This window comes from Rhinoraja longicauda, chromosome 42 (assembly GCF_053455715.1).
Source record: "Rhinoraja longicauda isolate Sanriku21f chromosome 42, sRhiLon1.1, whole genome shotgun sequence".
Taxonomy (NCBI): domain Eukaryota; kingdom Metazoa; phylum Chordata; class Chondrichthyes; order Rajiformes; family Arhynchobatidae; genus Rhinoraja; species Rhinoraja longicauda.
In genome coordinates, this window is record NC_135994.1 from 2,836,311 (window position 1) to 2,960,504 (window position 124,194).

At 43.9% G+C, this 124,194-nt stretch overlaps 2 protein-coding genes across 2 annotated transcripts; both read left to right on the forward strand.

The window, feature by feature from the left end:
* Positions 1 to 708: 708 nt before the first annotated feature.
* Positions 709 to 69,096, forward strand: LOC144611959 (receptor tyrosine-protein kinase erbB-4-like; the record flags this gene model as incomplete). The annotated part of the gene is made up of 28 exons (XM_078431315.1): positions 709 to 751; positions 5,886 to 6,037; positions 18,250 to 18,436; positions 22,377 to 22,511; positions 25,604 to 25,669; positions 28,472 to 28,593; positions 30,524 to 30,665; positions 32,125 to 32,238; positions 35,669 to 35,795; positions 37,838 to 37,911; positions 38,627 to 38,717; positions 39,300 to 39,508; positions 41,389 to 41,521; positions 42,879 to 42,969; positions 45,409 to 45,563; positions 48,329 to 48,400; positions 52,456 to 52,591; positions 52,826 to 52,948; positions 53,859 to 53,957; positions 54,444 to 54,629; positions 54,809 to 54,964; positions 57,251 to 57,326; positions 62,879 to 63,025; positions 64,384 to 64,481; positions 65,027 to 65,176; positions 65,743 to 65,805; positions 66,811 to 67,096; positions 68,804 to 69,096. Coding segments are annotated over 28 exons (3,726 nt in total), but the record flags the coding sequence as incomplete, so codon positions are not given.
* Positions 69,097 to 80,454: 11,358 nt separating this feature from the next.
* pa2g4a (proliferation-associated 2G4, a) lies at positions 80,455 to 104,948 on the forward strand. Its single transcript, XM_078431295.1, has 13 exons — positions 80,455 to 80,593; positions 87,988 to 88,116; positions 88,789 to 88,894; positions 89,526 to 89,595; positions 91,981 to 92,073; positions 92,834 to 92,897; positions 94,196 to 94,274; positions 94,908 to 94,986; positions 96,181 to 96,314; positions 96,514 to 96,608; positions 97,359 to 97,486; positions 99,187 to 99,249; positions 101,306 to 104,948. The coding sequence occupies exons 1-13, from the start codon at positions 80,509 to 80,511 to the stop codon at positions 101,369 to 101,371; spliced, it is 1,191 nt and encodes a 396-aa protein (XP_078287421.1). The 5' UTR covers positions 80,455 to 80,508; the 3' UTR covers positions 101,372 to 104,948.
* The last annotated feature ends 19,246 nt before the right edge of the window (positions 104,949 to 124,194 follow it).

A 124,194-nucleotide genomic window follows, 5' to 3' on the forward strand; every position in this document is an offset into this window, starting at 1 on the left:
GGAAACAAAGGAAATATTCAAGACTTGCCGAACCAGACCTTGTAAACATTGGTTCCTTTCCCCACCCCCAGCTGAACACACGAACTGCCAAGTACAGGCCTCATCCACTACGGAAGACCACAGGGGCTGTGTCCACCATTCCTGAAGGCTGTGCTCAGTAGAAACTTGGAACAAGGAAGCCACTGTAATCTGTACGCTACCGAAACTTGGATGGTGATACTGTATGCCTCCTTTATAGTGTGCAGCATCGTTCTCACCGTTTCCAAGTTTACTGGCACCTCATAGTGCTCTGCTGATCAAGAATATCAGATTGTGGGGCCTAATTCTTCACATGCCCTGGGCAGATGTGATTTGTAGGCAGATGTTCAATTTACCACTCTAAACTCAGTAACCCAGAAAATTGCACCGTTTGTGGCTGTAAAGAAGGACGCTTGTCTTTTATTGAGGGGGTGGCAGGTGTAAGTGAGGGAGGGTACAAAGAGGAAGAGCTATTTTTTTAGATTATTGGCAGTTAGAAATATTAGGGTGAACGTCTTGGAGTACCGTACTCATTTATGAGGTTTGATTGTTGGTCTGTGGTGAATGAACCAATCTTGGCTAGCATTCGGTGGGGGTGGGGCTGAGGCTGCATAACTAGCTTCTGTGTAGCTGACCAAAGAGGGCTTAAAAAAACAGCTCCAGCTTTGGACTAGTTCCCCTTGACATTCACTTGTTTTATCATCGTCAAGTCCCCAATCATCAACATCCCAGGGTCCGTACTGACCAGAAACTCAACTGACAGACCACATGAATACTGTGGCTACAAGACGTTAGGTATCCTGCAGTAAGTGACTCTCTTTCTGACACCCCAAAGCCTTCCTACCGCCCAAAAAGCACAAGTAAAGTGTTGTGATATACTTTCCAGTTATATAGATGAGCACAGCTCCAACAAGACCTGAAATTTGACTGGCACCTCATCCACTGCCCTGTACATTTATTCTCTCCACCACTGGCACGTCTTGGCGGCAATGTGTACCATCTATAAAATGCCTTGTACTTCCTCACCGAGGCCACGTAGACACCACCTCCATAGATACATCACCACCTGCAGGTTTCCCTCCAAGTGGCACACCATTTGAACTTGAAACGGAGCAATCCCCCGATTGTTACTTTGTCCTGAAGAAATGTAACTTGGCAGGTAGCGCAGCGGTAGAGTTGCTGCTTTACAGCGAATGCAGCGCCGGAGACTCAGGTTCGATCCTGACTACGGGTGCTGTACTGTAAGGAGTTTGTACGTTCTCCCCGTGACCTGCGTGGGTTTTCTCCGAGATCTTCGGTTTCCTCCCACACTCCAAAGACGTACAGGTATGTAGGTTAATTGGCTGGGTAAATGTAAAAATTGTCCCCAGTGTGTGTAGGATAGTGTTAATGTGCGGGGATCGCTGGGCGGCGCGGACTTGGTGGGCCGAAGGGCCTGTTTCCGGCTGTATATATATGATGATATGATATGAATCACTATTTTCAGCATAAGTAGAGATGAAAATTGGAAATACACTTTTTAATTATAATTTAGTCTCCAGAGACTTTAGCTTAATGCATAAGAAGTACAAAAGGCTGGTGATGTTTACTCTTGAATATCAAATTGAAAATAAGCCATCACCTTTTATTAGTAGTCACTTCCCGTCCTGCCAGACATTGGCGTGAGTGGTGTTGGTGGAACAGTGTGACTCATCCACAGGGACTGTCGGTGCCGCACTCTTACTGCTTAGCAGGAAGTGAAGGTGCAGGCCTGAATATGCTTGCTTAGTTGACCTTCCCAGAGAAAGTAATTTCACATAACTGATCAAGTGCTTGGGGTGAAAGAGGAATTTGGATGTTGGTGAACAGCGCCTTCACAATTTTGGCACATTCCTCACCGGCTGTATTTTACTCTCCAATTAGGTCAACTTTATTGCATCTCTTAGCGGTGAAACAGAAAGAACAACTTTGTAATAGTGGAACAATGATGTAGTGGCCTGGAACAGGTGTCCAGATGCCTGGATTAAACTTGCAGACAGAGAACACCAGCTGAGCCACTGAAATCCAGAATTAAAAATCTGGAATTACAAAGCTGGTATCAGTAAAGGTGACCACAGAACAACTGAATTGTTATGAAAAATGTCATTGGTTAATGTCATTGGTTAATTAATGTGATTTTTAGTCAGAGCCATAGAGCACAGAAACCGGCCCTTAAGCCCACCATGTCCATGCTGCCCAAGACTTACTTGCACTCAACCCACTTACCCACATTAGATCTGTATCCCTCTATGCCAAGGCAATTTAACTACTTGTCTAGATATTGTGAGAGTTTCTGCCGACACCATCTCCTCAGGCAGTGTGTTCCAGATTCCAACTGCCCTCCGTGTCAAACAATTTCCTCTCAGATCTCCTCACACCTTCTACATCTCCCACAAATCAATACTCTCTTGTCTTGGATACCCGCCCAATAGGAAAAAAAATTACCATCTACTCTGCGTATCCCCTTCCTAATTTTGTATTTTATTTAGGGAAAGAAACCTAGATCATTCAACTTTAAGCCTGCTCTACCATTCAATATTTTCATGGCTGATTTGATCCTGGTCTTGGTTTCATGTATGTTTGTTCCCCATAACCTTTGACTCCGCAGTGGGTCATAAATCTATTAAACTTGGCCTTGAATATACTTAATGACTCAGCTTCCAAAGCTCTCTGGGCAATTAAGGACGGGCAATAAATGCTGGCCTAGCTACGCCCATATCCTGTGTCTGAATAAAGAAAACAATTGCACTGAATTTTTATCAATTCTTCTCAGTCTATTATCTGGACTTTGAACTTCCAACAATCACTGATCCAAGTCCAGGTATTAGTGGAGATAGGCTTCATTTTATGCCTCTAGTTCTGGGCACACAGTCCAAAGCAAAGAATTTTGATGCCACTCAGCACATACTCGTTCCTCCTTCCTCAAAATACATAGCACAGGAAGAAGCTATTTTGCCCATTGACTCTACACTGCACATCGGCAAGTCAGTCTCATTCCACAACTCTTCCCCTCGTAAAATTCTGTTCTCCCTTAAGTATCTACCCAGTTTCATTTTGGAAGGTATTCAACTGCTCTTTCAAAGAATGATATCCAACTGATTCGCAACTCTTCCGCCAAATGGCAACTGTTTCTTTTCTCCACTCTGTCTTGACCCTTCACAATTTTGACTTTCCCTCTGCACCCGTGCCCCATTAAGTGACACAAATCCCTTCTCTTCTGACAATTTTGCTTTGAACAGCTTTCAAAAATCAGGGTAATTCCTGCACGCTTCCAATATCCAGCTTCAGCTCAAAAGTTTTAATGGTTTCTGAAACATGTTGATCAAAAGGATACCATGCTGCATCCTGTCTGCTCTGGGAGTTACTCGGATATTTAATTGCCTCTAATTCTCTTCAGGGAATTTGCAAAAAAGCCAAGGCACTCCGGCTGTCAGTATTTAGTCTTTTGCATATATGTATGGAGACACGATTCATAGCCCAACACATAGTTTGATTGTTTCTTGATAGGAGTAAGAGGTGCTTCGTGCCAAGAGGCAGGTTCATTCTAGTTGCTGATTTTTCAGGTAGATTTGTGCAGTGGTTCAGTGGCTCTGTGACAGCTTTTTAATTGATGTATTTCCTACTCTTCCTCCACCCCTATGATAAATGTTTCAAAGCAGATGAGGTGCTTTGGAAACCACTGGCGGTCATCCATCTGAGAAAACTATCCCAAGCTCACCACACTGCTGGACACGGCTGTAGAAGTTGGACAATGGCTTGGTGTCAGGGGCTGGGCCTGCTATCTCCTGTTTCTATTTTTCAGTAACCATTATTGGGATATGTGTGCATGGTGGCCAATTTTCTTCACAGTCTTTATTTTGATTGGCATGGGTTTCGGCCAAAATAAAAACAGAGAATTCTGGAAATGATCAGCAGTCAGGCTGCAGATGTAGAGTGAGAAACAGAGTTAACATTTCAGATTGATGACCCTTTATCAGAACTAGAAAAGTGAGAAAACAACTGTGTTATAAAAGTTGCAAAGAGAGGACAGTGGGGATGCGTGATTGAATGGGGATTAAGGCTGTGTATAACACAAATGTAGCTGATGTTGTCTAAGGGATGGGTAATGAATGCTTATTAATCACAGCTAATCTTTATAGAGTGTGAATAAATGGAGGTGAGGGAAGGCAGCAGAGAGAGGAGTAAAAACACGCAGGAACTGAGAGATTCAGAATACAGTTGAAAATTTGATATTTAAAAATAATGCTGGAAATACTCAATAGGTTCTGCAGCATTGTGGTGAGAGATGGGTTTCAGCCATGGCTCCGTCGTTGTGCATTCTATCTCTGATTTAGAACATTGTGGGTTCAAAACGTGAGAAAATCTATCTGGTCCACTGCAGCTCTCACCATAGGATGACCATACATCCCGCATTTCCAGCAAGCCACAACTTGGGGCGTTTTGATTGATGTTTACAGTATTTTCAAGCAGACTGTAGAGAGGCACTATTTCTTCTGAAAAAGCTGGAGTAACTCAGCGGGACAGGCAGCATCTCTGGAGGGAAGGAATGGGTGACGTTTCGGGTCAAGACCCTTCTTCAGACTGGTTTGGGATAAGGGAAACGAGAGATATAGATGATGATGTAGAGAGGTAAAGAACAATGAATGCGTAGAGTCGGAGAGCAGGAGGAATCTCCACTACGAAATCTCCTCAAGGTATGTCCACTTTGAAGAAGTTCTCCTCCTCTCTCCGACGAGGGTTCTGCAACATCATCTCTCGCTGCTCCCCCTCTGTGATTCTTCCTGCTCTCCGGGGTGGAGAGGACAGAAATTGGAGAATTCTCTAACCCAAACAGCAATTGATGGTTGGCCAGTTAAAGTGAAATCTGGAGCCATTATTTTTTTGTTACCCAAGGAGAGTGAAGGAAGGGGTGGGATTGCCTACGTTTTCACTGAATGGTAGAACAGACCTGAGCCTATTGTTCCTAAATCCCTGGTGAATCAGCGGTGGACTTATTCCAATACCTGTGTATGCTTTTAAAGATGAAACTCCCAGAACAGAACACAGTGTTCCTAGTGAATTCTAACTAGCACTCAGTAAAACAGCCCCAGAACTACCCTGATTGTATTCTATATACAACATTTGTAATTAATCCTATTGGTCATGTTGAGTGATGGCAGAGGGTGGTAAGAGGAAAGTAGACTTGCCTTTTGCTATCTACAACGCATTCCAGGTAATCACATCTGGGACAGTATGGCCAAGCTTGAATATTTTGGTTTTAATCTTCCTTTGGTTTGGGGGGCTTTCTTTGGTTCTCATTGTTGTCGGTCAAAATTACATATTGGGAAAACTTCAGTCAAGGGATGTATCAGTTTATGGTCCCAATACATTGGTCATCGGAACCACAAATACATATTCAAAGATAAGTTATTTTTTAAAATTTAGCACCTTTTAACAGCACAAACAAGTAAGATTGTATGATATTCCATGGGCGTATTAAAAGACATTTTCGGTGCTCTTATAAAGCAGAGTGAATGATATGTAGTTTCTGCTTTTTTTAATGTTCACTGCAGCATGGCGTTTTATTGGCGCAAAAAAATGAAAAAAACAATTTTTCCGTGTTGGCTTTTGGAATGTTTTTATTTTTGTATTTTTTGCTGTTAATTTTATACCATTCACAGTGAACAGTTTTGTATAGCCGGTTCAGGAGAATATCTGGTGCCTTTAGGCAGCATTGAGATCGGAGAGGGAGGAGGAAAAATAAGCAATGGGGGCCTCTATTTTAATACAAAATGGCCATACTGAGCAGCTTATTAACTGCTGAGCTGAAGCTCCTCTTTGCTAAAGAAATTTGTTTATGTTTTGTCCAGTGTGTGCAGGCACAGAAAACAAGCTGAGTTCACTCTCTGGCCAAGAGCAACAGTACCAGCAGCTGCTGAAGATGTATACCAACTGTGAGATAGTGATGGGCAACTTGGAGATCACTAACATTTTTGCCAATCGAAACCTCACCTTCCTCAAGGTAAGGACAAAGAGTAAAAAGGTAGCTCTCTTAGTACTTCATCTCGGTTTGTGCCTTTTCAAAGATCCTGCTGTCATTGTCCTAACTTTCAACATCTCATTCACAGATCACTCTTCAGTAGCTCCCTGGCTGACAATACCTCCATTTTAAGTTATTTATCATTGCTCTCATGGTCTTGCCCTTTTCCAATAACCTTTTCCAAGCTCTGCAATGCTCCGAGATTTCTGTCAGCTCTTTAGTTCTGGCTTTTTGCTTGTCCCTCCACCATTGGTGGGCCATATCTTCAGACACCAAAGCCTTAACTTCTGAGATTCTCTGCATAAAATCCATCTCCCTCTTTCTTTTAAATGATGCTCAAAATGTATCTCAGTGGCAAAGATTTTGACTATCTGCCCTAAACTCCTGGTGTCAAAATGCTATCAATAATGCTCTTGTGAATCTCCTTGGGATACGATGGTTCATTAAAGGTGGCACAAAAATGCAAGATGTTGTCTATGAGTTTAGAAACTGCATCTTCTAAAATATGCGCTGGCCGCACGTTGCTTTGCGTGTGGAGGCAGTTTTTGTTGTATTTTCCCACTTCTGCAGCTGATTTCAGACAATGTGGAGAGATCTTTTCTTTTGGAGGGCCAAGAGCCAGTTTTCCTACCATTGTGGGTGGTCGCAATGGTCTGTGAGAAAAAGGGCGAGGTGAAGCAGTCGGTGGCAGTAATGGAGTAGGATGCAAGAGTGGATACAACAGAGTAGTGTGAGCAGAGCGAAATAGTGGCAAGTGGCTAGGATAGGTCTTATTAAACAACATTGCAGCCACCTTCTGAGAGTTTAACTGCTGCCATTAATCTCCATAGCAACCTGATGACAGCAGGATTGCTTTAAAGTTTTTCTGATCCCGGGGATGAGTATCGCCCTCCCACTCCTGCTAACCGGTGCTCTCAAGTGCTGCAGTTAAATGCTTTTATAGATGTGTGCAAAGAGAGAAATTGTATTAGTTGTGTGTAAAGGAAGTTTAGTCGCCTTTCCCCACTAGCAGATGTAGCTAGAAGTCAGGAAGGCGAACAGTATGTCGGCTTTACTACAGGATGATTTGAGTGCAAGAGTAGAGATGTGTTGCTCCAATTACACAGATGTGAGGCTGCATCTAGAATATTGTGTACAGCTTTGGTCTCCTTAGCTAAGGAATGCTGCTATTTATGATAGAGGGAGTGCTGTGAAAGTTCACCAGATCAATTCCTGGGATGGCATCATTTGTCATCTTGATTGGTGCCAATATGGTGGGCCGAAGGACCTGTTCCTGTGTTTTACTATGTTCTCTACATGTTCAATGATGTTTCCCCTGACTGGGGTGGCTAGAGCCAGAGGTCACAGTCTCAAAGTGAGAAGAGAAGACATTTCTTCACCCAAAGGCTAGTACATTTTTGGAATACTTCACCCAACTTGGCTGTAGATGCTCAGTCGCTCCGATGCTTGCAGACAGATATTGGTAGGTTTTTAGATATTAAGGAAATTAATGATCATTTTTGAATGGAGTAGAATTGAGGAATATGGAGTTAGTGCAATAAAATAGTGCTGAGTTAAAGATCAGCAGTGATCTTACTCAATGATACATAGCACTGTTTTTTTCCCAGGGGTTCCTTGCAGCACATACTCTGGACCTGTGATCATAGACAATTATTTCAGCTGCAAGAGCAGCAGGTACTGGGCAGAACACAGGAGCCTCTTTCGCTGGTGGTCTTCCAGCAGCACTTGACGTCTCTCGGTGGGAACGGCCCACTGAGTTATTCAGCTACTGGGGGTGAACCAGAGTACATCCCTCTCTACACTTTTCACGTAAAGGGAGAGTCTTCAGCAGGAGGAGAGGTGTGAGGGTTATGTTCCTGTTGTAGCCTCGAGGGCAGCTTGAGGAGACTCCAACTGAACAGAGGGTCTTCCTCAGCGCCTAATACCCAATACATCCAGTGACCCGTAGGTTAGTCCCAATGCCAGTAGATATTGCCAAATTTTATTTTCAACGTATGTTAGCACACCAAAGATGCAATGGGTTAGCCTCATCCTGGGAGTTCTTTTGTGACAAAGTATACTTTATTCATAAAATAAATTGTAAGCATGTAATACAAAACATTGAAGTTGACATTTTCTTCACAAGTCATGTTATTCCCATCGCTTAACATCAGCACATAATCAGTTATCAATCATTCGAAACCTTAAAACAAGTAGTTCATGGGGTTTTAGCACAGATTTCAACTAATTAGCATATGAAGGCAAGGGGCTTTAAACTGACTCTTCCCCATGGGACCCTTGCAGTGGTTGCCCCAGCTTCATCACATCCCTCAGGATGTCGTCCTGGGTAGATCAAAGGGTGTATTTAACAGTGTTGATGGTTTGCCAGCAGCAGTTAATATTTGTCACAGTGCGTTTCTCTGGGAACATACCATACAGTCATGCAGGTCGTTCCAGATGAACCTTGACTCCTGTATCTCATTCCCCTGACCTTCTTTGAGGAGGTGGGAATCATCTTATTTCCCAGTGCAACCAGCAAGAAGGCAACATGCATTGTCAATCATGCATGAAAGGAGTGACAATGAGGCCCTTTCTCAAGACCAACCAAAGCAAGGACTTGGTTCCTTGTGTGAACGTTTTGGCAATGAGGCAAATGCCCAAATGACGTTGACAGGGAGGTGCTCGGGGAACCATTCCACACTGGATGTACAGTGTTCCTCTCCCACAGGAATCCGGTGGCATTTCGTCCAGAGCACAAACCTGACTGATTTATGATTGAACATGATTTATAATCGAACATGATTTATGCCCATCAGTCTGAAGGAGGGTCTCGACCCGAAACGTCACCCATTCCTTCTCTCCAGGGATGCTGCCCGACCCGCTGAGTTACTCCAGCATTTTGTGTCTATCTATGATATATGGTCGACTTTTGCCTACCTCCAGCTGGCATCAATCGAAGACTGGTTCAGGATGCCCTCACTGAACCTCCGCAGCGCGAGTGACGACCCCCCCTCCCCCCTTTAAGAGCTGGCGTCGACCTTTACTTGGTCGCGGTTAAACGCGGAGCGGACAGCCCCCGGGTTGTCCTCGTGCATTGTGGCGGCCACGCGAGGGCCCGCGCTCGTGGCGCGAGCGCCCCTCTCGTCCTCCCGGCCGCGCCTCGGCAGCGCTCCGCGTTGACGCCTCTCCAAGTTCCAATGGACATATATATTTTTTCTCTTTCTCCGAGCTGCCGACTATAAATAGGCCCTTTCTGAGGATTTTGTGGCTCGTGTACCATACACCAAAAAAACGAAACCCCCATTTTGGCAAACAAACACGCGGCGCACAGACGCTCTTTATTAATTCGAGGTGAGCGAGAGGAGTGTTTCCCATCACGGGGCAGGCCTGTTTCCAGCTGGCCATGCGACCCTTTCCGTGGTTCACAGTATTCGGGCAGCCAGAGCAATGTCGGCACCGTGCCAGGACGAGAAGCCAGAGAAGTGATGGGGAGAGCTCTACCCCTCTGGTAAGAATTTGTTTGCGTCATCCTGCCCTGATGTGAGCTATTCAGACTCCGTGCCAGTTCTGTGAGGCTGGGACCTTTCTTCCCGCACTCCTCTACCCCTTTCCCCTCCCTAGTGGCAAATACTGAGGGAGGGAGGAGGGGGGGGGGGTGAGGAGGAGATGCGAGGGCCTCCGAGGAATTGCTTGCTACTTGCGTGGTTGAAGCCCCCCTCTTTGGGGAGAGAGGGGAGGGAATAGCAATGAGGAATGGTGCTGGTAAAGTATAGGCTGGAGGAGCTGAATGGCCTCCTCTACATGTCCTCCACGTGGCTGGGCGACTGACTACCGAGTGGTGAGCATGGCAGTGGGAAATCCCAGTCAGGCTGCTGGAGCAGGACAGCAGTTTTGTATCCAAACCCATGTTGCTTTTAAAAAATATAAATGATCCCTTTTTAATCCAGGTAAACAGTCCCTGTTTTAAAACAAGGCAGCAGAGCCACTGATCATTCAAGGACAGCATGTGTGAAGTGCACACACATCAATGTGTGTACACGTCTCAGAGCACAGGCTCACATCAATGTGTGTGCATGCACATTGCATTAACACAAGCATGTCAATGTGAATGACTAACATTAAATACACATCAACATGTTTGGACATCAATCAAAGCGCATGTGCACAAAAACAAGCAAATACACAAACACAACGAAAATATCAATATACCTTTCAATGCATTCACACATCCACATGCCTGCATGCACATATAGGATGTCCCAAGTGCTTCACAGCTAGGTAGAAACTGTGGAAAATGTATACAGTTAAATCTGTTCCTGCATACCCAAAATGTCTTTCAGGGAATATAGTGGCTTGAGGGACAATATTGGACATTATAAATCCACATACCCCTCGGTGGAAAATTCACACTTTGGAAGTGACATTATAAGTAATTGATTGTGCCAGATACCGGAGAGAGATCCCCGCTCTTCTTAAACAGTGCCACGGGATCTTTCATGCCCACTTAAGAAAGCAGATTGGTCTCAGTTTAATATTTCACCCGAAAGGCAACATATTCAGTAAAGCTGCCTCAGTGCTGCACTGGAGAAACTGTTTAGATGTTTATGCTTTCTCTGGAGTGGGTCTTGAACCTACTTTGAACAACAAATAATATTTTTCCTCAACCAATCCTGCTAACATGAGATTTACTGTGGCTAATTTTTATAGCGTGTTAACATTTCCTTTCTCCTCCACCCCCTGAGATCCTCTTTGCTCCTCCATCTCTGGCCTCTTGCTCATCCCTGAGTTTGATCGCTCTACCACCGGCGGTTATGTCTCAGCCCCTGGGCTTCAAACTCTGGAACTCCCTCCTTCAACATTCTCTGCCCCTCTCTCTTCCTTTAAGATGTTCCTTAAATTTTACTAATAAAGGCCAAGCTTTTGGCACCTGTCCTAACAACTACTTCCATGGCCATGAGTCTGAAGAAGGGTCTCGACCCGAAACGTCACCCATTCCTTCTCTCCCGAGATGCTGCCCGACCTGCTGAGTTACTCCAGCACTTTGTGAATAAAGCCTTCGATTTGTACCAGCATCTGCAGTTATTTTCTTATACTTCCATGGCTGGGTGTCAAACTTTGTTTGATAATCTGCCTTTGGACATTTCATAATGCTAAATGGACTTTGTAAATGCAAATTTAAGTCTTTGCATTTATGTGCACAACAACAATGATTGTCCTTCAGAAATTATTGGCTGCTGAGCATGTTGGAGCATCCTGAGAATGCAATAACAAGTTCAAGAAATGCAGAGAGAGGCATTAAGGCACATGAAGTCCTTTTGTTAAAACAGTATTCTTTTCCAATTGAAGTTCTAAAATAAGTATATTTTCTAAACTGTTCTTTCAGCTAAACGTACTGTGGGAAAAAGGTAGGTTTCCTATTTGAAATGCAGGTATGTCACCACATTCATCATGATAAGGAGTGCTGAGTAATGTGCAATCTTTATCACAAACCACACTGCCTGCCTGGGCCTGCCTGATGAAGCTTGTGTAGGAAAGAACTGTAGGTGCTGGTTTAAATCGAAGATGGACACAAAACGCTGGAGTAACTCAGCGGGACATGCATGACAATAGACAATAGGTGCAGGAGGAGGCCATTCGGCCCTTCGAGCCAGCACCACCATTCAATGTGATCATGGCTGATCATTCTCAATCAGTACCCCGTTCCTGCCTTCTCCCCATACCCCCCGACTCCGCTATCCTTAAGAGCTCTATCTCGCTCTCTCTTGAATGCATTCAGAGAATTGGCCTCCACTGCCTTCTGAGGCAGAGAATTCCACAGATTTACAACTCTCTGACTGAAAAAGTTTTTCCTCATCTCCATTCTAAATGGCCTACCCCTTATTCTTAAACTGTGGCCCCTGGTTCTGGACTCCCCCAACATTGGGAACATGTTTCCTGCCTCTAACGTGTCCAACCCCTAATAATCTTATATGTTTTGATAAGATCCCCTCTCATCCTTCTAAATTCCAGTGTATACAAGCCTAGTCGCTCCAGTCTTTCAACATATGACAGTCCCGCCATTCCGGGAATTAACTTAGTAAACCTACGCTGCACGCCCTCAATAGCAAGAATATCCTTCCTCAAATTTAGAGACCAAAACTGCACACAGTACTCCAGGTGCGGTCTCACTAGGGCCCTGTACAACTGCAGAAGGACCTCTTTGCTCCTATACTCAACTCCCCTTGTTATGAAGGCCAACATTCCATTGGCTTTCTTCACTGCCTGCTGTACCTGCATGCTTCCTTTCAGTGACTGATGCACTAGGACACCCAGATCTCGTTGTACGTCCCCTTTTCCTAACTTGACACCATTCAGATACAGAGAATACAGAGCTTTATTTGTCATTAGATAATAATCTGCCTTCCTCTTCTTACCACCAAAGTGGATAACCTCACACTTATCCACATTAAACTGCATCTACCATGCATCCGCCCACTCACACAACCTGTCCAAGTCACCCTGCAACCTCATAGCATCTTCCTCACAGTTCACACTACCACCCAGCTTTGTATCATCTGCAAATTTGCTAATGGAACTTTTAATCTCTTCATCCAAGTAATTAATGTGTATTGTAAATAGCTGCGGTCCCAGCACCGAGCCTTGCGGTACCCCACTAGTCACTGCCTGCCATTCTGAAAGGGACCCATTTATCCCCACTCTTTGCTTTCTGTCTGTGTCAACCAATTTTCTATCCATGTCAGTACCTTACCCCCAATACCATGTGCTCTAATTTTGCCCACTAATCTCCTGTGTGGGACCTTGTCGAAGGCTTTCTGAAAGTCGGATCTTGTCGAAGGCTTTCTGAAAGTCGGACCTTGTATGTATGATATGGAAGATGAAAGTATGATATGGAAGATGCCCCTCTGCTTCCAGATACTGAAGGTCAAATTATTTTTTCCCTCAACGTTTTGTTTTTCGAAGTCCTTGGAAATCAACACACTTCTTAGGCAGTTTCACTTTCACAAGTTTCCTGTCCGATGCAAGGAAGTGTAAGATGCATCCAATGCAAATACCTTGTTCCCATCTGCACAGTAGAAGTCGCTGACTTTAACCTCCCTCGAAGACGATGCTCAGGACTTGACAGAATCTGTGCAGCCATGACAATGTGGCCACCTGCCCTATTGATGGAAAATGCTCAGTGAGCCAAAGTGCAGCTGTGACCATAAGTCCCAAACCATGGACAGCATCGCATCAATCTCTCTGTTAAAATCAGTTGCAGGAGGCACATCACTACTTCACTTGCCATCTCAAGAAGTCAATTGACGGGATTGGCAAACTGGATGAACTGGCCATGGACTAGTCTGAGTTGTCACTTGTACCTGCAGGGCCTGTCGCATTGTGGCACGCTGGCCTTTTGGCAAGCAACTTAATATTTACACTGGTCTTCTTTGCTACCAAGGAAGCGAAATAAAAGGCCAGACTGATTTGTTGTAGTGTTATCAGATAGTGTTCCTATTGCAACACAGGTTGGACTGGTTGAAGCTCAGCGGCACAGTGAGTTTACAACGTGTTCTTCAGCCTCTGGGAGCTGACATTTCAAAAGCCTGTTCTCTCTGCTGACTTGGCTGCCAGTGGGACCTCTTCTCAGTTTCTTGTGGGCGCAGAATAGAAAAAGAAAAGTTCCACCTTCCTTCACAGCATTCTCGTAACTTAATACCAACTCTGTCTCAGTGAGCAAAATGTGGGTGAAAATTGGGACAATTCTTCCAAAGACAGGAACATTGGATATAAACAACACCTCTAACAGAGTAATATGTCCGAACGTGCTTCCCAGGAGTGATTATCAATCAAAAATGTACAAAAGTCACAGGAAAGATAATGGGGCTGATTGTCTTCGAGGTGGGTTGTAAAGAGTGCCAAAAAAAGGGAGGAGGGAGGAAGGCAGAGAGCTTTGAGGAGGAAATTTCAACCTTAGGGCCTAGGAAGCTGAAGGCATGATTGCTAATTCTGGAGGAGTGTAGGGGACAGCCGCGATTAAATTCAGGATATGCAAGAGGGCAGAATTAGAGGAACACAGAGGTCTCAGGTATGTGAAGCTTGGAGAAATTACACAATCTTGGTAAAGACACTAAATTGGATTTTCCACTGTAAGAACGGAAAGCAAAACATCAATAGTCTTGCTGTAGTATGGAGTGAGGATATGATAGTAAATAGTGATTTAATCTGTCATGCCTTTGTGAGTGGTGAGTCTGTGGAATTCTCTGCCACAGAAGGTAGTTGAGGCCAGTTCATTGGCTATATTTAAGAGGGAGTTAGATGTGGCCCTTTTTGCTAAAGGGATCAGGGGGTATGGAGAGAAGGCAGGTACAGGCTACTGAGCTGAATGATCAGCCATGATCATATTGAATGGCGGTGCAGGCTCGAAGGGCCGAATGGCCTACTCCTGCACCTATTTTCTATGTTTCTATGTCCCCGTCTCAGGCATATTTGATGGGACAGTGTAGAGGAAGTTTTCGTTCAGATCTAACGTGTGCTGTCGGTCTGCACCTGAGCTGGAATGGAACCAATGTCCTAGGGGGAGTGTTTGCTAGTGCTGTCGGGGAGGATTTAAACTAATGTGGCAGGGGGATGGGAGCTGGAGCAGAGAGACAGAGGGGTGTAAAATGAGGGTAGAAGCAACAGGTAGCAAGGTGAAAAGTAAAAGTGGCAGGCAGACAAATCCAGGGCAATAATCAAAAAGGGCCACTTTTCAACATAATTGTATAAGGGGTAAGAGAGTTGTAAAAACAAGCCTGAAGGCTTTGTGTCTCAATGCAAGGAGTATACGTAATAAGGTGGATGAATTAAATGTGGAGATAGTTATTAATGATTATGATATAGTTGGGATTACGGAGACATGGCTCCAGGGTGACCAAGGCTGGGAGCTCAACATCCAGAGATATTCTATATTCAGGCGGGATAGACAGAAAGGAAAAGGAGGTGGGGTAGCGTTACTGGTTAGAGAGGAGATTAAAGCAGTGGAAAGGAAGGACATTAGCTTGGAGGAAGTGGAATCGATATGGGTAGAGCTACGAAACACTAAGGGGCAGAAAACGCTAGTGGGAGTTGTGTACAGGTCACCTAACAGCAGTAGGGAGGTTGGGGATGGCATCAAGCAGGAAATTAGAAATGCATGCACTAAAGGCGCAACAGTTATAATGGGTGACTTCAATCTACATATAGATTGGGTGAACCAAACTGGCAGGGGTGCTGAGGAAGAGGATTTCTTGGAATGTTTGAGAGATGGTTTTCTAAACCAACATGTCGAGGAACCAACGAGAGAACAGGCCATTCTAGACTGGGTATTGAGTAATGAGGAAGGGTTAGTTAGCAGTCTTGTTGTGCGAGGCCCCTTGGGCAAGAGTGATCATAATATGGTAGAGTTCTTCATTAGGATGGAGAGTGACAAAGTCGATACAGAAACAAGTGTTCTGAACTTAAAGAAAGGTAACTTTGAGGGTATGAGGCGTGAATTGTCCAAGATAGACTGGCGATTGATGCTGAAAGGGTTGACGGTGGACATGCAATGGAAGGCATTTAAAGGTCGCATGGATGAACTACAACAAGTGTTCATCCCAGTTTGGCAAAAGAACAAACCAGGAAAGGTAGTGCATCCGTGGCTAACAAGGGAAATCAAGGATAGTATTAAAACAAAAGATGAAGCATACAGATTAGCCAGAAAAAGTAGCAACCAGAGGACTGGGAGAAATTCAGAGTCCAGCAGAGGAGGACAAAGGGCTTAATTAGGAAAGGGAAAATAGATTATGAGGGAAAACTGGCAAGGAACATAAAAACAGACTGCAAAAGCTTTTATAGATATGTCAAGAGAAAAATAGTAGTTAAGGCAAATGTAGGTCCCTTGCAGTCGGAAACAGGTGAATTGATCATAGGGAACAAGGAGATGGCAGACCAATTGAACAAATACTTTGGTTCTGTCTTCACTAAGGAAGACATAAACCGTCTGCCGGAAATAGCGGGGGACCGGGGGTCTAAAGAGATGGAGGAACTGAGGGAAATCCAGGTTAGTCGGGAAGTGGTGTTAGGTAAATTAAATGGATTAAAGGCAGATAAATCCCCAGGGCCAGATAGGCTGCATCCCAGAGTGCTTAAGGAATTAGCCTCAGAAATAGTGGATGCATTAGTGATAATTTTTCAAAACTCTTTAGATTCTGGAGTAGTTCCTGAGGACTGGAGGGTAGCTAATGTAACCCCACTTTTTAAAAAGGGAGGGAGAGAGAAAACGGGGAATTATAGACCAGTTAGCCTAACATCGGTAGTGGGGAAAATGCTAGAGTCAGTTATTAAAGATGTGATAGCATTACATTTGGAAAGTGGTGAAATCATCGGACAAAGTCAGCATGGATTTACCAAAAGCAAATCATGTCTGACGAATCTTATAGAATTTTTCGAGGATGTAACTAGTAGAGTGGATAAGGGAGAACCAGTCGATGTGTTATATCTGGACTTTCAGAAGGCCTTCGACAAGGTCCCACATAGGAGATTGGTGTACAAACTTAAATCACACGGTATTGAGGGTTCAGTGTTGAGGTGGATAGAAAATTGGTTGGCGGACAGGAAGCAAAGAGTAGGAATAAACGGGTCCTTTTCGGAATGGCAGGCAGTGACTAGTGGGGTACCGCAAGGCTCAGTGCTGGGACCCCAGTTATTTACAGTGTATATTAATGATTTGGACGAGGGAATTGAATGCAACATCTCTAAGTTTGCGGATGACACGAAGCTGGGTGGCAGTGTTAGCTGCGAGGAGGATGCTAGGAGGCTGCAGAGTGACTTGGATAGATTAGGCGAGTGGGCAAATGCATGGCAGATGCAATATAATGTGGATAAATGTGAGGTTATCCACTTTGGCGGCAAGAACAGGAAAGCAGAGTATTACCTGAATGGTGACCGATTGGGAGAAGGGGAGATGCAACGTGACCTGGGTGTCACGGTGCACCAGTCATTGAAAGCAAGCATGCAGGTGCAGCAGGCAGTGAAGAAAGCGAATGGTATGTTGGCATTCATAGCAAGAGGATTTGAGTTTAGGAGCAGGGAGGTTCTGCTGCAGTTGTACAGGGCCTTGGTGAGACCGCACCTGGAGTATTGTGTGCAGTTTTGGTCTCCTAACCTGAGGAAAGACGTTCTTGCCTTAGAGGGAGTACAGAGAAGGTTCACCAGATTGATCCCTGGGATGGCGGGACTTACATATGAGGAAAGACTAGATAGACTGGGCTTGTACTCGCTGGAATTTAGAAGACTGAGGGGGGATCTTATAGAAACATATAAAATTCTTAAGGGGTTGGAGAGGCTAGATGCGGGAAGATTGTTCCCGATGTTGGGGGAGTCCAGAACCAGGGGTCACAGCTTAAGGATAAGGGGGAAGTCTTTTAGGACCGAGATGAGAAAACATTTCTTCACACAGAGAGTGGTGAGTCTGTGGAATTCTCTGCCACAGAAGGTAGTTGAGGCCAGTTCATTGGCTATATTTAAGAGGGAGTTAGATGTGGCCCTTTTTGCTAAAGGGATCAGGGGGTATGGAGAGAAGGCAGGTACAGGCTACTGAGCTGAATGATCAGCCATGATCATATTGAATGGCGGTGCAGGCTCGAAGGGCCGAATGGCCTACTCCTGCACCTATTTTCTATGTTTCTATGTCCCTGCCCTAGGATTGTGTATGGGTCATAGTGGAGGGAGTTTCATGCTGTGTCTAATCTTGCTGTTGCCTCAGAAGGTTTTGATGGGACAGTGTGGAGGGTGCTTTATTCTGTGTTTAACCCATACTGTCCCTGGCCTGGGAGCATTTGATGGGACACTGTCGAGGGTTCTTTACTCTTTGTCTAACTGTAGCAGTCATTACCCAGAAGTGTTTGACAGAACAACATAGAGGAGCTTTACACCATATCTATGCCATGCTGAGCCTGCCCGGGGAATGTTTGATCGGGTCTCAGGGTAGTAATCAGAAATGAAATCCTTCCCTGATTTTTCCAGTAGTCCCCCATACGCTGAGCACCGCAATCCAGGCTAGTATGAGACCATGTTTGTTTTCCATACTGGTTGATGTGTCCCCTGCGATTAGTTGGTATAAAGCTAGCATTGCATCTTGGGTCCCTGATAGTGTGACCAAACTTGTAACCAAATGGCCTATTGCATTGTACAGTACATCCTCTTGCAGATCTAATCTCGGCTTCTTTACCCCGCAGTCAATCCGGGAGGTCACTGGTTACCTTCTTGTGGCTCTGAATCAATTTGAATACCTTCCTCTGGAAAACCTGCGAATTATCCGTGGTACAACACTCTACGATGGCAAGTATGCACTGTCGATAATCCTCAACTACAGGAAAGATGGAGTTCATGGGCTGAAGCAACTTGGTTTTAAACACCTGACAGGTATGATCTTTGGACTCGAGGGCGCGTGGAGTTGGAGAAACCCCCCCCCCCCCCCCCCAGGTGTAGTTAATGCTCGAGAACCACAGTCCATATCAGCAGCTTGGCAAAGACCTACCACAAGAACTTGCAATGCCCTTCAGGCACTTTGCAAGCACCCTGACATCTCGGTTTCCTTTGCTCGATCATCCTGTTCTGAGCCATGTACCTTATTTGTGAGCACTAGAGAGCTTAGAGGACTACAGTCAGAGGGTGGTGAAGGTGTGGAATTCTCTGCCTCAGAAGGCAGTGGAGGCCAGTTCGTTGGATGCTTTCAAGAGAGAGCTGGATAGAGCTCTTAAGGATAGCGGAGTGAGGGGGTATGGGGAGAAGGCAGGAACGGGGTACTGATTGGGAGTGATCAGCCATGATCGCATTGAATGGTGGTGCTGGCTCGAAGGGCTGAATGGCCTACTCCTGCACCTATTGTCTATTGTCTATTGTCTTAGGGGGCCACATCATGGCAGCATGGGCATGGACAGTGAGCGCCACTGCAACCTGCATCATCTTTGAACCTGACCTTGCCTGTTACCTCACAGGGACCTTTGGATTAGCTGCCAGTGCTCAGATATTGAGGCCACTCGAGTTGAGTTGACCAGGCTTAGGTTGCGCGTGGGAATGGAGGCTTTTGTGAAGACGCCCCCTCCTCTACGCCTTCTTCCCCGCAAATCAACCCATAAGAGACATCTTTTATTTTGTTTTGCATCTGTTTCTGTGCTTCCCTCCAGCTCTCTGTTGAAGACGATGGTTTGGATGACAGGTCTAATTAAAAGATTTATTTGTTGTGACTTTTGCAATGAGTCAGTGAGAGAATTGCAGTTTCTGTCAAACCAGATTTTCAGCCAAGGAGCAGATCTGGAGCCAAATTTCACCTCAAACTAGGCAACAAGCTTGAGGAAACAATCAAGGCAAAAAGCTGCCACAGAGCCTCAGCCCAGACATCCCGACTCCTTCTGCACTGCCCTCACCCCACTCCCCTCATACTCCTCCCCAAACATTCCCCCTCCCACCAGCTCATTCCCCAAACCCAGCCCATACACCTCAACCAATCCTTATCCCATTACCCCTCACCCCATACTCTCCCACTCCGTAGCCCCTTACCAAACTCCCCCAACCCCACTGATTCCCCACACACATCCCTCAACCCACCCCCTCTTGCACCACTCCCCTCTCCTTCCCCTTATTCCACATCTTCACCCACACTTCATCACCCATACATTCCTCAAACTTATTCGCTCTCACCATACCTCCACCCTATTCTCCCTTCCTACTGCCCTCCCCCTAGATACCTCCCTTCCTCTTGCACCTTGGCCACCTCGTGTTGAAACTGTGGTTGTCATCACCTGCACTCTTTTTGACTGTTAAGGCATCATAACTGGGTCCAACAATGTCCCCCTGCAATATTGCAGTGATACACCATGCCTACTTCTCCCTTTCCTCGCCAGAAGTTGTCTGTAATGCAACAAATGATTTCCTATTTGAGATTAGCTTTCTCAATTCAGACCAGAGATTGTTACCAACAGCCCATCAAGGGAGCACACGCTATATATAGATGCCTTGAACTGGCCAGTTGTTTCCAAGTCCACCAATACGATTCACTTCATCATCCAGTATAAGTGACTCGTTGACGAAGCTGACCCTTATGGCAATATATATGGGAGATGGTAATATTGCAGAGGAATGCTGACTAAAACCATCACTAGGCCAAGGTATTGGTATCTACATTCACAAATACCATTTGTGTGTGGTCACTCTCACTTCAGGGTGGCCTACAGTCATTGCGTAAAGGGGGCTTAGAATCGAATTCTATTACCTACTCATTGCAAACAGCCTTTATCCCTCTATTTCTACTTCAGCTCCCACCCCTCCCCCTATACCCGTCGAGAGTTAACTGACTCCTGAGAACCGTTTACTTGACAGTATATTGTGTGATCATTACAAAGATCCCCATTAAAAGACTGAGGCAAAGAATCATCACCTACATGATGAAAACAGTAATGTTGAATGATCAAATAGTAAATCACTTGTTTGTGAGTTTACAATGATTAAGATCCCTGCATCTCCCATTCTCGTTCTCTTTGGAGTTGAGCTACCCTTTACTTATGATGTACAATTTCTAGGATATCGCAAGACTGCTGAAAATCAGGCTGTCTGGGACCATCCGGAGGTTTTAGCACAAGATCAGAGGAGAATTTGTAAAGAAAGGTTTTTGATTTGGAAGATTAATGGCTAAAGTGGAATGGCATAATAGATATTTCAAGAATAAGTTTCCAATGTAAAGAACTTCTGTAGTTTTTGCAAACTGTGATCTAGTTGCAATATTGTGAGCTCAAATTTTACGGGAATTTGGCTGTATTTGAGTTCAGTCTCACAATAGACAATAGACAATAGACAATAGGTGCAGGAATAGGCCATTCAGCCCTTCGAGCCAGCACCGCCATTCAATGCGATCATGGCTGATCACTCTCAATCAGTACCCCGTTCCTGCCTTCTCCCCATACCCCCTCACTCCGCTATCCTTAAGAGCTCTATCCAGCTCTCTCTTGAAAGCATCCAACGAACTGGCCTCCACTGCCTTCTGAGGCAGAGAATTCCACACCTTCACCACTCTCTGACTGAAAAAGTTCTTCCTCATCTCCGTTCTAAATGGCCTACCCCTTATTCTTAAACTGTGGCCCCTTGTTCTGGACTCCCCCAACATTGGGAACATGTTTCCTGCCTCTAATGTGTCCAATCCCCTAATTATCTTGTATGTTTCAATAAGATCCCCCCTCATCCTTCTAAATTCCAGTGTATACAAGCCTAATTGCTCCAGCCTTTCAACATACGACAGTCCCGCCATTCCGGGAATCAACCTAGTGAACCTACGCTGCACGCCCTCAATAGCAAGAATATCCTTCCTCAAATTTGGAGACCAAAACTGCACACACTACTCCAGGTGCGGTCTCACCAGGGCCCGGTACAACTGTAGAAGGACCTCTTTGCTCCTATACTCAACTCCTCTTGTTACGAAGGCCAACATTCCATTGGCTTTCTTCACTGCCTGCTGTACCTGCATGCTTCCTTTCAGTGACTGATGCACTAGGACACCCAGATCTCGTTGAACATCCCCTCTTCCTAACTTGACACCATTCAGATAATAATCTGCCTTTCTATTCTTACTTCCAAAGTGAATAACCTCACACTTATCTACATTAAACTGCATCTGCCATGTATCCGCCCACTCACACAACCTGTCCAAGTCACCCTGCAGCCTTATTGCATCTTCCTCACAATTCACACTACCCCCAAGCTTAGTATCATCGGCAAATTTGCTAATGGTACTTTTAATCCCTTCATCTAAGTCATTAATGTATATCGTAAATAGCTGGGGTCCCAGCACCGAACCTTGTGGTACCCCACTGGTCACTGCCTGCCATTCCGAAAGGGACCCATTTATCCCCACTCTTTGCTTTCTGTCTGTCAACCAATTTTCTATCCATGTCAGTACCCTTCCCCCAATACCATGTGCTCTAATTTTGCCCACTAATCTCCTATGTGGGACCTTGTCGAAGGCTTTCTGAAAGTCGAGGTACACCACATCCACTGACTCTCCCCTGTCAATTTTCCTAGTTACATCCTCAAAAAATTCCAGTAGATTTGTCAAGCATGATTTCCCCTTCGTAAATCCATGCTGACTCGGAATGATCCTGTTACTGCTATCCAAATGCTCAGCAATTTCGTCTTTTATAATTGACTCCAGCATCTTCCCCACCACTGATGTCAGACCATTCAAAACTCATTCATTCCCTGCATTGGTCCCAAAAGTTTGATTAAATTCTCCCTTCTCTTCTTCCTAGGCTTCCAATTGTCATTATTCCCTTTCTTTACCAACGCTCTCCTTTTCGTTTTATGTGCTTTGCAGAGATTCTGGTGGGAGGTGTATACCTGGAATCCAACAAGTTTCTGTGCCACACAGAGTCCATCGATTGGGCTGACATCCTGCAAAACTCAAATGAGAGAATGGACTTCAATGAGACAAAGGATGCTGCCAAAGGCTGTGAGTACAGTAGATAGACACAAAATACTGGAGTAACTCAGTGGGACAGGCAGCATCTCTGGAGAGAAGCAATGGGTGACTTTTCAGGTCACGACCCTTCATTAGCTAGGGGTAGAAACTTGGGTATCCCTGCTGTTATAAACTTACTTGTAAATTGGTCCTTGATTTGTTTCATTTCTGGCGTTTCACATTAAATGAGCATTTACTGCCCATCCCTGATTGCTTTTAAGAATGAGGTGGTCAGCTGCTGCTTTCTTGAACCATTGTAGTACTTCCAGTGATGGTACACTCACAGTGCTGTTTAAAATTTTTGAATTTAGACCCAGAGATGATGAAGAACCAGCAACATATTTCCAAGTAAGTATGGTATGTGGCTTGAAGAGGAACCTGCAAATGGTGGTGTTTCCCATGCCTCTCTTGCCCTGGTCCCAGGTGGTCGGGCTCATAGCTTTGGGAAGTGCCTGGGCAAGTAATGGCAGTGTACTTTGTACTTCACGGTGGAGACAATGACTGTTTCGGGTGGAAAGTGTGGTTCTAATCAAGTGGGTTGTTTTCTCCTTGATGATGTTGAGTTTCTTGAGAGTTGAGGCTGCACTCATTCAGGCAATTGGAGAATGTTCCATCACATTCCTGACTTGTGACATGTAGATAATGAACTTTGATCAAAACAACAGCTCTAATATTCAAAGTGCCAAAAGTCTGTCATAGAGACTTTTTGACTTTCTTTGTCTTTGTTCTTTCCACCTCTTCAACTTCTTCCCTCAGTGACTCAGCTTACTATTGGTTCAGATCTCACCCATTTAACCTGGTACTTGCAGATCTTGTAGCTAATAACAAAATCAGGTATGGCAGAAGGACCAGCACAGACATGATGGGTGGAATGGTCTCCCCCGCCATAACATTCTTTGCAGAAGAAAGGCAGATCGTAAAATTGAATGTGCATGAGTGGTTTGTACAAGACAGTGGTAAGGCCACAATTAGAATATTGTGTTCAGTTTTGGTCACCCTGTAAAAGGAAAGGTGTTGTTAAGCTGCAAAGGGTGCAGAGAAGACCTACAAGGATGTTACCAAGACTGGAGGGCCTGAGCTATAGGGAGTGGTTGAGCAGGCTCAGACTTTCTTACTTGGAGCACAGGAGGATAAGGGGTGGTGTTATAGAGGTGAAAAAGATTATGAGAGGTGGCACGGTGGCGCAGCGGTAGAGTTGCTGCCTTACAGCGAATGCAGCGCCGGAGACTCAGGTTCGATCCTGACTACGGGCGCCGTCTGTACGGAGTTTGTACGTTCTCCCCGTGACCTGCGTGAGTTTTCTCCGAGACCTTCGGTTTCCTCCCACACTCCAAAGACGTACAGGTATGTAGGTTAATTGGCTGGGCAAATGTAAAAATTGTCCCTAGTGGGTGTAGGATAGTGTTAATGTGCGGGGATCGCTGGGCGGCGCGTACCCGGTGGGCCGAAGGGCCTGTTTCTGTGCTGCATCTCTAAATCTTAAAATCTAAATCTAAATAGATAAATGCAGTCTTTCACCCAGAGTAAGGGAATCAAAAACCAGAGGACATTGGTTTAAGGTGAGGGGGGAAAGATGTGATAGGAACCCGAGGGGCAACCTTGTCACACAAATGTCTCTATGGTCGCAAGCCATTTGGTCACAGCCAGTCACAACACGATATTCTTCAGGAAAACACAATTTTGAAAGCCACAGAGGTGCGGTGAACAGTGCAGAAGCCAAAGGCATATGACAGCTATTAATCATATTGGTATCAAACCACTGATTTGGCATATTTTATAGCAATAAATAATCTATGTAAAATGTAACCACAAGTTTTGCTGTGCTTGCTAGTCGCATCTCAGCCTCAATATAATGGGATGTGCGTGTCTGTGATCTTGTAGCCAATGTATGGATAAGAAAAAATGTTGGGGGATATGGGCCAAATGCGGGCCAATGGAACTAGCTTAGATGGGCAGCTTGGTAGGCATGGATTCAAGATTCAAGATTCAAGATTCAAGATAGCTTTATTTGTCATCCAATATTGGACGAAATTCAGTCACCCACAGTCCAACAATAAAAGCATTAAATAAGCATTAAAATTACACAACCCCCAAAAAACCCCAAAACACAGTCCAACAATAAAAGCATTAAATAGGCATTCAAATTACACAACCCCCAAAACACAGTCCAACAATAAAAGCATTAAATGAGTTGGACCGAAGAGCTGTTTCCATGCTCTTTAACATTTAGTTTCTATGGAGGGGAGTCATTTGTATGCATCTCCTACGCATTTTTCAGGAATAGAATTGATTTTTTTTCAACTGACGATAGCTGTTACTTGATAAGAGGAGAGAGGAATGCACAGAGTCTCTTGCCCAGAGTAGGGGAATCGAGGACCAGAGGACATAGGTTCGAGGTGAAGGGGAAAAGATTTAATCGGAATCTGAGGGGTAACTTTTTCACACAAAGGGTGGTGGGTGTATGGAATGAGCTGCCAGAGGAGGTAGTTGAGGCTGGGACTATCCCAACATTTAAGAAACAGACAGGTACATGGATAGGACAGATTTGGAGGGATATGGACCGAGTGCAGGTAGGTGGGACATGTTGGCCGCTGTGGGCAAGTTGGGCCGAATGGCCTGTTTCCACTCTATCATTCTATGACTAAAAGTGGTGGGAATATGTAATGAGCTGCTGCAAGAGGTAGTTGAAGCAGGTAATATCACAAAGTTTAAAAAGTATTTGGACAAGTACATGGATAGCATAGATTTCGAGGGATGTGGGCCAAACACAGGCAGGTGGGACTATTGTAGTTGGGGCATGTTGGTCGGTGTGGGCAAGTTGGGCTGAAGGGCCTGTTTTCATGCTGTATGACTCTGTGAAGAAGGCCATGCGAAGAAGTGTCTCGACCTGAAACGTCACCTATCCATGTTTCTCCAGAAATGCTGCCTGTTCTGCTGAGTTACTCCAGCACTTTCTGTCTTTTCATGAATGGAATTGTTCGTGTATCGTAAATCCTCAATTTACAAGTTTTTGAGATAATGCTGTTGACTCTTTGGGGTGTGTGTTTTTGATCTAAAATGAAGATGTATTTCCTGTTTTTCAGGCTCCCAGTGTCATGCATCCTGCAAAGGACATTGTTGGGGCCCTGGCGAGGCTGACTGTCAGAACTGTAAGTACATTGATAATGGATTGTTTGTGAGATACAGAAATTGGGCAGATGAGTGCACAGCCCATTGATTCAGGCTGCTATGCAGCTCAGGCAGAGCATGACCATGAGACAGTAACTAGCCAGTATACGCATTATTAGTTACTGAGCCGCGTGTGAATGCAAAACAGAAGATGTAACAGTAAGACGTGGCTTTGTGTACATGGCGACTCTGTCAGGTGTTGCTTTCTTACGGTGCTCTTAGTTATGCAGTGTGAACACTGACAGGTAGATACACACCTACGTTAAAAAAGGCATCCGCTTCAGTTGAGTGCTGCTGTGCAGGGAATCTGGTGTGGATCCCTGCCCTCTGCTGGAGCTACCACAGCAATGAATTGTCCTGTGCTCCGTGTGGCGGATGTTTAAATTTTAGATTTAGATATACAACGCAGAAACAGGCCCTTCGGCCCACCGGGTCCGCACCGCCCAGTGATCCCCACACACCAACACTAGTCCTACACACACTAGGGACAATTTTTCACATTTACCCAGCCAATTAACCTACATACCTGTACGTCTTTGGAGTGTGGGAGGAAACCAAAGATCTCGGAGAAAACCCACGCAGGTCACGGGGAGAACGTACAAACTCCGTACAGACCGCTGCACCTTGCCTTGTCTCTGGGGGCTGGTATTGGGGCATTTCTGCTCTGCACTGAGATCTCCCCAGTGCTGAATGTGCCCTTTGCTAGGGATTGGCAGCTCCTGCTCCATATGTTGACAGACTGCACAGATTCCTGTTGGGAATTACGGAAGCTGCTGTTTCCCCCTCTCTTTGTCAGCACAGTTTCTCTATGGTAACATACTCAACAGTGCTCGCTGGCTACTGCCTTAATATTGAGCCTAAACATTTGTGGTAAAACTTCGGCCTGAAATACACCTTTTTCATGGATGTGCCCGAGTCAATTATGGTCTCCTCCATTGTCAGAGTGAGGCTAAACGCAAATTGGAGGAACAGCACCTCATATTTCGCTTGGGCAGCTTACAGCCCAGTAGTATGAATCTTGATTTCTCTCACTTCAGGTAGCCCCGGCATTCCCTCTCTCTCCATCCCTCCCCCACCCGTCACACTAGCTTCTCGTTTTCGCCTAACAAACAGCTAACAATGGCCCTTCCTTTATCATCGTTACTTTTTTTGCATATCTTTCATTCATTGTTCTTTATCTCTCTACATCATCATCTATATCGCTCGTTTCCCTTATCCCTAACCAGTCTGAAGAAGGGTCTCGACCCGAAACGTCACCCTTTCCTTCTCTCCAGAGATGCTGCCTGTCCTGCTGAGTTACTCCAGCTTTTTGTGTCTATCTTCGGTTTAAACCAGCTTCTATCAACTTATCTTGATATCAATTTGTCCAATTGCCATTTTTAAAATAATCGTTACTTTGCATCTTTGGCCTGCACCCTTTATGAAACTTTCCCTCTATTCCCTCCACTCCTCTCTGTAACTTAAAACATGCTTGTTTTCTCATGTTTCCAGTTCCTATAATGGGTCCTGGACCTGAAATATTGATTCTTTTTCTCTCCCTATTAATGCTACCCAACACGTTGAATAACTTGAACATTCTCTGTTTTTGTCACAAAGTTAGCTTGAGGACAGTCTCATCATATCCATAAAGTAGTGGATCTACCTTTGGTTACCCTGTTCAGATGAGCCTTCTAGCTTAACTCGAGGTTCTGTAAACAAAATATTGTTTCAATCACACAAGAGGTATTTCCAATTAAGCATTTGTTCTTGGTGGGTTATCATCTTGCTAGATGACAGAAACACTGTATGAAGTGATTTACGTACAATCTCTCAGTGAATGTGTAAAAATGCCAAATCCTTAAAGACACATAACATTCAATTAGTTATAGACAATCATAAATTAGTGTCAAGTTGGAGTACATTTTCATGTTGTGGTTTGAAGCTTTGTTCCAAGATTTGAGTATGCTTCCTGTGTTAAGGTACAATTTACCAGCCTGGTAAAGAGGTACATGATCAAGAATGTTATTTTCTAATTCATTGCTTCACCAAAGATCTGGCTGAATTGTTGGATTGTTGTAAAAGCGAGGCTTGACAGTGGGGAAGTAGATAGGCAGTTCTTCGGGATGGAGAGTTTTAAGTGAGGAGAAGGGACTGCTCATTTAGGATGTAAATGAGGAGAATTTTCTTCAGCCTTCACCTTCTATACACCAGAGGACTTGGTTGTTTATAATATTCATGCTATTGGTATATTTTTTGGTCATGAAAATTAGCCAGGAAGTTAGATAGGCCCGCTGCGGACCTTTCACCATCCGGCGCGGCCTGGAAGGTGGCAACTTCAACAGCATGACCGCAGGAGAAGACGGCAGGGGAAGAAAAAATACATTCTGGCCTTCCATCACAGTGAGGAGGGGACTGGAGGAGACTCACTGTGATGGATGTTCCTTTTTGTTTGGTGTTGGTTTATGATTGTGTTTGTTATTGCTTATTTTTATTGCTCTTATTGTTGGACTGTGGGTAATCTTTCATTTCACTGCGCATTTATGTGTATGTGACAAATAAAATGGACTATTGATTGATAAAATTGACTATTGATAGATCAGCTGTGATTGTATTAACTGATAGAGCAGGCTTGAGAAGCTCAATAGCCTTCTGCTCTTGTTTTTGATAGATGTTTTCTTATGTGCACTACTGAGGAACATCTGTGTCCTGGGGAAACCCAGCAGGAATCACTGCCGTCAGGCAAAGGGTGATGGAACACAAAAGCTGCAATCATTTTGACTTTGCTCTCCTCATCTTCCCAACAGTGACAAAATCAGTGTGTGCTCCTCAGTGTAATGGCCGATGCTTTGGACAACACAACCCCAGCAAGTGCTGCCATGGCGAGTGTGCTGGTGGGTGCTCTGGTCCCAAAGACACCAACTGCTTTGTAAGTCCTTGGCAGGTTTTATTTTAGCTTTACAACAACGACTACACTTTCAGAGCACAAACCCAGTTGTGAAGCACCAAGCTCAATATAAAAAAAAGAATGTCTTTGTTTTCGTTGTGTGAATTCTGATAGGAAAGAAAATCCTGTGCTGGAAATTGGAAAAAAGTTGAGGAAATAGGTCAACTGTGTCTGTGTGGGGAGAGAAACTAAGCTAATATTTCAGGTCAATTTGAAGCATGAACCTTGTTTTACTTTTCCTGTCTCTCTGAGATGTTTCTGCATGATCAATCCTGACGCTCACAGTCAATAGAAGATCTTTCTGAAGCAGGGATTGAAAGTATGAATCCCAAAGAATTAAATAAGCACCAAGAGATTGTGACAGGGAGGAAATGTCCGGTGAAGACTGAAGGAATGGAAGCTCTGGGTGGGGTCAGCATGATAATAGACATTATAAGTAATTGATTGTGCCAGATACCGGAGAGAGTTCCCCTGCTCTTCTTAAACAGTGCCACGGGATCTTTCAATAGACAACAGGTGCAGGAGTAGGCCATTCGGCCCTTCGAGCCAGCACCGCCATTCAATGTGATCAATCAGTACCCCGTTCCTGCCTTCTCCCCATACCCCAAGATACAAGCCTAGTCGCTCTAGTCTTTCAACATATGACAGTCCCGCCATTCCGGGAATTAACCTAGCAAACCTACGCTGCACGCCTTCAAAAGCAAGAATATCCTTTCTCAACTTTGGAGACCAAAACTGCACACAGTACTCCAGGTGCGGTCTCACTAGGGCCCTGTACAACTGCAGAAGGACCTCTTTGCTCCTATACTCAACTCCTCTTGTTATGAAGGCCAACATTCCATTGGCTTTCTTCACTGCATGCTGTACCTGCATGCTTCCTTTCAGTGACTGATGCACTAGGACACCCAGATCTCATTGTACGTCCCCTTTTCCTAACTTGACACCATTCAGATAATACTCTGCCTTCCTATTCTTACCACCAAAGTGGATAACCTCACACTTATCCACATTAAACTGCATCTGCCATGCATCCGCCCACTCACACAACCTGTCCAAGTCACCCTGCAACCTCATAGCATCTTCCTCACAGTTCACACTGCCACCCAGCTTTGTATCATCTGCAAATTTGCTAATGGTACTTTTAATCCCTTCATCCAAGTCATTCATGAGCAACTGTGAGTGGAAAGATGTGAAGGCTTTGGAGAAAGTGCAGAAGAGATTTACTGGGATCGTTCAGGAGATGAGGGATTTTGGTTATCTGGCGAGACTGAAGACTTGCTCTTCTTGGAAGAGGAGAGGATGTGAATGGATCTGAATGAGGTAGATTCACAAAAGATATACTAAGAGTGGACAGGGAAAAACAGTTCCCATAGGCAGCGGGGTCAAGAACTAGAGGACATAGAATGTAGGTGATTAGCAAAAGAACCAAAAGTGATACAACAAAGAACTTCTTCATGCATTTGAGTGGTTAGGGTATGGAATGCACTGCTGGGTTAGTTTTGGAGGCAGGTTCAATTGTCGCAAGCCAAAGTAAGCTGGATATGTATCTGAAAGGAAAGAATTGGTAGAGAGGGTAAGGTAGTGGGATAAACCTGATTGCTCTTACATGAGTTTGATATGGACCCAATAGATCAAGTGGCCCTCTCCTGTGCTGACACCATGCTGTGATGTTGTGACTGATGTCCAGGGTGAACAGAACCAAAATGTGATGATGACTGAAGCAGAGAAAAGATAATGGAGCTTCACAAAGCGAGTGGGGCTCACTGATAGTAAAGAACCATTGCAGGAGGCAACAGACTGTATCAGTGAGTCTGAGAGCGGTGGGGGCCAGCTGTGTGCCCAAGCGACACAGTGTAAAATGACATTTCCCGAGCTGTTCTGATTTCTCCCATTGACGGTTCTGTTCCCACAGGCATGCAAATGGTTCAATGACAGCAACGCTTGTGTTCCAGTCTGTCCACAACCATTAATTTATAACAAGCAGTCCTATCAGCTTGAGCGCAACCCAGACACCAAGTACATGTATGGAGCTTTCTGCGTGAATCGCTGCCCTGGTGAGTGCATCTAATTTGCCATGAATTCTACTCTTGACATTCTCTGGGAACTGCATCGTCACACTACGATCTGAGGTGTGTAACCAACCATTGGACAACGTATGCTAATGATGGCTTATAGAGATAAAATGGTGTCCCTCACTTTTCTCTTACTCCTGGCGTAAGCCAGGGTTACGGCCGCCCCTCTCTCTGCCACCCCAAGTGGCGTACAAGTTATTGGCTAGCTCAACAGACTATGGACACTGCAATCTTTCTCATCTGTATGTTAATACGTCCCCCCCTGCATTAAGTAGAGGTTTTGTTCTTATTATTGCTCACACTCACCATTTAGAGTGCCACAGGGAGGTTTCATGGAATCTACAGCATAGGAGGAGCATCAAGCATGGGCTAGGCTCTTTACAGGGAGTTGTCCTGCTCCCCTGCTGACTGATTAATTTGACTGACTTGACTTGCCTGACTATAAGAAAATAACTGCAGATGCTGGTACAAATCGATTTATTCACAAAATGCTGGAGTAACTCAGCAGGTCAGGCAGCATCTCGGGAGAGAAGGAATGGGTGACGTTTCGGGTCGAGACCCTTCTTCAGACTTCTGACTTCTCTTTTCCTGTAAAACTATTAATCTTTGAATATTTATCTAATTCCCCTTCTGAGAGCTATTGAATATGCTTCCACTATCCTTATGGGCGTTATGGATCACAATAACTAACTGGGTTAAAATAATCCCCCTCGTCTCACTCCAGGTTGTACAAGCAACTCTCCAAACCCGTGATGTAAGAAAATAATTGCAGATGCTGGTACAAATCGAAGGTATTTATTCACAAAATGCTGGAGTAACTCAGCAAGGAATTCCTTCTCTCCCGAGTTGATGCCTGACCTGCTGAGTTACTCCAGCATTTTGTGAATAAATACCTCCAAACCTGCGAACACTCTTTTGCCAGTGGAAACTGTTATATTCCATGAAATCCGGCGATCATTTTTGAATGTGGTCATCCTTGAGCTGACTGCTTGTTTTATACATGAACAGCTTTTGGTTTCAGTTGCAGAGAGTTGTAGTACCATGTTTATCAGGCAGCCAATTCAATGTTACCCAGTTTATGTGCCAACTCGTGGAAATGGCTGTGAGGTATGAGCTCATGGAGCGGAGCATGAAGAACATAAACATTTGGAGCAGGACTGGGCTGTTTGGCCCCTCAAACTATTCCACTGTTCATCAAAATCAGGACTGATCTCCACCCATTTTCCTGCACTCTCCCAATGTTCCCTGATTTCTTAAATATCCAGAAACTTAACGACCTTGGTATTGAATGAACTCAATAACAGAGCCTCCACACTCCGAGGCAGAAATTCCAAAAATTCACCACACTCTGGATGAAGAAACTTCTCCTCGACTGCCCTGAATGACCAACTCGTTACCTTTGATTCTAAAAGTCACCTTCTGTTTTTGTTTCGTCCTGCAGCGAACTTCATTGTGGACCAGAGCTCATGTGTCCGTGCCTGCCCCAGTGACAAAATGGAAGTTGAGAAAAATGGAGTAAAGATGTGTGAACCATGTGATGGCCTGTGCCCAAAAGGTGAGAGTGCAAGAGACTCAAACATCTCCCTTCCACCATAGCAGGTTGCCTGGGCAACAGATGCAACTTTATGCTTTCAAAGTTGACTTTGAATTTGCAGGGACTTTCACTTCCTGGTGTTATCCAGTTGTTAAGTCATGGCCAGCCCCTGTTTCTGGTTCTTTGATCTGTAGAGTACAGTGGTAGTAATCATTAAATTACCTGGAGCAATGCAGAGACCAACAATCCAAACACCCGCGTTCAAATCCTACCTCGGCTAGTGTGGAATTTAAATTCCGTTTATAATCCAGAATTATTTGATAATGACCACAAAATTACCAGATTGATGTAAATTTTGTGAGGAAATTTGCCATCCTTGCACAGACTGGCCTATACTGTATGTGACTTCTAGACATTTCAAATCTTGTTGACTAAAATGGCATTGTAAGCCATTCAATTAAAGGGCAATAAATACCCAGATTCCAAAGAAAAAAAAGCAGAGGCCCATCAGCCTGCTACTCGTTAACTACACTGGCAGGATGCAGCCTTCAAATGTAGGCCAGCTAAGCCGTTTATTTTTTCTGACAAATTTGTGGGTTTTGACAGAAACCATGTTATTTTATAAGAAAAATATCACTACACTGGAAATGATTTGAGGTTTTCTCAAAATAGAAAATTATAAGTCTACTGCAAATGCAGAAAAGGATTTTAAAGATCAGCAAGTAGCTAAGAATGAGCAGATTGTCTTCTGAGGAAAGGTTGGAAAGGCTAGGTTTGTATCCACTGAAATTTAGAAGCTTGAGAGGGAACTTGTTTGAAATATAAGAGATGATGGTCGGTGGATGTGGAGAGAACATTTCCTCTTCTGGGAGAATAGGGAACCAGAGGTCACTGTTCAAAAATAAGGGGTCACCCATGTCAGACAGAGGCGAGATGCAATATTTTCACACACAATTGTGGTTTTTGGAAGTTATTTCCTCAAAGGGTGTTGGAAGCAGTCTTTGAATATTTTGGACATAGAAGTCAACAGATTCTTGACAAGAAAAATGAGATGAAAGGTTACTGGGAGGAAGGGGAATGCAAAGTTGAGGTTACAGTCAGATCAAATATGATCTTATTATCTGCCTGCACCTAATCCATATCCCTCCATTCCTTGCTCACCCATGTGCCTTTCCAAAAGTCTCTTAAATGCCACTATTGTATCTTCCTCCTCCACCACCACCACCCCATTAAAGAGCGAACAGCTGTACAATCATTGTTTTCAACCATTATTACGTATGGGAACATTGTAGAGAGGTTAGATTGAATTAATGATAAGATTATATAGTAAAATAAGTTACCAAAAATGACCAAGTCAGTCCCCAAACTACTGGCTAGCTCTGCCATAAACAAAATATTTAATTATATTCTTCAGTTTTCTAACTAACATGTTTGTTAATTTGTACACATATTTATTAACTTGGGTAAATCCTGTTACTGTTTGTGGTATTCTGACTCTGACACCATTGGGCTTCACTTTAAGAGCCCGGAGCTTGATTTTTAACCATATCCAGGCATAGATAAATGCAAGATGTTTGGCCTTCTGATATGTGACAGAAACATCCAGAGTCACCGCTGAAGGATTTCGGGGTGTTAATAGGCTTGGGACATGATAGGGTGCGTGTCTAGTTCTGACCATTGTGACACAGGTTAATCTTTCAGACCTCGAAGTTTGTTTCCGTGTGCATTATTTGAAGAAATCGGCCTTGCAAGGGCTGACATTGAAGCAGATCCATGAGTAAATGATAACCTTCCTCGAAGAATGTTACTGTGTGGGATCATTAGAAGAAATCAGCCTTGCAAGGGCTTATATTGAAGCAGATCCATGAGTAAATTATATCAACAAAACACCAAACGAAACTTGGAAAGATACCAGGCTTGGGGGATCATTTTGTAATGTCCAGGTTCGATGTGATGAAAGGTAAATTTCTTCTTGAAGTCAGAGATTCTTCTTGCACAGCAGGCGACAAAGTAACTTCAGCTAAGAAGCAGCAGCCACCACCTTTGCAATCATGTAAGAATTGATTGGATGCTATGATGCTGTAGATTCTCTCTGGCGTAAGAATCAGAATAGACTTGCAAGCCCTTGGCAACGTTCAGGACTCAGTTGTTTAAGGATATCCTAACTTGTGTGGATGGCACACTCTGACAGAAGAGTCCCACGTCCAATTAACACTAAAAGCTGAAGGTGGGCAAAGCGAGAGGGGCCCCCTTGAACACTTCTTCTCAAACTGCATTGTAGTATTTAGTGACGTGGAACTTACAGAAATTATTACTCCATTAGCACCACCCTCAGGTTCTTTGGTGCTCTGCAGGATCCAGCATCCATTTTCTACACGCAGGCAAACAGCAGAATCTGCAGGATCAATACTACTATAATTGGTGGGCAGACTAAATTGCCTTTTTTTTCTATTTTGGCATTTTCCCTTTTCCTGCTTCTTTCTCTGATGCAATGTTACAAGTGTGTACATAGCAAGATCCCTGACCTGAATTAGAGGAACCTTTTAACAAGTGATTACTGCTTTGGTTGGGACTAGTTAACTTGGCAATTAATTATCTAAAGGGAAAGGAAATTTGCATTTGATAACACCTTTCACGCCCTTGAGATGGCCCAGATGCTTTAAACCCAACTAAATGCTTTCCGAGTGTGGTTATTATTGCAGGGCACCCGTTCTGTGCCCTGCAAACTTCCAGATCCAGTGTGATCGTTAATCAGATAATCTGGTTCAGCGATACTGATTGAGGATTAAACATTGTCCCCAGGACAATGGAGAGCCCTCCCTGCTCATCCTCAAAACAGCACTTTGGAGAAGACACAGGGGTTTCAGTTTAATGTCAGAACATGGCACCTGTTCCTCCTAAATTCCTCCTAAATATTGCCCGTTTATGTGCCAACTGCAGATTCCAAAGGGCTTTATAAGACAATAACTGCAGATGCTGGTACAAATCGAAGGTATTTATTCACAAAATGCTGGAGTAACTCAGCAGGTCAGGCAGCATCTCAGGAGAGAAGGAATGGGTGACGTTTCGGGTCGAGACCCTTCTTCAGACTGATGTCAGGGGGGCGGGACAAAGGAAGGATATAGGTGGAGACAGGAAGATAGAGGGAGATCTGGGAAGGGGGAGGGGAAGAGAGGGACAGAGGAACTATCTAAAGTGGGAGAAGTCGATGTTCATACCACTGGGCTGCAAGCTGCCCAGGCGAAATATGAGGTGCTGTTCCTCTAATTTCCGGTGGGCCTCACTATGGCACTGGAGGAGGCCCATGACCGAAAGGTCAGACTGGGAATGGGAGGGGGAGTTGAAGTGCTCGGCCACCGGGAGACCAGTTTTAGCTCTGAACTCGAGTTCTGGGAAAACCACTATCCAGTGCATTTCCTCAAATGTCCCCTTTGCTTCTTTGTCTGCACAGCATGCGAAGGGACTGGGACTGGGGCTGGCAATCGATACCGGACTGTGGATTCAAAAAACATTGACCAGTTCATTAACTGCACCAAGATCACCGGCAACCTTGACTTTCTCATCACTGGTCTCGAAGGGTAAGAAAGCACTGACAATTCCTTTGGATGGGAATGCCAGACAGTGCAATACTGGGAACACTGTGGAACCCCAGTGGCTGTAGAGGGAATGTAGGATGCTTGGTTGTATGCATCATCCATCTCAGCAATGTCGCAAACTATAGGTGGTGGCATAGGGGATGCACAGAGAAAGGGGTGAAGAAAAGATTGTCAGTAAAGCTAGAACCACTCCCAGGAGGACACTAAGTGCTGGAGTAACTCAGTGGGTTAAGCAACATCTCTGAAGAATATGGATAGGTGACATTTCGGGTCAGGACCCTTTAGACTGATTGGACCACTCCCATCCTGTGCAAATCTTGGTTTATGTTTTTTTATCTTCAAGGACCTGGGAACATGGTAGCTTTTTCAGGTTAGTTGGTGGATGTTATGGAGGAGAACTGAATGGTGCAGATGAGAGTGTTTCACCAAATTGCATCGCCCAGCAGCAGTACCCCCCCCAGTTGTCTTTAGTTGCAAACTCAGAATTGTCCCAGCACAGAAGGTGGTTATTTGGCTTTTTTTAAAAATCAAAAATATTTATTCAAATATTAAAATAATATATACAATACAATAAAACCAAAACAGAACCCACCACCAGAATACTATACAAACAAAATATACCAATTGAAACTATTATACAATTATATTACAATCCCTATCCAGGATACATCCAATCCCCCTCGATGCCCAGCGGTCCCGGAAATCCTCCAGGGTGCCCGTGGACAGCGCATAGTCCCTCTCCAACGCCACCCGGGCGCGGATGTAACCCCGGAAAAGGGGTAGGCAGCTGGCCCGGGCAGAGCCCTCTTCCGCCTGGCGCCGTGAGTCGCGGATGGCCAGCTTGGCCAGGCCCAGGAGCAACCCAACCAAGACATCCTCGGCCCCACCCTCTCCCCTACGCACAGGGTGTCCAAAGATGAGGATGGTGGGTGAAAAGTGCAGCCAAAAAGCAAGGAGCAGCCCCTTTAGATATTGGAACAGGGGCTGCAACCTCACACACTCCATGTACACGTGGTACACAGACTCTTCCAACCCGCAAAAGTTGCAGGCGGCTGGCGAGTCTGTGAACCGCGCGAGGAACAGGTTGCAGGGGACGACTCGGTGCAATACCGTCCACCCCAGGTCCCCGATGGAGAGGGGCAGAATCCCTGCGTAGATGGGACCCCCACCGCGGGGCCCCCTCCCGACCGGAAGGCAACACCGACCGCCACTTAGTGTCCGGACGGTGGTTATTTGGCTTATTGAGTCCACATCAGTTCCTTGTAAACTATTGCAATCAGTCCAATACCCTCACTCTTTCCCAGTAGCTTTACGAATCAGTCTTCCTCCAGTGCCTCTTTAATTCCCTTTTTGAAAGCTGTGATTGGCTCTGTTTCCACCACTCCTACAGGCAGTGTGTTCCAGATCATGGCCACACTGCAGAAAGAAAAAGATTTTCCTTATGTCCTCACTTCACTTTGATTCTGCGGCCCCGGAACCATTGCAGTAAATCTTTTCCGCACCTTTTCTGGGAACTTCCCACCCGTCCTAAAATATATGACCAGAATTGGATGTAATACTCTGGTGTGCCCTAACAGTTAACCAGCCAGTTAAATAGCCAGGTCAGTTGTAACCAACCACTAAGCTGGCTGTAGTCAAACCTGAGGTCTTTGGTTTGTCTCTTACCAACCAAGTAATTCAGTTAGCCCTGCCCTCCTTCTGAGTCATGCTCCATGTTGTGCCATTTCCAACATCTCTCGTGAAAAATGCTGCACTTCTGGGTTTTGATATTGTTCATGCACAATGTGGATTAAGCTCAATTGAATGCTGCCCTCTCCCTCCAAGCTTTCAGCTTGTCTGAATACAGAAGTCTTTTTATATTTGAGATTTGACAGCAGGGAGTTACTTCAATCTGTAATTATCCCAGAGTGGTTTAAGATTTTTTTCCAAGTGCTTTTGCTGTTTAATTACTTGGCTTCAAAGGCTCGGATGAGATTTTTAGTTTTTCCAATTCAATTTTCCCGTTCCTTTCTATTTGGTTTTAGGGACCCGTACCACAAAATTGCACGTCTAGATCCAGAAAAGCTGAAGATATTTCAAACTGTTCAGGAGATAACAGGTATGCACCTTATGATTAAAGTTCTGATATGTTACCTGGTAGAGTAATCCTAAAATAAGGGGTCTCTAAGGTTCAAAACCATTCTAGATTATTTTGTTGTGGGGATCTGCCTAAGCCTATTAGATTGATACCAATATTTGGTGTATCTCCACCCCCAGCTTATTCAGGTACTGGCCTAAAGGATGTGGAGAATGTGATAGAAGTGTTGCTTTGCCCTAGATTAATCCAGATCCTGCAGAGTTTAAGTGCTGCCCATGTAGCCTGTTCCAGATGTATTGCCCTGATAGTGATACAGCTTCTGCCAATACAACTGATGCTAGGCGCAGGCCTAGGTGTATGAATGGAGATTACTGGGAATTGAATACCCCATTAATACAGTGAGGCTTAAAGGGTCTTGACCCAAAGTATTGCTGAGTGCCATCAGACATCCAAAGTGGAGGAAAATGTGGTAATGGTGGAGGTAATGTTTACCCACTGGTCTTTCTTGTACATGTCTCTGCTCTGTTCAAGGAGAATGCTGACAGAAAGCAGGAAGCAACTTCCCTGAATTCTCAACAGCAAGAGAGGGTTGAAAGAAAAAGCCTTGCACTCTCCACCATTTGGAATAATCCCGGGCAAAAATGAACTCAAATCACCTGGACTGGTGCTGCAACAATGTGGAGTGTTTGAGAGTGTGGCCTGTTTCAAATCACATGTGCGTTCTTTCCATTTCCAGGTTACTTGAATATTCAGTCCTGGCCAGAAAGCCTGAAGAATTTAAGTGTCTTTTCCAATCTGACTACTATTGGAGGAAGGACGCTCTACAAGTAAGCACTCTAAAATGAGAGGCTAGTTAACCTGTGGAGGGCTGTGGCGGGTAGCTTCTGCCACCTGGTTGTTGAGGGTGCATGTCAGTCATGAATCCTGTGGCTCCTACTGGAAGCAGATCGTCATTTGTGGATTTGGGGCGAGGGCCGAATGGGCTCTGTTCATGTGTCCTTTACCCCACTTCCCCTCACACAGTCCACCCTGCATCGCCCACCTTGCCGCCAGTCACTCTCTGAAAATGAAGACCGGCTTGGGGGAAGCACTGATTTATATGGATCATAGTTTTTCTCTCAGCCTTAGGAGAGGTGGGAGTGGGGTGCCAGGGCAGAGAAGTGGGGAGAGAAACGGCAGTGTGATATTGGCGTTTTTCTTGCCCCTACCCTGAGTGTGCGGCACACCGCCCATGCGTCAGAGCACAGTAACGTGGCTTTGACATTGGAATTTCCTCCACAGCCAGCTTCTGGTTAGCGCTGCTTTGTGTGAGTAGCGTGGGAAGGAATGCGCAAAGTCGAATGGGAACCCACTGGAACGGAGTCCAAGTACCATGACTTCTCACTCTGCCCCTTTGTGTCTCTATGTAGCCGTGGCCTGTCTCTGATGATCATGAAGCTTCAGCACGTGACGTCTCTTGGGTTTCAATCACTGGCGGAAATCGGCGCTGGGCAGGTGTACGTGGCCTTCAATAAGCAGCTCTGCTACTACAACACACTGAACTGGACAGTGCTGTACCGCCGGAAGACTCCTGCCCCTCCTCCCATCATCAAAGAAAACAAGCAAGGGAGACTGTGCAGTGAGTGAGCTTGGATAACGGGAATGCTCATCGGGTATGGAAGTGGGCAGGTGGGATGTGGGTAAAGGAAGATGATGGTGGTGGGGGAACGGGGTTGGGGGGGTGCGTTCTCTCTCTAGCACAACACCAACTTGCATTTATCTAGCACCTTTAATGTGATAACATGTCACAGGAGCGATAATCAGACATATTTGGATACCCAGCCACGTGTTGTGTCCAGGCCATTAAAAATGCGGTCAAAAGGATTTACAGAGAGACAGAAAGGAGAATTCCAGAGTTGGGGCCTTCGTGATTGTCAGGACAGCCGCCATTGTGTGGGTAGCAGAGGGCAGGAATTGAGCACAGTAACAATGAGATGTATTCATAGCGAGGGGATTTGAGTATAGGAACAGGGAGGTTCTGCTGCAGTTGTACAGGGCATTGGTGAGACCACACCTGGAGTATTGCGTACAGTTTTGGTCTCCTAATCTGAGGAAAGACATTCTTGCCATAGAGGGAGTACCGAGAAGGTTCACCAGATTGATTCCTGGGATGGCAGGACTTTCATATGAAGAAAGACTGGATAGACTCGGCTTGTACTCGCTGGAATTTAGAAGATTGAGGGGGGATCTTATAGAAACTTACAAAATTCTTAAGGGGTTGGACAGGTTAGATGATGCAGGAAGATTGTTCCAGATGTTGGGGAAGTCCAGAACAAGGGATCACAGTTTAAGGATAAGGGGGAAGTCTTTTAGGACCGAGATGGGAAAGTTTTTTTTCACACAGAGAGTGGTGAATCTGTGGAATTCTCTGCCACAGAGGGTAGTTGAGGCCAGTTCATTGGCTATATTTAAGAGGGAGTTAGATGTGGCCCTTGTGGCTAACGGGATCAGGGGGTATGGAGAGAAGGCAGGTACAGGATACTGAGTTGGATGATCAGCTATGATCATATTGAATGGCAGTGCAGGCTTGAAGGGCCGAATGGCCTACTCCTGCATCTATTTTCTATGTTTCTATGTACTACAGCATGTTTTCCACCACTGGATTTAAGGGAACCTGGTGAGAACATTGCAGATATTTTAATCATGACTTTACAAAGTTCTCTTTATTTGGGAACTGTTCCGTTTAGATCGAAAAATTGTAAGTGTCAATCTGCTATTCAGGAAAAGTGAGAGACGGAAACCAGGGAATTAAGGACCAGTTAACCAAACAGCTCTTGGGACATTCTGAGCATCTACAAGTAAAGAGAGTGACAGAACTACTTGAAAATTTTCATTTGATCAAAGAGAGCAAGTATCGATTTATAAAGGATTGATCAACTACCAAATCTGAAATGAATTTTGTGTGGGGGTTACTCAGGCAGATGGGAATGTCAATTGACATTATTTATGTGGATAAAATCTTTTTATAAGAAACTAAAAGTTGAAGCTCATGGAATAGAATGAACAATTATTGACTAGGCTGGAAAATTGCCTGAGGGGGAGGGATGAAAGGCAGGTACTCGCATTGTTAGGTTGTGACCAGCAATGGCCCAGATGGATCTGTCTGTTTACAGACGAGGCGCAACTTGAATCTGCTCAATGGGTGGGGAGGTCCCACTTTACAGAAAGCACTGTTCAGTGCTGCCTCCATCAACTGGTCTCCCTCCTGCCTTCATTACTAATCCTGCAGTTGGCCTTTGGAAATTTGCTGTGATTTTTCCAAATTCCACTGGGTAGACACTCATTTTTCCCCTTGATCTTTTATTTGTCTTGTGGATATTCTTGAGGTTGGAAAACAATAGCTGTGTCCGTTGAAGTTGCTTCACAGAAATGAACTAGGTTTAAATCTTGGATTAAATCTGTCACATATTTGTACTGATGTTTCTCTTTTCTCCTCCTCTTTCCCTCATTTTTCCACAGGGATGGAAAGGAAGATGTGTGATCACCTGTGTTCCCGTAATGGTTGCTGGGGACCAGGTCCCAGCCAGTGTTTGTCCTGTGCCTTCTATAGTCGTGGTGGAACCTGTGTGAAAAGCTGCCGTTTCCAGGAAGGGTAAGGACTGTAACACTCATTGTATTATTGGTAATCACTTGCTGGAATACGTTGCTGTTACGCTTGCCCCCTGTCCCTTGATCATACCCCTCCACCCACCTGCATGGATTGTGGGTTTTAACTCTATGCCTCATGCCATTAAGCGTTCCCACAGTGTACTTGAAGGTATGAGACAGAGGTAGAACCTATTTAGTAACTTAGTAAGAGTTGGGAAAATGTTATCTGAAAGGCTCATGAAAATCACAACAAAATGCAGATGAAATGAAACCAGAAATGCAGGAAACACTCAGCGGGTCAGGCAGCACCTGTGGAAAGAGAAACAGAGTTAGCGTTTTGGGTCGAAGATCCTTCATCGGAACTTTCACCTGAAATTTGTCTCTTATGTCAGGAGCTTCTTGTCACTCTGCTCTCAACCTGTGACCTGGCTCTGCCATTGCACTAACCTAACATGCAAAGCATTTCATTTCAATTTTTATTTGAATCCCCCTCCACCAACCCAAAACGCATCACATTCTCGGAATTATTTGTAAGTACAAGAGCTGTTGTAGTATCGGGAACTGTGGCGCCATCTTACATACAGCAAGAATCCACAATCAGCAGTGAGCTGAAAGATAAGGTAATTCTGTGGGAAGGATGAGGATCCATCCTTCATGGAGGTCATTGGGCTTCAGATAGACTCAAAGGGATCTGAACGACTGGATCAGGCCATGATCTCATCTGAAAGACACCAGGGCGTAGCTACAATAAATAGCAGAGATATGTTTAAGGGGAAGCAGAACACATGAGGGGTGATAGAAGGGGAGTGGTGAAGTCTGGTGGGAGAAGGCTGTGTGGAACAGAAACCCTGCTGTCATGCACGGCCTCTTTTTGTGCTGCAGATTCTTTATGAAGGCAGACTTGTTTGAAGTCAGAAGGATATCCACCCTTCCTATTCTGCCCCCCTGCCCTGGTCATCTCTAATTCGTCCAGTTTTGCAATGGTTGGAGAGAGCTGTTGGCTCGGTTGGTCGAGGCAATGACCCTCGGTTGTGCAAAGAAATTCATTGTTTCTGGGGGTCTGAGCCAGTATCCAGCCCTCCTTTCACCCAGTATGACACTATGAATGTATCGCTACGTACATATGAATTAAGAGCAGGAGTCAGCCACTCAACCCCAAGAGTCTGCTCCACTATTCATCTGAATAAGCTCAACAACATGTTCCTGTCTGCCCCTTGTCCCCTTTTGCTTATCAACAATATGTTCATGAATACTGCAGGCTGATATGAAGATCAAAGGTGACAATCCAGTTACATAGTCTGCTGCAGGAAGAGTTGGGAGGTGTGCAGAATCAGCACCTACTCTTATTGTTCTCTTCACAGACCCCAGCGAGAGTACGCTGATGGCTCCACGTGCATGCTCTGTCACTCAGAGTGCAAGAGGATCAAGGGAGGGCCCACCTGCAATGGAACGGTAAGAGGAAACATGGAGTGCAACTGACTAGAAATTTTGCTTTGGTTTCAATGTTCTACTTTCAATTGCTCCTTACACCAAGCCACCTCTCTTTCCTCCTTTAAGATCTTCCTTAAAACTCTTTTTACCATGGAACTGTCCAGGCAGACCCATTGTCTCTGCCTGCTCATGTCCCACCGAACTTATTTCCACATACCTCGACTCCATCCTATCCCCCCTGGTTAAATCCCTCCCCACTTACGTCCAAGACACCTCACACGCTCTCCATCTCCTCGATAACTTCCGGTTCCCAGGCCCCCACTCCCTCATCTTTACCATGGAATGTTGCTCCACTTCCTTAAAACTCATCTCTTTGGTCAAGCTTTTGGTTATCTATGGAAACAGAAACAGGAGTAGGCAATTTGGCCCCCTGTGTGTGCACTCCCATTCAATAAGATTCTGGCTGATCTTTGATCTCAATACTACATTCCTGCACAAAGCCAAAATCCCTTGATGGGATTTTGAAGAAGGGTCTCGACCCGAAACGTCACCCATTCCTTCTCTCCCAAGATGCTGCCTGACCTGCTGAGTTACTCCAGCATTTTGTGAATAAATCCCTTGATAATGGTCTTGTGAAGCCCCTGGGGTATTTTTACCATGTTATAAAGAAAATGTAGAACTGCAAATTGTTGTCTTCATGGTAATTAATTATTGGCTTGCTCCAAGACCGTGGCCTTTATTCTTTTATTGCTCCTTACTATGCTATTGAGGGCGTGCAGCGTAGGTTTACTAGGTTAATTCCCGAAATGGCGGGACTGTCGTATGTTGAAAGACTGGAGCGACTAGGCTTGTATACACTGGAATTTAGAAGGATGAGAGGGGATCTTATCAAACGTATAAGATTATTAAGGGGTTGGACACGTTAGAGGCAGGAAAAATGTTCCCAATGTTGGGGGAGTCCAGAACCAGGGCCACAGTTTATACCCCCAGAATAAGGGGTAGACCATTTAGAACTGAGATGAGGAAAAACTTTTTCAGTCAGAGAGTTGTGAATTTGTGGAATTCTCTGCCTCAGAAGGCAGTGGAGGCCAATTCTCTGAATGTATTCAAGAGAGAGCTAGATAGAGCTCTTAAGGATAGCGGAGTCAGGGGGTATGGGGAGAAGGCAGGAACGGGGTACTGATTGAGAATGATCAGCCATGATCACATTGAATGGCGGTGCTGGCTCGAAGGGCCGAATGGCCTCCTCCTGTACCTATTGTCTATTACCAGGTAGGACATAAATAACGACACTTTACTGACAGAATGTGGCTTTAGTTTGGCACCCACCCAGAGTGACAGGAGTGGATAAGGGCAGGGATACTATTGTACCTGTCAGCCTCTGGCACACTTCAATAAACAGCCATGACTGCTGTGGGCAGATGAACCACAAGGCTGCACCAAGTGCTTGATATTAAACAACGAAGAAGTGTCCCTGCTTTTCAATGTAATCACAAAAATAAATTGCTATCTATTCTGCTACCTGAAGGGAAAAGATTTGGAAGAATAACCATTAAATCAGGAAGTTGCAATTAATTGGAGTATTGTGTACAGTTTTGGTCCCCTAATTTGAGGAAGGACATCCTTGTAATTGAGGCAGTGCAGCGTAGGTTCACGAGATTGATCCCTGGGATGGCGGGACTGTCATATGAGGAAAGATTGAAAAGACTAGGCTTGTATTCACTGGAGTTTAGAAGGGTGAGAGGGGATCTTATAGCGACATATAACATTTTAAAAGGACTGGACAAGCTAGATGCAGGAAAAATGTTCCCAATGTTGGGGGAGTCCAGAACCAGGGGCCACAGTCTTAGAATAAAGGGGAGGCCATTTAAAACTGAGGTGAGAAGGAACTTTTTCACCCAGAGAATTGTGAATATATCGAATTCTCTGCCACAGAGGGCAGTGCAGACCAAATCACTGGACGGATTTAAGAGAGAGTTAGATAGAGCTCCAGGGGCAAGTGGAATCAGGGGATATGGGGAGAAGGCAGGCACAGGTTATTGATTGTGGATGATCAGCCATGATCACAATGAATGGCGGTGCTGGCTCGAAGGGTCGAATGGCCTCCTCCTGCACCTATTTTCTATGTTAATTAACATGAAACCTTGATTGTAAATTGTAGTAGAAAGGGAGACTGAGGAAATGAAGGATTTGTAAGAACATTACTGCAGATGCTGGTACAAATCGAAGGTATTTATTCACAAAATGCTGGAGTAACTCAGCAGGTCAGGCAGCATCTCAGGAGAGAAGGAATGGGTGACGTTTCGGGTCGAGACCCTTCTTCAGACTTGTTATTTGGAAAAATAAAGCACTGAGCCTTGATTGCAGAATAGTGAGGGTGGAGGAGTGGAAAAGAGTCAATTGTTGAACAAAATTGCTGTTTTGCCTAATCCATCCTCGTCCGTTTCTCCATACTCTCAGGGACCTGCTCACTGCATTCGATGTGCTCATTACAAAGATGGACCCAACTGTGTGCAGAAATGTCCAGAAGGAATCCAGGGAGAGAGGGGCCTCATCTTCAAATATCCAGACAAGAACAAAGAATGCAAGCCCTGCCATGAGAACTGCACGCAGGGGTAGGTGCAAAGAACGCTAACCGTTGAAATTTGTCAAATACCCCTATTGTCTTTCTTTCTTTGCACTTTTGCCTAGCAGTGAAGTGAAGTACTGGAAGGATTCACAAGCTGATTAACAGTCTTCTGCGATGGTGTGCGTATTATTTTTGTGTCATTGGACTCTTCAGATGAGAACAGTTTAGTTTTAGTTTAGAGATACAGCATGGAAACTGGCCCTTTGGCTTGTAGAGTCCACACTGACCATCTAGTCCACGCTAGTTCTATGTTATCCCACTTTCTCAACCATTCCCCACACACCTGGGGCAATTTACAGAGGGCCAATTAACCCACAAAGCAGCACGTCATTGGGATGTGGGAGGAAACCGGAGCAGCCGGAGAAAACCCACGTGGTCACAGGGAGAATGTGCAAGCTCCATGCAGACAGCACCCGAGGTCAGGATGGAACCCAGATGTCTGGTGCTGTGAGACAACAGCTCGACCAGCTGCATCATTGTGCTGCCCAATAGAGGACAATAGACAATAGGTGCAGGAGGAGGCCATTCGGCCCTTCGAGCCAGCACCGCCATTCAATGTGATCATGGCTGATCATTCTCAATCAGTACCTCGTTCCTGCCCTCTCCCCATACCCCCTGACTCCGCTATCCTTAAGAGCTCTATCTAGCTCTCTCTTGAAAGCATTCAGAGAATTGGCCTCCACTGCCTTCTGAGGCAGAGAATTCCACAGATTTACAACTCTCTGACTGAAAAAGTTTTTCCTCATCTCCGTTCTAAATGGCCTACCCCTTATTCTTAAACTGTGGCCCCTTGTTCTGGACTCCCCCAACATTAGGAACATGTTTCCTGCCTCTAACGTGTCCAACCCCTTAATAATCTTATACGTTTCGATAAGATCCCCTCTCATCCTTCTAAATTCCAGTGTATACAAGCCTAGCCGCTCCAGTCCAGGAAGGTTCTGTGGGGTGAGTAACAATCTGACAGGTTGTAATCCCATGGGTGTGATTTTTTTTTTTAACCAGTCAGTGTTGTGAGGCAGTGGTATAGGGTGTTTATGGGGACATTTTTTTCTGGACTCTCAACCCATACAATGGGGTAGAAGGGGAAGCACAACCTCCTTGTTGAATAAGCTGACCCACCTCCTCCCACTCTCCACCCGAAGGTCAGAAATCGGTCGGTGAATGTGCTCAAGTCTAGTTATTATACAACGACCCCTGTTGGAAGTATCTACCTTGGACATTGAGCCAACTGAATCAGATGTAACTCCATTGCCTCATGAAGCCAAAGAACTGGGCAGAACTCAAGTGTTGGAACTCCTGCATAAGTAATGGGCACCCGGACTCATTGAATGGTGGTCCTACGAAGTTCCAATGCTGGGGAGAACCAAACCCCTGAAGTTAATGATAGAACAGACAGAAAGTTTGCATTTGGTAATGCTGCCTTGCCTTTGTGCCCCAGTATGGTGAGGACAAGGGTTCTGGGTCGGGAGCAAAACTATATTGATTAGACCCCACTTGGAGTATTTCGTACAGTTCTGTTCATCACACTACACATCATTGTCTGCAGAGGCGAGGTGGGATGAAGGGTCAGTTTCTCTGCTATATGGTTCTATACTCTCACCTCACCTCACATCCGGAATCTTGGAATCATCCTTGATCAAACCCTCTCCTTCGACAAACACATCAAACACATCACAAAGACAGCCTTCTTCCACCTCAAAAACATTGCCCGTCTCCGTCCATCCCTCTCCTCCACAGCTGCAGAAACCCTCATCCACGCCTTCATCACCTCCCGTCTGGACTACTGCAACAGCCTCCTCTATGGCGCACCCTCAAAAATCATCAATAAACTTCAATACATTCAAAACTCCGCTGCCCGTCTACTCACACACACCTCGATCCGTGACCATATCACCCCCGTCCTTTATAAACTCCACTGGCTCCCCATCCCCCAGAGAATCCAGTACAAAATCCTCCTCATAACCTACAAAGCCCTCCATAACCTGGCCCCATCCTACCTGACCGACCTCCTCCACAGGCACACTCCCACCTGCACCCTCCGCTCTGCCGCTGCCAATCTCCTATCCCCCCACATCCGGACCAAACTCAGATCCTGGGGGGACAGGGCTTTCTCCATCGCTGCTCCCACCCTATGGAACTCACTACCCCAAACCGTTAGAGACTCCTCCACACTCACCACATTCAAAACATCGCTGAAGTCTCACCTGTTCAGTACTGCCTTCAACCACTGAAGGTCACCTCACCTTCTGTCTCCTTTCTCTGTTCATTTATTTATTTACTTATTTATCTATTTATTCATTTCCCTATGTTCTCAAAATCTCTGTAAAGCGTCTTTGAGTATATGAAAAGCGCTATATAAATAAAATGCATTATTATTATTATTACTCTGGCACATCTCTCCTGGGCAGACAATGACAGCCTTGATCCCCGTACAGCCAGATGAAGATTGTCAAGTTTGAGTTTTTTATCCAGTGAGCAACAAAGTTAACGCTCGAGTGCGATCTGTTGATGCAGACACGATGCACTGTGTGTGTCTGTCCAGGATCTGAATTGGTGTTGCTAACCAGGTTGTCACTTCCTTGCCAAGAACTGCTTTGTGGTTTTTAACTTGTTTTCATTTGTGTTGCCATGACACCAGGTGCCGAGGTTCTGATGCTGCGGATTGTGGTGAAGTTGTCCATAGGTACCATTGACGGTCTGCGTGTGTGCATGCCTCCTTATGACCTTTCTCTTGTTCTGATTATAATACAGGTGTAAGGGTCCCACTGGGCTGGATTGCTCTCGCTATCCTTGGATGGCACCCATCAAAGCATTACACAATAGGTAACATCCTCTCCCCACCACCCCTTCAAATTAGAGCTGTGACATGCAAGTACAACATGAGATCGATGTGGGGAAGGGGGCAGAATCAATCAGGGAGCTCCACCTTTTGTTTTGAACAGTAATTGTGAGCAATTGTGGTCTGTGTTGTTGAAAAGACTCTGTGCATCCAATAGCAGAGTTACAGGTAATTTGTCGTGGACGGTACTGCAATGCAGGATTGATGGTCTTGGTCTCCTGTTATGGGTGCCAGGCATTATTCAGCTCATCTGCAATTAGTGGAACTAAATAAAAACTAAATGCTGGAAATACTCAGGACATCGGGCAGAATATGTGGGAAGAGAAACCGAGTTAGCCTTTCAAGTCAATGACGCCTTCATCAGCATCTGGTACTTAATTCCATCCATCAGAACAGAATTAAATTAGAAGGTGCGATAACAAATAGTCTGATTTGCTACGTTGCCTGAATTGAATCCCGACTGGCTTTTAATCCCTGATTGTGCTCTCATTAAATAGGCTCCTACCTTTGGTATGTGGAATTGAGCTGTTGGGAGGGTTAGGAGTGGATTGCTGGGAATCGACTGGTGTTCCCACTATGCAAGTGTTGTCGTAACTGCACAGGATACTCTCTCTGGCCATCCAATCCAGTGACACTCTTGGTCTCAGCTGGCTCGTTACAAATGCATGGCTTGCACTCATCAGATTGAACCCAACAATGACCCCAGGAGAAGAAGGGACAGAACAGAAAAGAAAGACAGAATGCATCTTGCTGGTGACGAGAAATGGGTCAAATTGTCTGGGAAACATTTGGAGAAAAACAATGTGAAATGGACAGACCGAGAGAACTTGTGTGGCACATTGCAGTGATACTGGATCCACAGTGTGAGTGTGCTCTAAATTGACAGCTGTGGGTGTGACATTTTAGTACAGTAAGAAAAGCTGTTCTGCGTTTGTGCAGAAAATACAGGCTCCTGGCTCCTGGGAAGGTTATTGAGTACAGTCAGGGTCCAGAATTACAGGTTAGCTGCCCCGAGGTGCAAAAGGAAAATACTCCTCTCCACACTCTGATACCGTGCAGGACACAACCTGCAGTTCTGGTAGACTGCAGGATGTGAGACACTGAACTAGGTCCCAGTATGATCTTTATGTTGTATTCCATGTCATGGCACTTGTTATGTATCATCCCTGTTGATCAGGGTACCACGGAAATATCTATTTATTTTTAATACTCTGTATTGAAATTAACAGGCACTCAATTACATCATCTGCTTCCACCAGCCCTATGTCCCAGAGTTGTGATGCCCCTTGTGTGTTTTTATCAATGCTTTCATTGGCCACTGTTTTGATCACCGCACATTAACATCCATTCCCATCAGCACCTTGATCCTGCTTTGACTGCTGTTGTTTGCACCTCCTGAAAGACCTCACCTGTAAGAAGTCTTCAACCACTGATTTTGTAGAACGTATTTTGGTCAGAATTGGCTGCAGTGGGGGATGCTCCGATGCTCAGTTACAGAATGCACTGCCACAGCTGTTACTGAGCAACATGGCATCCCTCCCCACCTCACGATTTGATCCTGGATGATCTCCACCCAGATGAGAGAAATTGGAAGGAAAAATGTAATTCTAAAGCATTTTTGTCAATTTTAAACTCGCACTGACCATGATTTCATTTGGGACCAGAGTTCTTTACAGATGAGGTATTTCTGACTTCACGTACTGTGAATCATACCTTTCAAAGAGTACTGTTGGATAATGAATTCATGATTAAGGGTGGCAACGTTGCTGTATTGCACCAGGTGTAAGTCTTTCAAAGGCAGAATGCAGCAAAATGCTACTGGTCTTGTCACAGGATGTCGATGTGTGCACACGATTCCCCTTGCACCAAAGGTGCCATTTTGTTAAATAAGCAATGCGTCATTTTCCCAGAGGAAGGCACAAAGGAGGCCAATCGACCCATCCTCTTCTGTCACATTGCCTTTGCAGTGCAGCATTGACCAAGGCCCAGCCCAGCAACCATGTTGCAATCTGCAGTTCGTCCACCCTTAACCATGCCTATGAAATCTTGAGTGTTTTGCATGTTGAATGAAACTGATGGCTTTGCTGAAGACATGATTCCTGGTTCAAATCATTTCATTGCCAGTGGAAAAATCACCACCACTCACATTTTTGCAGATACGTTTTAGAATGGATTGCACAATATTGCTCATATTATTGTTAAAGCGCATTTGTGGAAAACTGGCTGGGTTATGGGAAAGGCTGACCACAAATCTTTATATAAAGATGGGCAGTATTTTAATTCTTCAATTCAGCCCTTTAACCTTCAGGGGTCTCTGCATCACATCAATTTAGGTCAATGCCAGATGTAATTGCTCCATCATTGGCAGCCATGCCTCAGCTGCCTGGGCCCTAAGATCTGGAATTCCTTCCTGAAACTTCCACCTCTCTTTCCTCCCATAAACTGCTTTTAAAGCCAAGCTTTGCGTAATCTCTCAGACAACTGCCCCAATAATCTCCTTCTGAGGGTCGATGTTAGTTTCGATAATTGCTTTGGCAACTCCCTCAGAACATTTTGCTCTCTTTAAGGAACTGTATAAGTGCAAATTGTTACTGTTGTTATTTTTTTAGAAAAGATGGAGTCTGCCAAGAAATGATCATTTATCATTTTGTTAAAATTCTGCAGCCTGTTTTCTGCGAAATAGGAATTCAAATACCCAGCAATATATACAAATCAGGCTGCCCTAATTTTGAATTAACCTAATTTTGAAAATTCAAGACCTAAATTACACTCCTATGCAGCACCTTGGTTTTACTGTATTAAAGGAACTGCATAAATGCAGGTTATAGTTGTGTCATAAATAGTACAGTATTTTAAATGTTAAAGAGAGAAACAAGCAGCAGAATTACCATGTTTTTTCATAACCAGGATCCAAAACAAAAGTATAAACTATGATGATAAATGCAATCTGAAGAGAGACCCAGAAATTAAATGGATGAATGTACAAATAAAGTCAGATTATAGGGATAATACTGATTTTTGTAATGGTATTGGGTACATGCTTGAGGGTTGTAAAGCAATGGGGGATATAGCAGGGATTACTTGGTAGCTCTTGCAGAAAGCTGGGTGGCACAGGCACTGTGTCCCCCTTCATTGCCAGAAGAATTTATGGGGTAGAATTTTGATTTTGGCTGATAGCACACTGGTCTAAGTGTTGTTCAGGCAGATGTGCCAGACCTGATAATGGTTGATGCTTCAACAGCTCCAATCTCCCTCACTGACAATTCAAATATTCCCACCCGACAAGGAAGAAGAAACTGACCGGTCCAGATCAAACTCAATTTCTTCAGCAAAGTTTTCTGTTCCCTTCAGTTGGGGGATTCCAACTTGTTGGATTCTCTGTGTACTGTTTGTTGTGTGTCTGAATCCCGATGGGTTTTTCTTCGTGCTTCATTTTCCCCCCAGAGCTTTAAAAGACACATTTAATCAACTTAATTAAAGTCTTTCTCTTCACACGTTTCCTGCCTGTGGCAGGGATTGCAGTGATGTAGGAATAACATTTCAGAGCATTTATATTTGCTCTCTCTCCCATGCGCGCACTCATCCTATGCACACTCTCTTTCCTGTGCATGCACTTGCCCTCCCCCCCTTCCCCTTCCTTCCCCTTCCTTCCCCTTCCCCTTTCCCCCTTCCCCCGCCCCCCTTCCCCCCTTCTCCCTCCCGCATGCCCTCCCTCTTGTTCACACGTGCAAGCACGCTTTCTTTCACGATCGCTCCTCTTCAATGACCAATAGCCAGCTGACAGTCAAAGTAAATTGCTCCCTTTGTGCATTGGAGTGCCATAGACACAGCATTGAACTGTGCTGCACAGATCCATTTTGCGAATTCTAATCTGCACATTTGTTTGGCAGTATAATTGGTGTGACCTTTAAAGCTCTGATGTAGCTAACCTTGTTCGACCCACTGTGTGGATTTTATTATTTTGAGAAGGAACGGAATGACCTTCTTGCCATATTGCGTGAGGCAAAGCCTGCCTTGACTTGTATTATTTTGAATCTAGACAAATCCCTCAGATTGTAGCAGCAGTTGTTGGAGGGCTGATGGCTGTGATGCTTGTGGTGCTGCTGGCTGTCGTTTACTGGAGAAGGCAGATCATTCGGAAAAAGAGGGCAATGCGGCGATATCTGGAGACAGAGGTGAGAGGTCGTCCTAGATGGACAGTGTCAAGAGCGTGAGGTTGCTTTTAGAGTGACATCAGTGTGAGCTCCACTGAATCTGCTGTGAGGAAGAAACTCTCAAAAGAGTGTTCACCAATTTTGGGTCTCTGCAGCTTTGATTTTTCGAAATGCCACAAAATCCTATCAATAACACCAAACACCATTACCATTAGGATAACACATTGCATTTGTGATTTTGTTTCCTTTCATTAGATGCTTGATCCCCTTGATCCCAGTGCCGACTCACCCAATCAGGTGAACACGCGGATTCTGAAGGAGACGGAACTGCGGAAAGTTAAGGTGCTGGGGTCTGGAGTATTCGGAACAGTGTACAAGGTTAGTGGGCATAAGTCACTGCAGGATAATGTCGACCTTCAACTCTGCCTTTTTGTAAACCAGCATCTGCAGTTTCTTGTTTCTACAATCTGCCTTTTTTGAGTCTTTTAATGTTACAATTCTTGCATACTGCTAAGTTAGTCCAGTGTTTAATTAAGACTGCTGGATTCTAACCATTACTATGGTTGAGGTCTAAGGTTATCTTATGCTAAACAGACCCAAACAAATGATCAATCTCTTTCAAACTGACCTTGTTATTGGGATTGATTATGGTGTGCTGTTGCAGTCAATTGGAATTTGTAAATAGAAAGACTAGTGGCACCTCTCAGGATGTCCTGAAGTATATGAGCATTTTTAGAGTGCAGGCACTATTGTGATGCAAGAAATAAGGCAATGAATTTTCTTGCTCAATATTTTTTTGCATCCACTTGGGAGATCCCCAATTTAATGCCTTATCTGGAAGAGGTTGCAACACTCCCCGAGTTGAGACGTTGAGCTGTTGTGACAGCCTGGCTTATTGTGCTCAAGAGTCTGGAGTGGGTCTTAAACCCACCACTGACAGACTCCGAGGACTGAGTACTGCCCATTAAACCCCAGCTAGTGCACAATAGTGCAATGTGACCTCTTGCACAAAAAGGGGTTCTATTATGAATAACTTTAAATAAAGCGCAGTGGGGCAAAGTAGTGTCAGCACATAAATGATGGGAGAATAAAACCAGGTACTCAATTATCAATTTACTTATCGGGAAGAAATTGTGATGCACTAGAGAAAGCTTTGGTGATGGGAAGTGAGGAAAAGATCAGTGAGATGAAGACTGAGAGACTACTTTGTGCTGAGCTGATCCAGTGCTCATGTGAGTCCACCTTAGTTATTTTATTCCTGATGACCTGATAAGATTTCTGCTCCTAGGGTCTCTGGATCCCTGAGGGTGAGTCCGTAAAGATTCCAGTGGCCATCAAGGTCTTACAGGAGGAGCATTGCTCTGAGACTTCAAGGACTGTGAATGAGGTAAACCTGCCTTTTTTTAAAAATCATTCAAAGGATATAGATGTCAATCTTTTATTTCTTGTCTATTTCAAATGGCCCCTGAACTGAGAGGGAAAGTGTAAATCACTTTGCCCAAGATATTAGGGGAAAATTCTCCTGCTCTTCTTTGAAGAGGGACTTTTCTAATCCACTAAATGGCAGATGAAGCAACTTAGATAAGTTTAGCTCTTATTTGGAGTCACCTATCGGCCCAGACTAGGCAAGAATTTCTTTGCCCGGTGGAATATGGTGAACCAGATAGGTTTCTGGGACTGAGGATGATTTGTGTTGATGGTAATGGTTATGGCTGAATTTGTTCCTCATTCCTCGCCTTGCCATTGGTGGTCCGTGGAGTTGAAGAACTAGTGGAGAAAATAGCTCACCAATTATCTCTGTAACTCACCATGGAAAAAGGCTTACTGTTGGCACATGTTGTACTTTGTATTTAATGTTACCTTGTATTTACAGGAGATGTTGATGGTGGGCAGTCTGGATCACCATCATGTCCTGCGGCTTCTTGGAATCTGCCCCGGAACCCCACTCCAGATAGTCACACAGCTCCTGCCACTTGGCTCTCTCCTTGAGTACCTCCACAAGAACAAGGATAACATCCAGTCCCAAAAGCTTCTCAACTGGTGTGTTCAGATTGCCAAGGTAAATGAGACCTTGTGTCTATGCTCCTCTGCTTGGCATGAGTCAAGCATTCTGTATAGCTTTATTGAAGATCAAGTGCTAATGAGCCCTTGATGGGGAGAACTTCTCTAAATTGACTCTTGGGATGATACTTATCATTGCTTATATCTGAGTTAAATAAATTGACATTGTTACCACAGGGTATGAGATACCTGGAGGAGAAGAAGATGATTCATCGGAACCTGGCTGCCAGAAATGTACTTGTGAAATCACCTAGTCATGTTCAGATCACGGACTTTGGCATCACCAACCTCTTGGCATTAGATGAGAAAAAATATTTCTTTGATGAAGTTAAGGTTTGTCATTTTTCTTGGTTAAGTTTTCTACTAAGCAGAAATATTAACTTACTAATTCCACAAATGTTGGTTTTGATTTGTCAGGGAAGCGTGCCTTAATGAATTTATAATATTTGAAGGGAAACTTATTTTCATTCCTACCCCCACGCACACCAAGAAAATCCCAGGTTTGATTCCCCCAGTAACTGCTCGGTCGGTAATATCGGAGGCTTTACAAATGGTCTCAGTCATTCAGGTCTCTGCTGCCAAAGATAGAGATGCATTCCGAATGCAGGCAATGTTTCAGAAGAAGGGAAGTTATTGGAAAAGAACAATGAATATATTCACAAAATGCGAATCTCTTTTCTGATGACGTTTCAAAAGTACGAAAGAAAAAGATTGTTTCTCCCCACCCCCCCCCCCCCCAATCTCAATCAAAAGAAAGGTCCCGACCCAAAATGTCACATATCCATGTTCTCCAGAGATGCTGCCTGACCCGCTGAGTTACGCCAGCACTCTGTGAAACGTCACCTATCCATGTTCTCCAGAGATGCTGCCTGACCCGCTGAGTTACTCCAGCACTCTGTGAAACGTCACCTATCCATGTTCTCCACAGATGCTGCTTGACCCGCTGAGTTACTCCAGCACTCTGTGAAACGTCACCTATCCATGTTCTCCAGAGATGCTGCCTGACCCGCTGAGTTACTCCAGCACTCTGTGAAACGTCACCTATCCATGTTCTCCAGAGATGCTGCCTGACCCGTTGAGTTACTCCAGCACTCTGTGTCTGCAAAGGAAAGGGAGCAGGTGGAGGCGAGTCAGTTCCTTGATCCTGATCCGTTATTCAATAAGATCGCGGCTGATCCTCCATCTCAACTGCACTCTCGTTGTTTTGTCAGAAAAGCCCTGAAAAGATCATTTTGTTTTATTTTTACAAACTGCAAGACATACAACACCTGTCCACAAGTTTGTCAGTCATCTTGTACAACTGGTTTTGCGCAAATAGTCATGAGTGAAGAGTAGCTCGACCATTGCCCTTCATCTCTGCTATTAAACCAATGTCCTGTCAATTTATTCAATTGGGTGTTAAATATCTCATTTATTAAATAAAGACAGGGTGGGGTATCTCCCCAAAGTTCAACAAACCAATCAATAGGCCATTCATCTCATCGGCAATTGCAGCATCCTGCCGTGCGCAAATAGGCAGCTACCATTACCTACAGAGCAATATTCACTACTGCACATTAACATTTATCTGGAACTGTCTTATTTTTCTTTTGCCCATTTCTGAGATTCTGTGGTTTTCATCAGCTTTCCTCCGTTACATATTTAGCAGCTACTTGAAGGCAAAGGCATTGCGATATGAGCCACATTCAGTAGTCTAGGGAATCTCAAATTGTAAATTGGGAAGGAATATTTTACACAATCTAAGGTTGTCAACAGTTCTGCGCAAAATGAACGCCGCTAATGTTAAATTTTCACTCCAGTTAAAAGCAGTGAAGTTAGACAGCGGGGAAAACTGGCTTGCACAAAAACACATTGTATGTTGCTGAAACTGGCACGTTACTCGAGCAGGCATAAATAGAGCCACGGATTCTGCCGTCACGTTAAAGGGACAGGAATGGAAATGCAGTTGCATGCATTTGAACTGAATCTCAGAGGCGCAAACTACCAGATCAGCGCATCGCTGACCCAAATCTGCAGCTATTTCTAAATCATCAACTTTGTGTCACTCCTTGCTTTCGTGCCAGTGAATGAAGTCAGAGTTGAATTGGTTGAGCAAGCTGGATCATGTAATAACCATTGAAAACAGAAGCAACAGCCTCTGTCAAACTGAATCCAAAATCTGAAATGTTTCAATGTTATTGAGGGATTCATTGCTTGCAATGATCGGGTTTGGTACATATGCTTTAGATCTTAATTTTATTTTAAGGAAATGTATTTGCGCGCAAATCACCATATTACATAAATAAGACAAGGCAACATGCCCTGTAAATTTGGACTTGTAAATTGGTCTTAGATGTAATATTTATTAAAAGTTCCCATTCAGCATAGCTTTACATGCTGAAAGCATATTGGCAGAAATTTGAAGTTGCTTCTCATTCAAGGCTCCCTTGATTTTCTGCCCATTCATTTTATTGGGCACAAAATCACCGTGGGCTGTGAATTAGGCAATAACTAAAGCGATGTCTGCACCAGGTGCCTCGAGCCATAAAGGCAAACATTTGTCTTCATTGTTGTAAAAAAAAATTGCCCCTCCCTTTTGTTGATTTGTTGTTGAGTCTGTCTGTCTGTTGCCTGCTGTAGATGCCCATTAAATGGATGGCACTAGAGAGCATCCACTTTAGAAGATACACCCACCAAAGTGATGTGTGGAGTTATGGTGAGTTACATACCCATGGAGGCATTTTTTTTATTCTTAAAAGTGCAATACTGCATTCTTTCATATTTAAACAAAATTGATGCTAAAATACTTCATTTCTGCAGTTAAGCAAAATTTCTGCTGGGATAGGGGGTCTTTGTGATGGAGATGTTGAAGAGGCAGTATAGACTTTAATAAAGTCCCGAATAATTTATTTGTTTTCTGAGGGAGCAGAGAGAATATGACAGAAATGTGGCTTGCTTCAACTTTGTTAAATTGGCCTCAGAAAAAGGACTTGCTATCAAACTGTTGTAGACCGATTGGAGCCAAAGGATCTGTGCAGAGTGTGGAAGGGATGAATGGACGAGAGGTATAAGAAAATAACTGCAGATGCTGGTACAAATCGAATGTATTTATTCACAAAATGCTGGAGTAACTGAGTTACTCCAGCATTTTGTGAATAAATACCTTCGAATGGGCGGGAGGGATCAGTGTTAGGACTGTTTTGCCATTTTTAAATGTGATCTAAACTAACATGTTGATCATTTTAGTTCAGTTAGGAGATGACTGCGAAACAACAGGGTGGTTAAGAAGGTGGAAGAAATGGGCACAACTAGGGAACATTGTTTGGGAAGGCAACATTTGGCTGATGCTATATTATGTAATTTAGTATAAACTCCTCCACTTATTGATACAACATAATTAAATGCATTACAAGACTAATGGGAAAATGTTGACACAGATGAATCGGGAGAGGGATCTGGGAATTCGTTATGAAAAAATCCTCATCATATGAAGATAGTGCCTGATTCCTGACAAAGAATAGAGTGTAGATCATAAGATTATCCTGTCATTGTATACAGTGGTTAAGCTGCACCTTGTATACCGTGGAATCTCACTCAAGATGGATGGAGGCAACTTGGAGCAAAGGAGTCTGCTTCTCGAAAACTGTGATTGGACGTTATTCAGCAGAACATGTATTGTTATTCGGATTCCTGTGCAAAATGTTGTGCTCTTTGTATATAGACACAAATATTCTTGTGTTACAATTAGAATCATTATCAAGAAAATCATTGGGATCTTAAAACGAGGCTTTAATTGTTTAGTACAATCCCTCCCTACACCTCCCGGGACAAGTGTCAACTGCAACACATTTGTTTGCTTCGCACTCTAAAGAAAACATGTCGACCAGATAATGTCTGGAAAAGCCATAGTGGACCAGGAAGTGTAAGGGACAATACAATACAATATATCTTTATTGTCATTGTACAGGGGTACAACGAGATTGGGAATGCGCCTCCCATACGATGCAATAAATTAATTAGCTAGTCAGTATAAATTTATACAACCCAGTGAAACAAATTAGAAACAGTTTAAAACAGTGTAAAGTTCAAGTAGATCTGTGCCGGATCACTGCGATGTGACCATCCGGCTCAGCAGGACCAGTTCATAGCAGCTATGGTACTGGGGATGAAGCTGTTCCTGAGTCTGGAGGTGCGGGCGTAGAAGGCCTTGTAGCATCTGCCCGATGGTAGAAGTTCGAACAGACTGTTGCAGGGGTGTGAAGAGTCTTTGTGGATGCTGCTGGCGTTTCTGAGGCATCGTGTGTTGTAGATGCCCTCCAAGGCTGGTAGCTGTGTTCCGATGGTCTTCTGAGCTCTATGGACTACCCACTGAAGAGCTTTCCTCTCTGCCTCCGTGCAGCTGAGATACCACACAGGGATGCCATGTGTTAGGATGCTCTCTATGGTGCAGCAGTAGAAGGTCGTCAGCAGCTGTTGGGGTAGACCAAACTTCTTCAGTGTTCTCAGGTAGAACAGTCGTTGCTGCGCCTTCTTGACCAGCGCAGCAGTGTTAGTGGACCATGTGAGGTCCTCCGAAATGTGAGTGCCCAGAAACCTGAAGCTGGACACTCTCTCCACACTGTCCCCGTTGATGAAGATCGGAGCGTATTCCCCGTTGTGTGATCTACGGAAGTTGATGATCAGCTCCTTGGCCTTGGTGGTATTTAGGGACAGGTTGTTATCAGAGCACCAATCCGCCAGGTTCTGCACCTCCGCTCTGTATTTTGTTTCATCACTGTTGGTGATCAGCCATTGTCAAGTTTGTGTCGTCTGCAAACTTGACAATGGTGTTGGTGTCGAATGCAGGAACACAGTCGTGTGTGAATAGGGAGTAGAGCATGGGGCTCAAAACACAGCCCTGTGGTGTGCCGGTACTCAGGGTGATAGTGGAGGACAGGTGCGGGCCCATTCTCACTGCCTGCGGTCGCTCCATCAAGAAGTCGCATAACAACGAGCTGAGGCCTAGCTGGTGGAGTTTGGTGATGAACTTGGTGGGATGACCGTGTTGAAGGCAGAGCTATAGTCAATGTATAGCATCCTCACGTACGTGCTTTGTCTCTCCTGGTGAGCCAGGACAGTGTGAAGAGCCAGAGAGATGGCATCCTCTGGATCTGTTTGCCTTGTATGCAAATTGATGAGAGTCCAGTGAGTCAGGGATGCTGGATTTGATGTGTGAGAGGACCAACCTTTCAAAGCACTTCATGACTATAGGAGTTAGGGCAACCGGACGGTAGTCGTTCAGGTTGGTGACCTTTGCTTTTTTCGGCACCGACACTATGGTAGCCGGCTTCAGGCACTTGGGGACCGTAGCCAGAGATAACGACAGGTTAAAGATCCTGGTGAATACCTCAGCCAACTTTTCAGCACAGTCCCTAGGTACCCTTCCTTGAACTCCATCCGGGCCTGCAGCCTTGCGTGGGTTGACCCATCGCAGAGCGCGTTGTACATCCTGTGTGCTCAATGTTAAGACCTGTCCCTCCGCCTTGGCTGGGGTTCTTCCACTCATGGTGGTGTTGCCAGTTTCGAAGCGGGCAAAGAAGGTGTTAAGCTCGTTATGAATTTGTTGCTAACCCGTTTATTTCACAAAATGCTGGAGTAACTCAGCAGGTCAGGCAGCATCTCAGGAGAGAAGAATGGGTGACGTTTCGGGTCGAGACCCTTCTTCAGTTTGAAGAAGGGTCTCGACCCGAAACGTCACCCATTCCTTCTCTCCCGAGATGCTGCCTGACCTGCTGAGTTAATCCAGCATTTTGTGAAATAAATACCTTCGATTTGTACCAGCATCTGCAGTTATTTTCTTACACTACCTGTTGCTAACCCATAATGCAGCAAGAACTAGTACTTCAGATGCAGATTTAAGGTAAATTCCAATGTGTGCCATTTCTTAAAGCTGTAATCTGTACTGATGAGTAAGAAGAAGAAAAAACATCACATTCAAAACTGTCCTGCAATTTCCTCATTTGGAAACCTATTCCCAATCTTGACTGGCTTTTGTCAATATGCTAAAGAATTCTAAATAAATTTTAGCACAAAACCAGTGTTGTTCATTTCTTTCAAACATTTGCATTTACAGACACCTAGTTCAGCACTGAAGTGCAGTACTGTGGGAGTGCTGCACTCACACTTGTGCTGTCTTTCAGACGATCTGTTAAACCAAGATGTTATCTCCTTCGCAAGTGGACGCAAATAATCCAATGCCTCTATTTTGAAGGCCGAGGGAGTTCCAGGCCAGCATTGGTCCTTAACATCTGAAAAAACTCCAGCAGTTTACTTATCATTATCAATTTGCAATTTGTGGGACTTTGCTGTGCGCAAATTGTCTGCTGCATTAAGCAACATTATAGTACCAACAATACAAATGGACTTTTTTGTCTGCTAAACACTTTGGGATAATCTGAGGTGATAATAAGCGCTACAGAAATGCAAGCCTCTTCTGGTCATTGTTAAAGTAATTTAACTCCGCACGTGCTTCTGACGTACCTGAAACCACGAGTTCATCAAATCGATTCTCTTGTTGAATTGTATGATTGCATGAACAATCTGTTGGGAGGCCAGAGATCTTGTGTTGTACACCGTGAAGGCCCTATGCCTGCTTCTGTTGGGGTGGGGTCACTGTTGTTGTGGCTGATTAGTCCAGCTTGCTTACTGTCCCATGTGGGGAGATATTTGATGGACTGGATGTGGCACCAGATTGAGACCTTGCCTGTTACCTCTTCCGGGGTCTGTGCAGCTGTGTTTTCTGAAGATGGTGATAAGAATGTAGGGTATAATGAGGGTTGGCTTGGTCAGGTATTCCAGCTGTGGCTGTCAGCCCTTCCCTTGACCTGCAATCATCACCTTCAAGCATGACTTTCCATGCAATACACTCTTAGGATATTGCTACAGTGTGGTATCTCCGTGACTATCACTTAATGGAATATTGCAGGACATGGACACTAGAATGGAAGACATAAACCTTTGTTTGTTGACCACTGCTCCCACCAAGATCCCCATCCTTGGCGATGACTTAAGCTGCTGGAGACCGCCTCTTGATTGGGTGCTTTCTCTCCTCTTGGTGGTTCATGAGTGTCGAGAATTCACAGCACAGTGATGTAGGAACATCTACATATGACCATCAAGGATATGTGAAAAGTCATTAAAAGTTTATCCTGTGTATGTTCCTTGAACAACTCCAACTATAAAATGTATAAGAAGATAACTGCAGATGCTGGTACAAATCGAAGGTATTTATTCACAAAATGCTGGAGTAACTCAGCAGGTCAGGCAGCATCTCGGGAGAGAAGGAATGGGTGACGTTTCGGGTCGAGACCCGAAGTGGGAGTCTGAAGAAGGGTCTCGACCCAAAACATCACCCATTCCTTCTCTCCCGAGATGCTGCCTGACCTGCTGAGTTACTCCAGCATTTTGTGAATAAATACCTCCAACTATAAAATGCCGTATATCTCCTAAGTGTTCCCATTTAAGATAAAAAATATTTTGTCCTGGTTTTATTATGGCTGGACATTATTCCAACGAATCGTATCCAGCTGTTTAGCACCTTCCAGCAGTTAATGAAGAATGTTGTTTGCAGGTGTGTTCTCATGTACTTGTGCTCATGAGATAGCACTCATTGTGTGGAGTATCGGTGCCTTATTGATGCACATTCCTGGAACTCTGCCATCTTGTCGGTCTTTCCCCACCTCTTGTGGGCTCAGGATGGTGGGTTGCGCTGACAGTATCTCCTATGTCTGTGGTGCCAGAAGGGAAGGGAGAAGAGGTGAGAGGGAAGGGAGAAGGTGGAGAGGAATGGTCATGAGTCCCACGTAGTGTTTCACGCCTTGAACCTTACTAACTGGGCTTCTTGGCATCCAATCATTAAAACTGGTTATTCTTCCTATATGGCCCTCAATTGCTTATCATTTACAGCCACTTTGGCCTCTCCAGCACAACCGATTGGCTTCTAAATTGAGGCTCACATCCAGTTATGAACTTTACTGCATCTTCTGCATAACTCACTGGCTGGCTTCTAAGAAGATCTTTTCATACTCCACTAAAATGAGGAGTCTGTTGAATTAGGAGTCCTCAGAAACCCAAGTAATTCTCAAATAAACTTCAATTGTACCAACGGCAATTTTCAGCTTGTATGTTCAGCGTTGCACGCATTGCCATTGAAGTGAACTTAAACTCCTTTGTCTGTGGCCATAGGAGGTAACGGATTTCGAGTTTTGAAATACTGTGTGCTCTTTGCAGGTGTCACCATATGGGAGCTGATGACATTTGGCAGTAAGCCGTATGAGGGCATTGCTGTTCGTGAGGTCCCCGGTCTCTTGGAGAAAGGTGAACGTTTGCCACAGCCTCAGATCTGTACCATTGATGTCTACATGGTGATGGTGAAATGTAAGTATGTGACTAAAGACAAGGGTTTCACCTGCAGAATTTTAGGTGGATTAAGGGACAGTTTGATTGAAGATTCCAAGATATTAAAGAGTTAAAGAGAACTGTCTGGGTAGAGTGACCACTTCCATTTGTTTGCGAGACTGGCACTAGAAATAAGTGGGCAACAGACTAATAGTTACAGCTTGGCCTTCCGAGGATAACCAGGAAACATTTCTGCAGGCAATAGACAGTTGAGATTTGGACCTCTCTTCCATAAATAACAATTGATATTAGGTCAATTGTCACTCATAAATCTAAGACTGAATTTTTTTTTTTGTTAACCAAAGGTATTACAGCTAGATTACAGGGCAGTTTTGATCTCATTGATTAGTGAAACAACGCCAAGGGGGCGAATTGACTCCTCTTGTTTCTCTATCCCTAACTTTGAAAGCACAGATTCTAGGATTTTCTATGTCAAGTAGGAGTGGACGGTTACTAAATATCGGAGTATAGAATAATAACGTCTTGTATCATAGATTGTGTCATGCCACTTGAAGCTGCATAGAATATATGACAACTTAGGAAACAGCATCAACTTGGCTTCTATGCAGTCTGTAATTAGAGTAAAACATCCCGAAGAACTTCACAGAAGCTTTATCAAAAAGAATCTTGCATCAAACCACAAGAAAATAACACGCGATAAAAAGCATGGTGAAACAAGCGAATTTAAAAGAGTATCTTTGAAGAAGAAAGAGAAACAGGGGTTTGAAGAAGGACTTCCAGAATTTAGTCCTAATGATGGAGTGATTGAAATGCTTGAGTTATTATCGCTGAACATTAAATAAATAATTATTTTGCTCGTCAACATTGTTATTCACATTCAAATAGCAGCAACAAGATCCAAACATGGAAGCATGTTGATCAGATTATCAGGTGATTCAGTAACATATGTAGTAGTTTATGCGAGCTGTAGTAATGGAGGTCAAAAAGATTTACTGTGGTAACATGTATTTTGCATATGTGTATAATTATGAAAGCCTTCAATATATTGTCAAAGATAATGGGTGTTAGCAGGATTGCATGGTATGGATATATCACGGGTCATCTATCCCCACGTGAATGTCCTTAATAGAAAAACGACATGGATTTTAAAAGGCCTTATGTAAAATTCCATGCGCTTTCTATTTTCCCCCTCCCCTTGGAAACCTTGTGTTTCAGATCTTGAGGCTTTTAGCTAAAGATTGATAAAGATGACTGACTTTCTGAAATTAGTTACATGCGAGAATCTGGGTTCCATGATCTGCTTCCCGTCTGTCCTCTTCCCTACATGTACAATTGGGCTGCAACAAAACGTAATTCTCTTCATTTTTCTAAAACAGGTTGGATGATCGATGAAGACAGTCGCCCAACATTCAAAGAACTTGGTGCAGAATTTTCTCGAATGGCCCGGGATCCAGCTCGATATTTGGTTATTGAGGTTTGTTCCTGTGATGTCTCTTGAATATGTGGAAATAAGTTTGAGAACAGTCTGTCAGTTGACATGAATATTAAAATTGAGGAGCTCCAAAAATAAAATTAGTCCAGAGAGTTACATTAAACAAACAAACGGGGGACGGGGGGGGACGACGACACACGACGACGACACCATTTGACCCAACCCGTGTATTTATACACCACTGGACACTTTCCTCCTGTAATTCCTGTGAGCATTGTCTTCTCATCTCTGTTTTGTTCATCTCATTTCTCTGCTAATCTGTCAATGCCATTTACCACAACCACTCAATGAAGGCAAGTGCCACAATCTCACCATTCTCTATTGGATATCCTGCTCCGAATTACAGTAGTGATTTGGGTGGATTTGCCACGGACTTCCTTTGCATTATACCGCAATTAAGATGGAACATTTTTATCAGGTTTGCCTATATTCTGATGATTTAACAGTATCATTGCCTACTTGAGGATGTCCCTGTTTTATTGATAGCCTGCCAGCAGTATCGCTAACCATTCTGGATCTTTCCTTAGGGTGATGACAGGGCAAACAATACATACGTTAGTGACCAAAGGACCCTGCATGAATTTGAGGTTTGTGATGATCTGGATGAAGATTTGTTGGAGACCACAATGGATAACCCGCCATCGGGTGGAGTACGACTGAGGATTGAATCAACCAGGGTATGAAATGGGCGAATATTAATCAAGGGTTTTGTGGCAAGAGCAGATTTTTTGGGGGGACTTTTATTGCCCATGCTCAATATCCTTTGAATCAACCAGCTAGCTGAGAGAGTGAGGGTTGTAAGCAAATTTCTCCTGGACCTCAGCTATAGCATCACAAGAATAATGGAGAGATAAGGGAAAAGACTACTTGCAAATTGTTTTGTTGCTTATTCCAAAACTCAATTGGCCGTGAACCTGGTCCCTTAAACTACACCTTGTCCCTTAAACTACACCTTGGATTAGTTATGTACAGCCCCCTAACACCCCCTCCTGCCCAGCTTTCTTCCCCCCCCCTTTCAATCAGTCTGAAGAAGTCCCAATTTGAAATTTCACCTATCCATGTTCTTCAGAGTTGCTGCCTGACCTATTTTAAACCGACAGAATTTACTTCACAATTTCTCCTGCACTAATCAACTGATCAATTTCAAACCATTTGTTTGCTAATATCTCAAATGGTCTCCTGATCGACTGGACAATTCTTGTTAAGTGTCCTTCCAAATGTGGTGCTTGTGTCTCTTTTGCAGAGCAACAGTTTACCAGCTGGGTATATGCCAATGAATGGGATTGGTCCAGATGGCTCTCGGCAGGTGGGTACAAGATGAAGTCTATTTGGAGACACTGATAACAGCAGCCAAAGTATCATTTTTTATTTGGATTGGACATAGAAACAATTAAAGATAGTCTCTTAAAATTAATTAGAATATTCTAAAAGGCAAGTTTGGATGATCTTTGCCCCAATTCTTTGAATGTTTAGTGCAGCTATTTTATTTGTTCACCAATATTAAAAAATATATATCGTAAGCAGCACACACCATGTAAAATTCTAACTTTTTGGACTGAATTCTTTTTTTCTGTACCTCAAATATGGAACACCAGAAGGGACTGTGGCATTTGCTGGAGCACATATTGGCATCTATGCAGCTTTGATACACTGCACCCTATACCAACATGCTCTTCTGAAGTGTCTCAACAGCAATGAAAAAAAAGGCAGCATTCGAGTTTTGTTGCAGTGTTTCTTAAAACTGTGCATCAGGAATTTGTTCATCGCAGGCAGACTTCCTGTTCTGTCACTTATCCAATTCTTCTTTTGGTTCAGTCAGAGAAATAATTGAGCCAGAATTGGGGCCTCCACCCAGATACTTCAAACACTTTTCCTTATACATTCACTTCTGCAATAGGGATACAGAAAGAGATCTTAATACGCATAAAGTGGAACTTTAGTGCCGGTAATAACTGTAATTATGGAAATGTGCAAGCAGGCTGTATTACAGTTTAGGGAGAACTGTAGGTAAGATAGAAAAGAGAGAAAATAAGAGCATGGTGGAATATTAATTACTTTGGTGAGAAAAAAAATCCAGTGACATATGCTAGATTTTTTTTCAAAGTAAGGTCTAAACTGATCTCCTCAGTCAGGGTCCTTCTCCAGCATTGAGGGTCTGGAGGAGATCATGAAAAACCCAATAAACATGAAAAATTGACCACGTGCTCATTGTTTACCTCTTACAAAAAGTCCTTTAACCATACCACATAAGAGGAATGTATGCATTACCAGCCACAGTGACTTATAACAAAGTGCCCATTTCATCTATTAGACTGGGATGAAGAATGGAGACCTGGGATCAAAGCGCTCACTGAGGACACGGAATGAATCTACGACGCGGACTATCTCGGAGTCTTCGGAGGGTCGAGGTACAGCATCCTCACTTGATCTGTATGAAGAGATATCTTTGAATGGAACACTCCAGCTCCGTGGCCACCGATCGCGAGACAGCAGTGCACGTTTCTCCAATGGCACAAACATGATGATTTCCCCATCTGATGAAGCAGAGGTGGACGTTAATGGATATGTGATGCCAGAACAAAAAAACACTACCGCTGGTAAGAAACCTATTCACCCTTTGAAACCTATTCACCCTTCTGCTTGGAGTTTGATTACAAAAGTAAAAATGAAATGCTTTACATTGGCTGTAGAGTGGGATAAAGAATTTTGAAAATATGAAACTTCTAAAAGATGTAACTAAATTGCCCAATTAAATTTGGTATAATTTGTACATTCTCATGTCTAAATTCAATCTGAACATATAATCTATCTGGACAGTCCAATCCAGCAGCAAAAAATGAACTGGAGGAAATCTGTGGGTTAGGTAACATCTGTGAGGAAATATTTTGAGTCGGCTTGAAAGAGTCGAGGGGATTTAGTCAGTACAAAGAGGTGAGAGGAAAGGTGGGGCAAGAACTGACAAGCGATAGTACTCACCGATGTAGAGGTGGCCACACGGAGAGCACGAGATGCACGAATGCAATAGATGAGGTTGGAGGAAGTGTGCGTGAATCTCTGTGTCACCTGGATGGGGTATTTAGCTCTCTGGATGGTGGTGAGGGAGGAAGTATAGAAACCAGGGAGTCATGGAGCGATTGGTCCCTGTGGAAAGTATAAAGTTTGGAGATGGGAAGATGTGTGACTGGTGGTGGGATCAGGATGCAGCTGGCAGAAATATTGAAGAATGTTGTGCTGGATCTGGAAGCTGGCAGTGTGAGAGGAAAGGACCAAGAGGACTCTGTTTGTTGTCTGGGGAAGACGGTGCGTGTAGAAGTGCAGAAAATGGAGGAGATGCCGGTGAGGGCTCCATCAAGCACATGGGAACCCCCATTTCCTGATTCTCTGGAATGGAAAGCTTCCTCTGGAGAAAAGGTGCAGAAAACACAGAGCGACTGGAAGAAAGGGATAGTGTCCTGACAAGGGACAGGGTTAATAGTCAATAGTCGTTTATTTGTCACATACACATAAATGTGTAGTGAAATGAAACATTACCCGCAGTTGAACAATAAGACCAATAAGAATAATCAATATTCTTATCAGGAGGTGTAGTCTTGGTAGCTATGGAGTCAGTGGATTTGTAGGAAACCGTGAGCAATAAATATATTCTGGTATTTGTAGTGTCTGAGTTGTCTTTGGATAAGTGTCTATCAGATCAGAAATTAAATCAAAGCCTTGTATGTTTATTCTGATGAGTGCTAAAGATCTGATGCTGCTATTAGAAGAGCAAGACATAACTTATATCTTGGGTAACCATACCAAGAACAGGTTAACTGGCTATTTATCTAATTTCTTAATTGTGGGATTATGCTGTTGTATTTGCCTGCAGTAATTGGGCTGCAGAAGGAATTCATTGGCTGTAAAGTGCCTGCAGAGTGGGATAAAGTATTAATACAAGCACAAACTTGTTCGATCATTTAATCGTAAATCTCACACTCTCTTTCCAGTAAGTATCCTTGATACAATAATTGTACGTCATTGTAGTTCCACCTAATGGTTCATGGGGTAAATGCAATCATGTCTGATCGAATAGAGACCTAAAGATGAGGCACGTCCCTGTTTCAATCCATGGTCTTTTCTGTTATTTGTTTTGCACCAGGCTAGGAAATGACCAGAGGAAAGGTATGTGTGTGTGTCTGTGAGATGCTTCAGTCCAAGAAACTGTTCAAATACATGTCAGACATGCATCTAAGAAGCAAAGAGGATAAAAGATTCACAGTATTTAGGTATTTTCCAGTGAATTACAAGTCTTTGTGCTTTGCTTACAGAGGACCTGAAACCTGCCAACGATGCAGATCCCTTAATCGGTAAAGCCGGTGATGTGAATACTACCCAGTCACCTGAGAATCAGAAGGAATCGGACTCAAAACCAACTGATAACCAGGAATATGAGTACATGAACAAACGAGCCTACCTCAATGGCTGTGTGAGCATTGTGCAGAACCCAGAATACCTGGATGACAGTATGGTGTTTATAACTGAGGCTGACATCCATGCCTTTGATAATCCAGACTACTGGCACAATAGTCTGCCAGCAAAGTCAGAAATAAAAAGGACATAGAGGATCATCTTCAGGGTTCTATCTAGATGCCTGGCAACTCAACAACAAGCAGAGTTTATTTTTGAACTTTGGAAGGTGAGGGGAGGGTGGGGATAGGGTGAGAATGGGTGACTGACTCTTGATCTCATAGTCAAAAGACTGACAATCCAACTGGAGGAAATGACTGGTTTACTGATGCCTTTGTGTGTGTGTCAGTCATGATAAATACACACACACACACACACACAGAATGTAACACTCCAGTCTCCTGCCATTGATGTCCAATACAAAGGAGGGAGGGGTGGTTTAATGCATTGCCTTTCCAGCAGAAACGGTTCTACGCTGTTCATTCAAAGCAAGAGGAACCTAGGTCTCTCAAATGGAAGTGTCCCCTGGTCCTTGATAATAACCAGGTAATGGCACTATCCCTTGCAGCACATGCAGTTTTAGTATTGGACATCAGGTATTTGGGAAGGAGGCAGACTAGGCAAAACAAAAAACTGGGAGTGCAAAAACCATTGCCTTTTACGGACTACATCTTTGGGCTGTTGATTCCAATGGTACATTGCTTATTATACAGCTGAAGAATTGCCACTGGTCACTGTTAATGAACAAAGATAACTTTGTAGCATAAAGGAGTAACTGATCCAAATAGTGTACTCAAGTGGGCAGAATGAAGTATAATTTTATTTCCCATTCACAATATTTGCTCTTTGAGACACTTGAAGATTGAGAGGCCTGAATTAGCATTGATTGGCCTGTTAATCTGGTTCAGTGGTGAAAGGCAACAATTTGGTTTTCAAGGCAGCTAAAGGATTGTGATAAGAGGTTAATGCCTAGAAATCGGGCATCAATATTCTTATTTCTGTAATTACTTGTGGAATTGTTTTTTTACATTTTTAAAATGCTCTGATCTGAAATATAATTTCTCAAAATCTTTGATTACCATCATCTTACACAAGGGTGTTAAAAGAACTTGGCTGAGGCACGACCACATGTAGGTGGGAGAGAGAGAGAAACATCAGAAGGCACTTCTGGGATGGAGGGAAATATAATCCATGCTCAAACATTATTGAGGGAAGTGGTATAGAAAGAAAGAACTCCCCTTTCACCCTAGTCTCCAGTCATGGCTGCTCAACTACTGGTTCTGCTTCTTGCGTTTGAGGCAGCAGAAATTATGTAACTCCCTCCAGGCGCTGTAGCCAGTGAAATGTGCTCTTGCCAAGGGCCGTGAGGTCTACCCCACCACCAGGGGGCCGGAGGACAGTGCAGTCGAAAATGCTGCGTTGTTTGCTGGTCTGCTCCACACACGCAGGCTGCTGATGGACGCAACCCCCAACGATGCATGTTGGCATTGAACCGGCCGACCCCTGTGCGGAGCCGGTTCAGGGCGACCCCCACTCTTTGCGGGGCATGTCCGAGCCGGGTGGGGCTGTGGTGTTCGGTGCGACAGTGAATTGAGGAGGTGGCGATGTCTGTTCCCAGCTGGTTCTCCATGCTCCTAGTATGTTGAAACCGGAGCCACAGAAGGTCGCTGCATGACGGGAGAAAGGGTGACGAGATGACAGGCGTTGAGGTCCCAGTGCCTGTGAATTACTACTGGTTAGAATAGTTAGACTGAATCAGGCTGATGACCAGTCGGGCTGAGCCTTTCCATGTGCCATGCAAAGCTGGTAGGGGCAGTATGTTTTCACTCAAGTTACGCAAACATTACAATAAAATATTCTGAAAGTGAAGGACACTAAAAGGGAAAGGAGATGTGGGTCTGTGAAATCCAGAAGGAAGATTCTTTTGCCAGATTTGCTTTGGTGCTTTGAGCATCGATGAACCAAACATTAGCCTGAGTGACCACAAAATAAATACCTGGAACATTCAGACAGCACTCCGTGGTATATCATGGGTAGGAAGAAGCTTAAATCCTTGTCTTCAATTGCTTACTTTGATCTGTAAAATATGACTATAGATTTGGGCATTTTTTTTGTAATTGTATAGTTCTCTTTGAAGTTCATGTTTAGAAAATTGAATTTGCTCCTTCAGTTATGTCCCATTTGAGCAGTGTTTCTAAGTAACTCATTAATAGAAGCCACCATGACATCATATTGTGCAATGGCTTCACTACCTTCAACTCCCCATCCCACCACCAAACAAATCATCCTTTATTGTTGCGACTCATACCAGGAGGAAGAATAGTGAGAGAAATTATTTGTTTTATCTGTATATAAATGCCGAGCCAAGATACTTGAACATAATAATGTGTGATCAGTACTTTGATTAATTAACTCTGAAGGGTACAACAGATCACATGGCATTGATCTAAGGACCTATCGTGGGTAATTGTAGAATTTTGTGAATTAGTTGCTATACTGTATTTTGTTTTTTTTTGCCTTTTTCAAATGAAGAGTTTATGAGCCAAATAATGTCAGACTCCTTTTGGTGTTACTTGATGCAGATTCCCTGAACAATTCAGTGATCAAATTTGGTACCTATCTATGCGTCTTTGATATCATTTTTATGTGTATATATATTTATCCCTTTTTGTTAAGGCTTATGGGATATGGTTTCCTCTGGTATACACATCAATGACCATTCTTTGTATGAAAAAGGGGGTTATTATTTATGGACCAACAGCTTGTTCTGTTCTCGCCTTGTGCCTTGCATACTTTTACCAGCATGGTTGGAGGTGCGTGGGGAGCAGGGAGATGTGTGGCAGGACAGGGTTGTCACAATGGAAATAAGCACTGATAAATCTGGTGTGTGTACTTCTCCACTTGCCAACCCAGGGCTCCTAGTGCTTTGGCTGAGATCAGCTAATTCAGATTTAGCTCTTGTGATCTTCATGACATTTGTGCTTTTATTCACCAAACTATTTGAGGAGCAAACATTTTTTGTTGACCATCTCTTCTCCCATCCTCCTGAAAATGCTCACTGTTGGTTTAGCGATCAGGTTCACAGGAGCCTGAAGTCCTCAGCACCTTGCTCAAACCTCTTTGTTTTTACGTCTGAGGACAGATATATGTATTGATGGGGCAGCGTATATGCAAGTCATTTGTGACCTAGAAAATCTTTTGCATAATGCAACATTTTTGTGCCCTGCACTGTTTAAAAGTGTGCAAACCCAAAATTATACTGTGCAAACCTCACTCACTGAAGCAGGTCTTAAATGGAGGGTGAAGGCATTCTTCAACTTTAAGCGGCACAGCTGAAAAGCTGCTGCCTCATATCACCAGAGTGCCGGGTTTGATTCTGACTTCTGGTGTTGCACATTCTCCCAGTGACTTGTGTGAGTTTCCCCTGGGTGCTCCGGTTTCCTCCCACACCTCAAAGACGTGCGGGTTTGTCGGTTACTCGGCCTCCTCAAAATTGCCCCTCATGTGTAAGGCGTGAATGCGTTAGTGGGATAACATGGAACTCGTGTCAATGGTCGTCATGGACTTGGTGGGCCGAAGGGCCTGTTACCATACTGTATCTTTCAATCAATCCAAGCCTGGCCTTACCTAGCTGCTGCTAGGGAGTCATAGAATCATACAACTCCCCATCTTCACTAGTCCCACCTGCCCGCGTTTGGCCCATATCCCTCTAAAATTATTCTATCCATATACCAGTCTAAATGTTTCTTAAACGTTGCGATAGTACCTGCCTCAACTACCTCCTCCACAGCTTGTTCCATACCACCACCAACCTTTGTGTTTAAAAATAGAAGTCACCCCTCAGGTTCCTATGAAATCTCTCCCCCTTCATCTTAAATCTATGTCCTCTGGTTCTTGATTCCCCTACTCTGGGCAAAAGACTGCATTTACCCGATCTATTCCTCTCATGATTTTGTACATCTCTATAAGATCACCCATCATCATCCAGCGCTCCTAGGAATAAAAGTCCTAGCCTGCTCAACCTCTCCCTATCACTCAGGCCCTTGAGTCCTGGCAACACTCTCATAAATCTTCTCTGCACCCTTTCCAGCTTGACAAAATCTTTCCTACAGCCTGGTGTAGGAAAACTGAACATAATACTCTAAACATGGCCTCACCAATGTCTTATACATCGGAGTCTAAAGTATCCACCTTGGTGCCCTTCGGTGATTGCTGCCTTCTCACCAATCCCCTCCCCACTGCTGCAAAGACTCTTGGGGCCTGTGCTCAACACAGCGACTCTGATCGAATCCTGCCTCTGAACATACTCACCTTTAAGTTGTCCTAGACTGCTTAACCTCTCCCACCACCTGCTTCCTGTGTCATGTCCACTCTGCATAATTGCGTGTTTGCAGTGGAAAGGCCTTTGTATGACTTTCCTAGTGAAAAGCCTATTCTACTATGTGTGATAGAATATCGCTGCCTGGGGAGCACACATGAAACTCACACAGGTCTTTGCGCAGTGCCACTTTAGTGCACATTTTCAGGGATGCTACTACTGCTTGGAATCTGTATGTACACTAATCAACCCACTGATATTTCCTGGACTCTCACATGAAGAAAAGCTGAATGAAGGGCAACTGAATCCATGCCCCAAGACTGGCTGTGCCTTCAGATGGGGTTACAATGGAGAAGGGGAAACTATTTTCTTTAAAACAAAAGTTCCTTTGTTGCTGCTCGAGGACTGTAACAAGTTTCAGAGGGTTATTTCATGTAGAATTAACCCTGTGATTACTTCAAACCAATCGTCTCTTGAAGTACTCAAATTCTAATACCTACAGGACTGACATGTTTTCATTTTCTGGCACTACAGTGCTTAATATATTATGTTGACTGGAATGAAGAAAACCGTGGTAAAATAAAACTTTTAATTTTCTATTTTGTAAAGATTTATCAGGATTAATGTGATTATGTTTTACACAGTATGAGTTTGTGACCGAAGACTTGCTGAGTATTAAATACAAAGATGATTGTAGTGTAAAATAGGGGAGACGAGTATATGTCACTTCTTGTTTAGTTTTTTAATTGCTTTTGTATTTAGTGCTGTTTTTACGGAATCTCGGGGAAAAGGTTGGAAGCTGTACAGCCCCTTGTGTAAAATTAAAATAAATATTTGTGTAAAAAAAATCTGCACTCATCTTGTGACATTGAGCTCAAAGTTTTGATCAACAAGAAAACCATAAAATGTTTTTACTTTTCTTCTCTCAACTGTTTCGAGTAAGAATGTTTTGCACAGCAGGAACGTCATCACAACACAGATTAAGCTTCCCCTTTAACCCTTGTGTTGAAGAAGTGATCAAATCGATGTGTTCTCGGTAAAGGGATTAGTGAGGGTACATGCCGAGACACTATACTGTATTTTCTCTGGTGGAGGATTTAGAACTGGAGCTTTCAGGAGTGAATTGGAAAATAATTCTTCACACAGTAAAAAGTCCCACATCAGGCTGCGTGGGGTGGTGCCGAGGGATCATTGAAATTTCAAACACCTGAGATTTTTTATTTTTTTTGTTTGATAAGAATATCCAGGAACACAAATTAAAGGTAGGTAAATAGAACTGAGATACAAACCATGACCTAATTGAATATCAGAATCATCTCCGCAGTCTGAATAGCTAACTATGATTGTATTGAAGCCCTAATTGTTTGAATCAGGTTATGAGGGACAATATTGTTGATTATTTATTCACAAAATGCTGGAGTAACTCAGCAGGTCAGGCAGCATCTCAGGAGAGAAGGAATGGGTTCCATTCTCTGACCTGTGAATAAATACCTTCGATTTGTACCAGCATCTGCAGTTATTTTCTTACAATATTGTTGATTAGATACTGCTATTCTCTTTGTCTCAGTGGAAGTTATGCATGTATTAACAGCATGTTAATGGTTGGAATGCATTCTCCATCTTCGTTTAAAATGAATTAATGCCTCCGATAGGAGGGGATGCTGTTACTTTCCTATTTCATCATTTTTACCCTTTTCCTGGTCCCTTCTCCATGATCAATGGCAGGGATTTATTACCTGGGAGATTTTTCCCAGTGCTACTTTTTAAATTGTTGGAGGCTTTTCCTATTTCTTATTTTGTTGTCTTCCATCTCTGTATAACCTCTGGTGATAAACAGCTCTTTTGAAATTGGAAAAATTCCATTAAGAATCAGAAAGCTGAATTTTCTGCCATCATACCCGAATATGTCAGGATGTAATTAGAAATAGAAAAAGGTTATTAAACTGTAATCAAGAAAATGTACCTGACTTGTTGTAAAGTTTGTAGTATGTTCTGATAATCCTAATATAATTAATTTTGGATCCATATCCAATTGCTTGTTGATAACTTTAGAAACTATTTTAAAAATCTCCAACCAGAAATTTTGCATTTTTGTGCAAGTTACGAAAATATGAGTTAAATTAGCTTCTTGAAATTGACATTTATCACAAGTAGGAGAGATACTAGGAAAAATCCTATTTAATTTCGTCTTCGAGTAGTGTAATCTATGTATTATTTTAAATTGTATTAAGGAATGTCGTATTTAATGAACATTTAATACTTAAATTTTGGAAAAAACCAATAACCCCCACAATTAAAATGTGGACTACGGAAATGACAGAGACCCTGCATTTGGAAAAAATAAGATTTGCCTTAATTGACAAACCTGAGTTATTTTTTAAAATATGGTCTCCATTTATTGAATTTTTAGAAAAGTAAATGGGTTTGGCACAGGACTAAAATAATTTTTTTTAATTAAAAGTTGAAACTTGAGTTTAGGGTTGGATGTACAACTGTGGTTATTGTCTCCCGGATCTACCCCCTTTAATTTTTATAGTTATACCTTTTTTTTAATTTTCTTATTCTCTCTTTCCAATAGTTTATAGGTTTTTTTTCTTTCTTCTTTATTTTTTATTTTCTCTCTTTAAAAATTTAAAAATTGAAGCTATGTAAGAACTTTGTAACAAATTTGTCTTTTATTTCTATTTGTACATATGCTTTTCAAAAATAAAAATATATATTTTTTAAAAAATAAAATAAAAAGGTAGTTAAAAATTAAAGTAATTTGTTTAATTTCTACATAACAACAGAATGACTGTGATATTTCTCTATCTAACATTTGAAAATATCTGCAAATTGTATAGTTTTAATAGAGTCCATGGGCATAGAGATATTCCAGGCAGAACAGACAAATCTGTCTGCACAGTACGAGGGATGTAGAAAATACAAAAAGTATTAAAGAGGCACCACTTCTTTTTTGTTCTGGTGTATAACGTTCAGAACAGGCTGTTCTGTATTGTGGTAAAACAGGGCTGTTCAAGGCTGTCAATGGGAGAGGGGCTGGTTCATGATGCAATATGCACAGGAAACCTACTTTGGCCAGCAGAGCCTTAGGAAAAGAGGCAAAGTATTTGCTTTGATGTTCCTCAAATACCTTCCACGGGTTTTTCCTCCTTTGCGAGAGTTTGGTTCCAACGGATGATTTGGTCTTCTGCTGCCCTCTAAAATAGTCATTCTTTTTTTGCAAGCCTTGGCAATGACCCTAAGCAGAGTGCTCCAGTAGCCTTTTATAAATCATTATGCATTCTTGTTATAGAGTGAGGTAGAGAGCTGAGGATTGTTTTTGAGCACAATTTCTCACAACCAGTATTGCACTGAAGTGTCAAACTCGAGCTGATCCTGAGCTCATAATCTCTTGGCTTGTGGGTCAGAGTGCTACCAGCTAAGTCAGCCTGACACCGACATTACATGATAATGGAGGTCCGAGGAAGGGTCTCAACCCAAAACATTGGCTGTCCATTCCCTCCCCAGATGCTGTCTGACAAGCCGAGTTCACCCAGCTCTTTGTGTTTTGCTCATGATAGTGAAGGGGTTGAGGGACCTGCATGTGCCATAGGGATACGAGGCCAGCGGTAAAGTCATCTCTCCCATTACTAGTACAGACCCTACCACTATTCCCTTGCCTTTCAGACTTTGGAATCCTCTCCTGCCTAAAATGACTCAATCCTGGGACCTTGACATCACTACTTCCAAATTTCCCTCCTCCAATGCTATCAGATCCCATTCCATTGGGATAGAGGCTCAGTGTCAAATCCCACTGCTTAATACACTAGATCCCCATCCTATCGTGCTATAATACTGCAGAAACATACCACCCCAAAGCCCCAAGAAATATACTCCATCAGTTATACTAATCAAGATTGTTAGGTTCTTGATTAGTAAGGGTGTCAAAGGGAAGAAGGCAGGAGAATGGGGTTGAGAGAGAAAGATAGATCAGCCAAACCCGAACATGACCCAACTTAGAAACATTTAATATAAATGAAAAATCACTATACAATAATCAAGGCCACTCATATTTCTTACTTGGAAAAATGGACAGAATCTTGGAATTTGAGCCTGAAATTCTAGAAAACCATGTGATTGATACACTTGGACTTAATCAGCCACTGTAAGTAACAAGCCCTGATAACATTTTGTGTATCGTGATGAGCTTTCTTTAAAGTACTCCCTTCAATTCACCAAAAGCAACGTAGAATGAGATTCCATGAAATAATATTTTGTAAATAGAAAATCTCATTTTCTGTTTCATGACAATTACCAAGCCTTGCTTTTTTTAATTGTAGTTTATCATGAAAGTTTAGACTGATATGCAAATCAAATCTTACTCAACGGAAATTAATTTCCACTGGTGGGATAATATTGAAATAAATTGAGTCAAATTTATGCCTCCTAATCCAAATCATGTAACAAAGAGAAGTTTGATCATTAAAGTATGTTTTTTTTAACTAAAATTTTTAATGAAAACTTGTACATTTCAGAAAGTTTCAAAAAACATACAGCTTCTGTTTAGTTAGAAATCTGGTACAGTTTGCAAGAAAAAAAACTATCACTTTACCTACCTCTAATCATGATCTTGCTTAAAATAACTCAGTTCATGCCAGCTGCTCATACTGTCCGCTGTATACTCTTCTCTTAATGCCCATTATTTCCAACTGCACATCTCCACTCTGTAATGCAAATCTCTCTAGTTGTTTGATTTACCTGTGTCACAACTTGAATTCTATCTGGCCCAAAGGGTCCTAATTATCAAAATATTCTTAGCCCCAAACTACACAGTGGTTTTCCCCAACCTTTTATTGATTAGTGCTCAACCTGCTCCTACATACAGGTGAACCCCATGCTATGAGGGGTTGCGTTCCTAGGAAATGGTCTGCATCGTGATTTTCTGTAATGCATCATCTGTGCACTGGTCAAAAACGCGGGTTGAAAAAAAAATTGTGTTCATTTAATTACTTTTTCACATGAATTCCACGTGAGCAAATTTTATTCCTTGTCTCAAATTTTAGGGTAGTAATTTGTGAATTCTGTCAGCGTGAACTAGGATGGCCATAAAGTGGGGGGGTCACCTGTATTTCTTTGTGCAACTATTTATTAGTATTCTTACCCCATTACAAACTCCCTGCACAAATTCACCATCCCTTTGAAATGTTTTGCTCGGTTACCATGAACAAATCAATGAATATTGACTTCCTTATAAAAAGCCTTGAAATTCTCCAGTAGATGTAGTTACTTTACAAGTTGCCAGTCCCATTGGAATTGACTTCTGGTTCAACTTACAGGAACCTTTGCTCGGTATCAAACCAGAGCAGAGCACCTTTTGTGGTGAAATAGTGTTGGTTATAGGATAGTTGATTTTTGTTATTCTGAGCATCGTTGAAAAAAAAAATAGGGAATGGCCAACCTGTTAGTTTATACATCACTAATTGGGGAAAATGCTGGAATCTGTAAAAGGATGCAATATCCGCCTGGTAACTTTCTAAGACTTTTCCTTAGATTTAATACTGTCTTTACTATCTCTTGTGATCCGTGATTAATTCATTTTCCCCCATTGTGTCTTTATTGCCTTGAAATAATGTATATTTGTTGCAAATCACATATTATTTCTTTAACCCCTAACGATTGTCTGTCCACCATCATACCTTTTACTGAAGTCTGAGGAAAGGTCTCGATCCAAAACATCATCCGTTCCTCCTCTCCAGAGATGCTGTTTGTCCCACTGAGTTACTGCAGCATTTTGTGTCTTCCTCGTTAATTAAACCTTTCTGTCTGTACTGTGTTAGGTCTAAAATTGTTTGTTCCAACAGACCAGTTCAGAAATTCACCTGAATTTATATTCCATGAATTCATCCTCTAAATAGTTCCTACTGACTTGATTTTCCCAGACTATTAATGGATCAAAAATGCCATGATACGTGTATGATTAGTTAAACACACATCTCTGATATGTTCATTTATAGTGCACCCGTCATCACGACTTTTATTCAGATGCCTATGAACAACTCCCACCAATGTTTCCTGCCCCCTGCTGTTTTTTGGCAAAACTTAAATTGTTTCGAATTCTATGTCACCATCTGCCAAGCCAACATAATTTCTGAGTACGTATTGTACTGCCATCTCATACTGCCTTTTTCCTTATGCCTGTCCTTCTCAAATGTCAGATACCATGAAATATTTAGTTTCCAAGTCTGGCCATCTTGCAGCCATGTTTCCACGATGGTAATTAGATCATTCCTATTTACGACTATTTGTGTTGTTAATCCCAGATGTAACTTTCAACAAGATATGTTGCTTTTAAATTTCGCGTTTTAACATTTTTTCCTTCCTCTGACCCTGTCTGTGTTTTCAAATGCCTATTTATTTTACTTACCACATTTCTCACTTCCATTGCCAGCTTTGTTTCTCTCCGATTCCATCCCTCTGCCAAGCCTGTTTAGACTCTCTCGCGTGAGATAACAATCCTGCAAGTTCATGGTCATGTATTGTCTTTCCGATGTGACATTCAATGAATGCCCTCTTTTTAAAAAAAAATCTCATAAGACTATTTGGATGAGCAGAAATGTTCTCTCTCGTACCCATAACTATTTTTATCCCTCAACACACCGAGTGATCACACACTTGTTCCTGGTAGATTGCTGTGCACTAATGAACATACCAACAATAACAACCGTCTACACTTCAAACATATATATTTGATACTTTATAAATGGTGCTATAGAAATTCGAATTTTATTTAATCCAATGACATCAGCTGTTTCAACTTTGCACCTCAATTTAAGAACCACCCACTTGCTTTCCCTCTGTGGCACTGTTACTCTCTCAGCTTTAACTGTCAGTTTGAGGATTCGATAATGAGCGTGCCTTGCTGACGACGCAAACTCGTTGTTTTTGTTTAGTCCCTCTTACAGTTTGTTCGTTATTCCACTCTTCCACACGCTGATTCTTTTGGCGCGGGCGGAGAACAAAAAAAGTGCATTTGACTCTCACAACACACACACACACACAAAAAAAATCAGTCAACGGTCAGAGGTAGAACGCACTGGCCCGCATGCGCGACTGACCGCGCTACCTTGTGGGGTTTGTCGTTCCCGGTCGCAGTCGCTGTACTCGGCGGAGGGGCGAGAGGAACTACAACGTCCGTGAGCACCCGCGGCACAAGGGCGGGCTGGTGACGGGGAGCCCGCGGGGGCATGTGGGTAACAGGAGGGAAAGATGTCGGACGATGAGAGCCAGGACCAGACGATCGCCGAGGATCTGGTGGTCACCAAGTATAAGATGGGCGGTGACATCGCCAATCGTGAGTGCGAGGGCTGAGCGGGAGAATAAAGCGGCCGTGGGGGGGCCGTGAAGCAACAGGTGGTGCCTTGCGATGCGGTTTCTGGGGGAACCCCGGTGCTGCCATGTGGGCGAGTGGAGAGAGAATAGGCCTCGGCAGCGGGGCTGCCTCACTCACCCTCCCCTCTCACTCACTCTCCCTCCCTCCCGCAGATACGATGCTCCCATGTGGGCGAGTGGAGAGAGAATAGGCTTCGGCAGCGGAGCTGCCTCACTAACTCCTCTCACTCTCTCCCCGCAGCCACAGTGCTGCCATGTGGGCACGTGGGAATGTGGGAAGAGAAGAGGCCTCGGCAGCGGGGCTGGCCCTCTCACTAATTCCCTCTCTCTCACTCGGTAACACCCTCTCACTCACCCTCCCGCAGACACGGTGCTGCCATGTGGACGAGTGGGGAGAGAATAAACTTCGGCAGCGAGCGGGGCTGCCTCACTAACTCTCTCCCATTCTCACTAACTCTCTCTCTCTCACTAACTAACTCCTTCTCTCACCCCCTCCCGCAGCCACAGTGCTGCCATGTGGCCACGTGGGAAGAGAATAGGCCTCAGCAGTGGGGCTGGCTCTGCCACACGGTACGCTCGACCTGACTCCCATCCAGCTGCTCCCCTGCGCTACAGGGTGCAAGATATCTTGGCGACTGTCGATATCTCCCAAGTGTCTGGCCACGAGGCGATGGGCCGAATCTGGCGTCTGTCAGCCTTCAGCGCGCTTATTCTCTTCCCGCAATGGAAAAGAAGTGTGTAAATCTGCACTAATTTCTCATCGCACTTTTCCACCTCGTGCTTCTAAGACAAAGACGCAGATTGGGGCAAATTCTTTAAGACGATGGATTGGAGTAAATACTTCCCGAAATATCAATTTGAGTCGAGTTTATTGTCATATGCACAAGTACGTGAGTTACAGGTGCAATGACAAACTTGCTTGCAACAAACAGCATCAAAGGCAAAAGACTCGGACAACACACAGAACGTAAATTATACATAAATTGTACATAATTTAAACAACGCAGTGAAAAGAAAAAGACTGCAAAGCAAGACACAAACTTCCAAAAACAAATATAAGTAAGTCTGTGGTGGTATAGTGTTCTGTTGTTGAAGTTGGATTAGGGTTGTGCAGGTCAGTTCAAGAAGTTTTCTTTATAGAAAAATAGCTGTTCCTCAACCTGATGGTGTGGGACTTCAGGCTTCTGTACCCTCCTGCCCGATGTTGGTAGCGAGAAGACAGCATGGTCTGGATGATGGGGGATCTTTGATGGATGTCATCTTATGAAACTTTTGATTGTGGGGAGGGCCATGCCCATTATCCACTACTTTCTGCAGCCTCTGATCCATTTTATTTGCTGCTGGGTGCATTTGACCTCTTGTTGGGCCGTAGCTTCGCTTTTCCCTGTGAGTCTTGATCAGGCATGACCATATAATTACCGTGTTTGCCTCCAACTAGTGTTTACCAATTGCTTGTTAGTAGCCGTACATCGTATGAGGCTAGGCTAATTGAGACCCTCTTATCGCTGCTGAGATCATGAACTCTGCACAGACGCCCAGTGAACCTTTCGTGGTATAATAGTTTATTCTATGTTGAGGGAGGGTAAAGTGAATTTTTGTTATATCTCTTTTACAAGAGAAATTATTCTATTTTAAAACAAAATGTTGATATAATCTGTGCTTCCAGTGTGCTATGAAAAATTTATATTGCAAAAATTGGCCCAACTAATTTTAAATTACAAATAAAAATGCAGATGTTGGAAATCTTAAATAAAACAGAGAATAGTGGAAACACTCAGCAGGTTAAACGGTATCTTTGACCTTAGATGAAACCCCTTTTTCTCTTTCCACAGATGCTGCCTGACCTGCTGTGTGTTTTCTGTTTTCATTTTAGTTTAAAGTTATGCGGTGTCCTGGATGTTTAGATCTGGAACATGTGCAGAAGCCTGGGAATCATGACTGGAGTCAGAGGTTTTGACGAGGTTCCTACTTAGTTGAAGTTGCACGTGGAAGGACAGACGTTTGCTGCATAAAATCATAAAATTATTGGCTTGCCATATTGCCCACTATCAATTATTGCAAAATTCACTTGTGAGAATTCATGGTTTAATTATTAATTTTATTACCTGCTGCCAATAAATACCATTCATGCAAAAGTAACGCTTTCTGTATAAAACTGAACAAAGAAACCAATCGCACTCAAGTCATGCCTCATGCTGTCAGACGGGCTTTTTATCTATGTTTTTTTTCTCGGCTCGGTTTCAAGCTTGAGGCTTGCTACAAATCTGTAACAGTTCAGTAGATCTAATAACTTAACTAGACAGGATGGCGGGACCATATAAACCTATTGGAGCCTCTAGGTTAGTGATTTTAGTGCCATGTGATTTTTGCATTTTATTCTTTAGGGGTCAGGATTTATCCGTGTTCTTAAAGTATTTGTCTTTGGGTGCAAATTGTTGAGGTTATTGCAATCTGTACACTGACAGCCTGATTTCCTTGAATTTCTTTAGTGTGTTCATAATTAATTTGACAACATAATCACAATGGTGAGCAATAAATTGGTTTATGGTCATGGTTTGAACTGAATTAAGGAGTGCCCTTGTAAGGGTTTCTTCATAGGCAATGTTTGTGTGGGTTTTGTACCCATTTTGCATGTAACAGACTTGTTAGAAAAATTGACATAAGTCTGCAGTTCTCCGTATGAATTAGAAGAAAACTGGTCAGGGGTCTTCTGATTGCAATCCCTGATGAATGCAGGAAGCACCTATGCATGGTTATTGAGGAGTGGATTGGCTTCAATTGTAAACACCTTTATTCACCATCTCAGCTTTTGGGTTGGGGGGAGGGGTGCTGATTGGCAGTTGGCTGTTATCAGAGGTTGTATCTGCATCTGGCTACTAAATTAGTCTCCCTGAGGACGTGTGGAGAAAACTGACTTTCTGGTTAAAAGCTACTGTAGACAGCCCCCATGATAGCTAAGATGGTACGAGGTGTACTGTTGGAAGTGGTGTTCTTTGGATGTAATATTTGATTGAGTGCAAGCTGCAATTTTGGATGTATGGATTTTGTTTTAAATGTCCTAGCTCTGAAGAAGAGCTAGGAGTTAGACTCAAAATGCTGGAGTAACTCAGCGGGACAGGCAGCATCTCTGGAGAGAAGGAATGGATGACGTTTCGGGTCGAGACCCTTCTTCACACTGAGTTACTCCAGCATTTTGTGTCTCCCTTCGATTTAAACCAGTATCTGCAGTTCTTTCCTACACAAGAGCTAGGAGTTGTACTTGGTGTCCGATCATGCAGTCACTAAAAACAGATTGTTTGGTCATTTCTCGCTGTGCCCAAGAGTTTGACTGTTTTCTAATTACAACAGCAACATTGGCTGTAAAGTGGCTCAGGATGTCCTGGTGTTGTGAAAGATACCATATAAACTGAAGTCTTTGTTCCTTTTGAAAACTCTGTAATTGAAGCATACAGATCAAGGCCCCAGCTGCGGTTAAGTGATCTTTGGTATGTCAATAGAAGAAAGCAGCAAACTTCCTTTTTGTCACATCATTAATTTCTGCATGAAATCTTCATAATCAAATGACAGTTAAGGACAAGTTTGATCTTGCATATGTATACCCTTTTCCCAGAACCCCTCCAGTGCCCAAACCACACCCCCCCCCCCCCCCCCCCCCCGTCTCATTATTGTATGAAGAGTTATCACTTGGACAAAGTATTGGAGGACTGCCAAAATTTGGAATCCACGCCATCTATCAGGAGGAGAGAGACAGAGAAATCGGCAAAATATGGCTACCGTATTCAGTAATAGAGCAGCTGTTCTTTGGTAACTAATCTGCAGATTAATGCATGTGTTCTGGTTAATGCATCATTAAATAAAAATCTTAAAACTAAAATTGCTCAATATCCTCTTGCATAACAGTAATGCTCCATCTCATCTATCTTGCATAGATGACTACAAATAATTAGGTTGGAGTTGTTTCAAGGTGCTATGGAGTTTAATCACAATGCAAGTGTAACAATTCAATGGTAAATGCATATGTTCAGGTGATCTTATGCTATTTTAAGTATACTTGTTATTTAGGTACAAGCAAAGCTTAGAATGGAGGCTTTGAATCGGAAGGCTGTGGATTTCCTACTCCACTGACTTCACGCAAATCTACTTCTGCCTTCGACAGGTGGCGCCTGCGATGTAGGAAGTGGTCCACATTTTTCCAGAGTCTTGTTAAACTTTATTGTGGGGTTGCATGTTGAGCAGCAGAGGCAGCTTGGCAGAAGATCTGGCTCGATAGAGAGAGAGAGAGAGGAGTGAGCAACAGCAAAGAAGAAATTACAGGGCACCTCAGATTAACTGTAATTGTGACCATTTTTAAGGAAGAAGACAAATCCAATTGAACTTCAACACCGCTTTCAATATGTCAGCACAGTCCTTGGACCATTGTAGATCAAGACCTTGTATCTGTCACGAAAGTTATTGTTTAGAGTTTAGTTTAGAAATGCAGTGTGGAAACAGGCCCTTCAGCCCACCAAGTCCATGCCAACCTGTATGTTAGTTCCATGTTATCCCACTTTTTGTATCCTACACATTAAGGGCATTTTACAGAGGCCAATTGCCCCACTGGACAGCATTATTCCCTCCTCTCTTGTATGATCTGAGACCTGAACTACCTACAACAATCACTCTGAGGTACTGGGAAGTTGCCACCAGTTGCGTCTCGGCAAAATTCTCAATTCACTGAAAAGATAAAACCAATATCACTGTCCTCTCCCAGACCAACTTGGTATTACATCCCTAGTGCCACTTCATTGGACAGATTATATATGTGCCGGGCTCCTGAAGTAGCACTATTCAGAATCATGTCAAGAGATTCGCAAGTGAACAGAGACGAGAATGTGCTCAAAAAGCATGTTTGAAAAGGCATCCTCGCTGACTGCTGGGAATCCCTCTCTTATGACCGCTTGAGGCAGAGAAATTGGGATGCAGGGAGCCCAGGATCCTTTGTCAACGTGAGTACTAAATGCTTGTGGGCAACAACAGAAAACAGCTATTTTGAGGCTGTAAATTTCTTCAATCACTTTTATACCATTCTCTTTTGGCTAATAATGCAGTGATTCTGCCGCCTGCAAGAATGAATTTGACTTTGGGGATGTGGTGTGAAACTGTGTCAAGGGGATAGTATTGCATTGATTTGGCTTTGTTTGCTTGAAGCAGGCTAGCAGCTGGCATGAAACCAGCATTTAAACTTTACTTTTACCTTGAAGGCTGCAAGGCTACTGTTACACTTGCATTGTTAAGTGCAAATTGCAAAGTGCTCTGTAACTGAGGAAAAGTTGCTGCTATTGTTATGCTTGATATAATTTGCTGTTGCAGAAATACATTTTTGAAATGTCTTGCTAATAACAGTGGACTCTGCTGGATTGGCCTCCATGTACTGCTCTAGATTTTAGCTGAGCTTTAAATAGTAATGGGCTCCAAAGCCATTAACTAGAGGGGTGGCTTGGTAAACATCCCCATTTTCAGTGATGGCAGACCCCAAGCATGCAAAGACTAGGCTGAAGTTTTTGAAATACTTGGGCAGAATGCCAAGTTCACAATCTGTTCTGACTTCCTAAATGTCAATCTTTGGCCAGTTTGATTCACTATATTGCAGTAGGCGCAGCTAGTCCTGTGGGCCCAGTGAGGCGCTGAATACTTGTACTCCACCGCTAGTCCTGTTCCTAGTCATGCTGCACCAGTACGGAACTGTGAAAAGAACCAGGAATAAGGAAAATTAACCTGCAACCTCTCGAATAATAAAAACAGGACAAATCTAATCTCTGTAATGTTCGCATGACTTGCCTGCTCACTGAAGCTTTTTATGGATTGAGCTATGGATTAGCCTGCATTTAATTGAGAGTTAAATGAAATAGAAGGTTTAGTTTGACTTTAAATTGCGTGGCTTTGTTTTGATCTGTACATATGCCCTAGCCTGCCTCCTTTGTTTCTGCTGTGGTAACCCTCTTTAGCCAGAGGGTAGTGAATCTGGAATTCATTGCCACGGACAGCTGTGAAATCCGAGTCAACGGATATTTTTAAGGTGGAGATTGACTGATTCCTAATTGGTAAAGGTGTCAGGGGTTATGGGGAGAAGGCAGGAGAATGGGGTTGGGAGGGAAAGATAGATCAGCCATGACAGAGTGGGCTGAATGGCCTAATTCTTCTCCTTGAACCTATGAATTCCATTGTCATTTATTCCCAGGTGTCTTTCTTTATAGATGCAGCTGGCTCAAGTGGCTGCATCTTAGCTATTATAGGAACCACATTTTATACTTCCTTTGATTTTATTTTCTAAATGTTTTCCCTGTAGAGTTATTCTACAACTGGCAATGAACAGGCTTTTAAAGGCAGATGGGAGAGCTGGTGCAACTACGACCAAAGCACTTTTTTCTTTAAAAGAACTAAAGCTCCTTTGTTTGCAAAACCTTAAATAGCTAGGCTGAGATTTATTTTAGAGTGGGAGTGCAACCTTTACTTTACCACACAGCACATCCTCTGCATTGCAAGACCTCTTCCACTGCCTGTGGTAGTGGTTCAGACAAGGATTGCCCAATATTTTAATTAAAATATTGCTCTCTGGTTGTAACATTTGCTATTGAGGGCGTGCAGCGTAGGTTTACTAGGTTAATTCCCGGAATGGTGGGACTGTCATATGTTGAAAGACTGGAGCGACTAGGCTCGTATACACTGGAATTTAGAAGGATGAGAGGGGATCTTATCGAAACGTATAAGATTATTAAGGGGTTGGACACGTTAGAGGCAGGAAACATGTTCCCAATCTTGGGGGGTTCCCGAACCAGGGGCCACAGTTTAAGAATAAGGGGTAGGTCATTTAGAACGGAGATGAGGAAAACCGTTTTCAGTCAGAGAGTTGTGATTCTGTGGAAGTCTCTGCCTCAGAAGGCAGTGGAGGCCAATTCTCTGAATGCATTCAAGAGAGAGCTAGATACAGCTCTTAAGGATAGCGGAGTCAGGGGGTATGGGGAGAAGGCAGGAACGGGGTACTGATTGAGAATGATCAGCCATGATCACATTGAATGGTGGTGCAGGCTCGAAGGGCCGAATGGCCTCCTCCTGCACCTATTGTCTATTGGCAGTCGGTGCTATTAGCTATGAGGTTACTGCTAAGGGAAGAATTTATACCGACTTGTGTTTATTGGTTTCTGCTTTCCACTCTTTGCTCATGGGAATAATTGGATAGTATTCGCTGAGCCAGTTCAGTCCAGATCCCCAAATATGATTTCGATAGACAATGAATACGTAGACCTTTTGGCATTAAAGCTTCACTGCTTTGAAGCTAATTATTATGCTCAATGGTTGCTAACATATATTCCTTTGCAGGTGTTTTGAAGATGCTGGTAGATGCAGCGAGGGTGGATGTGTCTGTCGTCAGCCTTTGTGAGAAAGGAGATGAGATGATCATGGAGGAAACGGGGAAGATTTTCAAGAAGGAGAAAGAAATGAAAAAAGGTCAGTGGCACTTGATCCTGTGTTTCCTTTTTAAGACGAAGCGTCAGTTTGAGATTGTCGTGGTTTTGTGTTAATACTTTTTGGAAGTTTTGCTCAAGCAAATCTTGTATAAAGATTGAAGTATAAAGTTTAGAAAATTGTGTAAATCGCACACTGTAATAAGACAAATTCAAACCTGTATCTCCCCACTGCCTAGCGTATGGCCTTGTATGTTTTATGAATTATGTGGCCCACTGCACTTTTCATGCATGATATACGCTGTTGTAAGCAGAATAAATATGAGTGATAACGGTCTTTGTAATACTTAGCCATCAGACTTATGAATGGTGTTACCAGAAAGCCAACTCAATTTATATACAAGAATGCTTAAATTTGTTCCAGCAATTAATCTGCAAAGTGATGGTTGTGTAAGTGCCTATACCCTCTTCTTCCTTAGATCTGGTTATCAAGTCACTAGATCCCATGCATCCTTAATCTTCTGGATCAGCTTACCATGAGAGACTTCTGTCAAAAAAAACACCCATCCACCTCTATTCTCTGCCTCATATGACCAAGCCAATTTTGCAGCAATTCAGAAGCCTTTAACCATTAGCTCAATTTGTATTTGACTGATATTAACATTAATATGCTATTTTTTTGTGAGTAAATGGTTTGTGTGTCCCTTTTTTAAAGGAATTGCCTTTCCCACGTGTATCTCAGTGAACAACTGTGTCTGCCATTACTCTCCTCTCAAGAGTGACCCTGACTATGTCTTGAAGGAGGATGATCTTGTTAAAATGCAAGTACATTTTCACATTTATCAGCCTTTGAGGATGCTTTTAATGTTAACCCGATTTGCTAGGTATCTCACATCGTGTGTCGGAAGGTTGTGGGTTCAAATCTTACTCCATGATTTTTAGCATGTAATTTACATTGGCATTTCAGAATGGAATTGAAGATGTGGGGAATAATTCAGAGATGCCGTCTTTCATATGAGATGTTAAATCCAGTATGAATGTTCGGGTGGGAGTAAAGGATTCCAAATACTGTTGGAAGAACAGCGGGGAGCTTTGATCCATTTCTTGCTCGACATTCATACGCCCACTTTCCAGCAGTGGTTACTGGTCACTGATGCTTGGGGAACACTGATTCGCTTCATTTTCTTTGTCCTCTCCTTTCCTCTTTAAAACCCAGAGGCAAGGAAGAGGTTGTAGTGGCCCTATCCAAGCCTCGACTGATGGGCATGACCTGGGTTATTTTTCATACTACTCTTTTTACCATTTTTCTCGTGGAGGAAGCTCCTGTGTGTTCTTCACTTGCAAAATTCTAAAAGAATTCGACTCGGAATATCAGACTCAAAAGTCTGGTATTCTGTGTGTACAAGTTGCAGATGAGATTTATGCAATTTCTTTTTCTCCCCTCCCCAACAGTGATTTGGGCGTCCATGTGGATGGATTCATTGCTAATGTGGCGCACAGTTTTATTCTTGGTGTCAGTAAGGTATGTTCACTTCTGGAGTACAAGCAGTTAGGCCGTTGCGATATCTGAGGTATGTTCTAGCGGTATAGAAAGGAATGTTCTCTGCCTTCTGGTTAATGAGGCTGCTTAGAATAATGAGATAGATTTTGGCAGCGTAAGTATAATTCATTTTCGGTTCAAACTTTAAAAAAAGGAACCTTGCTGCAAATCGAATCGCTTAACTCCCTGTTCATTTAAAAAAAAAAATTTTTTTTTAAATCTGCCTTGTTGAGAGCAGAGAAAGTAAATTATCTATTGACAGGCCTTTTGCAATAGTAGCTTAAAACTACTCAATAACAGGTGGTGAGCACCTGCTTGTCTGCCCAAGGAAGAGAGGACGGAGAATTGGAAAGTCTCATCTTCCTCAGAGCTTCTCCACAACAGTGCAGCTGGTCAACGTGGTGATAATTATAGGTACAACTGTGATTCCTGCCATCTCTTGGCATAAGAAGCTGACTGAATATGCTCCACGATGAATTAACATTTTAATAACTCAGCAATGATTTAAGAAAATAAAGTGACTCTGATCTCTATCCATAAACCCAGATGTTATGAATCTCTAGTGCTGACTGAACAGCTACGCTCTTAGAATTCCCCACTCTAGTCTGATTATCACCATTTATCCTTCTGTTTCAAACGAGCTTTTGAAGTGATGGGGAGGGATGGTTTCAAAATTCTAAAATAATTCAACTCGGAATATCAGACTCAAAAATCCGGTATTCTGTGTGTACAAGTTGCAGATGAGATTTATGCAATTTTTTGGGGAATAACTACAGTTACATTTACTGAAACATGCTACCATTGGACTCGTGCAACACTGACTGCACTCCTACATTTACTTTCCTTGTTTTTTTGCTTCGCTGGACATGGCCGTCAAGGGTCGCATGGAGCAAGCGTCAAGGTTCACAGCAGCCATGTTTGTTAAAAGATTACGTTTAGTTTCCTTTTAAATCTATTGCTGAGTTCTTAAAATGTGAATTGCTTCATTTGATGTTGTTCCCAATACCTTTGGTGATATGGGTTCATTGCCATGTGACGAGTACTGTTTTGGAATTGGGACAATTAAGAGATATTTATGAACACGAGAGTTAGGAGCAGGGTTTGACCACTTATCCCCACAAGCCTGCTCTGCCTTTTAATTGATTACAGTTCATCTAACTCTAGCCTCAACTCCATGTGTCTGTGTAACTGCGGTAATCTTTCATTCCTTGCTAATTATCTGCCTTAAAAATATTCAAGGACTCTATTTCCACCACCCTTTCTTACACACGCGCACACACACACGCGCACACACACACACACCTCTCCCACAAGAGGGAACATCCTCTCCACATCCACCTTGTCAAGACTCCTCAGGATCTTGTTTGTTTCAATCTAGTCACCACTCTTGTAAATTCCAGTGGATACAAACCTAGCCTATATAATACTTTTCCCCAAGGCATTCCGCTCATTTCTAGACATTGGACAAGTAAACCTTCCCTGAACTGCCTCCAAGGCATTAACATCTTGAAATAAGGAGGGTGATGGTGTACTCTTGGTGTGGTCTCAGCAGTGCCCTCTATATTTTTCTCCAATTTGTATTAATTGTTCTTATCACTAAACTATCACTATCATATCTCAATTACTTGGACTATCTGCCGACCAGCCGTTTGCAGATCATGCAAACTCTGACTGCAACTCTGAGATCTAAAATCTCTTGCCATTGTACATTATGTGCTATTTTGTTATTACTGCCAAAATAGACATCTTTCCCACATTATGTTACATTTGCCACTTTATGCCCGTACAATCTATCCCTTTTGTGGACTGCTTGTCCTTTTCGCAACTTGCTTGTTGCCTATTTTTGCATCCTCTGCAAATTTAACAAACATACATTTGATCACTTCAGGCAGTCATCAAATGTAAATCATTTCCCATGACTAATGCCAATACTGTTTGTACAATGACAATAAAGGCATATTATTATTATTATAGTGAGTGTATTGCTGGAGTACTATTGTGCCTTAATATTTTTTCAACCCATTATTTAAGGGGTTGGTGGAATTGTACTGAATTTACTAAAAGTAGTTTACTGCATCTTTAAGTACGAATAAATCTATTTTCGGTCTGGGTTTATCTAAAATCCTATTGGAGCCATGCAGGGTCTCTTTTGATTGCTAATAAATATAATTTGAGAATCGTTTCTTAAAGATTCTGGACAAATTTCCCCTTTTATAAATGACAGGAATGGCCAAACAGAAATGACGTCCAATTTTAATTTAGCCTGAGCCTGAAGAAGTTTGGAAGAATTTTTGTTTGGGTAATATTGCATTTGCGTTAATTTTGTTTAGTCTTGCTTTTCGTTTATTAAAACACTTTCTTTTGCAGGATAGCCCTGTATCCGGTCGCAAAGCTGATGTCATTAAAGCTGCACACTATTGTGCAGAAGTAGCTCTGCGGCTAGTAAAACCTGGCAATCAGGTAAGGTTGTTGAAAAAGGAGATTAAAAAAAAACAAACATTGTTTGCCCCAGTGGAATCAAATGTACTTGGCCACAGAAGGTCCTGTTGTGGACCCTAGCCTACCCCAAGCATTCCAGATTTTTATTAACTAATCAGCTGGCCATTAGCTACTAATCCTAATTTTTACTTAATCTCTTGTTCTTGATTCTTCTCCTGCTCCCCCTGCCTGGGAAAATATTTTTTTTCTGCACCCAAACAAAGCGTTAACACTTCAATTAAGGAATACAAGCCAAAACGGAAACACTTTGATCAAGGAATCTATGCCAGGTTCATGTAGCATGTCTTTGTAATTTAACCCGTTAAATCCAGTGAACTTGTACTGCGTGTACTCCAAGGAAAGTGCACCCAGTCCAAAATGCAACACAATGTAAGCAAGGCTGGGTCAATCGATAATTCCCTTCTGTTTGTGTTTCAACTTCTTCAGATGTTGAGCTCGGGCTTTTTCAACCTTTCACCCATGACCATTTCAAAGCCATACATGGTGGCACATGTGTTACCTATTTTTCTTGTTATCTACAATATGTATTGGATTTCACCAAGCATTGTCCTGTCTATATTTATATTTTATTCAACTCATTCTATAATTTCTAATTTGCCTTTGAGTGGTTTTATTTGGAGAGCAATAAATTATTGTTGGAAGCCAGAAATGTTGTTCGTGACTTTTTGTATGAATATTGGCATTTGAATGAAATTTTATTGATGTTTCCTTTTAACCTCAGAACACGCAAGTGACAGAAGCCTGGAACAAGATTGCTCAGTCCTTTAATTGCACCCCCATAGAAGGTGAGATGTCCAATTCTGATTGGAGGAAAGTGGGAATTTGTATTTAAGATTGAAAACGATACAGTAATTTTCTCCTGCAGTGTTTTGTTATAAACTGGGAAAGGCTCTCGGTGTGAAGAATGCCATATCCACTGTATATGATGAGCATTCGTACTTTGCAAGTGGGAGTAGGTTGCACACTATGTTTAAGGTGGATCGGTAATCGGCAGATTGGGTAAACTTGCATGCTCTTCGGGCACTTTTCAGGAGCTGCATTTATTAGTATTTAGAGTTGACTAAGGGTGCTGTACTGTACGGAGTTTGTACGTTCTCCCCGTGACCTGCGTGGGTTGTCTCCGAGATCTTCGGTTTCCTCCCACACTCCAAAGATGTACAGGTTTGTAGGTTAATTGGCTGGGCAAATGTAAAAATTGTCCCTAGTGGGTGTAGGATAGTGTTAGTGTGCGGGGATCGCTGGGCGGCGCGGACCCGGTGGGCCGAAGGGCCTGTTTCTGCGCTGTATCTCTAAATCTAACAAAAATCTAAAAAAGGCTACAAACCTCACTCAACTCTGACGTCACACACAGTGGACAGAGTGCAAATACTCCACATGAAAGATTAAAATAATGGCAGCCACTTTTATCAAGGTCTTCAATAAACTAATACATCCCCTACGGGTAACTTGTATCAACATAATGCAGGAAGGTCCTCCATTTGTCTGAAGTGGCTGAACTGGTCTTGTGAATGGAGTTATTCTTAATCAGTCCCCTTTCACAGAAGTATTAATTACAAGGATGAGTGCGTCTGAATTTAGAAGCAGTAAATTCAGTTTACCCATTGTTTGGAGAGTGAACATCAGCGGTAATTAAATATTCCAGGACATTTGACATCCAATAAAGACTGGCAAGAGGGTAATGGTGGAGGGGTTGTTCTGTTAATAAGTGATGACATCAGTACAGTAGTTGGAAAGGACGTTGAGCTAGCAGATAGTGGTACAGAATTAAATCTGTCTTGGAGCTAAGGAATAGCAGGGAGCAGAAAACATTAGTGTGCAATGTTTTTGGTCCTCTGACAGTTATGGCGTGTTATATGAAGAAACAAGAGGTGCATATAATGGGTATATTAGTAATTATGGGGGAGATCTTTAATCTACTTAGGGGAAAATCAAATTTGTACTAACAAGTTTGAGGGTGACTTACTCAAATCGCAAGAGTGATTTCTCGATCAGTATGGGTTGTTTTTTTTTGGCATTTTAAGATTTGGGCTGGGGCAGAGGTGGTTTCAAACCAGAATCTGAGTTGCAATGATTTCTTTTTCAGGCATGCTGTCACACCAACTCAAACAGCACGTTATTGACGGGGAGAAAACGATCATTCAGAACCCCACAGATCAGCAAAAGTAAGTTTGGAAAGTTTGGCTTTTCATTTCAAATGAACTGATGTCTTTTTTAATAAAATTCTTGAAAAATTGATCTTCAAGGTGTCAGTAGCACCGAGTCATGAAGCGTTGTTTGTGAGCATTGTAAACAACGGCAGTGCTTTAATTGTTACTGTGGTGGTTGTGAAGGACTTTTCGGATGTGCCAATAAGGGCTTGGACAAAAATTTAAACTAAGTGAAATCATAGAATCATACAGCACAGAAATGGTGTTATTTTGGCCCACCTCCATGCCAACTATGATGCCTATCTATGCTATTCCCATTGGCCCACATTAGACCCATGTTGAATCCTGCCTTGCTGCAGCATCTAAATCATGTTTGAGTGGCACAGCCATGTTTACATGTTAACAACCAATGAGAATGAATGTCAAAAGAAAATACTAATCAATTATGTGGATGATATTTCCGCAGAGCGAGTTTCTCTAGATAGTGGTGTGCCTTGAAATTATTCCCAAGATTGGATAGGATGCATAGAAATGAATCATTCAACCATTGAAGTCTATACTGCTTCCTTTCCCTTTCCTAATATGTTACTGAGTCTAATCCTACTCTCCGTTCAGTGGTGGTCTGACTCTGCTCATTTTCTTGTAAAGGAAAGATCATGAAAAGACAGCATTTGAAGTACATGAAGTTTATGCCGTTGACGTATTAATCAGCACCGGAGAAGGCAAGGTGAGGCGTTGGTACATTACAGGCCATCAGTTTGTTTTCTTTTGGGCTTGGAATGGAAAGTTTACTCTCAGCCTCCCAGCATCCTTGGGGAACGGAGGGTTGTGCGGGAATGGTCTTGAATTTGAGGAAGGATATTCTTGCTATTGAGGGCGTGCAGCGTAGGTTCACCAGGTTAATTCCCGGAATGGCGGGACTGTCATATGTTGAAAGGCTGGAGCAATTAGGCTTGTATACACTGGAATTTAGAAGGATGAGGGGGGATCTTATTGAAACATATAAGATAATTAGGGGATTGGACACAAATGGAGGCAGGAAACATGTTCCCAATGTTAGGGGGAGTCCAGAACAAGGGGCCACAGTTTAAGAATAAGGGGTAGGCCATTTAGAACGGAGATGAGGAAGAATGTTTTCAGTCAGAGAGTGGTGAAGGTGTGGAATTCTCTGCCTCAGAAGGCAGTGGAGGCCAGTTCGTTGGATGCTTTCAAGAGAGAGCTGGATACAGCTCTTAAGGATAGCGGAGTGAGGGGGTATGGGGAGAAGGCAGGAACGGGGTACTGATTGAGAGTGATCAGCCATGATCGCATTGAATGGCGGTACTGGCTCGAAGGGCTGAATGGCCTACTCCTGCACCTATTGTCTATTGACCCGAAACGTCACCCATTCATTCCTTCTCTGCAGAGATGCTGTCAGTCCCGCTGAGTTACTCCAGCACTTTGTGTCTATCTAAAACAAACTCGCCATTGCGCAGTAGTAAATTGCCAAACTATATGTCATCTCCTCACCGTTTTAAATCTCAATATTTGGTACTACAGTTCTACTTCTGATGGCTAAACGGTATTACTGTAAAATGCAGCAAAAATCAAATGGATGACTGTACTTGCAAACACATGAAGTGCTAAATCTGCAAAGAGGATGTTAATGCTAGCAGCCAATAACTGCACAACCTTTATGTATAAATGTAAATAAGCTAAATGTCTTTTCACACCTATTTTGCTCAACACTTGAAATAAAATTCACGGGCTTTATTTTCATAAAAAACAATCTTATGTACGTTATGCCTCGACCTTTACACCTCGCCTGGGCTCGGCTACCAAGATTTGAACTAGCTGAAGTTCAGTGGATTTGAACCTGTTAAAATGCCAATGAGCATGCATATGTTTGAAAACAAACTCCTTGACTCGAGTATGTCTTTAGGCAAAAGATGCTGGTCAAAGAACAACTGTGTATAAGCGGGACCCAACGCAACAATATGGTTTGAAAATGAAGACTTCTCGTGCCTTTTTTAGTGAAGTTGAAAGGCGGTTTGATGCAATGCCCTTTACTCTGAGGTAAGCCTGATTGTGCATGTGGCTGTCACTTCATGTAACCTGGGATTGTATTGGTATTACTTCATTTGATCTAAATCAATGTAATATGCATATTTCTCTTGGCCTTCTATGTTCAATGTGAAATTGTTGTATTTCCCTCAAACTTGAAACATGAGGAGCTGCTTTAAGATGTTGATAAAGCAAAAGTTTCTTTTCAAAGGGCATTTGAAGATGAGAAAAAAGCCAGAATGGGAGTTATGGAGTGTGCAAAGCATGAGCTTCTACAGCCATTCAATGTACTCTATGAGAAGGAAGGTATGATCCTTAGAATCCTGAATGTCGTGAATGACAACACTGAATAATTTAAGTATGCTTCCCTAATTTGTTAAACTGCAAATTGTTATCCCTGTTGGAATAAGTCACCATTTTATTGCCTGTTTACTCCATGCTGGATATATATTCAGTGGCTGCTGGCAGCTTCAGATTGTATGTGTGTAGATGACCATTATTCATGTGATAGACACAAAGTGCTGGATTAACTCAGATTAAATCCTCTGGCGAAAATGGATGGATGACGTTTCGGGTCGGGACCCTTCTTCAAACATCTTCGGGTGCCCACCCAAAACATCACCAATCCTTTTTCTCCAGATATGCTGCCTGACCCGCTGAGTTAATCCAGCGCTTTGTGTCCTTATCTTTGTTATAAATCAGCATCTACAGTTTCTTGTTTCTGCCATTATTCATGTGCTGATCTTAATCCACAAATCATTAGGCTGTTCACTGCTGATTATGTCGATGCAGAACCTGGTTTTCGCACACTTTCCAGGAGGGGGCTTGTTTTACCTTGGCTACTGTACCTCCAAGTTTTCCTGTTCTGTGATGAAATTTAAATTTTATTTTCAAGTGGTACATTTGTAACTGATCCTTGGAAGCATTGGTGAAGTTGTAATTTTGTTAGATTAAATACTGGGGACATTTAACACCTGAAATGTTGTCATTTATTGATACCTGAATTTGATGTCATGCTTTTTGCTTCACTTTTGTCTGTTCTTTGTGCTTCCCTAGGGGAGTTTGTGGCTCAGTTTAAGTTCACAGTCCTGCTCATGCCAAATGGTCCAATGAGAATCACCAGTGGAATATTTGAAAATGAACTTTACAAGTCTGAATTGGACATTAAGGACCCTGACCTAAAGGCAAGTTATGTAAACAACCCCCCTAATTCTCAATTTCTGAAATCAAAAGCAGATTTCAAAATGTTAGAAAATCTTTAAAGTTATATATTGGCCTTGAGGCATCTTTTTATTTTAACCCATTCTGCTTGCAGCATTTGTGATCTTCAGTTTCATCGGGAAATGCTTGGGGTTTCATGAACTTGCATTGTTTTCTTTCTCTGTTTCTTGACGTAGAAGCAAAGATAAAGCTTGCCTACAACTGTACTCTGACTCAAACCTATACTTTGTGGAGGTTTGTAAGTGAAGTTGCTTACCAAATTGATCTGTTCCCCCTTTTTGACTCGGTTACGATGAAATGAACCATTCAAACTGATTTGGGATTAAATGAACCCTCAGTAACCTCTGAAACGAGGGTTATTGTTTTTATTGTACCCTTTGTATCTGGTTGGCTGAGTTGATGAGACTTTGTCTAAGTTTTCGATCTGTATGATAAATGGAAACCCAATTGGAAGAATTGAAGACTTGAAACAGAAACATCTCATTTTCTCCCTGCACAAAGTGGCTGAGCAGGGCATTCCCAGCAACTACATTTATCCTGGAATATGCCATTTTAAATGGGAATTCTACCAAATATTATATGGAAACCAAAAATATTTCCATAAATGTATTAACACTTAGCAAAACCAGCATTGATTCGTTAGAGTCTAATAACTTCGTGATTATTAGTCATAGATTCCCAAATTTCCAGTTTGAGAAAATTCCCCATTCTAGTAGAAATTGGCATAGATTTTGCTTTTTGAAAGACAGTAATCATAAACTATGATAGTTATAGTTGTTACTGAATTCCTATCCATAAAAATGCATTGGTACAATGATGTCAAATCTGCTGTCTTATCTGGTTTGGCCGATACGCACTCCAAATACGTAGGAATCAACCACAATATTAAATGTTTCCGTGCGAAATGGTCCAGCAATCTATTCAGGGGATGAAGAGGGAAGAGCAATTAATTATGCACCTTGCCAACAATGGCCACATCCTGTTGGAATGCATAAAATAAGTCTGCGTTCTTGAATCAATCCAATCGATCTCATTCCCCTATGTAACCTATTTTCTCTTGCCTACCCATCAAGTCTATTCTGATTCCCATATCAATCCTCACAGTGGGTAATTTTCAATGAACAATGAACCTAGCAGACAGCACATCAGGAGCACACAGTGGAAACCCACGTGGTCACAACAAGTCCAGAACAAGGGGTCACAGTTTAAGGATAAGGGGGAAGTCTTTTAGGACTGAGATGAGAACTTTTTTTTTTCACACAGAGAGTGGTGAATCTGTGGAATTCTCTGCCACAGAAGGTAGTTGAGGCCAGTTCATTGGCTATATTTAAGAGGGAGTTAGATGTGGCCCTTGTGGCTAAAGGGATCAGGGGGTATGGAGAGAAGGCAGGTACGGGATACTGAGTTGGATGATCAGCCATGATCGTATTGAATGGCGGTGCGGGCTCGAAGGGCCGAATGGCCTACTCCTGCACCTATTTTCTATGTTTCTATGTCACGGGGAAAATTTGCAAACTCCATAACCCTTTTTCTGACAATATTGTAGTATTATGCCTAAAATAATTATTGATGTGCAAGTTGGGGGCGTCTCGCCATCTTTTGCTCTTTGTCCTACCTCTTGTTACTTGCATTAAAGTTAATCTTTTTTAAATCGCCTTTTTAGGCCCTGATTCAAAGTTCTGTAAGCCGAAGGAATCAGAAGAAGAGGAGGAAGAAGAAGAAGGTGGTGAGTAGTATGTTTTGAGAGCTCAGCGATAATGCAGCTTCTTCCACTTCAGTTCCTGCAAGTGGATTTTGTTCTTTACATTGTAGAAACTGTCTTCTAATTAATCACCCGTGTAGAATTTTATAATCGTGCCAATTTCTTGGGAGAAATTGTACAAAATGACACTCTAGTTTTGCCTTGCTGCACATACATTTCAGATAAAGGGAGCTTTTAGGCTGAACAACTCAACAGTTCAACAGTCAACAGAGCTTTATTTGTCATTCGGTACCAAGGTACCGAACGAAACTACATAGCAGTCACACACAAAAAAGAACACAAGACACATGACCCCAACACAAACGTCCATCACAGTGACTCCAAACACCCCCTCACTGTGATGGAGGCAACAAAACTTCCACTCTCTTCCCCACGCCCACGGACAGACAGCTCGTCCCCGACCGACCCGCACAGTCCCCGCAAGGGGATGGAAGTCCCCGCGGCCGAGTCGGACCGGGCGCTGAGACGTCTCGCGGCCGAACCGGGCGATGGAAGGCCCCGCGGTTGAGCCGTGTGCAGCTAAGTCCCGCGGCCGAGCCGCACCAACGATGTTAGGCCCCGCGGCCGAGCCGCACCGGGCACTGTTAAGTCCAGCGGCCGAGCTGCATCAGCGATGTTGGGCCCCGCAGCCGAGCCGCACCGGGCGATGGAAGGCCCCGCGGCCAAGCCGCACCGGGCACTGTTAAGTCCAGCGGCCGAGCCGCGCCGGGCGATGTTAAGTCCAGCGGCCGAGCCGCACCGGGCGATGGAAGGCCCGCGGCCGAGCCGCACCCCGCGCCGTGAGGAAGAGACCTAAAAGAGAAAGGTTTCACCCACACCACCACCCCCCACACATACACAACCAAAAAAAAAAAAAAACCCATCCCAACACCGACACACAACAACAAAAAAAAGGGAAAAAGACGAACAGACTGCTAGCGAGCTGCAGCCGTTAGGCGCCGCCACTTCCGCTTTGTATTATAATTACATGGAATGGAGCAAAAAAAGCATTTACTCTCAATACAATAATCTACAAGGAATTCTGCATCCATTTGTTCTTCTTAAATGATTGAAAATTGTGATTGGGACTCCGCCACTAGTTTCCAATATTTAGATGTTGTCAAGCTGGAAAGGGTGCAGAGAAGATTTATGAGGATGTTGCCAGGACTCGAGGGCCTGAGCTCTAGGGAAAGGTTGAGCAGGCTAGAACTTTATTCCTCAGAGCGCAGGAGGATGAGGGGTGATCTTACGGAAGTGTACAAGATCATGAAAGGAATAGATCGGGTAAATCCACAGAGTCTTTTGCCGAGGGTAGGTGAATCGAGAACCAGAGGGCATAGGTTTAAGGTGAGGGGGGGAAGATTTAATAGAAATCTTGAGGGGTAAATTTTTTACACAAAGGTTGCTGGTTTTATTGAACGAGGTGCCGGAGGACGAAGTGGAGGCAGGTACTATCGTAACGTTTGAGACATTTGGACAGGTACATGGATAGGACACGTTTAGAGGGTTATGGGCCTAGCATGGGCAAGTGGGACCAGTATAGATGGGGCATGTTGGTCGGTGTGGGCAAGTTGGCCGAAAGGCCTGTTCCCACGATGTATGACTCTGGCTCTATTTGGTGAGTAAAAGCTCTTAAATACAATATGATGACAAACAAGTGAGCATCCTTTCTAGAAAAAAACCCTTCAGGTATCAGTATATCATGACCACATTCAGTCATTCTGTGCCAGAAATCATATCCTCCTTTAGTGTGCAAAGTTTTCAGACCAAGAGGACAAGTAGGTTCAAGTGAATAGTCGTTTTTTGAATACTGATGGTTCTGCTATGGCCAAAATACCCTTGGTACTTGATTTTTGCCATGTTTGGAGTTTCTGTGGCCAATAGCAGAATTGATGGGGCTTTATGCTTTGAGTTCCACACCTCTTTCCCCCCCCCCCCCCCCCACCCTCCACTCCCCCCCGCTCTCCCAAATGCTGTGGTGCTAAATGGCATGCGTTTGTCAAGCAGTAATTTAATCCACTTGTATGTCTTTCATCTCCAGGCTTCCCAGTGTGGACTCTCTGCCACCACTGGCAGCACCAATGAGGAGAATGAGACTGGAGACTGACCTCTCGTAACCATAGCCCCAGAACTAACCTGACCTTTGACATATTGTCTGTACCCGATGGCGAGCTCCAGCCCCCAGCTGTTTAGCGTACAGCTTGAGGGACCCTTTTCACCAGCTCCTATATTCTTACACGAGGGAGGACCACAGGACTCGCATTTATGACTGCAGACTACTTAAAAAAAAATAAAAAAACAAAAAAAATCTTTGTGCTATTTGTATGGTTTTATATTTTTTATCCAAGCAAGAACATATGGCAATGAGAGTAACTGGTATGGAAGATTTAACGGTAGCTGTTTAACTCTAACCCCAGGCCTTTTTTTTGCAATGCAGTCGTTTCCCTCAGGTGTTTGTGTAGTCATCCAACTTGTTGGCTATTACTGCTTACTGAGACAGTGTTCTACTCATCTAATGCTGTTTGCTCAGATCTTGGTGGGTGGAATAAGGCAGAGTTTCCAAAACATTTTTGAACTGTATAGATTATTAGACAACATTTTCCACCACTTTTTGTATCCAGTTTTATGAAATATCGCCGTTCTCCCCATTACCTCTTGTGCTTATAAATAAAAATGCTGCAATTGCTGGTAATCTTTCCTCCAGTAGAGTTTTCTGTAGACTCGAAACAGCTCAGGACAAACTGATAAAAGTACATGCAAAGCTATTATTACCTATCCCAAGTAATTCAGAAGTTTTTCTCAATCTCCAGGAGGCTGGGAATATTTTGTTTTAAAATTAATACTAAGATTAATTGTGAACCTCTGTGCATAATGGTCCAAATAACAATTGACAACAGACCAGTTCGGAGTCCATGTACATTGTTTCTGTACTGTGAAATGTTTTATTTTTTTCTCTCTCTCATATTTTTTGGGGAAGAGGGAATTTACATTTTACAGGCCTGAATTGCAGGATTGGAAGTGTACTTGTGAGCAAAGGCTGAATTGATGCAGATTTATATTATATAATGAATTGTGTGGTTCTGTCTGATTTCTGTCTCTTTTGAAGATTGGCCGGTATTCTGTTGATATTTGAAAATGCTGTCCCTACCTTTTTTAACTAAAAACTTTAAAAATAGCATACCAAACGAGAATAAGGACTCTTGTTTTGCCAGCCCTTACCGTCAATGATTTCTGTGTGTTTGTGTGAGATAGGAGCTCAGTGTAATACCATGATTTGTTTTGGGTCACTGTGGGGATTAAATAAATAAGTGAATATTAATCCTGCATTTGGTTTGTCTTGCTTCATGTCCCCCTGCCACTGGCTGCAATACCTTCCAGACCCTTGATGTAATGTGATTCTGGTCATAATGGATGATTCCCAGTCTTTAAGGATGTTGTTCGTTGCTGTTGATTATAATGGTTCCTTTGTGATTGCACCACACTGCGACCTCTTGGTGCGCACGACCTTTGCAGGCAGCAATGCTTCCTTGTTCATCTGTTCCTGCCCTGGCACTCACCCTGGAGCAGCTGCTGGAAGTGATCTGGCACTGTTAGTGCAACATGGCTGCCTACCATCTGCTTTTGATACTCAAAATATGCACTCCGTGCGTTTTTAAGTCGTTGAATAAAAAAACTCAATTCAAGATATTTTTTAATAAGTTTGTCTTTTTTTCTGTGCTGGATCCAAAAGGATTTTGGAGGTGCTTTAATACGGAATTGAGATATTGCAGCTGGACATGATTATCTGTTGCAATTTTTTTAGTAGGGATTTCTCTTAACCTTGTCTCTAGGTAGTGTTTTGAAAATTTGGGACCTCTTTCATTACAATCTCTTCACTCAGTGGAACAACTTTCTCTTCACGCTGCTGAATTTTATACTTGTATGTGTAAAAAGCTCCCTGTGTAGTGAAAATAGGTTTTGTATCAAGTTATGAGCACGCTAGAGTTGACCCAGCGTGTCCTTTATTGCTACGATTGGGATTATTGCACTGCACCAATGGCATTTTGGAGCTGCATGGGAACAGGCTCTTCAGCCCACGTTGTCTGTACCGAACATAGAAAATAGGTGCAGGAGTAGGCCATTCGGCCCTTCGAGCCTGCACCGCCATTCAATGTGATCATGGCTGATCATCCAGCTCAGTAACCTGTACCTGCCTTCTCTCCATACCCCCTGATCCCTTTAGCCACAAGGGCCACATCTAACTCCCTCTTAAATATAGCCAATGAACTGGCCTCAACATGATGGCAAGTTATTAAGCTAATCTCCCCTGCCTGCACATGATCCATATCCCTCCATTTCCCGCATGTACAATGCAATATCTAAAATACTACTATTGTATCTGGCTACGCCCCACCCCTGGCAATATGTCCCAGGCACCCAAAGCACGGCAGATCTCCTTTAAAAGTTGCTCCTCTCACCTTGAAATTATGCCCTCTAAGATTTGACATTTGTACCCTGGGGTAAAAGGTTTGGAAGGTCTTCTGCACCCTCTCCAAAGCCTTCGCTTCCCTCCTGTATTGGAGCGGCACAGTGGGGGCAACGGATAGAGCTGCTGCCTCACAACGCCGGAGACCCGGGTTCAATGCTGACCTCGGGCGATGGCCGTGTGGAGTTTGCACGTTCTCCCACATCCAACAGACATGCGAGTTTGTAGGTTAATTGGCCTCTGTAGATTGCCTGTAGTGTGTAGGAAGTGGGTGAGAAAATGGGATAACGTGGAACTAGTGTGAACAGCTGGTCAATGGTTGTGGGCTCGATGGGTTGAAGAGCATTTCCATGCTCTTATCTAAACTAAACTGCACACCAAATACAGCCTAACGAAAGTCCTATAACATTGGAAAACTATTTCCTGACATATTCAATAGATTTTATTTATCTAGTTGCTTCAAAAGGACCATTAAACTTGTAAAACATAAATAATCTTTAACAGATCTATGCAGGATGTCTTTAAGACAAACTCGTCAAAACACTGAGTAATTGGATTTTGTTGAAATTGACCCACAAATTCTGTTGAACTTGCTGGGTACTGGGTTATCCTTTGAGCTTTGATGTTGCTACCTTGTGAAGTTAACATTCATTTTTTCCAACAAATGTTTACAGTATTTCCATGCTTGTGTACCGTTCACGTTGTTGGGCAAATGTGTTGTTGCTACTGTCTGCAAATGCCCCGTTTCAGAAAGGATCCCAACAAATTGTTTGTTTTTTAAAGCAGCCAGGCCAACCACACTGCTGATTGGCGCAATGTTTGAATTTGAAGTTGGAGATTTGCACTTAAAAACAGTGTTTCTTATTCAACACTATTTACTGTGGTCATGTGAAAAGCAACAGGAAAGTCTCGGTTTTTGCCCGGTTTCCTTTGCTTGCCTATGCATCTTCACCACCAGATTCTGCTAACAGTGGGGGAAGAAGCTGTTCCTGTCTTATGGACCTCAGGATGTTGTCCTGATCTCCCAATCTACCTCACTGCAGCCCTTGAATTTTTTGTTTGTAAATCTGTACTTTCTCTGTAACTGTAACACTATATTCTGCACTCTGTTTAATTTTCTCTTTGCACTACTTGTTGTACTTGTGTACGGTTTGATTGTACTCGTTTATGGTATAATTTGCCTGGAGAGTATGCAAAACAAAGTTGTTTTTTAACTGTATCTCAGTACATGTGGCAATAAACCATTTACCAATTCATGCAGAATTGCTCCTTTTGCAGGTGAACAGTTCACCCTGTTTCATGCACTATTTCGGTTGCAACAGTAATTGATGAGATTGTTAAACACCTTATCAAGGTGAGAAACAAATGACTCTACTGAGGTTTAACAGAAAACTGGCTGTTACTGAAGTAATTTGGTTTCTGGGGCTCCTCCCGACATCACCATTGTATGCTGACTGAACATTTTCAGTCTGCATCCGGCACTCCATCTCTCTCGCAACAATGTCTAATAGAAATCACAATGAGCACATTGAATGAAATATAAACTTTGATCACACTTCTTTCTACTTGAGCTGTTGTTTGCCAGCCGCTTGTGCGATGATTTGAAAGCCTGACCTTACTCCAGTGCTTCCCATCCACCTAATGAAGATTAAATGCTTGATTCTCAAAGTTCAAGGGGGTTTGCTTGAAAGAAAAGTACAAAAGCAAACTTTAGCAAGAGAGAGCTAATATGTTGATGTCAGCTATTCAAATATTCCTGTGTATTAGACAATAGGTGCAGGAGTAGGCCATTCGGCCCTTCGAGCCAGCACCGCCATTCAATGTGATCATGGCTGATCATTCTCAATCAGTACCCCGTTCCTGCTTTCTCCCCATACCCCCTGACTCCGCTATCCTTAAGAGCTCTATCTAGCTCTCTCTTGAATGTATTCAGAGAATTGGCCTCCACTGCCCTCTCAGGCAGAGAATTCCACAGATTCACAACTCTGACTGAAAAAGTTTTTCCTCATCTCTGTTCTAAATGGCCTACCCCTTATTCTTAAACTGTGGCCCCTGGTTCTGGACTCCCCCAACATTGGGAACATGTTTCCTGCCTCTAATGTGTCCAACCCCTTAATAATCTTGTACGTTTCGATAAGATCCCCTCTCATCCTTCTAAATTCCAGTGTATACAAGCCTAGTCGCTCCAGCCTTTCAACATATGACAGTCCCGCCATTACGGGAATTAACCTAGTAAACCAACGCTGCACGCCCTCAATAGCAAGAATATCCTTCCTCAAATTTGGAGACCAAAACTGCACACAGTACTCCAGGTGCGGTCTCACTAGGGCCCTGTACAACTGCAGAAGGACCTCTTTGCTCCTATACTCAACTCCTCTTGTTATGAAGGCCAACATTCCATTGGCTTTCTTCACTGCCTGCTGTACCTGCATGCTTCCTTTCAGTGACTGATGCACTAGGACACCCAGATCAAGTTGTACGTCCCCTTTTCCTAACTTGACACCATTCAGATAATAATCTGCCTTCCTATTCTTACCACCAAAGTGGATAACCTCACACTTATCCACATTAAACTGCATCTGCCAAGCATCTGCCCACTCACACAACCTGTGCAAGTCACCCTGCAACCTCATAGCATCTTCCTCACAGCTCACAGTCACCCAGCTTTGTATCGTCTGCAAATTTGCTAATGGTACTTTTAATCCCTTCATCCAAGTCATTGATGTATATTGTAAATAGCTGCGGTCCCAACACCGAGCCTTGCGGTACCCCACTAGTCACTGCCTGCCATTCTGAAAGGGACCCATTTATCCCCACTCTTTGCTTTCTCTCTGTCAACCAACTTTCTATCCATGTCAGTACCCTACCTCCAATAACATGTCCAATACCATGTATTCATTCCACTTTATCCCTAATTGAGCTCAGAAGTTACATTTGGTGTGACACATTGGCCATTTTAGGCAGACAATGTATATGTATGATAGACACAAAAAGCTGGAGTAACTCAGGGCAGGCAGCATCTCTGGAGGAGGAATAGGTGACGTTTCGGGTTACAGAATTGAGGGACAAAGGTTTAGGGGTAACATGAGGGGGAACTTCTTTACTCAGAGGGTTGTGGCTGTATGGAATGGGCTTCCGGTGGAAGTGGTGGAGGCTGGCTCAATTTTATTATTTAAGAGTAAATTGGATAGGTATATGGATAGGAGGGGATTGGAGGGTTATGGTCTGAGTGCAGGTAGATGAGACTAGGTCAGGGAGAATGGTCGGCGTGGACTGGTAGGGCCGGACAGGCCTGTTTCCATGCTGTAGTTGTTATATGTTATATATATAATACAGAATAGCTTTATTGTCATTCGTTTTACCGAACAAAATTAATTTGCCGGCAGTCACAGAGCAAAAAGAACACAAGACACACAACCCCAACACAAACATCCATCACAGTGACTCCAAACACCCCCTCACTGCGATGGAAGGCAAAAAAAACGTAATCTCTCTTCCCCCATGCCCCTCCCACGGGTTGAGACCCTTCTGACTGAGAGTCAGAGGAAAGGGAACCGAGAGATATGAAAAGGTACATAGAACAAACTAATGAAATATATGCAAAAAGATAGATCAAAGCCAGCAACGGCGATTAAAAAAACAACTGAGCCCACAATGGTCCATTGTAGGCTGTGGGGAAGGTGCTAACTAGTAATGCAAATGGTGAAACTCAGCAGGACGATAGTACGATGACACGGGTGGGGGAGGGAATGGAGATTATACAAGGGTTACTTGAAGTTAGAGAAATCACTTCATACCGTTGCGTTGTCAGCTGCCCAAGCGAAATACGAGGTGCTGTTCCTCCAATTTGAATACCCAAGTTAGAAGAAGGAGGCGCAGGCAAGCACCGAGAAAACACACGTGGCTGAGATAGCGAGTCTGGGTTAAAACTTGGTCATAAAGCCGAAGAGCAGGAGGAATTACAGAGGGATCAGCGAGAGAGGGTGTTGCAGAACCTTGAGCTGCACTTTATAAAGCCTTGGCATTGCATCCTCCCTCTTATTACATTTCTTTCATTCACTGCTTTTGGAGGGGCACCTTAAAAGTATGATGCATGCATACATTTTATGCAATTCAGACTTCTTGTCTGTTGCATTTTGCTTTTGAACTTTACTTCAAAGTGTTCTTAGAGGTTGGGCCGATTAGGAAAAGGGGAGATGCAACGAGACCTGGGTGTCGTGGTACACCAGTCATTGAAAGTAGGCATGCAGGTGCAGCAGGCAGTGAAGAAAGCGAATGGTATGTTGGCATTCATAGCGAGGGGATTTGAGTATAGGAGCAGGGAGGTTCTGCTGCAGTTGTACAGGGCCTTGGTGAGACCACACCTGGAGTATTGCGTACAGTTTTGGTCTCCTAATCTGAGGAAAGACATTCTTGCCATAGAGGGAGTACAGAGAAGGTTCACCAGATTGATCCCTGGGATGGCAGGACTTTCATATGAAGAAAGACTGGATAGACTCGGCTTGTACTCGCTGGAATTTAGAAGATTGAGGGGGGATCTTATAGAAACTTACAAAATTCTTAAGGGGTTGGAGAGGCTAGATGCAGGAAGATTGTTCCCGATGTTGGGGAAGTCCAGAACAAGGGGTCACAGTTTAAGGATAAGGGGGAAGTCTTTTAGGACCGAGATGAGAAAGTTTTTCTTCACACAGAGAGTGGTGAATCTGTGGAATTCTCTGCCACAGAAGGTAGTTGAGGCCAGTTCATTGGCTATATTTAAGAGGGAGTTAGATGTGGCCCTTGTGGCTAAAGGGATCAGGGGGTATGGAGAGAAGGCAGGTACGGGATACTGAGTTGGATGATCAGCCATGATCATATTGAATGGCGGTGCGTACAGGCTCGAAGGGCCGAATGGCCTACTCCTGCACCTATTTTCTATGTTTCTGTCCTTGCTTCTTCTACCCCACTTCCATACACACAGACCAGCCTAGGATTCAGTTACACGTTGCCGAGAGGTGGTTCGTGCGTAATGATTTTTCATCAGGGTCAGAGTGGCGGTCCAAATCGCGTCTGCAGGTCAGTTATTACATTTTAACTGTAAATAACCAGAGGCTGATACTTTAAGTCACATACATGGAGATACACATTCTAAAGTTCATGAACTGACTGACTTCTGTTGAAATTGCTGCCAAACACGCCATTAGTGTTCTCATTCAAAATCCAATCAACTATAATTTTTTTTTTGTTGTGTGTTTGACAAGATAATTGATTTGAAATTATTTTTAGTGTCTTGGAGACTCGAGCTGTCTGGATTTTGATCTTACCAACATCTTATCGTAAATATTTAGATAATCACTACATTACAAATTAAACATTGCTTTGGAAAGTATACCAATTGGACTGGCCCTGTTTACTTTTAATTTTTAAATAGCCATTTTTTGTCCTGTAAATTGTATTTTGGCACTTGTGCTTGTGTGTATTCTTTATTAAACATCTCATTTCAGATGAAGTTTCAGATAAAAATCTTGGCCTTAATTTACAGGCATACTTACAAAAATGTAAAACACTGCAGATGCTGGGCAGCTGAAATAAACACTGGAAAAAAGGCAGGCAGGCAGGCAGGCAGGCAGCATCTGCAGAAAGAGAGCCATGTTGATGACCTCCTGATGAGTAAACATTAACCGGAAATGTTTAAAATGTAAAAACAGGCAACTATAGATGCTGGTTAATGCACAAAAGGACACAAAATGCTGGAGTAACTCAGCAGATCAGGAGAACATGGATAGTGCCTGAAGAAGGATCTCGACCTGAAACGTCACCTATCCATGTTCTCCACAAATGCTGCCTGACCCGCTGAGTTACTCCAGCACTCTGTGAAACGTCACCTATCCATGTTCTCCACAAATGCTGCCTGACCCGCTGAGTTACTCCAGCACTCTGTGAAACGTCACCTATCCACGTTCTCCAGAGATGCTGCCTGACCCGCTGAGTTACCCCAGCACTCTGTGAAACGTCACCTATCCATGTTCTCCACAGATGCTGCCTGACCCGCTGAGTTACTCCAGCACTCTGTGAAACGTCACCTATCCATGTTCTCCACAGATGCTGCCTGACCCGCTGAGTTACCCCAGCACTCTGTGAATCGTCACCTATCCATGTTCTCCACAGATGCTGCCTGACCCGCTGAGTTACTCCAGCACTCTGTGAAACGTCACCTATCCATGTTCTCCACAGATGCTGCCTGACCCGCTGAGTTACTCCAGCACTCTGTGTCCTCAACCTGAAATGTTTGTCTATTTCTCACTACATGCACATAGCTGCCAATATATTTAACTAAAACTAAGCGACTTACCATAGCACATCCGGGGTAAACTCCTAACAAGTAGATCAGTCGGATCACCGATGCATTCAGTTCTTGAGTTTATTTGGCGACACTGAGACATACCAGAGAGAAACTTCTCACTACCATCCCCGGTTTAGTGGGGGCAGAAATATATGTGTATGTCCAATGCGGGCAGAAATATATGTGTATGGATTCCAAATATTTTTAGATTTCTATAGCATTAGTTGTACCGTGATTTTTCCAATGCTAGAGTTTATTCTGCCTCTGATTTGTGCTTGTGGTCACTATGTGTTATAATTTTGGTGTTCGGTTCCATAGGAAATGTTCCTGCCTTCTCTCTCCATGCCCTGCTTGGATCGTGAGTGAGAAACACCACTAGAGGGCAGAGTTTAGCTAACAACCCAATTTTTGTCAGGAGTTAGCCCTTGTGACTATCCACGCCGTCTCTATCAACACAGCGTAGAGTTTGAGAGGAATTATTAGCATCTTGAAATAGTTGGTAAGATGGAGGGGGCGGGTGGAAGGATGGAATTTCAAGAATATAATTAACAGACTCCCCTTTTGTAACCCATTCTGTCCTTGCACAATCCCTTTTCCTTTTGAATAACATTTTCTTTAACAGCAACATTCATAGAAACATAGAAAATAGGTGCAGGAGTAGGCCATTCAGCCCTTCGAGCCTGTACGCACCGCCATTCAATATGATCATGGCTGATCATCCAACTCAGTATCCTGTACCTGCCTTCTCTCCACACCCCCTGATCCCTTTAGCCACAAGGGCCACATCTAACTCCCTCTTAAATATAGCCAATGAACTGGCCTCAACTACCTTCTGTGGCAGAGAATTCCACAGATTCACCACTCTCTGTGTGAAAAAAAACGTTCTCATCTCGGTCCTAAAAGACTTCCCCCTTATCCTTAAACTGTGACCCCTTGTTCTGGACTCCCCCAACATCGGGAACAATCTTCCTGCATCTAGCCTGTCCAACCCCTTAAGAATGTTGTAAGTTTCTATAAGATCCCCCCTCAATCTTCTAAATTCCAGCGAGTACAAGCCGAGTCTATCCAGTCTTTCTTCATATGAAAGTCCTGCCATCCCAGGAATCAATCTGGTGAACCATCTCTGTACTCCCTCTATTCCCCCTCTTCGGCTTCCCATTATTATCATCACGCGGCTCCGTTTTGTTATAAACCTCGACAACAAGCCTTCCTTTCCAGCACGATCTACTTCTCAGTGTGCACCCTTGATATGTGAGAACATGGCTTCTATTAGAAACTCCTATTGCATTACACTCTGGGATCCCTTGTTTTGGAATTATCGAGCTAATGCCAAGGTTATTTTACGAGAACGTGAGGGGGAACAGCAACCGCAACATCACCCATCCTTTCCCCCCAGAGTTGCCGCTGAGTGACTCCAGCACTGTGTCTATCTCACTGATATGCAGTCTTAGTTTGCATTTGAAATTCCCTTTACCTTCCATCGTTTGACTCTTAATTTTTCCACTCGTGCCTCTAATTTTGGATCCGGTGTTCCTTTCACTATCGGTAAACCTTAAAATCCGGTTTAAACCTTAAACCATTCTCCAGCTCACCCTGGAATTGTCTGCTTTCCATTTCTGACTCATCAACCACAAATCTGAAGACAGTGAGGAATTCAAAATAACACTGTTTGCATTGCATTTTCACTCGATCACCAGAGGCCAAAGGCCCCGATGACATTAGATGGGGTAAAGTAACATAGTGATCAATCTGTGGTGACTAAGCTTTTTAAGTTTAGTTTATTGTCAGGTGTACCGAGGTACAGTGCAAAGCTTTTGTTGCGTACTAACCAGTCAACGGAAAGACAATGCATGATTACAATCGAGCCATTGACAGGGTACTGATACATGATAAAGGGAATAATGGAATAACGTTTAGTGCAAGGTAAAGTCCGATCAAAGATGGTCCACGGGCCTCTGATGAGGTAGATAGTAGTTCAGGACTGCTCTCTGGTTGTGGTAGGTCGGTTCAGTTGCCTGATAACCGCTGGGAAGAAACTGTCCCTGAATATGGAGGTGTGTGTCTTCATACTTCATACCTTTTGCCCGAGGGGAGAAGAGGGAGTGGCCAGGGTGCGACTCGTCCTTGATGATGCTGCTGGCCTTGCCGAGGCAGCGTTGAAGTATAAATGGAGTCGATGGAAAGGAGGTTGGTTTGTGTGATGGTCTGGGCTGTGTCCACAATTCTCTGCAATTTCTTGCGGTCTTGGATGGAGTTGTTCCCAAACCAAGTTGTGATGCATCCCGGTAAAATGCTTTCTCCGGCGCTTACAGGGGACTGCTGGCAATCCTGTGATTTGGAGTTATCGGGGAAGATTGCAGAGATCGAGCGTTATTTTCTTTACAAAGGACAACTCTTGGGGGTGGGCTGATGGAGCCCTGTATTGCGTACAGTTTTGGTCTCCTAATCTGAGGAAAGACATTCTTGCCATAGAGGGAGTACAGAGAAGGTTCACCAGATTGATTCCTGGGATGGCAGGACTTTCATATGAAGAAAGACTGGATAGACTAGGCTTGTACTCGCTGGAATTTAGAAGATTGAGGGGGGGATCTTATAGAAACTTACAAAATTCTTAAGGGGTTGGACAGGCTAGATGCAGGAAGATTGTTCCCGATGTTGGGGAAGTCCAGAACAAGGGGTCACAGTTTAAGGATAAGGGGGAAGTCTTTTAGGACCGAGATGAGAACGTTTTTTTTCACACAGAGAGTGGTGAATCTGTGGAATTGTCTGCCACAGAAGGTAGTTGAGGCCAGTTCATTGGCTATATTTAAGAGGGAGTTAGATGTGGCCCTTGAGACTAAAGGGATCAGGGGGTATGGAGAGAAGGCAGGTACTGGATACTGAGCTGGATGATCAGCCATGATCATATTGAATGGCGGTGCAGGCTCGAAGGGCCAAATAGCCTACTCCTGCACCTATTTTCTATGTTTCTATGTAAAATTATGAATGGGTTGGGCATGGCAGATGTGGCGTGAATCCAAAACCAGCCATAAATAGATGACAATAAATTAATTGGGGAACATGAGAATTTTCTTCATTCAGTTGTCAGTATGTGGAAATCATGACCTCAGGAAGTGGTTGGAATAAATAACTTGGATGCTTTCAACAGGAAATCAGATGAATACACGAGAGAAAACTGAATAGAAAGAAACGCAAAAAGCTGTGTTGTAACGGGAGATATATTTTGAGTACAAGAATATAAACAGAAACAGGAGGAAGTTGTCTGGTGAGATCACAGCTGAACCTGCACCTCAAGTTGATTCCCTGCACTGTTCTGATACCCAAATCTAGCGACCCCTATGTTACATAGGAGGAACAACACCTTATATTTCGCCTGGCAGCTTGCAGCCCAGTGGTATGAACAGAAGTATGACTTCTCCAACTTTAGATAGTTCCTCTGTCCCTCTCTTCCCCTCCCCTTCCCAGATCTCCCTCTATCTTCCCGTCTCCGCCTATATCCTTCCTTTGTCCCGCCCCCCCTGACATCAGTCTGAAGAAGGGTCTCGACCCGAAACGTCGCCCATTCCTTCTCTCCTGAGATGCTGCCTGTCCTGCTGAGTTACTCCAGCATTTTGTGAATAAATACCTTCTCTGTGTTACATAGACTCACTGATTGAGCATCCAGTATAGCAGAGTGCTCCATGGATTCAATGGGATACATAGCACAGAAATGATCCATTTTGACCCATGTCGGAAGTTCAGGATGCTCCTAAGATTTTCGCCTGCCTTGTTTCTGGGTGTGTCGAGCCAGGAATCTTTGACTTTGTGAAGGGATGATTACTGGGGTTTTACAGAGAGGCAGAGAGAGGGGGGGGGGTGGGAGGGTGGGGGGGAGGTGTTCAGCAGCATTGGCCATAGGGTGAGAGAGAGCAATGTAACGCACGTGGCAGAATAGTGGTTTAGTTGTTCAGGTCGTGGGTTTGCAATCCAAAAACCTGGCCCAAGTTCAGATCCCTCCACAGCACATGAGAATTTAAATTTTAATTCAAGATTTTTCTTAATGTAAACAAAAACGTCGTTTTATGGCCACTGCTTTTAAGACTTATTAGAAAGGCGAACTCCAGTCTTTTGCTGGAAATTGGACTTATAACCAGAAAATGCTGGAAAACACCCAGCAGGTCAGGCAGCATCTGTGGAGAGAAATGCAGAGATAGTGTTACAGGTTGGAGACCTTTTGAGTGTTTCCATCACTCTGATATTAAAGTCAACTGGTTCACTCTTGCCATTTAGTCCCTAGTGAGACCGCACCTGGAGTACTGTGTGCAGTTTTGGTCTCCAAATTTGAGGAAGGATATTCTTGCTATTGAGGGCGTGCAGCGTAGGTTTACTAGGTTAATTCCCGGAATGGCGGGACTGTCATATGTTGAAAGACTGGAGCGACTAGGCTTGTATACACTGGAATTTAGAAGGATGAGAGGAGATCTTATCGAAACGTATAAGATTATTAAGGGATTGGACACATTAGAGGCAGGAAACATGTTCCCAATGTTGGGGGAGTCCAGAACAAGGGGCCACAGTTTAAGAATAAGGGGTAGGCCATTTAGAACTGAGATGAGGAAAAACATTTTCAGTCAGAGAGTTGTGAATCTGTGGAATTCTCTGCCTCAGAAGGCAGTGGAGGCCAATTCTCTGAATGCATTCAAGAGAGAGCTGGATAGAGCTCTTAAGGATAGCGGAGTCAGCGGGTATGGGGAGAAGGCAGGAACGGGGTACTGATTGAGAATGATCAGCCATGATCACATTGAATGACGGTGCATACAGGCTCGAAGGGCCGAATGGCCTCCTCCTGCACCTATTGTCTATTGTCTATAAATTCTGCCATGATTGATGGTTCTGACCTCTGGCTGCTAGTCTGGTCATAACCCTCTTTTAAACATCGCCCCGTCAATGTTCCAGTTAAATTTATTGTGCTGTTGGAAGCAATGTTCCCAGTGTGAAGTGAAATTGCTGGCCATCTGTTTCCATTTATGCTCGTCATTTGTCCTGTTCCACGTAGAGTCATACAGTGTGGAAACAGGCCCTTCGGCCCAACTTGTCTATGCTGACCAAGATGCCCCATCTACGCTAGTCCCACCTTGGCCCATATCCCTCTAAGCCTTTCCTATCCACGTACCTGTCTTTTAAATGTTGTTATAGTCTCTGCTGCAAGTACTCTAACAATTCCTTCCCTCTGCCACCACTTTCTGAGTGACATTGTTGCCCCTCGGGTTCCTATTACATCGTTCCCCACTCACCTCAAACCTGTGCCCTCTGGTTCTTGACTTCCCTAGGGCGGCACGGTGGCACAGCGGTAGAGTTGCCGCCTTACAGCGAATGCAGCGCCGGAGACTCGGGTTCGATCCTGACTACGGGCGCCTTCTGTACGGAGTTTGTACGTTCTCCCCGTGACCTGCGTGGGTTTTCTCCGAGATCTTCGGTTTCCTCCCACACTCCAAAGACGTACGGGTAAGCAGGTTAATTGGCTGGGCAAATGTTTAAAAAAAGTGTCCCTAGTGGGTGTGGGATAGTGTTAGTGTGCGGGGATCGCTGGGCGGCACGGACCAGGTGGGCCGAAGGGCCTGTTTCTGCGCTGTATCTCTAAATCTAAATCTAAATCTACCCTGGCTCAATCTGATCCATTGGGCCTTGTTGGTGTTTTATGAATAGGACGCAAGAAATAGCTGCCAGCAAGGAATTTTCCGCAGGTATGGTTTGAACGGCTAAGATGTGGTGTCACAAAGCATAAAATGTACCACCTCTTCCTTTTCCACCATCTAGAGGCCGAACCAATTCTCCCATGGTTGGTGCATACTCAGTGGGATGAATGGCCTATTTCCATGCTCTGTGACTCAGGTGGAGATGAGGATGGGGAATAAGCTAAGGCGGGTGGGTGCATGGGGGAGAAATAGAGGAGGCAGAGAGAGAAAGGTGAATGGTGGAGATGTGAAGGGAGGGGAAAGAGTGCAGCAGAAATGAAGGAAGATGTGGGTCTTTGCCTCCCTCTCGCTCAGATCGGCGGGAAGCCTCCCTTAGTCTGCAGGCACCGGGATAGATGTGCTGCAGAATGACGGTGACCACAGTCAGAACCGTCAGAGCTGAGCCCTGGCGGAGGGCCACAGCAGAGGCTTGGCAAGGCCGAAGGTGGCCAATGTCCGCCATCACGAGCAGCAGATGCTGCCTGGGCTCTCTGGGGCTATTGGCTGCTGTTTCCTGTTTTCACACGCTGCAGTGGGACAGGCAGCCGTGGATTAGCCAGGACTGGAAACTGGTGTGGAAAGAGTGATTTGAAGTATCGGAATCATTTTGGATTCAATTCAGTCTTTTGGAAAAATATTTTTATTGAGATCCTCTTTGCCCTCAGAAGAGTGGGTCATTTACTGTAAAGAGCTGAGACTCCTGGAAGCCAAACACTTCAGCTGTGTTTCAGCGTGATTGTGGAGAATTTTACAACACTGCGTATATATTTTTTAAATAAATTAACTCTTTCGTGCTACACTTCAACTTGGTCACAGCTTAAGGATAAGGGGGAAGTCTTTTAGGACCGAGATGAGAAAACATTTCTTCACACAGAGAGTGGTGAGTCTGTGGAATTCTCTGCCACAGAAGGTAGTTGAGGCCAGTTCATTGGCTATATTTAAGAGGGAGTTAGATGTGGCCCTTGTGGCTAAAGGGATCAGGGGGTATGGAGAGAAGGCAGGTACGGGATACTGAGTTGGATGATCAGCCATGATCATATTGAATGGCGGTGCGTACAGGCTCGAAGGGCCGAATGGCCTACTCCTGCACCTATTTTCTATGTTTCGATGTTTCTATGTCTGTGCGTGCGAATTTTGAATGTTGTACTTGTATCTGTGAGCTCATTGCTGGCTTTGTGAATGTTTTATTTCCCAAACGTTTTAATTCAACACTTAGCTCACAGATTAGTGACGCGAGTGGACGATTTCTGGCTCTGTGCTCTCCCTTGAAATAGTCCCGCTGAGAATCCTCCTTCCACTCAACAGGCCCATGATGGTCAGAGATTGATTCATGAATTGGGCCCGATATGAAGGGCGATACTTGGCACAATCGAGGCACTTGGCAGACAAAATAAACCCTGGACCCCAATTCCCAGTGCCATCCACGTCAAACCTCGTCTCCTGATCACAACTGTGATCGAGCAACTCATGAACAAGTCCCGATTGTACCCTGGGGATTTCTGCAGGTGGCCAGCCCTTGGTTTCAGCTGATGAGGTTAAAGAAGGTTTGAAGGAAAGTCAGGGCTTTTCTGTCGGGAAAAGGCAAGGAAGTTTGGTCCTTTTGTCAAAACTTTCTCCCTGTAATCTTTATGAGTCTCTCCAATTCAGCCCATTTTATTGACATTCAATTTAACCGCTCCACTCTCGGTGACTTGCTTTCAGATGCCTGGTCCCCAAACTCAGGAACACTCTCCCTGCCCTTCCCCATCTCTCTCCCCTCTCTCCCCTCTCTCCCCTCTCCTCCTCCCTCCTCTCTCCTCTCTCCCTCTCTCCCCCCTCTCCCCCTCTCCCCCTCTCCCCCTCCCTCCCCCCTCCCCCCCTCCCCCCCTCCCCCTCCCCCCTCCCCCCTCCCCCCTCCCCCCTCCCCCCTCCCCCCTCTCCCCTCTCCCCTCTCCCCTCTCCCCTCTCCCCTCTCCCCTCTCCCCTCTCCCCTCTCCCCTCTCCCCTCTCCCCTCTCCCCTCTCCCCTCTCCCCTCTCCCCTCTCCCCTCTCCCCTCTCCCCTCTCCCCTCTCCCCTCTCCCCTCTCCCCTCTCCCCTCTCCCCTCTCCCCTCTCCCCTCTCCCCTCTCCCCTCTCCCCTCTCCCCTCTCCCCTCTCCCCTCTCCCCTCTCCCCTCTCCCCTCCCCCCTCTCTCCTCTCCCCTCTCCCCTCTCCCCTCCCCCCTCCTCCCTCCTCCCTCTCTCCCTCCTCCTGCCACTCTCTCTCTCTCCTCCCTCCCCCCTCCCCCCTCCCCCCTCCCCCCTCCCCCCTCCCCCCTCTCCCTCTCCCTCTCCCTCTCCCTCTCCCTCTCCCTCTCCCTCTCCCTCTCCCTCTCCCTCTCCCTCTCCCTCTCCCTCTCCCTCTCCCTCTCCCTCTCCCTCTCCCTCTCCCTCTCCCTCTCCCTCTCCCTCTCCCTCTCCCTCTCCCTCTCCCTCTCCCTCTCCCTCTCCCTCTCCCTCTCCCTCTCCCTCTCCCCTCCCCCCTCCCCTCTCCCCCTCTCCCCCTCCCTCCTCCCCTCTCCCCCTCTCCCTCCCTCCTCCCTTCTCCTGCCACTCTCTCCTCCCTCCTCTCTCCCTCTCTCCCTCCTCCTGCCACTCTCTCCTCCTCCTCCCTCCTCCTGCCACTCTCTCCTCCTCCCTCCTCCTGCCACTCTCTCCTCCCTCCTCCCTCCTCCCTCCTCTCTCCCTCTCCTCCTGCCACTCTCTCCTCCTCCTCCCTCCTCCTGCCACACTCTCCTCCTCTCTCCCTCTCCCCCCTCCTCCTCCTCCTCCCGCCTTTCTCTCCTCTTTCATCTGCCTGAGCGTTCTCGGGAACCCCGTCTGCCTCTCTTCTCTTCCCTCATTCAGGAACCTTTTTAAAGCCCAAATCTGTGACTGAGCCTTTGGGCCGCTGCCCTCATCCTCAGTCTGCCTTGGTAGCAACTTCTGTCTGATAATTGTATCATGTAAACACGAGTGACTCTTCCAGGACTGGGAGAGGCCAGAGCAAATTCCCAGCAACCCAGATAGATCGTAATTTTTAAAAAAAACTTTTAACTTCTAATCTTCTGTGAATAAAATGAATTACAAGCTCGAGAGCTGCAGGTATTAGGTCGACTGTAGATTTTGTGTGACCCGGCCCTTAAAAGGAGAGGGTCAAACCACTTTCCCCATTGTCTCGCAAATGTTAATCTGATTACTAACCGTTCTGAATATTAGCCTGCGCCGACCAACAAGAGTGAATGTCGCAGTTAAACTTATTAAGTATTCTTTTGGCCGTGTGCCCACTTTAATGGTCTCTGTGTTAAGAATTTGTGAATCACTCCTCAGTGGGACTTTAACTCCATCGTACATGAGTTATGATTGATGCTTTTGAGTATTGGTGTGGAACGGTTTCGTGAAATGTTATACACTTTAATAAACCGCATACTTGTGCCCACTTCATCAAGGCCCACACTGTTTCACAGGGAGAGCTTGATGTGCTGTCAAAGCCTCCTGGTGCTGGCTGTAATGCTTTTTCTTCCTTAATGAAGATTAAGGATGTTAATGCTTTTCTCTCTAAGTTGAGCATTGTTACCTTGTCTCTACGATAGTGGCAGCGTAAGCGATGGCTTGGATTAAACATTATTTTACTTGTTTAAATAAGATCTTGGATGTTTGGTTTGCTTTTAAAAAAAACAAAACATGTTTCGGAGCCAAAGTTGACAATGGCGGGCTGACCTTCCAAAGTGTTGCCAAGGAGACGACAGGTTATCGCTGAACATTGAGAGCCGGAGGTGAGACTTCTGCAGACAGAGATTAGCTTTCACAAGACAGCCTGCCCCGGCTCTTGCTCCCCACCACTTCTCAAGGCCCCAGATGGACCCCTGCTGTCAGATACCATGTCTACACCCAGCCCCTCTGGCTTGCCAACATGAAGACCCAGTTGCAGTTGTACAGGGCCCTAGTGAGACCGCACCTGGAGTACTGTGTGCAGTTGTACAGGGCCCTAGTGAGACCGCACCTGGAGTACTGTGTGCAGTTGTACAGGGCCCTAGTGAGACTGCACCTGGAGTACTGTGTGCAGTTTTGGTCTCCAAATTTGAGGAAGGATATTCTTGCTATTGAGGGCGTGCAGCGTAGGTTTACTAGGTTAATTCCCGGAATGGCGGGACTGTCGTATGTTGAAAGACTGGATCGACTAGGCTTGTATACACTGGAATTTAGAAGGATGGGAGGGGATCTTATCGAAACGTATAAGATTATTAAGGGGTTGGACATGTTAGAGGCAGGAAACATGTTCCCAATGTTGGGGGAGTCCAGAACAAGCAGCCACAGTTTAAGAATAAGGGGTAGGCCATTTAGAACGGAGATAAGGAAAAACTTTTTCAGTCAGAGAGTTGTGAATCTGTGGAATTCTCTGCCTCAGAAGGCAGTGGAGGCCAATTCTCTGAATGCATTCAAGAGAGAGCTAGATAGAGCTCTTAAGGATAGCGGAGTCAGGGGGTATGGGGAGAAGGCAGGAACGGGGTACTGATTGAGAATGATCAGCCATGATCACATTGAATGGCGGTGCTGGCTTGAAGGGCCGAATGGCCTCCTCCTGCACTTATTGTCTATTGTCTATCCACAGCCCTACCTTCCCATCCCACTGATACCAACGGCTCAGGCTGAACCAAAGGGTCTGTAAATCTGCCGTGCCATGATAGGTTGCTGCCATGTTCACATGTGAACCTTTTCTGCTCTCCCGGGAGGATGTGAGAAATCTCATAGACCTCGACCCACAGTCCTAGCCGGCATTCAAAAGTCAAGAGTACATCGTCTAGTTATCACATTGCTGTCTGTGGGAAGGTTTTGTACACGCTACTTGTATGTCTTCTACCTTGCAGCAATGACTATGTTGTCAGAGTCCTCTTTACTATGTTGACCTGCTGTTGGTTTTCAGAGCATGAGAAAACAGGTCAGGAGTAGACCACATGGCCTCTCAAACCTGCCCTGCCGTTCAGTTCGACCGTGAGTGAATATCTACAAACTGCACGTGCTGGAAATCTGAAACAAAAACAGAAAATACTGGACAGACTCAGCAGGTCAGGCAGCAACTGTGGAGAGAGAAACGGTCAACGTTTCGATGAAGCCTTGCAGCCACTCTTCTGTGCCAATGAATTCCACAGATTCACCACCCTCTGGCTAAAGAAATTCCTCCTTATCTCCTTTCTAAAGTATGTTCTTTTATTCTGAGGCTGTGCCCTCTGGTCATGTAGATACTGATTTTTAGATTTAGAGATACAGCGCGGAAACAGGCCCTTCGGCCCACCGGGTCCGCGCCGCCCAGCGATCCCCGCGCACTAACACTATCCTACACACACTAGGGACATTTTTTACATTTACCCAGTCAATGAACCTACATACCTGTACGTCTTTGGAGTACGTCTTTGGAGTCTTTCTCCAGAGATGCTGCCTGACCCACTGAGTTACTCCAGCATTTTGTGTCTAACCTCAATTTTCCGTTTGGGTAGCTTACAACCCAACGGTATGATAATTGAATTCTCCAATTTCAAGCCTGTTTCGCCCACCCCCCGCCTCAGTGTGCACAGTTCTCCCACGAACTCCAACCACACTGAACACCATGCTCCTCTTCCCTCATCCATTCGCTCATCTCCATCTCCAAGCCGTCCATTTCCCTCTAACCCCCCCTCTTCCACCTCCAATCCCCTTCCACTCATCCCTCCCGCCGGCATACACCTCTCTCCTCTCTCCTGACATTCTTTTGTCTCCTTTCATTTCAGTACGGGACACACTCCCCGAGCGAGACCCCTTGTAAATACCGACACTCCCCAGGGACCCCCTGTAAATACTGACACACCTCCCCGGGACCCCTTGTAAATACCGACACTCCCCAGGGACCCCCTGTAAATACTGACACACTCCCCGGGACCCTTGTAAATACCGACACTCCCCAGGGACCCCCTGTAAATATTGACACACTCCCCCGGGACCCATTGTAAATACCGACACTCCCCAGGGACCCCCTGTAAATATTGACACACTTCCCGGGACCCCCTGCAAATACTGACACACTCCCTGGCGATGCCCTGGAAATACTAGCAAGGGAATGGACTGAATGGCCTGTTTCTGCAGTGCTAGTGCTTTGTAAGTCTAAGTGCAATGGGTGCATAAAATTGAACTCTGCGGTGATTGCAGAGAGCCTCAGATAAGGTTTCAGGAAGTGACTGCAAATGATTTCATACTGCTTGCGATTGTGATGAGAAACGACAGTCTCTAAACATTTCAGGGGTTGTCCACCTCCAGCGACTGGGTGGACCAGACCACGTAACAGGACTGTTTTGTTTAAACTTTCGGAATGTTGAAGTGCACAGGCAATGACTTGTAAAACTGTTCTGTTCGAAGCTAAAAGATTTTAAGATCCAGTTTGTTTTCCGTGGCCAATAAAAAAGCCTCCTTGTTCATGCATACCATGTTGCTTTTGGCAATCTGGCCCAACCAAATGAGATTTGTATGTTAAACTGCTCCACGGCACATTGATTTAACAGCTAATAAAGGGGAGAGAAAGTATTTTAATGTCCACGGTGGTCAAGTCCTTCTGATGCAAAGGATAAAGTTTCTTTCAAAAAATATGTCAAATTGTGAAATGCTTTCTTTAGAATAAAAAAGATTTTGAGGAATGTAAATGGAGAGATCAGGATTATGAAAGATTTAACTCAGGGAATAGTTGTTAAGACTTCAGATATCAAGGAATAAGGGAGAGACGAGAGATAAAAATCAATCCAAGAAAGAATTCTAGAGAACGGGAGTTCAAATACAAATACTGTGGACGTTGAAAATATCAAATAAAATGAAATGTTGGAATGGTTCGCAGGTTATGAAAGGAAACTGAATTGAATCTTGAACCATGTGTCTCTCTCTGCAGATGCTGTCCGAACTGCTGAGTATTTCCATAGGGACTTAAGCAAAAGAAGCAGGGGTGTCCCATTCAGCCATTCAATATGATTGTGGCTGATCTTTTACCTTTCATCTCCTTTCCAAGCCTTCTTGATCTCTTGCTCTACAAGAGGGCACCCAGGGTTATAGACAATAGGTGCAGGAGGAGGCCATTCGGCCCTTCGAGCCTGTACGCACCGCCATTCAATGTGATCATGGCTGATCATTCTCAATCAGTACCCGTTCCTGCCTTCTCCCCATACCCCCTGACTCCACTATCCTTAAGAGCTCTATCTAGCTCTCTCTTGAATGCATTCAAAGAATTGGCCTCCACTGCCTTCTGAGGCAGAGAATTCCACAGATTCACAACTCTCTGACTGAAAAAGTTTTTCCTCATCTCCGTTCTAAATGGCCTACCCCTTATTCTTAAACTGTGGACCCTTGTTCTGGACTCCTCCAACATTGGGAACATGTTTCCTGCCTCTAACGTGTCCAACCCCTTAATAATCTTATACGTTTCGATAAGATCTCCTCTCATCCTTCTAAATTCCAGTGTATACAAGCCTAGTCGCTCCAGTCTTTCAACATATGACAGTCCCGCCATTCCGGGAATTAACCTAGTAAACCTACGCTGCACGCCCTCAATAGCAAGAATATCCTTCCTCAAATTTGGAGACCAAAACTGCACACAGTACTCCAGGTGCGGTCTCACTAGGGCCCTGTACAACTGCAGAAGGACCTCTTTGCTCCTATACTCAACTCCTCTTGTTAGGACCTCTTTGCTCCTATACTCAACTCCTCTTGTTTCCTCTACTCAATTCCTCTTGTTGAGGAGTTCATGGTAAAAGTAGAACACAAAGTGCTGGAGTAACTCAGCGGGTCAGGCAGTTTAGTTGAGTTTATTGTCACGTGTACCGAGGTACAGTGAAAAGCTTTTGTTGCGTTCTGTCCAGTCAGCAGAAAGACAATACATGATTACAATCGAGCTATTACAGTGTATAGATACATGATAAGGGAATAACGTTTAGTGCAAGGTAAAGCCAGCAAAGTCCGATCAAGGGTAGGCCAAGGGCCACCAATGAGGTAGATAGTAGTTCAGCACTGCTCTCTGGTTGTGGTAGGATGATTTAGTTGCCTGAATACAGCTGGGAAGAACCTGTCACTGAATCTGGAAATGTGCGTTTTCACACTTCTGTACCTTTTGCCCCGATGGTTTGTGTGAATGCTCTGGGCTGCGTCCACAATTTGCTGCATTTTCTTGTGGTCTTGGGTGGAGCTGTTCCCAAACCAAGCTATGATGCGTCCTGATAAAATACTTTCCATGGCGTATCAGTAGAAGTTGGTGAGAGTTGTGAGGGACATGCCGAACTTCCCATGTCCTCTAACTTCCCAAAGCCTTCTAAGGAAGTAGAGGCGTTTGGTGTGTGCTTTCTTGGTCGTTGCTTCAATATGGGATGGTCCAGGAGAAGTTGTTGGTGATATTGACTCCGAGGAACTTGAAGTTTTCAACCATCT

Coding starts and splice junctions, on each gene's coding strand:
- pa2g4a (XM_078431295.1), top strand. CDS start 80,509: ATGTCGGACGATGAGAGCCAGGACCAGACGATCGCCGAGGATCTGGTG. Junction 89,596..91,980: donor TTATTCTTGGTGTCAGTAAG/GTATGTTCACTT, acceptor TTTCTTTTGCAG/GATAGCCCTGTATCCGGTCG. Junction 92,074..92,833: donor TAGTAAAACCTGGCAATCAG/GTAAGGTTGTTG, acceptor TTTTAACCTCAG/AACACGCAAGTGACAGAAGC.